General features: G+C 43.5%; 1 protein-coding gene across 1 annotated transcript; it reads right to left on the reverse strand.

The window, feature by feature from the left end:
* Positions 1–28824: 28824 nt before the first annotated feature.
* Positions 28825–90517, reverse strand: ETNPPL (ethanolamine-phosphate phospho-lyase). Its single transcript, XM_082247586.1, has 13 exons — positions 90375–90517; positions 77003–77121; positions 76685–76844; positions 66953–67027; positions 65778–65871; positions 63724–63840; positions 53766–53848; positions 48515–48740; positions 45040–45194; positions 41550–41639; positions 38687–38817; positions 35134–35198; positions 28825–30070 (listed from the first exon to the last, which is right to left on the reverse strand). Exons 1-13 carry the CDS (start codon positions 90428–90430, stop codon positions 29951–29953), a joined length of 1491 nt encoding a protein of 496 aa, XP_082103712.1. The 5' UTR covers positions 90431–90517; the 3' UTR covers positions 28825–29950.
* Between the last annotated feature and the right edge of the window lie 53662 nt (positions 90518–144179).

Below are 144179 nucleotides of genomic sequence, written 5' to 3' on the forward strand. Positions count from 1 at the left end.
TGAGCTACTGACAGCGCAGGAGACTGTGCTCCAATAACAACTTTATGATGAATGACACTCTTTGTTTTGTTACTGTTCAAGCATTTCAGTTTATATAGACTCCAATTCCTAAAGGCTCTGTTGCTTGATAAAGCCCAAAAAAATCTATTGGAATTAGAAATTAGCATAGACAAGTGAAAAGTATTTTAAAAAGGTACTTTGCAGAAAGTAACATTGCCATAATTATTTATTTTATTTTTTTTTATTCAAATTTTATTTCCAAAAATATAAGAACGTGCATTTAGTGATTTGGCTGTAAAACACCCGATTGCTTCCACGGGCCCTGGAACATACTGACTTCCCCCATGCGACACACATGATCTGTGCTCCATTCGCTTAAGTAGAGTGCAGGGGAGATATCAGGGGTCTCATTAAAGAGAACCTGTCACCGTAAATATCCAATCTTATAGGGGTGTATTGATCCCTATTGGATAGCAATACAGTTAAATAAAAAAAAAAAAAAAAAAATGAATGTAAAAACAAAAAATATGTAGAGCCTCCCCCCCACCCCTACATTAATGCATGGGTCGGTAGCACTATACAAGTTACATAAATGAGGTGGGGACCTTGATGCCCTGGGGTCACAGGAAGTGGGTTAAATGACTCTAGGTGTCAATCAACACAGACAACAAGTGGCGCTGGGTTGGTCAGTGGGTAAGTCTGCAGAGAAAAACAACAGAGAAAAGGTGAGTATAGCAGCTGGAGGTAACTTTTTTTTATCCTAAAGAGTTGCTGGGATTTCTGTACTGTAGTATTTGCCCCAAGCTGAAATTGGGCTTTTAAAAGGTAATAAAGTCATTTTTGTATTAAAATAGATACAGTGGGTACGGAAAGTATTCACTGAGTAGAGACTTCCGTCGGGCCACTCTGCCATAAAGCCCCGACTGGTGGAGGGCTGCAGTGATGGTTGACTTTCTACAACTTTCTCCCATCTCCTGACTGCATCTCTGGAGCTCAGCCACAGTGATCTTTGGGTTCTTCTTTACCTCTCTCACCAAGGCTCTTCTCCCCCGATAGCTCAGTATGGCCGGACGGCCAGCTCTAGGAAGGGTTCTGGTCGTCCCAAACGTCTTCCATTTGAGGATTATGGAGGCCACTGTGCTCCTAGGAACCTTAAGTGCAGCAGAAATCTTTTTGTAACCTTGGCCAGATCTGTGCCTTGCCACAATTCTGTCTCTGAGCTCTTCAGGCAGTTCCTTTGACCTCATGATTCTCATTTGCTCTGACATGCATTGTGATCTGGAAGGTCTTATATAGACAGGTGTGTGGCTTTCCTAATCAAGTCCAATCAGTATAATCAAACACAGCTGGACTCAAATGAAGGTGTAGAACCATCTCAAGGATGATCAGAAGAAATGGAAAGCACCTGAGTTAAATATATGAGTGTCACAGCAAAGGGTCTGAATACTTAGGACCATGTGATATTTCAGTTTTTCTTTTTTAATAAATCTGCAACAATGTCAACAATTCTGTGTTTTCCTGTCAGTATGGGGTGCTATGTGTACATTCATGAGGAAGAAGAATGAACCTAAATTATTTTAGCAAATGGCTGCAATATAACAAAGAGTGAAAAATTTAAGGGGGTCTGAATACTTTCCGTACCCACTGTAAGCAGTCAATAAGCAAAGGGGATTTTAAGGTGTATGTTAGTATTCCAAGTAATTAGCAGAATATGTCTAAAATTATAAAAACTCTCATAAAAATGAGGAATACTTCATAAGTAGGCCTCTATATGTTATAACAGGTAAACTAATGTTTCCAAATACATATATCCCTTAAACCAGCTGTCTTTATGTTGCATAGTTTGATAAACCTAATCAAGATTGTTTAGCCAGCAAAACGGAGAATGTCAGAGTAGCTAAAAAACCATTGGTTGCAACAGGTCTATTTTTCTTTTTTTGTCAGCTCCACAGATCTCTGTGTTCCTAGGAAAATATATACTCTTCCAAGCACATTGCTAATGCATGCGTCTTTGAATTGGCTCTTTAACAATTGGACCATTACACCATTTATAATCAGGAAGGGCCAGCAGCATTCCTGTCATTGTGAGAACAGAGACAAATCATTTTGTTCAAACAATGGTGTCTTGTCCTCTAACCAAAATCCTCATCCTGGAAGTTGCAGATATCCATATATTTAACAGATACACAACATAACCATTTGAAACCAATAATTGGTGATTGAGGAACCTTGCCCTAAGTTGGAGTATCCTGTTATTAATTTAGTGTTTGCAGCTAAGCTGTAGCCAGCCTAAACCTTGTTTGTGTTATCTGGGATCATGGGTTTTCCCTAAGCCAAGGACATTGTTTACTTCTGACTGCATTTGTTGAGTTTTTGCTTGTAGATAGAGTGCAAAGAAACAATGGGGGAGATTTACTTAAACTTTCAATAATAACCAATCAGCATCTAGGTTGTATTGTAAAAGCTTTATTGAACAAGCTTAATGCCTCGAACACACGCAACGATTATCGGCCGACTGTCCAGTGTTGTTGTGTTGGTTGGAATGTGCTCTAGACTGCACACGAATTTTCTCGGCCAACAAAAATCAACTTCAGAAGTGATGTCATGTGCTGGTTTACTTTCCGTGTGTTTTTTTCTTCTCTGAGCATGCCCAGTCTTGCTCATCAGATTTTTCTCTGCCGAAATCTGTACTGACTGACCGAAAATCGGCCGTTGTGTTGACGGCCAACAAAAATTTTATAGCCTGCACACAAGATTTTTTTCGGCCGAAAAGTCGGAGTCGGTGGTCGAAAGCATCATACTAACAAGCCGAAAATCGGCCGATCGAACGTTGGCCGAAAATTCACGGCCAACTATCGACGCGTGTGTACGAGGCATAAGTCAGAAGCTGATTGGTTACCATGCACTGCTGCACCAGATTCTGCATTAACCAGGTTTAGTAAATCAACCCCAATGTGTAGCATTATGAATATTTATTCTGTCCTGGCAAAACACTAAGGGGTTTATACCAGTGCCATGGACCTGTGGAAAAAGATATATGTTTGGGATAACCTTCTAGAGGGGTATTTTCCTTCCCAGCCTTTGCTTTGGGGAAGATGTGAGTCTAGAGACCCTTGCCTTCCAGGCCTTCTGTCTAGGGAGGGTGTAGCTGCTAAGAGGTCCAGTTCTTAGATCTCAGAACCCCTTGTTTGGGGAAGGAAGCTGAAGAAGAGTAGTGCTTAGTCACTTGCCCATTTGGGCTGAAAGATCCTCCACTTACTTTTGGGTCCTGTGCCGAGCAGCTGCATCTGCTTGCTTACTGAACACAGGAGGTTGGTTGCTCAGCACGGGTGCTATTCAGAGAATACTTTACATTTTCTGAATGTAGGGCTGATGTCATGTTCTCCATCTTGTCCAGTCAGAGAATGCTATGCATTCATTCTCTCGCAATCATTACCGATTGTGTAATCACTACCAATAGACAAGCCACAACCCACCTATAGAACTCCAAACTGATGGTCCGTTATCTGCTATATATATATATATTTATATATATATATATATATATATATATATATATATATTTATATATATATATTTATTTATACACATGCCTATTTCACGAAAAGAGAAGAAGGGACCCCAAACATTTATACTTACCTAGGTGGATGCAGCATTGATCCAAAGCTGCATCTGTCCCCTGCTGGCTCTGCATTGAGAACTGAGTAATTAAACACCGCTGATGGCTCTGTTCTCCCTCTCCACTCTGTTTTTTTTATCCATAAACATTTTATTGAAATAAAAGGAACAAAATTCATAGATGACATAAGTAAAAAAAGAGAATTTTTCATATGGGTAACGTGTAAAAAAAAACACAGATAAACATAAGAAAGGTGCATGGACAATAACAGGCATGACTATACATCGCAGCAGTGGAAGAGAGATAAGCTATAAGTCTCAATAAGGTAACTGTGATCATGGAATAGCTATAGGCAAATGGTGACGACCAATCACCTGGACGATGAGGGATAAAACTCATGCACCACAGCGGTACTGACGGAAGGCAAGGGCTAGCCAGGTTGATCGAATATGTAAGTCTGGGACGATCAATGGAGGTCAGTGTATCAATTGGTTGGAGTGACTTTGCATAAGTATTCCCTCTCCACTCTTAGCAGAGAGCGGGGACTATCAATCTCCAGCTCTGTGCTCTGCCCCTCCAGCGCTCACTGGAGTTCTGTGCTGTGGAAGAGGTGGGAGGGGCTGGCGAAGGGTCTCAGCTGCGCCAGGTTCCAGTCCAGGCATCTTTCCCGAGCCTGGACCAGCTGAGTGATGTCAGCGGACTTTAGCCCACTGTCAGCTGAATGTGGGTCACAGGAGTGCAGAAAGAACTGCACTCCTGTGACCTAAAGGAGAACTTAGTATAGCCAAAATAGCTTTAAACTCTGTCTGGACTGTTAATAAAGATCAGTTCAGGTCTTGATTCATCTCAGGCCTAAGCTATAATAGATAAAAGTGTAAAAAATGCCTGTATAAATGTCTACATAAATGATCATGGCTCTTCAGATGCAGAAAATGACAGCACATTGCATAACACTGCTGACACAGCTAAAGATCAACAACTGAAATGAATCAGTCTCTGAATCAATGCCAATGTTCTGGGGAAAAGGATCCAGCAACTGTTCAGACATTAACTGTATTAATTCTCAGCTGTTACTCTTAAGTTTGAGTTCAGTTCAGGATAGCACAGGCAGAATGTCTTGAGCTAGAAAACAGGATGTTCCATGCAAAACAAAACATAAAAAAGCCATGTGGTTGCTGGCACAAGCTTGCAGCATGGTAATTTACTTGAAGCTTTTATAACCTTTTATAAGAATTTGCTCGACCTAACCGAGAAGCAAAGTTTTGTTCTGTACAGATTTGTTCACTGCTCTGTATAATTATGTCCCATAAGGTGGTGCTCCTATTCATGCAGCCTGTGAGTACTACTGTTTTTCTTTTATTGGATTTAAATCTCAACTGAATCTTAATTTTAACCACTTGCCCTCTGGAAAATTTAACCCCCCTATTGACCAGGCCACTTTTTGCTATTTGGCACTGTGCTGCTTTAACTGGTAATTGCGTAGTCTTTCAGCACTGTAAACAAACAAAAAATATATCATTTTTTTCACACAAATAGAGTTTTTTTTTTTTTCAGTGGTATTTGATCACCACTGAGTTAGGTATTTTTTGCGATATTAAAGAAAAAAGACAAATAATTTAAAAAAAAAAAAAAAAACGTTTTACTTTCTGCTATAAAACATATCCAATAAAACATTTAAAAAAATCAAATTTCTTCATAAGTTTTGGCCAAAATGTATTCTGTTACATGTCTTTGGTTAAAACAATCCCAAAAAGTGTACCGTATATACTCGAGTATAAGCCGACATAAATATAAGCCGAGACCCCTAATTTTACCACAAAAAAGGGGGAAAACTTATTGACTCGAGTATAAGCCTAGGGTGGGAAATGCAGCAGCTACTGGACCCAACTGGACCACCACGAGACACAAAACAGGGGCTGTGGGCATGGTACAGGAGATGGCACAGGTCATAGTACAGGCATTGCACAGGTCATGGTAAGGGCATGGCACAGGTCAGGGCACAGGGGGTGGTATAGGCATGGCACAAGTCATGGTACAGGCATGTCACAGGTCATGGTACAGGCATGGTATAGGCATGGCACAGGTGATGGTATAGGCATGGCACAGGTGATGGTATAGGCATAGCACAGGTGATGGTATAGGCATGGCACAGTAAGTACAGGCATGGCACAGTATGTACAGGCATGGCACAGTAGGTATGGGCATGGCACAGTAAGTACAGGCATAGCACAGGAGATGCAGTGCTGCGGGCATGGTACAGGAGAATGTCCTGTACCATGCCCACAACACTGCATGAGGAAATGCAGGGGCTGCGGAGGAGTCTCACTTACCTGTCGGTGAGGCACCGTCTTCGATTTAAAAATGCACCGCCGTTCGGCTATTCCCGGGCATGCGGCACATGCGCAGTGACACGTCGGCCCCGAGCGGCGCCATTTTTAAAAAGACGCTCTAGCCAGTGACTCGAGTATAAGCCGAGGGGTGCATTTTCAGCATGAAAAAACATGCTGAAAAACTCGGCTTATACTCGAGTATATATGGTATATTATTTGTGTGACACTTATAGGGGGTGATTTACGAAACTGGAGAGTGCAAAATATGGTGCAGAATTGCATGGTAGCCAATCAGCTTCCACAGTTTCTTTATCAAAGCTTAATTGAACAAGCTGAAGTTAGAAGCTGATTGGCTACCATGCACAGCTGCACCTGATTTTGCACTCTACAGTTTTAGTAAATCCCCCCCCATAGTCTACAAACAATGGGATATATACTGAATTCTTTATTTATTTATTTTTATACTAGTAATGGCAGTGATCATCGGCTTATAACAGGGCTGTGATAATGCGGTGGGAAATCTGACACTAACTGACAATCTGACACTAACTGACACTGGGGGGAATTGACTAACTGCCACTGACATCACCAGTGACATAATTACAGTGATCAGTGCAAATAGAATGCACTATCTCTGTACTAATGACACTGGGTAGAAATAGATTAACATCTAGGGTGATCAAAGGGTTAAATGTGTGCCTAACTATGTGTAATGTGTGTTATATGTGCTGCTTTTACTACAGATCTTGTCTTCCCCCCCGCTTAGCAGGGAATGAAAAACCAGCAATATTGTTCCATGATTCACTGAACCGATGAACAGGTGCCGTTGGCCAGCCGTTGGGTGAGACCTGCTGATTGGCTTGTGCTGTAATGAATCACAGCACAGCCAGGCCGGTGGGCGAGCAGATCTATGATAGGTGTTTGGCAAGCATTTTAATCCGCTAAATACTTTCCAGGTGCATAAAAACAAAAACTTTTTTTTCATATAAAGCAGTCGCAGCTTGATTAGAATAGCTCATCCCCTGCCAGTATACTGCAAAGAAGGTCCTTACTCTCTTCGTAGAGACAGTGGTTTCTCTGCAAAGGTCCAACGCACACCCCCTTCAGAGCTAGGGCTCTTCAATCAGCAGGGGGACATGAGCTTTTCTGATTGCAAAGTCATAGGACAGATTCAGAAGACCTCTGCAGGGAGACCACTGCTTCCACACAGTCCTTCTCTACAGTACAGTTTGAGTGTATTTGGCTGATTTAAACTGAAAATTAAATTGGGCTTTAATAAAATGAAGTTCCAATTAAAATATTCCTCACTAAGAGGTAATCCTCTTTATGCTGCCAGAGCACATGGATTTTGCACACCTAAAGGCAGGCGGTAGATAAAATATAACAGGGTGAGCAGACATTTTCTTTAGTGTGCTATTCATACAAGGCCCACTATTTTTTCTGTGGCTGTGCTGCTGTACTGATAATTTACAAAAAATCACTTTTTCCCTCACAACTTTCACCAAAAATATGGGTTGAAATTTGCTCTAATTATACTCAGATCCAAGATGTGTCCAGTCCAAGTGTATACTGTAGGTTCACCAGTGAAGGGGATCACAGCTTCCCAGCAAAACCAGGCAGGCCATGAAGTAGTCAGTCTTTTCTTATTCGTCATTTAGACTAGGATCCATACTTCAATAGTTTTAGTGCCCTCCAAATACCTGCAAATAGTTTATGAAATATTCTCTTTACCTTGTCTTAGAGATATCTCCATTCCATGCAACATTACATTTTTTTCACAATAACTCCACACTGCCTACAACACCTTTTTACAACATGCTCCAGCAATATTTACGTCACATAGCAGGGTTCATGGTCTTAAACTGGCGTTCAGTTCACAGGGCACTATTGGGCACTCTGTAATTACCTTTGTTCCTACTTTCCCTTGTGACACATATTATGTGATGTTTTTCCTTTTTTTCAGATCTTTTTGTAATAATACAATGTTTCTCAGAAATGTAAAACATTCTGCAGTGGAAATCCTTAAACAAATAAGAATGGCTTTATATTATGTTTTATTAACATTGAATGGGTGGCCTATATCTGTGCTCATCCCCAGGACTTAGGGCTGCAGCAGGTCTCACTGTATAATACATAGCATGGGGTTCTCGTTATTAACCTTTATCACATCAGAAACAAATTCACAAATAATGCTAAAACCCAGGAGCATCAGTTTTTTATTCAATCTTTTTTCTTTTTTAGAGATGTTTATGAAGCATCAATGTTTGCAAGGTGCACTTAAAGCCAGCCATACATGGATCGAAAATTTGGCTGGTTCAGCAGAGAGCCAACAAATTGTGATCCATGTATGGGCTAGCTGATTGCACACAAGCCAATCTATGGATTAACTTGTGTACAATCAGCCTGTTGGGTTTTTCCTGACCAATCAGTGCCGCTGACTATAGCCGGCAACACTGATCATTGTATTCTGCTGGTGGGAAGGCTCCCTGCCGGCAGAATGCAATAGCCCAGCGAGAGTGATTCCTCATTCACATTGAATGAGCGGATAAGAGGAATTGGTTCATTTTTTTTTTTTTTTTGTTCAACCTACTGGTTGAACAAAAATAAATTATTTATATATGCCTTACTTTTTACAGTGAGGAAATACTTTTTTAGCAGCATCTACCTGGTTTTATTGTCTTACCATGTGAGGCCAGTATGCTGTTCACATGGTTGTTGTTTTCACAAGTGTCCTATTCAAGGGATTAGGAAGATCATTGCTACTTACTCTTAGTTTCATAAGGAGCATAGGAAGTATTGGGTTTTTCACAATTCACCAATATGACATTTAATTTAGACTTCTGTACCTGGAGTTGTCCAAAGCAGTGATCTCCAAACTGCATCCCTTTGCTTGCCTTTATCTGGCCGTGGGGCACTATTCCTCCCACTGATACGAGACATTATTCTTCCCACTGACATCAATGATGAGGCACTTTTCTTGGTGCTGATATCAGAAGTGGGGCATTATTCTTTCCACTGACACCAATGATGGAGCACTATTCCTCCCACTGACACCAATGATGAGGCACTATTCCTCCCACTGACACCAATGATGGGGCACTATTACTGCCACTGACACCAATGATGGGGCACTATTCCTCCCACTGACACCAATGATGGGGCACTATTCCTCCCACTGACACTAATGATGGGGCACTATTCCTCCCACTGACACCAATGATGGGGCACTATTCCTCCCACTGACACTAATGATGGGGCACTATTCCTTCCACTGACCCCAATGATGGAGCGCTATTCCTCCCACTGACACCATTGATGGGGCACTATTCCTCCCACTGACACCAATGATGGGGCACTATTCCTCCCACTGATACTAATGATGGGGCACTATTCCTTCCACTGACCCCAATGATGGGGCGCTATTCCTCCCACTGACACCATTGATGGGGCACTATTCCTCCCACTGACACCAATGATGGGGCACTATTCCTCCCACTGACACTAATGATGGGGCACTATTACTCCCACTGACACTAATGATGGGGCACTATTCCTCCTACTGATACCATTGACAAAGCACTTTTCTTTACACTGACACCAGAAGTGGGGCTGTCAGGAAAGGAATCACCATTCAGCAGCAATAGATCGCCGGATGCAGAGCAGGTGTGTCACCACGCCCATCTCCCCAGCCCTGGCCCTATATAAGACGCTCTTCCGGTGTGCTCAGTGCTGGTTTATCGTCAGCTCCTGTACCCGTGACCTGTCCGTTTACCTGTGTTCCTGTTTTGACCCGGCTTGCTTCTTTGACCTGTCTGCATCTTCTCCCTTGATCGACCTTGGCTTGCCTGACCACTCTTTGCTCTTACACCCCTGCTGGATCTCCTGTGTACCGACATTGGCTTGGATCTCACGGACTCTCTCTTGTCTTGCCCCTTTGCTACCTTCCACTTGGCTCATTACTTCCGGACTGATTAACTGTGTATGACGCTCGGCCTGGCATTAACCTTGTGTCTTTTTCCACTGAGCACCTTTAGATCTCCTGGAAGCGGTCCTGGGTGTCCATACCATACCATCCATCCATCCGGATTTCACCAGCATCCAGTGCTCCTTGGGACGTGTCATCTCCTGTCTCACCTCCAGGGGTGATCCGCACCGAGCTGCAAGGGAAGCCCTCTCAGCACTTCGGCCTCAACCAAGGTACCTGACAGCATAAACCAGCCATGTCAGAGGCCGACAGAGGTGCTTCCCCGCTCGAGGCTTTATGCCAACAGGTTTCAGCCCTAACCCAAGCCGTACAAAGACTGCAAGATGGCTACTTCCAACTGGAAGGTCGGGTAGTAAACCTAGCCGGCTCATCTCTTCCGAATGATCCTAATCAGCCTGCCACTAGCTCTTTACCGGCTCCTTCTCAACCGGATCAAGCTAGCTCCGCCCATTCAGCTTCAGATCCGCCACCAGAGCCACGGGTGCCCACGCCTGAACGCTTCCGTGGGGAGCGAAGGAAATTTAGGGCTTTCAAAAATGCCTGTTTATTATATTTGGCTCTTCAGCCCAGGACCTTCTCCTCGGAATCCATTAAAGTGGGGTTTATAATCTCCTTATTAGCTGAAGAACCCCAGACTTGGGCACACAACCTCCTTGAACAGAAGAGTCCTACCTTGAACTCAGTAAGCTCCTTTTTTGAGGCCATGGCCCAGCTATATGAAGATCCTCAGCGCACGGTCACAGCAGAGTCTGCTTTACATGCCTTACAGCAGAATAAACGCCCGGCCGAGGACTACACTGTAGACTTCCGTAGATGGGCAGCCGACACGGACTGGAATGAGGCGGCATTGAAATACCAGTACCGTCATGGCCTCTCTGAAGCTCTAAAAGACGAGCTTGCTCGGATAGAGACACCTGCATCCCTGGAAGACTTGATCTCTCTAGCCATCCAAATGGACAGGCGTCTGCGGGAACGACGCTCAGAACGCCTCCAGGGGGCCCGAGCTTCTTGGGTGATGCCTAAGGTCCCGTTTGCCGCCTCTCCTCCCCCTGCACCAGCTATGAATGCCTCTGCGGACGGTGAACCCATGCAGATTGGACTAATTCGTTCCTCCCTAACACCCGAAGAGAGACAACGTCGCCGCCAGGCTAACCTCTGTCTATACTGTGGAGCCTCCGGCCACTTCCTCCGCAACTGCCCCGTGAGGCCCAGTAAGTGCTATTCACGGTCTGTCTTGAACTGTCAGGTCTCTGAGCCATCCCCTGCTCACCTTATCCTTCCTATCTCCTTACAGGTAGCAGAAGAGAAGATCCAGCTCACGGCAATTGTTGACTCCGGAGCTTGCAGTTGTTTTCTGGATTGTACACTAGCAAGGAAACTGGGGGTCCCCCTACAAATTAAGGAGCAACGGCTTCAAGTCTTTCTGGCCGACGGGTCCCTGCCTAGTTCCGGACCTGTGACCAGAGAAACCTATCCGGTACTCACTACCACAAACTCGGGCCATCAAGAGCTCCTCCGCTTTGATGTCTTGTCCTCTCCCTTATTCCCGGTTATCCTAGGCCTTCCATGGCTCCAGGCTCATAACCCACAAATTGACTGGGTGAAGAAGAGGATTTCCTTCTCGTCCAAATATTGCCTGGACCATTGCTTTCCCCCTGGACCCAACGCTCCTGCCACATGTCTGGCCGTTCAGCCAGCCCTAGACCTTCCTGAAGACATTCCCGCAGCCTATCAGGACTTTAGGGATGTATTCGACAAAAAAAAGGCTGATGCTCTACCCCCTCACAGGCCCTACGACTGCCCCATTGAGCTTCTTCCAGGAGCCGAGATCCCTTTTGGAAGAATATTTCCCTTATCTGAGAAGGAATTAGAAACTCTTCGGACTTATGTCAACGAGAACCTGGAAAAGGGGTTCATCCGGCCCTCGTCCTCCCCAGCTGGCGCTGGAATCTTCTTTGTTGAGAAAAAAGATGGCACGTTAAGACCCTGTGTTGATTACCGGGAACTCAACAAAGTTACCATCAAAAATCGTTATCCTCTCCCCTTGATTCCAGAATTGTTCCAGCGCTTCCGGTCTGCCCGGGTCTTTACCAAATTAGACCTCCGAGGAGCGTACAACCTTATTCGCATCCGAGAAGGGGATGAGTGGAAAACGGCGTTTAGAACCCGTTTCGGCCACTTCGAATATCTGGTCATGCCCTTCGGGCTATGTAATGCCCCGGCCACATTTCAACATCTGGTCAATGACATTTTTCGAGAGTTCCTGGACAACTTCTTAATCGTGTACCTAGATGACATCTTGGTCTTCTCCTCCACTCTGGAACTCCACCGGATTCATGTCAAAAAAGTATTAACCACCTTAAGGAAACATGGGCTCTATGTGAAACTGGATAAATGTGAATTTGAGAGGAAGTCCATCCAGTTCCTAGGGCTTATTATTTCAACTGAGGGTGTCTCTATGGATCCACAAAAAGTAAAAGCCATTTTGGAGTGGCCAGCCCCCACTGATAAGAAGGGAGTTCAGCGATTTGTGGGCTTCGCTAACTTCTACAGAAGATTCATAAAGGGATTCTCAACAATTATCGCACCCATCACCCAACTAACGCGCCAGCAGATTCGCTTCCGCTGGTCACCGGAGGCTCAGTCAGCTTTTGATAAATTAAAAAGCCTGTTTGTGACCGCACCTATTCTTCAACACCCCGACCCGGTCTTACCTTATATTCTCGAAGTGGATGCTTCGGAAGTAGCCACAGGGGCTATTCTGTCCCAGCGACAAGGTCCGAAGACCCTGCTACACCCAGTAGCTTTCTTCTCTCGGAAAATGTCACCCCCAGAGAAGAACTACGATGTGGGGGATCGGGAACTTCTGGCTATTAAATGTGCTCTAGAAGAATGGAGGTACCTGCTTGAAGGCGCGGCACACCCTATCATGATATTCACGGATCACAAGAATCTAGAGTATCTCAGGACTGCTAGACGCCTAAGACCTCGGCAAGCCCGGTGGGCTCTATTCTTTTCACGCTTTAATTTCCATATTACCTACAGACCAGGATCTAAGAATGGAAAGGCGGACGCCCTGTCCCGAATGTTTCCGGATACTCCCAGCACGACGGAGCCCAATACCATCCTATCAGCTCAAAACTTTTTTCTAATTCACACTGACCTACAGTCCACAATTCAGCAAGCCTCTACTCAATGTACTGAACTCGAAGCCGGTTCTCTAAATAAACGGGAAGGATTCCTCTGGCACCAGGGAAAAATTTTTGTTCCTACACAAGTGAGATTGTTGATCCTTAAAACCTTTCACGACCACAAACTCGCTGGACATTTCGGGGTAAAAAAGACCTACGAACTTATCCAACGCCACTTCTGGTGGCCTAAGCTACATCAGGACTGCAGAAGCTATGTAAATTCCTGCATCACGTGCCAACGTAACAAAGGGGCTAAAGTCAAATCATGGGGCCTGTTAAGACCATTGCCGATTCCCGAGCAGCCCTGGAAAGGTCTGTCTATGGACTTTATAGTTGAGCTACCACCCTCAGAGGGGTTTTCCACCATCTTGGTAGTCGTGGACCGACTCTCAAAAATGGCTCACTTCTTGCCCATGAGGGGACTCCCTCCGCCCTGGAAACAGCCAACACATTTATCAAAGAGGTGGTCAGGCTACATGGACTTCCAAATAATATAGTGTCAGACCGAGGTGTTCAATTCACCTCTAGATTTTGGAAGGAGCTCTGCAAGTCCTTGTCGGTTGAAGTGTCCCTGTCATCTGCTTACCATCCACAAAGTAATGGGCAAACAGAGAGAACCAATCAAACCCTGGAACAGTACCTCCGATGTTTTTGCACCAGCTCTCAGGACGACTGGACCTCCCTGCTTCCATGCGCAGAATTTGCCTACAATAATTCCATACACTCCGCAACCAACCAAACCCCGTTTTGGGCTAATTATGGCTTTCATCCTTCTTTTTTGCCTAACTTGGATCAGGAAATAACGGTTCCCGCAGTCCATGATCGGCTAGCAGCCATTAAAACTAATTTCCAGTTGTTACGAGACAATATTCATAAAGCACAACAGGACTATAAGAAATTCTTTGACCTCAAACGGAGGGAGAACCCAGTGTACAAAGTTGGAGATCGAGTTTGGCTCTCTTCAATTAATTTGAAATTATCCTGCCCGTCCAAGAAATTGGGGCCAAGATTCATTGGTCCTTTTCAGGTCAAGAGAGTGGTGAATCCTGTGGCCTTTGAATTGGCCTTGCCCGGCTCTTTCAAAATTCATCCAGTATTTCATGCCTCGCTACTTAAGCCAGCGGTACCAAGCCCCTTCCCGGGAAGAGAAGAGGTACCACCTCCTCCAGTTTCAGTAGAAGGGGAGCCTGAATTTGAGGTTGAGAATATCTTGGATTGTCGACAAAGAGGCAACCGTACTCAATACTTGATTAAATGGAAAGGATATCCTCCGGAGGACAATTCATGGGAACCATTGAGTAACATCCACGCCCCTAAACTTTTGAGAGAATTTCACAAAAAATTTCCAGAAAAACATGGTCGTTGGGCATCCAGAGGCTGCCCCTCAGGGGGGGGCACTGTCAGGAAAGGAATCACCATTCAGCAGCAATAGATCGCCGGATGCAGAGCAGGTGTGTCACCACGCCCATCTCCCCAGCCCTGGCCCTATATAAGACGCTCTTCCGGTGTGCTCAGTGCTGGTTTATCGTCAGCTCCTGTACCCGTGACCTGTCCGTTTACCTGTGTTCCTGTTTTGACCCGGCTTGCTTCTTTGACCTGTCTGCATCTTCTCCCTTGATCGACCTTGGCTTGCCTGACCACTCTTTGCTCTTACACCCCTGCTGGATCTCCTGTGTACCGACCTTGGCTTGGATCTCACGGACTCTCTCTTGTCTTGCCCCTTTGCTACCTTCCACTTGGCTCATTACTTCCGGACTGATTAACTGTGTATGACGCTCGGCCTGGCATTAACCTTGTGTCTTTTTCCACTGAGCACCTTTAGATCTCCTGGAAGCGGTCCTGGGTGTCCATACCATACCATCCATCCATCCGGATTTCACCAGCATCCATTGCTACTTGGGACGTGTCATCTCCTGTCTCACCTCCAGGGGTGATCCGCACCGAGCTGCAAGGGAAGCCCTCTCAGCACTTCGGCCTCAACCAAGGTACCTGACAGGGGCATAATTCCTTCTACTGACACCAATAATAGTGCAATAGTCCACCCACTGATACCAATGATGGGGACCTTTTACTCCAACTGACACCAATGAAGGGACACTATTCCTCCCACTGATAACATTGACATGGCACTTTTCTTTAAACTGACACCAATAATGGGGTATAATTCATTCTACTGACACCAGTTATGGGGCCCAGTTCTTTCCACTGACACCAATGATGGGAAACTATTCCTCCTACTAATACCAATGATAGGGGAAATTTCTCCCACAAGTACCAATGATGAGGCACTATTCCTAATCACAGTTGCTATATAATCATTGTACTCTCACTCAAGCCTGAGACATTGTTTACTCCCACTGACACTAGGTACTTTTCTATTCCCACTGGCCACTGTCTGCTATCCCTAAAATCTGAAGTATAGTAAACTAGTCTTTAGTGTAAAAAAATTGGAGACCCTTAGTCTAAAGCTAAAGCTTTAGAAATTTAACTAATAGGCTCTATGTAGTGATGTAGAATACTTGTTAATTTAATACAGACCATATGTAGTCCTTTCAGTATTCATATGATAATGACCACCAGTATAGAAAATATCAGAGATCCAATTCTTCTTTTTCTAATTTGTTTTGATGATCTTTGAAATACATCCACAAAGTCTGATTTTTCAGCATTTGTTTAGTATTTTTTAACCCTGACACTAGTATCCTAATGCCATCCGTACATCTTCTGTCATGTACTAAGATAATATATAACATATTAAGATGATATATAACATAAAAATAAATGATTAGTGTTGTGTTTCTGCTGTTCAGCACTTAATAAATCACATGGGGGAATACATGTACCTACAGACATGTAAATACAAGTACATACACAATATGTCCGTAATTACCAAGGGGTTGTCATCTCAAAATGTATATATGTGTGTGTGTGTGTCCTCTTTTTTTATGGCGGACAGCTTTATCTATTATTTCTGATTAGAAAACATAGGACGGTCTATTGTGCAAAATATTTTTTATTTTGTTAATATATATTCTGAAAAAAATGCTTGTATTTCTATCATAGATGGATACTTCTGTTATTGTATGCCTGTCCTAAAACACAGTCCTGAAGAAGCGAAGCACATTCGAGACGGGTAGACTAATTAGGACATTAGCGGCAATTAGTGATGGGCCGAACACCCCCTGTTCGGTTCACACCAGAACAGAACTCGAATAGGGAAAAAGTTCTAGTGAACATGCAAACTCTATTAAAGTCTATGGGACATGAACATGAAAAGTCCTCATTTAAAAAAAAAAAAAAAAAGTGTATGGGGACCCGGTACTGCCCTTGGGGACATGTATCAATGCTAATTTTTTTATTTTTTTTTAAATGATCATTTTTACAGGAGCAGTGATTTTAATAATGCTTAAAGTGAAACAATAAAAATGACATATTCCTTTAAATATCATGCCTGGGGGGTCCCCTTAATGTGCCTGCAAAGTGGCACATTTGTGCGATGTATGCAGCCTGCTGCAGCAATACTGACATTTCTAAAGGAAAAAATTTTATTTAAACTTGCTTGGGGCTGTAATGTATTGTCAGCTCCCGGCAATACAGATAAAAAAAATTAAAAAAACGCCAAAATGTAAAACAATTTAAATAAAAAATAGTGTCCCTCAATGTAAATCCATCATCAATCACGACGCTCGCCGCACCCTAAAAATAGTAAAAATTCAAAGACGCTTCGCCTCTTCAGAGGCTACTTCCTGAATGATGCTCTTGAGCTTTGAAAGCTCTTATATAGGCAAGGGCAGGGCCACCTGGTTACGTCACCCATTGGCACCGCCCCGTCTGATATCATGTGGCGTTATGTGACATCAGAAGGAGCGGTGCCACCGGGTGATGTAACTGGCTGGCCCCGCCCCTTGCCTATAAAACAGCTGTCGAAGCTCAAGAGTGTCAATCGGCGGGACGCCTCAGAAGACACTAAAGCGTCTTTGAATTTTTTTCTATTTTTCAGGTGCAGCGAGCGTCAAGATTGATGATGGATTTACATCGAGGAACACTATTTTTTTATTTTCTTTATTAAAGGACTTGTCAAAAACTGTCTTTTGTGTTTATATTTGGTACACTTTTTTGGTGAATGGGTATGGGTACGATGTACCCGATACCCATTCGCATGGGGGGAGGTTCTGGGGCCCCCTTGGCAAAGGGGGCTTCCAGATTCCGATAAGCCCCCCACCCGCCGACCCCCACAGCCACAGGCCAGGGTTGTCAGGAAGAGGCCCTTGTCCCCATCACAAGGTCCTTTGGGGGGCACCCCAAAGCACCCTCCCCATGTTGAGGGCAAGCAGCCTGGTATGGTTCAGGAGGGGGGGCGCTCACTCTTCCCCCCCCTATCCTGTCCTGCCAGGCTGCATGCTCGGATAAGGGTCTGGTATGGATTTTGGGAGGGACCCCACGCCGTTTTTTTTTAAATTCTGTCATAGGGTTTCCCTTAACCATTTAAATACAGGGCACCTTAACCATCTTCATGCTTAGACCAATTTTCAGCTTTCAGTGCTCATTGGCATCTGTGGGAAATCTTGGTCAGCTTGACATGGCACTGCTCCCTGTCTTTAACATTGGCGTCTATGGGAAATATTGGTCAGCTTGACATGGCACTGCTCCCTGTCTTTAACATTGGCGTCTATGGGAAATATTGGTCAGCTTGGCATGGCACTACTCATGAACTATAAGTGACAGGGACACAAAACTTGGGGAGCACCGAGAGGGGACCCAGGACTACAACATATCCATGTGTAGCGGGGTCTTCCATTATACAAGTTCTAAAAGACTGCTGCTTGACATTTGAGAGGAACTCGGCTCCATCTAGTGGCCAAAAGGACACATTGCAGCGGCTATGGAATGTCTTTTGATGTTATTTTCCTTTCAGGAAGTTGAGCAGTCTTCATCGCCCATAGTGCTTTGAGAATACCAGGGTGCACTGCTGCACCGCACAGCCTTCTGGGGGAAGCTTTATAAAGGAAGGGAGGAGCCAGGCTCACTCTCTTGGGAAAGACACAGTGAGACAAGCAGGATGCCAGTGCTGTGGGCTGATGTTGTATGCTAGGCCGAAACTCCTGGGCCTTAAGTGACTAAGTTGCAGTGTTTCATCTCCAGTAGAGGATCCCTCCTGGAGGTCCCATCGATGTTCTACAGAGACCAGACTCATCCACCCCAAATACCTAGCGCGGCTGGTGACAGAGGCCGGAGACTGAGACAGCAGCGGAGGCTTCCTGGGAGACAGTCCTGTTGGTGAGAGGGCACCTGCCCAAAAACTGACTCTATCTATCAAAGAAGTAACTTTAGTCAGGATTAGCCTTAGAGTAGTAGAAGGCAATATACCAGGTGGCCCAGTACATCTCTCACAGAAGTTTTACCGGCAATCCTGCACAGACACCCCGCGGTGATTACTAACTGTTTGCTGCCATTCTCTCTATTGATCACCCATCCTCAATGTGGATTACAAATTGCGAGTGCACCAACGTTGCTAGCGAAGATATAGAGAAGAAACAGCGGACTCAGATAGGTCTGACATTCTGATACTGTGTCTAACTGAATGCTGAGCCTTATCTCCAAAAGTATAATAGTGATTAAGATGGCGGTCCTATAGGCTCTGAGACATTTCCTGAAACAATTAATGTGCCCTTGAGGAGTGATATCACAGTATTTATCTTATCTTTGATTAATTAATTAGTATATCCTTTTACAAAGTCATATTTTACTGTATCGAAACTGTTTATTTGATTCACAGTAAATAACTTTCCTGTTTAAAAGCAAGCTTGTGTGTGGTCACCTTGTATTACCCAGAAGGACTGCAGCTGGAGAGAGGTAACAGGTCATTATTATTTATTGAAGTGTTATATTCCAATCTGTGTAGCCATTTGGTATTCCAGTCCTATTCTGGGTCAGTTGTGCCTAGGGAGGGTTCGAGCCAATTCTGTGGGTTGTTAGGCAGGACGTAGACCCAATAATCTAATCAGCAGCTCCTGCGGGGGTGGTGCTACACGTGGGGGCTCGTCCGGGATCATCTACAGTCCTGCAACACAACCCTCTCAGCCACAGAATCCCCCTCAACGCAGAAATGGATCCTACCGCTGCAGCCGAGTGGTGCAGGGAAGAGAATGTCGTAGTGGAAAATGGCCTGGTGGTTGAAATCAAGGGAGAGGTCTGGACTGAGGAAAAACTCCTCCCAGTTTTAAGGGCACTGTCCACAGACAGGAAATTCTGGGTGACTGACATAAAGACAGACACCACCGTTCCACACACGTATGCATTGTGTGAGTGGAGGAAGGGGGTCCCTGATTACTTTAAGGGAACCAGTGTAAAGACTACTGACCAAACAGAACTTTTCTTAATACATCCAGAAGTCCTTACTGAAGGTCCCTCATCCACCACTCCTGGGGGATCCAGCAAAGAAAAAGGTGTCCAAGAAGGGAGTCCAGAGTCACCACCTTTGTCTACCTTTAGCTCAGAACTGTGTGCTGTTCTCGGGGAAATCGTAGCAAAATGTAGTAAGGACTCCCCAAACTATCTGATGACTGAATATAGGAAGCTCAGGACATTCTCTGGGAAACAGCCTGTGCCTTCGACAGAAGATGGGTTTGAAGAGTGGTTAGATACCGCCACTCAGGCTTTGGAAGAGTGGGAGGTACCAGAACAGCACAAGAAACAGAGAATCACAGAAAGTTTAAAGGGACCTGCACTAGAGGCCGTACGTAATCTCAAGCTAAGCAAAAAGAACTGTACTGCACAGGATTATTTAGACATTCTACAAGATGTATTTGGTCGGACGGAGAACGTGGCTGAACTTCTTTACCAGTTAGACCACTGTTACCAAGAAGAGGAAGAGAAGTTGTCCGAATTTATTAGACGCCTAGATAAGATCATCCACCAGATCTTGATAAAGAAAGGGATAGACCCCCGGAAGGTAGATGAGACTCGTGCACGGCAGGTGCTGAGAGGGGCTCAACCTTTAGATCCCATTGCCATACTGTTGCGAACTCGCCAAGATGGTGGCATTCTGGAATACCCTGACCTGATCCGAATGGTCAGAGAAGAAGAGGTCATGTTAGACAACAAAAGGAAGAGTCGGCAGTTTGACTCAACTGCTCGTGTCAGAGTGATAAGTGCAAAAGAAAGTGACTCGCAAGTTGAACTCCTAAAGACCCAGGTGTCCCAGTTGATAGAAATGGTGTCCATCCTGACTAGTCAGGCATCTACTCTACCTGATGGGAACGTGTCAGAGAAGCCGGATAAACCTTCTAACCTTAGAGTAGACCCGGAACCGAGACCTAGGAGATCGCTAACTTGTTTCAACTGTGGGGGAGTAGGACATGTTAGAGGAGTATGTCCCAGCCCAGGAAATGTCGCCTCAGAACCTCGCAAGCCAGCGGAAAAACTTCAGAGGGCACCCGTGAAGGAGTCGACCGGGTGCCCGCCAGTTTCAAGGGAATCCAAGAGACTCAATGATTCAGGGAATCTGAGTCAGGGAGTCAGATCCAGGTACAACGCCCCTAGTTCTATACTCCAGGCTACTGAGAGAAGGAAAATCAATGCACACCGGGCCCAGAGGGGACTGAAGTCCAGAAGAAAAAAAAAGAAAAGAGCCTGGGTGCAGAGAACTGAATCAGACAACAAGGCCACTTCAAGAGAATTCCCAACTAACTTGGTCGGGCCTTCCCCTGTAGTCTCTGTCCAGGTAGAAGGAATTTACACAAGAGCCCTCCTTGACACTGGGGCCCAAGTGACTCTTCTGTATAGAGACTTCTATGATAAACACCTTACCCATCTACCTCTGCAGAAGTTGGAAGATCTGGAGATATGGGGTATCGGGACTCAAAGTTTTCCCTATGACGGGTATCTGCCAATCAAGTTGACCTTTGACCCATCAGTGGCTGGTGAAGCTGAAACCTTCGACACCCTAGCGGTGGTCTGTCCTCGTCCGCCAGGGGCCAACAAAAGCTCTCTCATCGTAGGGACCAACACTGACCTAGTAAGGCGCCTCCTGACACAACTGGTCCAGGGACAGGATGCTCCAGCGCCAAGGATTCACCCCATGCTACGGCAGGCCTATCAACGATTAGTATTGGAGCAAGAGACTCCTGCAGAAGGAGTTGGAAGACTCTGGAAGTTGGACAGAACGGAAAAGGTCTTGCAGCCAGGAGAGGTGGCTTGTCTGAAAGCTTCCGTTAAACTCACATGGAAACAGCCAGGCCCTTTTATCATCTTTGAATCAGGTCCACAGGAAGAGGAGAGAGGGATAGAAGTAATCCCTGAAGTGATCCCTTTGAAGGTGTTACAGAAAAACCATGGAAGGGTTTTAGTGAGTGTCAGAAACACCTCTACTACACCGGTGAAGGTACCGGCCAGAGTGCTGTTGGGCCAAGTTAACCCGGCTACCCCAGTTGTCCCATCTGATCTTAAAGAGAAGGGAAGGGGTGAAGATGTTATAGAAGAGCTCTGCTCTGGAAACGCTGCCCTCCCACCAGAATGGGTGAAGAGGGCCAAGGCACAACTTGCTGGATGGCGAGGAATATTTTCTAGGGCTGAGTTCGACGTGGGATGCGCCAGGAGTGCCACTCATAAGATCCGCCTGAGTGAGGACAAACCTTTCCGAGAAAGAGTCCGGCGAGTTCCCTTAGGTGACTTAGAAGATCTACGTCAGCAGCTGGCGGAACTCAAGAAGACTGGGGTTATTCGAGAATCCAGGAGCCCATATGCTTCTCCGATAGTGGTAGTCCGGAAGAAAAACGGATCTCTGAGGCTTTGTATCGACTACCGAACACTGAACAGAAGAACCATCCCAGACCAGTATACCACTCCTCGAATCGAAGACGCCCTACAGAGCCTGTCAGGGGCGAAGTGGTTCAGTGTGATGGACTTAAAGAGTGGGTATTATCAGATCCCCATGCACCCTGAAGATCGGGAGAAGACAGCCTTCATCACCCCTGTGGGGTTCTTTGAGTTCAATCGCATGCCTCAGGGATTGTCAGGGGCCCCTGCTACCTTCCAAAGGCTGATGGAAAGGACCGTTGGAGATATGAATTTGATAGAGGTACTGGTATACTTGGATGATGTTATCGTGTTTGGCAGAACTTTGGAAGAACACGAGGAGAGGTTGGAAAAGGTCCTGAAGAGGCTACATGAAGAAGGCCTGAAACTTTCTCCTGAGAAGTGCCAATTCTATCAGTCCTCGGTCCATTACCTGGGCCACATCGTGTCTGAAGAAGGGGTGGCCACCGACCCGGACAAGCTGGATGCTGTCGCCTCCTGGCCGAGACCTACAAATGTGACCGAACTTCGGTCGTTCCTGGGTTTTTGCTCCTATTACAGGAGGTTTGTAGAGGGGTTCGCCAAGATTGCCCGACCCCTCAATGAGTTACTAAAGAACGAAGAAGATGACGTTCCTGAACTGGTCAAGCCAATGAAGTCCACCATGGGACCCCGGAAGGCCAAGGAGTCCATCCAGGATCAGTGGACCCCAGAATGTGAAGGGGCTTTCATTCAGTTGAAAAAGAATCTAACCACTGCCCCTGTGTTGGCCTACGCAGACCCCACGAAACCATATGAACTACATGTCGATGCCAGCCGAGATGGGCTGGGTGGGGTACTCTACCAGGAACATGGGGGCCACCTGCGACCCGTAGCCTACGTGAGCAGGAGTCTACTACCTGCTGAAAGGAATTATCCTACCCACAAACTTGAATTCCTGGCCTTAAAGTGGGCAGTGGTCGACAAACTGAAAGATTACCTGTACGGAGCTGAATTCATTGTCAAGACGGATAATAATCCCCTTACCTATCTGTTGACTACAGCTAAGCTGGATGCAACAGGACACAGATGGTTGGCTGCCCTCTCTAGCTTCAACTTCAGCCTGAAGTATCGGCCAGGAATCGGGAACAGGGATGCAGATGCCCTATCCAGAAGGTTGCATGCACCACACGAACCTGATGAAGAATGGACCCATTTGGCTCCAGAAGGGGTGCGTGCCCTATATCAGGGAACTGAACTTCGATCCAGAGGAGGATCAAGAGCCGAAGAGATTGGGGTTTCGGCTGTCGGAGTACCCAAATACTATTGCAGGGTGACCCAGGTTGAAGGGGAAGATTTACCCCGGCTGTCCAAAAGGGACTTGAGGAAGGAGCAGCTGGAAGACCCTCTGGGAAAACTTCTTTTGGAAGCCTTGGAGATCCAGCGCCCTGAGTTGCTTCTCACCGACTCTCCTCAGGGGGCCCGTCTGTTGCATAGAGAGTGGACCCGGTTACAGATCCGAGAAGGGGTGGCCTACCGAAGAGGCCCATCTGAAGATCTGGAGGAGAAGTGGCAACTGTTCTTACCAGCTAAATACAGGGAGAGAGTTCTGGCTGCTCTTCATGATAATCATGGCCATCTGGGACCTGAAAGAACTTTTCAGCTTGTCAGAGACAGGTTCTACTGGCCCTGTATGAGGGCCGAAGTTGAAGGATACTGTCATTCTTGTGTCCGATGTATACAAAGGAAGACTCTGCCACGTCAAGCAGCCCCAATGGGCCATCTGCAAAGCCAGGGACCCATGGAACTGGTGTGCATTGATTTCCTTTGCCTAGAGCCTGATCTGAGTGGCCAAGGGAATGTCCTTGTGGTAACAGACCATTTTACCAGATACGCCCAAGCATTCCCAACAAGGGATCAGAAGGCCTCTACAGTAGCCAAAGTTCTTGTAGAAAAGTTCTTTGTACACTATGGGTTACCACAACGCCTCCATTCAGATCAGGGAAGAGACTTTGAAAGCAGACTGATCAAGAGACTGTTAGATCTGTTAGGCATCCAAAAGACTAGAACTACTCCCTACCATCCACAAGGGGATGCCCAGCCGGAAAGATTTAACAGGACTCTTTTGGACATGTTGGGGACTTTAAGCTCAGAGAAGAAACAGCATTGGGGCACACATGTAGCTGCCATTGTGCATGCCTACAACAGTACTGTCAGTGATGCTACTGGATATTCCCCTTATCGTCTAATGTTTGGACGAGAGGCTCGATTGCCAGTGGATTTGGCCTTTGGCATCTCGCCCGATCACACCTCTTCAGCATCGCACAAGGGATATGTGGACCGACTGCGGAAGAGTCTGAAATCGGCCTATGATAAAGCTCAGGCCACATCTGATCAACGTGGACTGAGGAATAAAAGGAATTTCGACTTAAAAGTTCGGATCCAAGATTTGCAACCAGGGGACAGGGTATTGTTGAGGAACTTGGGTGTCCCGGGAAAACACAAGTTGGCAGACCGCTGGAAGTCCCAACCTTATGTTATCTGCAAGCAACTACCAAACCTCCCTGTGTATCAAATTCGGCCTGAAGGAAGTGTGGGTCCATTGAAGACTTGGCATAGGAACCATTTACTGCCTCTCTCTGAAGCAGTTCGCATGCCTCCTGTCGTAGATTCGCCAGAGACCCCTTCGACCTCTCGCCTGTCCAGACCAGTCACCAGATCTCAGTCGACACTCCCAGATGTGAGGGAGGGAAATTCTCCATCTGAAGATCTGGAAGATGAAGAGGAGGTACCTGACTGGATGTGGTCGTCTCAGTTACCAGAACCCACACCTGCCTCCCTGTCTTCATCCGAATTGGCTGACAGAGGAACCCTTCGGGCGAAAGCCCCCGAATTCATACCTTTCCACATGCTTCCAGAAGAAGTAGTTGATGATGAAGATCCTGAGGAGGAGGTTGCACCTTCCTCTGAAGAAGAACTGACCGCTCTTGAAGCATCAGATTCCTGTGTGTTGGAACATGAGGAGGAGGACATTGAAGAATCCCCAGAAGTGGCTGGTCCTAGTACCTCTGAGATCGTGCATCCCAAAGAACAGAGGGAAAGAAGAGTCATTCACCCGCCCAAAAGACTGACCTATGACCAATTGGGTGAATGCTCAGAAGAGGCTATCTTTACTTCCAAACGAACTCTTGATCAGCCTAGTTCTTCCACCGCAGATTTGGTGGAGGACAACCCTAGCTCACCCCCAGGCACATCTGTACAAGCCACTCAAGTGTCAGGGGTCTGTGAACAGAATTACCTTCCCTCCCCTGACAATTGGTGGGAGGTTCCTATGTCGAACCTGTGTTGTAATATGCAGTTGTTAAGTTTGAACTCTGCTTATGAAAAGGAAGATGATTCCCTGTTATGCATATGTTAATGTTTTTTTTTGTGTACTGCCAACATATGCACTGGAGTACATGCTGTTGTCCTCTTTGGGGACCAAAGTTTCTCAAGTGGGGGGAGTGTGTAGCGGGGTCTTCCATTATACAAGTTCTAAAAGACTGCTGCTTGACATTTGAGAGGAACTCGGCTCCATCTAGTGGCCAAAAGGACACATTGCAGCGGCTATGGAATGTCTTTTGATGTTATTTTCCTTTCAGGAAGTTGAGCAGTCTTCATCGCCCATAGTGCTTTGAGAATACCAGGGTGCACTGCTGCACCGCACAGCCTTCTGGGGGAAGCTTTATAAAGGAAGGGAGGAGCCAGGCTCACTCTCTTGGGAAAGACACAGTGAGACAAGCAGGATGCCAGTGCTGTGGGCTGATGTTGTATGCTAGGCCGAAACTCCTGGGCCTTAAGTGACTAAGTTGCAGTGTTTCATCTCCAGTAGAGGATCCCTCCTGGAGGTCCCATCGATGTTCTACAGAGACCAGACTCATCCACCCCAAATACCTAGCGCGGCTGGTGACAGAGGCCGGAGACTGAGACAGCAGCGGAGGCTTCCTGGGAGACAGTCCTGTTGGTGAGAGGGCACCTGCCCAAAAACTGACTCTATCTATCAAAGAAGTAACTTTAGTCAGGATTAGCCTTAGAGTAGTAGAAGGCAATATACCAGGTGGCCCAGTACATCTCTCACAGAAGTTTTACCGGCAATCCTGCACAGACACCCCGCGGTGATTACTAACTGTTTGCTGCCATTCTCTCTATTGATCACCCATCCTCAATGTGGATTACAAATTGCGAGTGCACCAACGTTGCTAGCGAAGATATAGAGAAGAAACAGCGGACTCAGATAGGTCTGACATTCTGATACTGTGTCTAACTGAATGCTGAGCCTTATCTCCAAAAGTATAATAGTGATTAAGATGGCGGTCCTATAGGCTCTGAGACATTTCCTGAAACAATTAATGTGCCCTTGAGGAGTGATATCACAGTATTTATCTTATCTTTGATTAATTAATTAGTATATCCTTTTACAAAGTCATATTTTACTGTATCGAAACTGTTTATTTGATTCACAGTAAATAACTTTCCTGTTTAAAAGCAAGCTTGTGTGTGGTCACCTTGTATTACCCAGAAGGACTGCAGCTGGAGAGAGGTAACAGGTCATTATTATTTATTGAAGTGTTATATTCCAATCTGTGTAGCCATTTGGTATTCCAGTCCTATTCTGGGTCAGTTGTGCCTAGGGAGGGTTCGAGCCAATTCTGTGGGTTGTTAGGCAGGACGTAGACCCAATAATCTAATCAGCAGCTCCTGCGGGGGTGGTGCTACACATACATTATAAAAGTGGGATATAACCTGAACACTACACTGACTGCACAAAACTAACTCAACACACTATCTACTAACTACCTGCCTAACCTCTATTATCACACACTATACACGGCTGCTGTGTAAGCAGCAGCCTTATATAGTGTGGGGTGTGGATTTAGTCCCTGAGCCATGATTGTGCTGTGATTGACCAAAGCATACAGATCAGGTGCATGCTTTGGCCAATCACAAGCACTTAATGCACTGCAATTGTGCAGTGCATTATGGGGCGCTCATCGGTGGGCGAATTGCCGCCGAGCGCCCCAGGTGTTCGGCAAACTTACGTTTGGCTTGAGCATCCAGCCCATCTCTAGTGGCAATATACTTTTTAGATTTCTTAATATTTATTGTGATGTTTTTGTTAATATTTTTGTAATAAACATGTGCTTTATGTGATATGTATGCTTCTTGTATATAGCTGGCGGCCACCCTTGAACTTCTTTTATTTCATTTCTGTTTTTGGTCATTTTTTTTCTGCTGTTCAAACATCCTTGTGAAGGATTCTCCTATTAGACGTTTTTTCATTGAACAGATTGCAGAGAGATTTTAGGCATGCTTATTAATGTCCATTGCAGGTGCCAAGGGTATTATCTTACAAAAGTGCCAGCAGTTCTTATTTTGTAACCCATAACAATAGCTTGCATACTTTAAGTGCAACCTGTGCTGTGGCATAGGAGCCCCTAAGGACAAAAGGGCTCATCAAGTCCTATACAAGGCTGATAACTTTATTACATTTCTGCAACGTTTGTCTCACTGATGGGAACAGTACCAACTACCAAGCCAGGATTCTAAAAATGTATGTAGGATGACAGATATATAAAGTGTTGGCAAAACTTAGCAGAATATGCATGTCATTTTACAGAAGATGTGATTGGTGCAGAGAAATCTTATGAGTTACACAGTGTGAAAGCTTGCCAGGAAAGTAAACACACCTAGGAATCATATGGTTGAAATTTAAACAAGTCAGGAAACACTTTGCCAAAAAAGAATCAGCTTGTCTGAAAGTATGATCAAATACAAAGGGCATCGGTGACTAAAATAAAAGGGAGACAAACCTTTTTCTGCACAGTGGCTCTCTGCAGCCTTTTAAGCAAGCAGGGCCAGATTTATATTTCCAGCCTCCCTAGGCCAATTATCTGGTGCTGACCCCCCCCCCCTCTCTTCCCATTGGACTGGCTGTGTGTGTGTGTGTGTGTGTGTGTGTGTGTGTGTGTGTGGGGGGGGGGGGGGGTGGGCGGGTGGTGGAGTCCTCACTGCCGGGAGAACACAGTGATTATTGCTAGCAGCCGCTAACAATCATATGTAAGATCCAACTGGCTGGTTGTACCCAAGTTGATTGATCATTCAGACCTTGCTTTATGCACTGGTGTGCAGTCATGCATGAACAGGAAGGGGCCAACCCCAAACTGTTCCCACAAAGTTGGGAGCATGAAATTGTCCAAAATGTCTTGGTATGCTAATACCTTAAGAGTTCTTTTACTGGAACTAAGGGGCCGAGCCCAACCCGTGAAAAACAGCCCCATACCATAATCCCCATGGGCCATGGACCAATGGACCATGGACCAAAGCAAGGTGCATAAAGACATGAATGAGCAAGTTTGGGGTGGAGGAACTTGACTGGCCTGCAAAGAGTCCTGACCTCAACCAGATAGAAAACTTTTGGGATGAATTAGACTGCGAGCCAAGCCTTCTTGTACACATTAGTGCCTGACCTCACAAATGTGCTTTTGGATGAATGGCCAAATATTCCCATAGACACACTCCTAAACCTTGTGGACAGCCTTCCCAGAAGAGTTGAAGCTGTTATAGCTGCAAAGGGTGGGCCAATTCAATATTGAACCCTATGGACTAAGACTGGGATGCCATTAAAGTACATGTGCGTGTAAGGCAGGTGTCCCAATACTTTTGGTATTATACTCCCCCATATCTGAAGAATGAAACAAGAATCCACTATTGTTATAAATTAACAATCCATATAGAAATGTGGCCCTACACAGCATTACTTTTTTGTAGATAAATATTTGATCATCCTTATAATGGAAAACAGGTTGGAGTAATTAATCTTTAACATCTTTTATCTGTAAGATTAATGCAAAAGAAGAAACAAAGAATGCAGCACACCAAGGCAAATCATTATTTAAATAGGATTTATTGATTATAATATGTCATGTATTTATAGTAAACAGTAAGGAACAGTGATAATACAATCCCTTACCCCATAGACCAACATATTAGTTTAGTTACTACCCAAAGTATTATTCTCCTGAGATTTATACTGACAGATTTAACTGTGTAATTGTCACATGGCTGCATTGTGCTCCAGTAACTATGCTGTAAACCACATTGAGCTGAAAGTTATGGTATTAAATGTATGTATTATTATATCAAGATCACTTGAACAGACAATGCACAAAATAAGGCCAACTAAACCTTTGTGGACTTCTTGTTTAAGACTTTATGTACACTGGGTGTTTAGCCCCAGTGCATGAGATCCTGGTGTTTTACTACAGGCAGAAGGCACAGGCGCACTGTTCAGTCCCGCTGCCGGCAGCCTCTACAACTCTATGAAAAGTCTGTAATGTGAGCATTTGTCCCTGGGAGCATACCACCCTAAATTTTAGTACTTATTTCTTATATTAGTGCACCGTCCAGCTCTGTCCAGCCGCCGAAGCCATCAGCCTCTCATACAGCTTTACATGCTGCCGGCAGTGGGGCTGGAGGGTGCACTTGTGCTTTCCACTTGCACCAAAATCCCTGGATCTCATGCAGAGGGCCAGTGTGCATGAGGCCCAATACATGAGAACATAGCAAAGAAAGATCAGCTGGATAAAATTACTTCTGTGGTCAGCCTGTGTTCAACCCTGCTATAACCCAATCTTCTATATTAACCCTTAGCACCATGATCTGTACATTGTTCATGTTTACTGTAAGAGGTTGGACTCAATATTTTACTCCATAGCTAGTTACAGTACTCTATATATTCTGAACTCATACTGAAATGTGTAAACGGGTTAAAATGATCATTTATCTGTGTCATACACATTTAATATACTGTTCATAAAACTGATATATGTTAAAAAGTGTTAGATACTTAAGCCATTAAAACATGGATATATTTTCTATTCCAATACAATATATTGAAATGACAGGCATTCATACAATAATGGAGAATTAGGAGCTCAGTAAAACACACATACAATCGTTTAGATAGAAATGTATCCTTGTATTCCATTGCAGTTTGGGCCGAAAGAGGTCCCTACTTTGTTCTAATTCTTTTATTTGTGATCGGAATATTTTCTGAGCGAAAACCGTTTTCCTGGCGTCGGCAGGCATTTGCAGGTAAATTGTTTGAGCTCTCTTGTGAGTTTTTGGCTTCCTGCAATAAAACAGGGTATAAAGATGACAAAATTAGAAGCCAAAGAAGTTTATGAAATTATAAACATAAGACCACACATTTTCTAAGGCATACAGTCTCATTCCAGTCAAAGATGAAAAGCAATAAAGTAATTATGTTTACAGGCTATAATATTCCTTAAAGGGTAACTCTACCAGTAATATTGGGCCAGAGTGACTAGATGTATAAAATATTCATGTTGTCAGTACAAACACACAGAAAAAAAAATCAAATTCTTTCCAAGCTTTGTTGCTAAGGCCTAGTTTACCCTCTAGATCAGGATTCTCCAAACTGTAAAGAAAAGGCCAGTTTACTGTGCTTCAGTCTTTAGGGTGGCTGGATTGTGCCCAGTGAAGTTAACAATACCTGATATCTGGTATTAGGGTAAGAAATAGTTTGTGTCAGTGGGAGGAATAGTGCCCCATTTTTTTTGTCAGTGGCTGAAATTATACCCCATGGTTGGTGTCAGTGGAAGGAATAGTGTCCGATTGTTGGTATCAGTGTCAGGAATTATACCCATTGTTGGTGCCAGTAGAAGAAACAGTGCCCCATTGTTGGTATCAGTGGCAGGAATTATACCCATTGTTGGTGCCAGTAGAAGAAACAGTGCCCCATTGTTGGTATCAGTGGCAGGAATTATACCCCATTGTTGGCGCCAGTAGAAAAAACAGTACCCTATTGTTGGTATCAGTGTCAGGAATTATATCCATTGTTGGTACCAGTAGAAGAAACAGTGCCCCGTTGTTGGTATCAGTGGCAGGAATTATACCCCATTGTTGGTGCCAGTGGAAGGAACAGTGCCTCATTGTTGGTATCAGTGGCAGGAATTATACCCCATCGTTGGTGTCAGTGGAAGGAATAGTGTTCTATTGTTGGTATCAGTGGCAGGAATTATACCCATTGTTGGTGCCAGTAGAAGAACAGTGCCCCATTGTTGGTATCAGTGGCAGGAATTATACCCATTGTTGGTGCCAGTAGAAGAAACAGCGCCCCATTGTTGGTATCAGTGGCAGGAATTATACCCCATTGTTGGCGCCAGTAGAACAAACAGTACCCTATTGTTGGTATCAGTGTCAGGAATTATACCCATTGTTGGTACCAGTAGAAGAAACAGTGCCTCGTTGTTGGTATCAGTGGCAGGAATTATACCCCATTGTTGGTGCCAGTGGAAGGAACAGTGCCTCATTGTTGGTATCAGTGGCAGGAATTATACCCCATTGTTGGTGTCAGTGGAAGGAATAGCGCCCCATTGTAGGTATCAGTGGCAGGCATAATACCCCATTGTTAATGTCAGTGGGAGGAATAGTGCCCCATTCCTGATGTCAGTGGAAGGAATAGGGCCCGATTGTTGGTGTCAGTGGCAGGAGTTATCCCCCATTGTTGGTGTCAGTGGCAGGAATAATGCCTCAAGGGCCAGATAAAGGCAAAGGGCCGACTTCGGCCCCTGGGCCACAGTTTGGAGGCACAGGCAGTCCAAGTCCTTCAGGATGGCACATTAATACGTGCTATTGCCAGAAGGTTTGCTGTGTCCCCCAGCACAGTCTCCAGAGCATGGAGGAGATTCCAGGAGACAGACAGTTGCTCTTGGAGAGCTGGACAGTGCTGTAGAAGGGCCCTAACTCTTCAACAGGACCGGTATCTGCTCCTTTGTGCAAGGAGAAACAAGATGAGCACTGCCAGAGCCCTACAAAATGACCTCCAGCAGGCCACTGGTGTGAATGTCTCTGACCAAACAATCAGAAACAGACTTCATGAGGGTGGCCTGAGGGCCCGATGTCCTCTAGTGGGCCCAGTACCATGGAGCTTGATTGGCATTTGCCATTGAACACCAGAATTGGCAGGTCTGCCACTGGCGCCATGTGCTTTTTAAATATGACAGCAGGTTCACCCTGAGCATATGTGACAGACGTGAAAGGGTCTGGAGAAGCTGTGGAGAATGTTATGCTGCCTGTAACATTGTTCAGCATGACCGGTTTGGTGGTGGTTCAGTGATGGTCCGGGGAGGCATGTCCATGGAGGGACATACAGACCTCTACAGGCTAGACAATAGCACCCTGACTGCCATTAGGTATCAGGATGAAATCCTTGGACCCATTGTCAGACGTTATGCTGGTGCAGTGGGTCCTAGGTTTCCCCTGGTACACGACAATGCCCGACCTCTTGTGGCAAGAGTATGCAGCCAGTTCCAGGAGGATGAAGGAATTGATACCATTGAATGGCCCCTAACCTAAATCTAGTAGAACACCTCTGGGACATTTTGTTTCGGTCCATCTGATGTTGCCAGGCTGCACCTAAGTCTGTTTAGGAGCTCAATAATGCGCTGGTCCATATCTGGGAGGAGATACCCCAGGACACCATCCATCGTCTCATTACGAGCATGCCCCGACCTTGTCAGGCATGCATACAAGCACGTGGAGACCATACAAACTACTCATACCATTTTGAGTTGATGCAATTACATTTTTAGCAAAATAGACTAGCCTGCTTCATCACTTTTTCATTTTGTTTTTGGGGTGTCTTTGAATTTTGCCTTCTGTAGTTTGATAATTTTCATTTCCATCAAACAATGTGGCATCCTTTCGTTCCTAACACATTACCCAGTCCATATCAGTATAGATAGCCAGCATGCCATTTTTCCCCATTCAGATCTGATGTATTTTCAAAGTGTTCCTTTAATTTTTTTGAGCAATATATATATATAAATATATATATATGTATATACATATACACAGTATCTCACAAAAGTGAGTACACCCCTCACATTTTTGTAAATATTTTATTATATATCTATATGTGACAACACTGAAGAAATTACGCTTTGCTACAATGTAAAGCAGTGAGTGTACAGCATGTATAACAGTGCGGTCCCCTCAAAATAACTCAACACACCGCAATTAATGTCTAAACCACTGGCAACAAAAGTGAGTACACCCCCAAGTGATAATGTCCAAATTGGGCCCAATTAGCCATTTTCCCTCCCCGGTGTCATGTGACTTGTTAGTGTTATCAGGTCTCTTTTGTGAATGGGGTGCAAGTGTAAATTTGGTGTTATCGCTCTCACTCTCTCATACTGGTCAGTGGAAGTTCAACATGGTACCTCATGGCAAAGAACTCTAAAGATCTGAAAAAAAGAATTGTTGCTCTACATAAAGATGGTCCAGGCTATATGAAAATTGCCAAGACCCTGAAACTGAGCTGCAGCACAGTGGCCAAGACTATACAGCAGTTTAACAGGACAGGTTCCACTCAGAACAGGCCTCGCACTGGTCGACCAAAGATGTTGAGTGCGCGTGTTCAGCTTCATATCCAGAGGTTTTCTTTGGGAAATAGATGTATGAGTGCTGCCAGCATTGCTGCAGAGGTTGAAGGGGTGGGGAGTCAGCCTGTCAGTGCTCAGACCATACGCCGCAAACTGCATCAAATCGGGCTGCATGGCTCTTGTCCCAAAAGAAAGCCTTCACTAAAGATGATGCACAAGAAAGCCTGCAAACAGTTTGCTGAAGACAAGCAGACTAATGACATGGATTACTGAAACCATGTCCTGTGGTCTGATGAGACCAAGATAAACTTATTTGGTTCAGATGGTGTCCAGCGTGTGTGGCAGCAACCAGGTGATAAGTACAAAGACAAGCATGGTGGTGGGAGTGTCATGGTCTGGGGCTGCATGAGTGCTGTCGGGACTGGGGAGCTACAGTTCGTTGAGGGAACCATGAATGCCAACATGTACTGTGACATACTGAAGCAAAGCATGATCCCCTCCCTTCGAAGACTGGGCCGCAGGGCATTATTCCAACATGATAACAACCCCAACACACACCACCAAGACGACCACTGCCTTGCTAAAGAAGCTGAGGGCAAAAGTGATGGACTGGCCAAGCGTATCTCCAGACCTAAATTCTATTGAGCATCTGTGGGGCATGCTCAAACGGAAGGTGGAGGAGCGCAAGGTCTCTAACATCCACCAGCTCTATGAGGTCGTCATGGAGGAGTGGAAGAGGACTCCAGTGGCAACCTGTGAAGCTCTGGTGAACTCCATGCCAAAGAGGGTTAAGGCAGTGCTGAAAAATAATGGTGGCCACACAAAATAATGACACTTTGGGCCCAATTTGGACATTGTCTCTTAGGGGTGCACTCACTTTTGTTTCCAGCAGTTTAGACATTAATGGCTGTGTGTTGTGTTATTTTGAGGGGACAGCAAATTTACACTGTTATACAAGCTGTACCCTCACTACTTTTACATTGTAGTGAAGTGTCATTTGTTCAGTGTTGTCACATGAAAAGCTGTAATAAAATATTTACGAAAATTTGAGGTGTGTACTCACCTTTGTGAGATACTGTATATATACACACATACATAAACATACACACACATTGCCTGGCCAAAAAAAAAGTCACCATCTGGAATTAACTAAGCAACAAACTAAACTAAGCATGCAGTAACTATCCTATTGGATAGTTACTGCATGTGCCCAAAGAATGAAGTCAGCTGACTACCTGAATATACTGAATGACCAGGTTATTCCATCAATGGATTTTTTCTTCCCTGATGGCACTGGCATATTCCAAGATGACAATGCCACTATTCATCGGGCTCAAATTGTGAAAGAGTGGTTCAGGGAGCATGAGACATCATTTTCACACATGGATTGGCCACCACAGAGTCCAAAACTTAACCCCAATAAGAATGTTTGGGATGTGCTGGAGAAGGCTTTGCGCAGTGGTCCGACTCTCCCATCATCAATACAAGATCTTGGTGAAAAATTAATGCAACACTGGATGGAAATAAATCTTGTGACATTGCAGAAGCTTATCGAAACAATGCCACAGCGAACGCCAAAGCCAAGGAAATATAAGAGTGTGTGACCTTTTTTTTTTGGTGGCGACTTTTTTTTTTGCCCATGCAGTGTATATATATATATATATATATATATATATATATATATACACACACATACACACATACACATACAAACATATATACATATCTTTGGTCTTCTCCCAACAAACTGCAAAAAAAAAAAAATGTTACAAAAATAATAGCTTACTTTTCTTTTGTTTCCTTTCTGTTCAGACAAAATACTTGATTTGCTTCCCATTGCTTTTTCAAATGCTGTAAAAAATAGATTTTTGTATCAACACATGCTTCTAGTCACTGGCATGTTTCATGCTAACATTTAACTCACAGTAGTTGAGTGCCATGGGAATAGAGAATCCTATACAGATGTGGACAAACACAGAAAAGGTCTCATCTCCACTGCAAGATTGAAGCAACTCCTTTACAGGTGTTCAATCACATATTTGAAAAGGGGCTCCAATATTTTTCAAAGATCACCAGCCAACCCTGCCAAAGCTGACAGGTAGACAATGTCTATTAGGGCAATGTGTATTGTTTGGGGTTTCCAGCAATACCTTATTGACCCCCTGTGACCAATGGAATCCTTTTTGCACCCCGGTATGTTCAGTTGGATATGAACATATGTTTAATACTGATTTATTGAAGGTACCATCATTTGGTAGTCAGATAATTTTATTAAATCCAGCTACCAACTTTTGTATGGAAAGCCATCGTCTTCTGGCTCAAAGGTCACTGCCTGATATACTTAAAGGATACATTCACCTTTTTAACAAATAATATTTTTGCAGGTAAAAAAACGTGCCCTTATTTTTTTTACTTGCAGCCTGGAAAGCATTAAACCTGCGGTCAGCAGATTGCGGATGCCCTGCAGGACTCTTGCAGACTTCACAGTGCATCTGTCTGCTCGTACCTCGTACGGCCAGGTAGATACACACTGAAAGGAAGAATGAATGAACTACCAGAGCGCTCAACAGCCCCATGGCAGTTTATTGAAGCTACAAGCCAACAGCCACAAATGGAGTTGGGGGCTTGAAGTTTCCCATTCACAGAGTATTCTGAATTGAATTTTTTTCAAACAGTGAAAGCAGGAGGAAGCTGCCTGCCCACTGTCACTAAGGGGGAGAAGATGAGGGGAGAGGGGAATGACTGCAGCTGCTGGAACATGTTACATGTTACACCCTAAATACGTGTGGAACATGTAGCATGTTCCAAAAGATGAACTTATGCTTTAAAGCAGGGGTCTTCAAACTATGGCTGTCCAGTTGTTCAGAAACTGCAATTCCCATCATGCCTAGCCATGTCTGTGAATGTCAAAGTTTTACAATGCCTTATGGGACATGTAGTTCCGCAACAGCTGGAGGGCTGTAGTTTGGAGATCCCTGCTTTAAAGCAATATAACTGATATTAAAATTAGAAGAACGGGAGGTGTTAGGATGTAGAGAGGCAAAACTCAGAAAGAATGGAAAAAAGGAAAAAAACATTCTGATTTGTGGAAACTATACTCCAAGCATTTATGGCTTATTTTTCTAAAACATAATGGTTGATTATTCTACCATATTAGCAATTGCTAAATACATAAATAAATAAATAAATAAATAAAAAAAAGAAAAGTTAAAGGTTTCAATGGTGGAGACAACCACTGAAAATTTAGCTCATGATCAAAAGAAACTAAAATGTTTTGGATTGGTAAATGTGAATTTCGACTTCCTGAGCCAAGTACAAATTTAAATCATTGGCAAATATCCTAAATAATCTATACAAACTTATTTATTTAAACCTGAAATTCCAAAACCAGGAAGTGCTTACAAAATCTCTCTAACCTTGTTCATGGGTGATTATCATATTTCATGGCAATTGACTTTATCTCTTATGACGTTCATGGAAAGAACATTAACATATGATAAAAATGTGGACATAAAAAAAAAAAAAAAAAAGATCCTGCTAATTTACCGTACTTTCTTTATATTTTTGAGTTGTGACAGACTTTCCATTATCTCAGCTACTTTGATAATATATATTTATAGCAGATAAGGTTTTCCTTGAACGATGCATAATATGTTTTGACCTAGTTTTTCTGACACATCATAAACTCTAGACTCCTTTCTTTTACTGCTGTGGTACATTTTATTATACATGGAGCCAGTGTTATCATATGGAGTAAGTATTTCAACACAATGTTATGTTCAGGCACACATTTTAATTAACACAGCCACAATGACTGTTTGATAATAAAAAGTTCATATCAGGAGACACTTTGTGGAGTTGGCAGAAGATATAAAGATCTTGAAACTACTATGTTCCAGCATTTTGAAAATGCACTATATGGCTGAAAATTTTCAGACACTTGACCACGATACTTATATTATCCTGTTGGACATCCTTTTACAAAGTCATCCCACTTTAGCACATTTAACAGCTTCCACTCTTTTTGGAAGGCTTTCCACAAGATTCTGAACTGTGTTCATTGTACGTGATCCCATTCAGCCATATAAACATTTGTATGATCAGGTCCCAATGTTGGACAAGAAGACCCAGCTGGCCATGGAAGTTTCAGTACATCCCAACTGTGTTCAGTAGGGTTGAGGTCAGGTTTCTGTGCAGATAACTTGAGTTTCTCAACACCAAACTATTCATACTATGTCTTTATAGAATTGGTTTTGTGCACAAAGGTGCAGTTATGCTGGAACAGAAAACTCCTTCCCCAAACTCTTGCCACAAATGTAAAACTGCACAATAGTCTAAAATATTTTGTAGCATTAAAGTAGAACTATAGCCTGCCCTTAAAAAATATTAATGCTGCAGCAATATATTATAAGGGTATCAACACTTACCTTTTTTCACTACGTCCCCCTGCAAAGTCTCACAAATACCCTTTTGATTCTACCATTGAAGTTCGCTTCATGGAGCTTTATGTGATAGTGGGACAACATTGCTGCACTCCTATTGAACTCAAAGCAGCTTGGATCTCATGTTGGCTGTGCCTACATGTACTGCAGTGAGCTGGTTCTGTGGAAATGGTTATGAGCAGTGTCATTGCTGATTGGCAAGCTTGTAGCTTGCCAATCAACAGCTGGTCCTCTAGTCCTGCCCACTGCTTTATTGATTGGCAGCACTGCCTTTGTTGCTGAAAGGGCCCTACTGTGTTCTGCAGTGTCTGGGATGAGGAGCATATTAAAAACAAATGAAGGAGGTTTTTTATTTTATGAGACTCTTGCGTCACATAGTAACTGGATCTGAGACCTGTTTAGACTGCCAAACAGGAGTTTTAAGCAGTACCCTTCACCAGGAACTCCTAAACTCAACAATTTAGAGGGGTGTCCACTATTGGCCATATAGTGCTTTTATGCTGAACAGGTTCCCAAAATCCTTTGGTCATTTAGGGGTAGATTTACTAAAACTGGTGCACATAGAATCTGGTGCAGCTGTGCATAGTAAGTAACCAATCAGCTTCTAAAGTCAGCGTGTTCAATTGCCCTTTGACAATAAAACCTTGAAGCGGATTGGTTCCTATGCACAGCTGCACCAGATTCTGTGTGCACCAGCTTTAGTAAATCTCCCCAGTAGGGTAATACAGGAAAACTGACCACTAAAAAAAATTAATGATCCGAATATTGTAGATAAATAGCTGTTTTAATGATCAAAGTCAGTAACTAGCAGAACATGACTACAACGTTTGTGACATTCCGTTTTCAGACACTAGATTCTATTTTCCAGTGGAATGTCTATCACTCACACATCCATACCTGTAAGAAGTTCATCAATAGCATCAACCACCATCTTGGCATCTTCTTTAGTAAAGCACATGGGAGGCTTGAACTTCAGTACATTTCTGTGTGGACCATCTGAACTTAGCAAGATCCTTTTTTCTTTTAGCCTAATAAAAAGATTGGTCACATAATGTGAATTTTTTGTAGCACTGATAAAAATGCAATAATGCAATCATTTGACTTAAAAAAAAGTTTCAGAAAAGGACACGGCAGATATAAGCAGAAAAAAAGACTTTGCTTTCATAGTACAGTATATATAACCTTCACTCCATGAACCGTGAAGTACACGTACGTCAGTGAACTAGCTTTTTATCTATCCTAAATTAGCTGTGCAACAGGACATAGCTCACATAGAAATGTCAGTGGGTGTGCTGTGTCATATACCACCTGTCATCTGTCTGTTCTGTATCCGCATGCACCAGTATGGATGGTTGTAAATGAAAGCAGTTTGTAAACAGAAATGATAATGCAGTAAGAGACTTTGGCTACGTCTGGATTTCAATTAAGGGATCCCTTATGCATCTTTTATTGTGCTTTATAAAGTGGCAGTTGCAACACAGTTCTATATCGATCAAATAATGTCAATAAGCCTAAGTAAAAGAAATTCACTCCATGCAGATAGAAAATTACAGGTAATGCAGTTATGTATTTAGTACAAAAAAATCATTAAATCTCTTTGTAAACTTTTAGATTTTCCTCTGGCAGTGCTTGAACTCCACTTGAATTTAACCATTTATAATCCCTTGCACTGCAGCACTGGGATTAAGAGAAGGAGGGTCAATATGCTGAGCTAATCACATATGCCGATAAGGAAAATGATGACCATAGGAAGGAGCAGAGGAAGTAGCTAGTCAGTCCTCTGCTGCTCCTTTACTGTCCTTTCACAGGTTGTGGAGAAGGAGGTGACCAAGCTGCATTGCCTAACTACAATAGAGAAATGTCAGGTCACCAAAATGGCTCTGTTGTCTGGCAGGGCTGCATACATTTCAGGACTGGATGGGCAGAAATGAAAATCCTTTTGGCAGGTAAAACAGCTCCCATATACAACTATGTGCATTCAGATTTGTAGCCTAATTCCAGCTTTAAATAAGTCTGCTTTCTACCTAATATGTTGCTGCTTTAGAGCCTAGCCTTTGTTGCTTTTATGCAATTTGAGGCGTGAAACTCAATTATGGATTTGAGGTGAATATGTGGGAGTTGAATTGTGGCTGCTACCAGTTTCTTTTTTCGGTAAGGATTTGTTCACAAAGGTAGCTAATAAAAGGTAGTAAAAAAACAGGTGGTTGATCTGTGTTGCAACTGCCTCTGACCACCTATTGGCAAGTGAACATTGCCAGTGAAGATTTTCCTATATATTTATATGGTCGCTTCGTGGTGCAGCATATTTTATACAGCATGTCATGGTTGGTAGGCAGTGCCGCTTGGCAACCGCACCCAATCTAAATGAAAGGGACAGTGCCACAACCGTATTGCATCCACATCCAAGGCACGGGACTGCCTCATGGTCAAGTGGGATTGTAATGCAAAATCACTCTTGAGGATAATAAAACGAACATTCAGAAGGCTGCACATCACCTCCTGAATGCCAGTCAACTAGCTCTAAAATGCAGATGAAAAACAATTTACCATGGTTTTCTTTTCAGAGGTTTTTTAAAAACATGGCGCAAGTGTGAATGAGCAATTGCTTTACATGCAGTAAATGTCATATTTACGGTTTTATAAATATGTGAACTGAATGTATTCTCCCTAAAAGATGTGTTAAAGTGTAGCTTAGCTAAGGCAGGCCATAGAAGATGTGCTATACTTTCCTGCAACCATGGGTTGCATGAAAGAAAATCGCTTGGTTCCTCTATCAACACAAAAGTCAACACACCCAGCGGGGGGAGGGGATTTTTTTGGGGTGGGGGGCACAGGGAGCCATCCCTATCAGGAAAATGCTATAGCCACTGGCAATAATTACATGTAAAAATCCAACATGCTGGTTGCAACCAAGTACAATCAGCCTTCCCAAAGATGGATCAAATCTTGGCCACTCCATGCAGAAAGGGCCGAGATTCGAGACATCCATGGCTAACCTAATACTTTTTCTTTTAGCTTTCAATGGGGAAATATTAGAACCCCTGTCAGGTTTTACTGATATCTGGGACTGTTAGAAACATTTCCTTTCCCTTTCTGTTCTGGGAACAACCTTTTACCAGGCAGAAATTGAAGTAGAATCTGCAACAGGGAAACAGACAAAAATTTAAAGCTGACTGAGGTTCCAGCATTTCTCTACCTAACATAAAAAAAAGCATTGCTACTTCTGTCTGTATTGCTTTTGGTGAGTTTCACTGGCTTCCTGTCTGGTATAAAAAACAAGGGGATATCTCTCTATCACCATTCCACATTTATACCTGACAGGGGTTTTAAGCTTTTCCTACTTTTTCTAAAACTAAAAAAGATATGCTTCAAAGGGAAATGCTATAACCTTGTATAAATCATACAGTACATGGTCCATATAGTAAACATGGTGCAAAGTACTCTGTTTGGAAGAAAAAGGTTTAACTTCTGCGTGTAGAAAGGCTTCTTTACAGTAAAAACTGTAGACTTCCACAGGAACATGTTCTAAAGAACTTCGAAGATCTTTAAAATGCTGCATGTGTTTCTTCATGTACAAAATATAACTTGTTATTAACATTTATGACTAATACCAGTGTAGATTGTTGATCCAGGGGAGTATGCAGGTTTTTATTATTTTTTATGTCTGGTTAAACTTGAAGACTGTGTATAGTGTTTCTACTGCCTGGATTGTTTTAAAGTGTATATCAAGTTTCTCAGTGCTGCCTAATTATAGACTTACTTATATATTATATGTTGAGCCTCGGCTGTAGCTGGAGTTCTCAGTTTTCTATCTTTTACCAGGTCTACTCCAATAAACAGTCCAACTCCCCTGCAAAATTAAACAAAAAAAGGATTTGTCACAATGGCCACTTGCAAATAAAGAAAGGGTGAATCACCCCTGTGGGGACACAGAAAACAATAAAGCATGACAGGATTCGACACGCTCTTATTCAAACCAAAACCATAAGTCTCGATTCACACTAGCGCGACTTGTCAGGCGACTTGTCAGCCTGACAAGTCGCGCTCCCTCGCGGTCCATTGACTGCTACAAGACCTGTTCTAATAGGAGCGACACAAGAAAAAGGGTCCTGTACTACTTCGGGGTGTAAGGGTAACCCCAAAACTCACGGGTTTCAGTAACATTTTGACTGTTGAAGCCAGATTGAAAATTATATTTATTTAAACAAACATGTAGATAGAATGACATGTTTGGAGAGCAAGTCAATCACATTACATTCTGTTGGCTTAATGAACATTGCTCTCTCTGACTAGGGTTCCTAATACAATTTATACTTTCTAGAGTGGGTGGAACCTAGCTATCTAGTTTTCTGTAAAGTCACATATGAGTCTTTAATAACGTCCACTGATATGCGGATGGACATTTTAACATAGACGTGTCACTTCCAAGTTCGTTAATTGAACAGATCTTCAAAGACTTGTTACTTCCAGCTGGACAGGTCTTCAAAAGCCTAGATAGCAATCTTAACAGCTGAAGCTGTAAATGGCTTTTGAATACAATATAAATCCAATATATCTGCTTAATCATAAATCCATGTTTGATAATCATAACTAAATATTTGATAAATAAAATGGCTGCTTCCCTTTTCCTCATCAGGGGCGACCTCGGAGCGACTTGCATAGACTTCCATTATGTGAAGTCCCTGGAAGTCGCTCCGAAGTCGTGGTGCATGGGAATACACAAGTCGCCCCCGAAGTAGTACAAAATCGTGCCGCCCCAGTGTGAACCGACTCTAAAAGAGGTTTGGCTTTAGATATTTTTTTAGTACAAAATAAGCAACATTTTTTTTTAATATGCGTGTTGCAGTAATGTTGCTTAGCTTTAGCTACCTTATTCTCATACAGTTGTTAAAGATACAAGTTTATAGGCTTTAATTACCAGTAGGCGTGCTACTTGTTCTAAAAAGGTTTTTCATCCTAGTACTGCACACAGACGACTATTTGTTATTCTGTTAAAAACTGGATATTTGTCTTACCATAAAATCCTTTTCTCTGATGTTCATTGATGGACACAGCTTCATATCTTCATGAGACGGTTGGGTTATGCTGCTCTTCCTACTCCTAGGAAGCACAGCATAACCCATCCGTCTAATGAAGATATGCTTGGGATTTGAACTCATGCTCTCAGTGTTTATAGATAGGAGCACTAACCACTAAACCATTGAGCTGAGCTACGTCTAATGAAGATATGAAGCGGTGTCCGTCAATGAACGAAAGAGAAATGGAAGAAGTGAAAAGTGGAGATATCGTCCCTTGCAACCAATCATTTTCCTGATTTCTTACCCATGGTATAAAAAAAGCAGGTAGAATCTGATGGATTACTGGAGACAAAAGAGACACAATTCTCCCAAGTTTTCCCTTGTCCCTCTCATACCCCATTGTGTGCATACATTATACAAAACCATCACACACTATTAATAGAAAATATATAATATGCATTGTGAAGATATCCTTCTCCAAAAATGATCCATACACATCTACTACTTAATGGCCCTGTAATCTGTTTTTCAGTAAATCAATTCTAACTATGTGTTTCTTCCTCCCTGTAATGTCCCTTGTGAGCTTCTGAACCTCTTCTTTCCCCCCCTCACTTTTGTTTCTTTGGAATGAGCAGTGATCATTGGTTATGGTCATGTGCACCGCTCTATGCCCTAGTCTCTAGTTCATTTCAGAAACTAGCACATCGACAATCCTACACGCTCTGCTCTGTGCAATGGTTTTGTGCAGACTACCCCCGATCGTCCACTTCTGGGGGTCTGTGCCGGTGCTCCTGGCTCCTCCTATTTGATACCTCTTTCTATTGGGGCACTCAGGTGGACTTGCTCCCAAGCTTATAGACACAGACAGCAGGTCTCTGCCCCACTGCCCTCTGATTTGATTGATAGTAGGGGGGAGCCAATGGCAATGGCAATGGCTCCCGCTGCTATCAATCTGCCCAATGAGGAGGGAGAGAGGCTCTTGTGCTCAAAGCTAGATCAAGAATAAGCTCAGGTGAGTATGGAGGGTCCTCTGCCACAAAAGGTTTTGTTGACTTTAATACAGAGAATGCATTAAAGTATAAATGTTTTTTTTTTAAATTTTGGATAGAGTAGAGATGAATTAGAACCCATATTAAAGAAGTTGTAAAGGCAGAAGGTTTTCTATGCATTAAGATAAAAGGCCTTCTGTGTGCTGCAGCCCCCAGGAAGAGGGGGATCCAGCTGCCCTGAGCAAAACCACTTTACAGGGCAGGTAAGTGTAACATGTTTGCTATTTTTATTTATTTTTTTAAACGGACTGTACAATCACTTTAAGGAGATTCATCCTCTCTGTTTGTCCCATAGACTGTTATCATTGAAAGTGAAATTAAAAGAAAATCCCAAATTTGGGTTGTCCCCAGAGAAGTAATAGAGGGGAAATCTTCCAATGAGGACACTAGTTCTGGTGACCTGGGGGCCCCAAGAAATTCCCTTAATTTGCAGGAATTTCCTTGTACTTCCTGTTTAGCTATGGGACAGGAAGTGAGGGGAAATCTCTGCAATGGGACACAGATGGCGAAAAAAAATATGAAAGGGGGTTTAAAATCTGACGGGGTTATAACTCTCTCTTGCTCTATCCAAAATGAAATAAAAAAATAAGTTTTGCCCATAGTTCTACTTTAAGGTAAAAAAAACACTTTAGGGTTTCTCAATGGATCAATGTTTACAGGTGGTGAGGTGGCAATATGTCGCCTCTTTCCACCAGTTTGAACCCTCGAAATGCTGCACTACAGTGACACCATTGCATGCAGTGCATGTGGTTGCAGGACAGTTGTGGGGCAGCCCCATTTACTTGAATGGGTCGCATTCTGCGTTGGTGTTGCCTGCCAAAAGCAAAGTGCTGTTTTATTTTCTGTACAGCCCTGACTGGCTGCATGCCTTCCTTCAGTTGCACCATCAGAAGGTGGAAAAATGCAGGTGGACGAGCTGATTTTACCGCCTTGTGTCCACTCCTGTGAACAGGACCTTTATATGTGTACTTTGTGTCTACAAAGAAACCCAACTAAACTGTTGTGAGAAAGCCTTTCCTCGCATTTCAAAGAGTCAACATGTCTTTACACACAGCCTACTCATTCATGTGAGCTACACCTGTCCGTACTTATAATAAATTATAGGTAAACGGCATTAACAGTATAGCTGTTTTTCCCGGAGTGTCCTTGGAAACCATACACAAGTGTAAATGAGCTCAGTCACCTGATATCTCCTATCAGCTGATGCTTTTCTTTCTGCTCCTCCAGCAGTTCCATCAGATAGTTGCCAACTCTGGTAGCATTTCCTCGCAGATCCTCCTTTTCAATAACATCCAGCACTGCCAAACCAATGGCACAAGAAACTGGATTTCCTCCAAACTGCATAGAAAGACATTACTCGTGGTCAGAGCGGTAAATTATACTGTTCTAAAATGCAAAGCTTTGCTTAGATGAAAAAAATGATTGCTAAAGTGACCAGCTGCAAAGCTCTCTAGTGAGTTCTGGCGCTTGATTTTTTTTTTTTTATGTGCTTGGCCTTGAGCCAGCTGTTCCCCTCATCATAGTTTCCATCCTGAATATTCTCGGAGGTGACGTGTAAAGTTCTGTGAAAAAGAGACCACTGTAAAACGCAGCCCTGCTGTTCTGCAGATGTTGGCTTATAGCAAAACTTAGAGGCGGCGGTTGCTGATCTCCTTATGAAAATGTGACTTTCCAGCCTTTCAAGCTGATCCTCTGGCTTCACCACTGACCTAAACCAAGTATGCAGATAAGAACCCTGGACTTTTCTAGATCAGAGGGTCAACATAACAGCTAGCCCATTTTCAGCATGCTGCCTCCCTTTTTCGTTCACGACAGGTTTATGTTGAAGCTGAAATCCAAATATAAATGTAACAGGAACAATCTTCCCTTGCAGTGGGGCTGCCCCTGAATTGCAAGGGTTAACTGCTCAATTATGTCTAGATCCTCTGCTCTTCCAGCAGATAGTGCTCCCCTATGCTATGCCAGTGGAATGCCCCTTGGTTTCCTCATGTCCATTGTGGGGCCATGCATCAGTCTTTGATGACATCAGAAGGCCACTGCAGTGCAGGGAGCAGAGGTTGCAGGCACCAGTATAGTAGCGTGGAGGAGCCTGCAGGAGCGGAGGATCAGGTAGGTAAGACTGCTTTAACCAGTCCCCCTCGACATAAATGAGCAGGTAACCAATGTCATGTGGGCACAGCCCCACTGCAAGGGAGGACTTTTAGTTTTCCTGGACTTCAGCTTTAAATCCAGTTCTTTTTTCAGACTGACCATACATTATGCAACTTTCTTTCCTTCAACCATAGGTTTTAGGCAAGCAAATCGCTCAATTTCCCCCTCAACACACTGAGTGTTGATGGAGGAATCCGTCCCACAGCGCTTTTGTGTTCTGCCGATAGGGAGCCTTCCTCGTCCACAGAATACATTATAGCCACTGGCAGTGATTGGGTGAAAAAATCCTAACAGGCTAGTTGTACTGAAGTCAATCGATAGATTCGTTTTCAAGACAACCAGCCTGCTCATAGGCAGATCGAAATTCTGACATTTCCTGCTGAACCAGCTGAATTTCGATCTGTCTACGGCTGGCTTAAGCAATTCACTTTGACTTGGTATCAGTGTCTTGTAATCACCGTACAGTAGCGCTCACACCGCAAGAGGATAAAACAGCACAAGGAGCCAGCCAGTTGTATTTCAGTACTCAAGCTGTTGTGTTCAGATGTGGCTAATCACCATATCTAGACTCAGCAGCACTCTGTGCTATGGCTGCATACAAACTGGATGATTAGCTACAGCCAGAAACGCCATCCCTGCAGGCCAGAAACTGCTCATTTGAATGGGTCCTTGCAGTCAGCCATTATTAGTAAACTGTGATACCAGCAATGGGCAGTTAAAATATACAGTTGGGGGGCATCAAAAAAGGCATCTCAAATGTGCAATTTTCCTGGCCCCTAACTGCAACCACCCCACCCCACCTTTAAACTGAAATAGGCATCAGACGGGGGTGTTTACATGCCGCGGCCATGATGCTTAGCTTCCCATCCACGGCAAAGTTCATCTGACATGTAGAGATCAGCGAGCACAAGCCCAACGAATGCTACATATTCAGGTAAATGGGGGAGTGACACAAATGTACGCGGCTGTGCCGTGTTAAAACAGGCGGTGAGGAGGCATTGAATCACTTCCTCACCACCTGTCAGTGGCCTCTGGAATGCAGATCAGGCTTCAGAGGCAAGAGAGATTGAAACACTTCTAAAGGCCCTTACACACGATAAGAAAATCTGAAGGGAAATTTCGTCCGACGACTGATCTGTCGATTTTCGGATTGTTAGTATGGTGCTTTCGACAGCCGACTCCAACTTTTCGGCTGACAAAATCCTGATGTGCAGTCTATAAAATGTTTGTTGTCCGTAATACAACGTCCGATTTTCATCTCATTAGTACAGATTTAGACGGAAAAAAAATCTTAAGAGCAAGACTAGGCATGCTCAGAGACGAAAGAACACATACAAAGCAATCCAACACATGACATCACTTCTGAAGTAGAATTCTGTCGTACGGGAAAATTTGTATGAAAAAAAGCTCTTCACTTTCCACATCAGACTAGCATGCCACAAAAAACGGAAAACGACAGATCTTTCGATAATCTGATCGTGTGTACGGGGCTTAAGTCTACCCTAAGATATTCCACCTTGTATATATTTATTATTCCTGTTTAATAATCTGTTTATCATAAACCAGCATTTTAAATAGGAAAGACCCTGTACTCACTTGGGAAATGATAGCCTACTGGATTATAAATTAGAATTCACTTACATTTTTCCACAGTTTAGCTCTACTAATCATTATGTGATGTTACCAAAGCTGCAGATATTGGTTAGTGAGTTCATTTAATGAACAGATGCCAACATTTTAATACATTATTAAGGTCTGGTTCACATCTATGCATTTTTTAGTGCTTTCAAGTTTTGCAAAACACACTACAGTCCATTTAACATGGTTTCCCAGGGTCACGTTCACATCTGTGAATTTTATGTAATAGGCCAGGGACTTTTTTCTGGGTTTTTGATTCTATAGACTTTAATGGATCAAAAACGTGTATTGAAAAATGTAAAATGCACCTGGAATGTACAAACTCCAACCTGCATAGGTGTTAACAAGGCCTTAGATGCAATGGTTAGTATATCTAAAGCTGTTGTGCCCCAAGCAGTCTTCGATGAACATGAAAAGTTACATTCCATCTTATTCATTACAATGAACTATAAAAAAATGGTTGTTCTTTGCAAACCACTTAGCAGTATTCTGTATATTAATTTAAACAGCCCAGATTAACTTTAATAGAGGATAAGAATTGCTTTTAACATGCAAAAAATATTTTTAATGGTACAGTTAGTTCTGACAATTTGAACGATTTTCAGGTTCAACATTTTCCAGGGACATGTTTCAAAACTGGAGAATGTCTTTGGAAATCAAAGACAGTAGGCAAGTGTATACCTTTGTATGGATTTGGGCTAGCACATGCTAGATTTATTATTATTGATTAATATTACTACTACTGCTCTTTAAGATTGTAATAATCAATTTTGATGGTTTAGAGCAGAGATGCTGTTTGATTGGTCAAACACAGACAGTGATGTCATGTATAACTGAATATATTTGTAATTAACTTAACATGCTCTTACTGTGTTAAAATACTCCAGTCCAGTAGCTCCAAAGGCTTCTGCAATTTCTCTGGTTGTGACAACACAAGACAAGGGATGTCCATTGCCGATAGGTTTTCCCATGGTTACAATGTCTGGCACAAAATGTTCACCTTGCAGTTGGAAACTCCAGAAGTGTTTTCCTACCCGGCCAAATCCAACCTGCACTTCATCTGCTATGAAAACTCCACCTGCCTCATGTATATACCTGAAACAAAGGAATAATTGAACAATCGAACATACAAAGGAAATATGGAAAGCTGATATTTCAAAGAAAGTGATTTCTAAAATGTATCTCATCCAAAACCTTTACTATTTTTTGTTTTGGATTATGGTATTCTTTTAAGTTGTTGCTGTGTGTGTGTCCCACTGGGTAGACTTTCATTCACTTCCTGTCCCATAAACACAACAGGAAGGAAGAGAAAATCTCTCCAAAGTTAGAACAATTCTCATAGACAGTTGCCATTACACTGTCCACATTTGAAGATTGTCCATCTACTCCTGTTCGGGTGACTCAAATGGTCAACGGAACACTTAAAGAATGTGTCCCATTGGGGACTCAGATGCAATAAAAACTGGATAAAGGATCCAACCTTTACCTACACTATAAAAAAAAATCAATATTTTTAGATGCACTTTAAAATGTCATAGCCAAAGTGATACTGAGACAGATGTGGCAAACAAAACGTACATGCAAAGTTATGTGCAGGGTCAGATCAAACTGCGTTTTTCCTTTCTGATAATTTTTAGTGCAGGGTCAGATCAAACTGCGTTTTTCCTTTCTGATAATTTTTAGTGCAGGGTCAGATCAAACTGCGTTTTTCCTTTCTGATAATTTTTAGCAATGACAAAGTAAATTTAAAAAGTAAAAAACATCTTCTGTAGCATCTCAGGCTTTTCTATAACACAAAGGTCTTGCTTCACATTTTAAAAATATATTAAAAATATTAAGATCATTTTTTCATACACTAAAATATACCTATACACAGAAGATTTTGGACTGAAATATTTTTATGGTAGCATACATTTTTAAATATGTTAAGCATCATTTTTTTGTGTCAAAACCTTTGATTGTCGTTTTTGCTACTGATTACCTAAAATTTAAAGTTGAACAGATCCTAACACATCAGAATCAATAATTTCTTCCTACCAGGTGTTATATTTCATGAACAAAAGTGCCAAAGGGTAGAGTGAGCTTTCTTTAACATTCAGTGAAATGTTTTTTTTTTTTTCCAGGTTACCTGCAAATTCATTTTTTTTTTTTAATTAAAGCGGTTCTTTGCCTTGTTTAAGAAATAAAAGTCAGCGGCTACAAATACTGTAGCTGCTGACTTGTAATAAAAGGACACTTACCTGTCCAGGGGTTCAGCCCTGTCCTCACCCAAACCGGTTCTTCATCTTCACCAGGTTTTAGATCCCTGGCATGTTTACTGTGGGCAGCAGGCTGTGATTCCTTGCAGCTTTTTGCTAGTTTTGCACAAAGCAGCCCTGATCCTCCTCTTCTTGGGCCCCCGGTGAGTACCTCTATAGAAAGGTGCTTTCATTGGGGACACAGACGGGGCATTTGGGCCTCCCTCATCACAGCATTTGATTGAAATATTAATCTGCCCAGTGAGGAGGGAGACATTGGCGAGAGCAGCTGCTTTCATGCACATGGCTGGATTGGGATCAAGCTCAGGTATTTATGGGGGGGGGGGGGGGGGATTCAGCAGCACAGTAGGTTATTTACCTTAATGCATGGAATGCATTAAGGTTAAAAACCTTAAGGCTTTGGAACCACTTTAATTGGGGAAGGGACAGAACCTACAGAAGTTTTATGGTTTACGGCCTCATTGAGTTTTATGGTTTATGACCTCATTGGGAGATTTCCCATCACTTCCTGTTACAGTGACAATATTGTCACCAGACATAAACTGAGAAATCTGCTTCAAGGGAAACATGGAGCATTAGAGCACCGGCAGGAATTATAGTCTTTCTACTAAAAAAAATACTTTTCTGTCTGTGTCCCTGTTTTCCTTACTCCCTGTCCTTTTAAATGTTGACACAAGGAGAGAACGCAAGGAAAAATCTCCACAGTAGAATCCCAGACAGCAGTAAAAACCTTAAAGAGATTGTAACTCTTCTCTACTCTGTTCAAAACAAAAAAAAAAAGTGGAGGAGGCAGGAGGGGCTGACTGAGCCAACTGCCGGTCCAGTCATCCGGGTGGATCCCGACCATATTGTCTTTACAGAGCCTGGACCAGCTCTGTGACGTCGGATGAAAACAGGTTACAGGAGTGCAGAATGAACTGCACTCCTGTGATCCATATGGAAAATATAGCCAGAAAAGCATTACTATACTTCTCCTTTAAATGGTAAACAATCTAATTAAACAACAATTGAAGTGCAGTATCTTACAGCAACCAATTAGGGTTCAAATTATTGTCGTTAAACCACTAAAATACAAATTCTATTTGGTAGCGGTGTTCGTGATATATAAGGAAATTTGTCAGTGCTGGGCCCCTCAGAATTTTAATTGGCATGAAGGCTGTCCACAAGGTTTAGGAGTGTGTCTATGGGAATGTTTGACCATTCTTCCAGAAGTGCATTTGTGAGGTCAGGTACTGATGTTGGACTGGCTCGCAGTCTCTGCTTTTGCTTTGTGCACAGTCATGTTGGAACAGGAAGAGACCATCCCCAAACTGTTACCACAAAGTTGGGAGCATGAAATTGTCCAAAACGTCTGGGTATGCTGACGCCTTAAGAGTTCCCTTCACTGGAACTAAGGGGCCAAGCCCAAACCCTGAAAAACAACCCCACACCATAATCCCTCCACCAAATGATTTGGACCAGTGCACAAAGCAAGGTCCATAAGGACATGGATTAGTGAGTTTGGGCTAGAGGAACTTCACTGAGTCCTGACCTCAACCCGAAAGAACACCTTTGGGATGAATTAGAGCAGGGACTGCAAGCCAGGTCTTCTCGTCTACATCAGTTGATTACCTCACAAATGCGCTTGTGGAACAATGGCCAAACATTCCCATAGATACACTCCTAAATCTTGTGGACAGCCTTCCCAAAAGAGTTAAAGCTGTTATAGCTGCAAAGGGTGGGCCAACTCAATATTGAACCCTATGGACTAAGACTGGGATGCCATTTACAGTTCATGTGCGTGTAAAAGGAAAGCGTTCCAATACTTTTGACAAATATTGTATATATATATATATATACACAAACCCAAATCCAAAAAAGTTGGGACACTGTACAAATTGTGAGTAAAAAAGGAATGGACTAATTTACAAATCTCATAAACTTATATTTTATTCACAATATAATATAGATAACATATCAAATGTTGAAAGTGAGAAATTTTGAAATGTCATGCCAAATATTGGCTCATTTTGGATTTCATGAGAGCTACACATTCCAAAAAAGTTGGGACAGGTAGCAATAAGAGGCAGGAAAAGTTAAGTGTACATATAAGGAACAGCTGGAGGACCAATTTGCAACTTATTAGGTCAATTGGCAACATGATTGGGTAAAAAAAGAGCCTCTCAGAGTGGCAGTGTCCCTCAGAAGTCAAGATGGGCAGAGGATCACCAATTCCCCAATGCTAGTGGAGCAATATCAGAAAGGAGTTTCTCAGAGAAAAATTGCAAAGAGTTTGAAGTTATCATCATCTACAGTGCATAATATCATCCAAAGATTCAGAGAATCTGGAACAATCTCTGTGCATAAGGGTCAAGGCCGGAAAACCATACTGGATGCCTGTGATCTTCGGGCCCTTAGACGGCACTGCATCACATACAGGAATGCTACTGTAATGGAAATCACAACATGGGCTCAGGAATACTTCCAGAAAACATTGTCGGTGAACACAATCCACCGTGCCATTCGCCGTTGCCAGCTAAAACTCTATAGGCCAAAAAAAAAAAAAAAAAAAAGCCATATCTAAACCTGATCCAGAAGCACAGGCATTTTCTCTGGGCCAAGGCTCATTTAAAATGGACTGTGGCAAAGTGGAAAACAATTCTGTGATCAGACGAATCAAAATTTGAAGTTCTTTTTGGAAAACCGGGACGCCATGTCATCCGGACTAAAGAGGACAAGAACAACCCAAGTTGTTATCAGCGCTCAGTTCAGAAGCCTGAATCTCTGGTGGTATGGGGTTGCATGAGTGCGTGTGGCATGGGCAGCTTACACATCTGGAAAGGCCCCATCAATGCTGAAAGGTATATCCAAGTTCTAGAACAACATATGCTCCCATCCAGATGTCTTCTCTATCAGGGAAGACCTTGCATTTTCCAACATGACAATGCCAGACCACATACTGCATCAATTACAACATCATGGCTGCGTAGAAGAAGGATTTGGGTACTGAAATGGCCAGCCTGCAGTCCAGATCTTTCACCCATAGAAAACATTTGGCGCATCATAAAGAGAAAGATGCGACAAAGAAGACCTAAGACAGTTGAGCAATTAGAAGCCTGTATTTAACAAGAATGGGACAACATTCCTATTCCTAAACTTCAGCAACTTGTCTCCTCAGTCCCCAGACGTTTGCAGACTGTTATAAAAAGAAGAGGAGATGCCACACAGTGGTAAACATGGCCTTGTCCCAACCTTTTTGAGATGTGTTGATGCCATAAAATTTAAAATTAACTTATTTTTTTTCTTAAAATGATACATTTTCTCAGTTTAAACATTTGATATGTCATCTATGTTGTATTCTGAATAAAATATTGAAATTTGAAACTTCCACATCATTGCATTCTGTTTTTATTCACAATTTGTACAGTGTCCCAACTTTTTTGGAATCGGGTTTGTATATATATATATATATATATATATATACACACACATATACATATATATATACACACACACACACACACATAGTATATATATATAGTCACAAGAGAAAGTAATGATAAGCTTCGTGTCACAGTACATACCTACCACTCCCATCAACATATCCTGATACATGCAAACCAGTAAAGCTGAAATTTCCTTATTATATTCAAAATGATGATAACTAATCAATAATATTTCCATGCCTTCAGTGACATTGAGCTCTTAGTGTAATCAGAATTGTAAAATCTCTCTGTTATATGTCATGAAATTTTAATTTTTTTTTTCTTTACAATACATACTCTAAGCACAATAGCCTATTACCAATATAAAACATTGATGACACTGTACGATTTTAAAAGCATTGGTACAAGAGACATACAATGATTTATTTTTTACATACTCTGCCACTTTCTGGAAGTACCCAGGTGGTGGGATAATTTGACCTCCACAGCTCTGCATGGATTCAGCAATGAAGGCAGCAATCTATGTAAGAGAAGAGGACATCATGGATGTGATCTATCTTCTACATTCTGTAAATAGGTTTTCTTCCAGGGTTTGCAGCCTTATTTTTTAGAACACTGATTAACAATTCTTTCAAACAACCAAAAATTAATCATCACATTGTGCTAAATTAGTAAGCACTGGTGGTTAGTTTTAAATAACCTCAAGCTTTAAAGGTTTTCAAGCTAAGAACATAGGAAACACATTAAAATATTGCCTTTAAACACTTTAAATGGCTTCGGTCACTTGTCATCAATCTGGAGATCTCCATAGATTGTACAATAAAAATCATTTGGTTATTGTTTGAAAGCAGACATCATAAAGTGTATACCAGGGCAAAAACAAAAACACATTCATTATATCTCTACAATACACTCCTGTGTTCCCAAGTTTTATCCCTTGAACACTTCTAGGTTGTAGTAATGGATCTGTCTGTACATACACTTTAACCTTAATCACAACTAAATATCATCAGGAGCAGAGCTTTTCTTAGAACTGGGAAATAAAAGTCAAGTTATTTAGAATAAAGAGGTTATAAATAATACAATAGTATAAAATAATCTTCTGGATAGTTAAAGAAATGCACATGTTATCAATAAAATAACAGGGCTAGCTGTACTGAAAGAAGTACATTGCTCAAAAAAATGAAAGGAACACTTTTTAATCAGAATATAGCATTAAGTCAAGTAAACTCCTGGGACATTGATCTGGTCAGTTAAGTAGCAGAGGGGTTTGTTATTCAGTTTCAGCAGCCTTATTGTTAATGAAATTAACAACAGGTGCACTAGATGGGCAACAATGAGACGACGTTCAAAACAGGAATGATTTTACAGGTGGGGGCCACTGATATTTTTTTCCCTTCTCATCTTTTCTGACTGTTTTTCACTAGTTTTGCATTTGGCCAGAGTCAGTGTCACTACTGGTAGCATGAGACGATACCTGGACCCTTTAGAGGTTGCACAGGCAGTCCAACTCCTCCAGGATGGCACATCAATATGTGCCATTGCCAGAAGGTTTGCTGTGTCTCTGAGCACAGTCTCAAGAGCATTGGGGAGATTCCAGGAGACAAGCAGTTACTCTAGGAGAGCTTGACAGGGCTGTAGAAGGTCCTTAATCCATCAGCAGGACCGGTATCTGCTCCTTTGCGCAAGGAGGAACAGGATGAGCACTGCCAGAGCCCTACAAAATTACCTCCAGCAGGCCACTGTTGTGAATGTCTGACCAAACAATCAGAAACAGACTTCATGAGGGTTGCCTAAGGACCCAACGTCCTCTAGTGGGCCCCGTGCTCACCATGGAGCTTGATTGGCATTTTCCATTGAACACCAGAATTTGCAGGTCCGCCACTGGCGCCCTGTGCTTTTCAAATATAAGAGGAGGTTCACCCTGAGCACATGTGACAGACGTAAAAGGGTCTGGAGAAGCTGTGGAGAACATTATGCTGCCTGTAACATTGTTCAGCATGACCGGTTTGGTGGTGGGTCAGTGATGGTCTGGGGAGGCATATCCACGGAGGGACGCACAGTTCTCTACAGGCTAGACAATGGCACCCTGACTGCCATTAGGTATTGGGATAAAATCCTTGGACCCATTGTCAGACCCTACAGTAGTGCAGTGGGTCCAGGGTTCCATCTGGTTCATGACAATGCCCAGCCTCATGTGGGGAGAGTATGCAGCCAGTTCCTGGAGGATGAAGGAATTGATACCATTGAAAGGCCTCCCCACTCGCCAGAACTAAATCCAATAGAACACCTCTGGGACAATATGTTTTCGTCTATCTGACGCTGTCAGGTTGCACCTCAGACTGTTCAGGAGCTCAGTTATGCCCTGGTCCAGATCTGGGAGGAAATACCCCAGGACACAATCCGTCGTCTTATAAGGAGCAGGCCCTGACGTTGTCAGACATGCATACAAGCATGTGGGGCCATACAAACTACTTAGTACTTAGTGTAGTGAGTGCTACTAAGCCCATCAGTAGTGCTGAAAGAACACAACATAATAGAACCTGATTGGCTGTCCTGCTTGTTGTGTTGGCTGATATCTCTGCATAAGGTGCCCATGATGTCCAGATGCTGGTGGAAGAAAGTACAGCAATTACTTTGGGTGGCTGCAGCCCAGTCATATAGTGGACCCTTAGAATTAACTTTAGGAACCGCAAGGCGGTGCGCTGGAGCCTTCTACCATTGTTGGTTTTTAGGGAACTAGGCATAGCTCTTATGGCTAGATAATTACTGTTTGAAAGTGTGCTATCATTGATCTGGATGTGTTGGAAGAAGTACTTCACCTAAAGTTGGTCAAAGCAATTCCACTATGGGATAGGCAAACAAATGCCCACAGACTTTTAATGTCAGGATAAGAGCAAAGCTGTAAACTGCCTGCAGCTTGAAGAGACTCCCCAATAAATCTTATACCAGAAGCTGGCATCAGATAAGGGTGAATGTCCACCTGGTAGAAAAAAAATTGAACACCATCCGTGATACCCTCCCTTCCCCTGCACCAACATCTAAATTCCTCAGACAGGCCCCTGGAGCCCACCTCCTCAAGAGGACATGCCCTGAAAGCCCAACCCAAAAATTCTAGTGCAGATGGAAAAAGCACAACAAACCGCACCCAAATGCTCCCGCAGCAAGTGCACTAATCTGGCTACAATCATCTCAAGCCCCTGGTAGAATACAGGGAAAGTGAGAATAGAAGCCTAGATGGCAGCCTTGCTGATCTGTGAAAAAAGTAGTCTGCAGCCAATAGCTCAGGACACACAGATTTAGTAGAGCGCATCTTGTCAGGACAAGATGGAACCTGAACCCTAGTCCATGGAGTTTGTTTATGGTCTGCTGAGTCGACTTGACACGATGAAGCTAAAAATCTATAGATCTGTACTGGGTCCATCTTGAAAAACTAGACGAAAGTAAAGGCTGAGAGATAAACTTTCATCCCGACCACATCCAACCAAAAGACGGAAACTTCCTTTGGGTGAACTGAAGGCAGACCAAAAAACTGAAAAAGGATGTCCTGTTTTAGGAGACAGATAGAAACCTCCCCAAGCAAGATAGAGAACTGGGTTCTAACATCCTTGTCTTATATAAAACCCGTGAAGGGTTCCATGCCTGACAAGGCCACCATTACTGGATATGCAGAGGCCACAAGTGGAGAAAAGACGCTTTTTAACATGTAGAAAGAGAAAAAAGACCTTGCAATCTGTACAATAATGCTTCTGCTGGTAATGACAGGTGTTCAATTTCAGCCACACCTGCCATTGACCTGGGCTGTCTCAAAGAGAACCTGTCCCTGGAAGGCCATGCAGGCTACTTCTTCCTAGAAGTGAAAGTGGATAGTAATGCGCTTCAATAGTAAACCAACAATATTAATGTGTAAAACAAACAAATCTTGTAGGTGCAAAAATAGTGCACAAAATTGGAGGACTTCAGAATCATGTGTAAACAAAATACAGTGTAAAAAAAGAAAGAAAAGGACTAATAAATGACAGCGCGACCAGCTCCTGCCGACACGTTTCCACACAAGGGGTCGTCTACTGGGACTGGAGCAGCGCTGGTCGCGCTGTCATTTTGTCACGATACCGTTCTGCAGACGGCCGTGACGTTCTTCAGCTTGTTGCATCTTTTTAACTTGGATTGCTGTAAGTGTATTTGCCTTTATTAAATTTGGTTTTAAAGGATAATGCATTATTAGTCCTTTTCTTTCTTTTGGGAATGCATCTTTGGGCCATTTCATCTTGAGCCGCACCAAGTTTTTTTCTGGATGCTGTGGGTGGATGTGATCTGGAGGATCCTCAAGGAGAGTGCTCCACCTCTTCAGTCCTGCTAACACGGGATCATCTACCTACTTTGCTTGAAGTTTTTACCTCCATTATCTCTGGTAAGAGTCCATCTTTATCACTGGGCGTTATTTTATTATCACATTGTCAAGTTTATTTGGAGGCTCTGTTTTGTCTAACACAGGGTAAGAGGCCATTCACTACGTTGGAATTTGAACACAGCCACCATCTAAATGTGGACTCGCCACTGAACATATTATTTGCACATGTTTGATTATGGACTTTAATTGATAAACTGTATTTTGTTTACACATGATTCTGAAGTCCTCCAATTTTGTGCACTATTTTTGCACCTACAAGATTTGATTGTTTTACACATTAATATTGTTGGTTTACTATTGAAGCGCATTACTATCCACTTTCACTTCATTTACATATTTTTCTAGTGCTGCTTCTACTTATTGAGTTGCGCACCTTTTTTTTTTGACTTTTCATTACTTCTTCCTAGAGCCTGCTCTGGTTTCTTACCTGGCTCCTCTGGTTCTTCTCCACTCATGGTAAACTTACCTACTTTAAAGGAAAGGCCAGCAGGGGCAAAGCCTCAGGCTACACATTAAGTGCCAGCTTATCCTCTCTGTTCTTCCTTGCCAGCAGCATAAGTTGGCCTGCCTTATGCTGAGGAAGGCTTTATGCAGTTGGTAGCAACAGTATTGGAATGCAGCTTGAGGTATTCGCAATAACTTGGATATGGTAACTTCACTCAGGTCCTCAGCAATCCTTTGTGGTTATGAATAGTGGGCAGGAGAGCTTCTGTCTACCTCTTTAAGGCAATCTTGACACACTCTTAATCTTCTAAAGGCAACTTCACCCAGGGCTCACAGTAATCCTTTGCAGCTATTAATAGATGTGCTTGTGTCACCCTTTTTAAGGCAATATTGACACATTTTGTGCTTTGTAAATGCAGCTTCATGCAGGATTCACAGCAATTTTTGCAGCTAAGCATAGTGGGACGGAGAGCTCCTCTTTAAGGCAGTCCTGACACCTTGGATTGAATTTCTGGTGCTCCTCTCACACATCTTTCTGTCAGTGGGACAAGCTTAGCCCCTTAGCCATGGGAGAGGCCAGTTAGCACCTGAATGCACTCTTTTAGCAGCAAAATACCTACCCAGTCCATTGACCCTTACATATAGGAACCTTGTGGATCTTTGTTATGCAGTGAGCTCATAGTGCAGGGCAGCTGGAACACTGACATTCAGTCAGGTATAATAATAATGCCACACTGAGACATGAGCAAGGGCATATCTATCTGCTAGGTAGCAGGGTTTGCAGCTATGAGTGTGCTGGCATGCAGTTATATCCTGTGAATGCCCTATCTGTAAGCCACTGGATCTTTAAACCCATGTTTCTCAACTCTTCTGCCTGCCTCCCACTCCTGGTAACCTTCTCACCTTGCCCACTTTCAAAATGGCTTCCAGGCAGTCATGCCTAGCTCTAAGAATGCCACTGGGGGAGTACTTGCCCAAACCATAGATGGCCCCCATGTGAGCTCTATCCACTTCACATGTTCAGCATAATGCATCATTCTCTGAATGTAGACACTTAGCTAAGCCTAATATGGAATGAAAAGGCAGTTAAACATGATCTAACCACTTTCTCTGTATCATGTATTTGTGGCCGATAAAGGCCAACCCATTCAACAGTTTATTATTTCAGATCCAGATGGTCAACAGAATTTTGAACAATCCTCTTCAGTTAGGGTCTTAATCACAAATGTCATTCAGTTATAGGTAGAGTTATTCTACACTTGCGGCTGGGGGGGAGGGTTGAAACATGCGGTTCAGCTATATTCTTGATGCTCCCCCAATTGCTTCCCCTAAGTTGCAAGATTCGTTTTATGGGGGGTATACACATGCCATGGCCATGATGCTTTGCATTGTGGCATGGCGAAAATGATCCCCGCTGTTGTGTTTGGTGGGCAGTACTGGCTGCCAAACACGACTTGTTCAAGGCATGCAATAAGAACGCTATGCGCAATGATGTGGGCTTTTAAGAGTTAAAAAAGGTGGTGAAGAGGCGGCATAACACTTCCTCACCACCTGTAAAATGTCCTCTGAAGAAAGATCAACCACGGATCACTCTTTCAAATGTAAATGAGCCCTTTTGCTTTTTACACACTACATAAAGTGTCCCTTTAAAACTGATTTTTTTCTCTATGAACATTTTGCATCAGAGAAGGAGCAGCTAGTATTTTCTTGCATCACAAAGTTGATCAACAAAGTGTGTATGTAGTACAATAAATCTTATATACACTATATTCCAAGAGAGGCATGGGAGGGTTTCCAAGGTAGCTGAGATCACTAGTCTTTATGACAGCCTGTTCAGCAACTGGGCATTGCCATCAAAACCTAAAATATGCAAGAAGGAAAAGAAAGGGAGAAAGAAAACTGCCCATTAGTAAGGACTTTGATCATGGCCCGATATGAAGGTTGTACTAAAAAAAGAGGTATGAATTACAGAGTACGCACGCTCTAAAGATATGAATAGCAAAGCACAATAACAGCATAATAATAACATAATCCAGAGTATGAATGCAGCGTTTCTTGTTGTTTCATAATCACGCCTTTGTTTGTAAACTGAATGTCAGTCTTTCTTCCTACATGACAAAAGCTGTTTATAAGGCAGAAAGAACAATTCACACATCAAATCATCCATCCCTGCTCCCATTTTCTGGATGAAGTAATGCTTCACAGCACCAGCATTTCTCAGTAGTTTTTTTCTAATCAAAGACCAGCCATCCTCTACAGACATTGGGAGTAATGTAATACTGGGCAGCATAAAACAACAGCGACAAGATATTAAAGAACAAAGGCTCCTGTATGGAAGTTTAAACAAGTGTCAAATTCAGCTACTATGTGATGCAAAAGCCTCATAAAGTAAATTAAAAAATGTTTTTAACTCCCCTGACTGAGCCAAATCCTCCTTTGTGTCTCACATGCTTACCCTTCCAGGCACTGCAGCTCACAGTGGGAGAGTCTCGGCAGCAAAGGAAGTGCTGTCCATCCTGAAAGTATTGGTCAGGGTGAGGTTTGGCCAGCTACTGATTGACAATCTGCAGATTGTGACTGCAGTGACAATTCTGCCCCCTGCAATATTTTCACATTTCACTGTAGTGCAAGCAGGCATGGCCTATAGAAGAGAGGCACATTTGCACTGAATTCAGGAGCAGTGCAGTACAGTCCCAGGAAGATGCATTAGGCGGATTTCGCCTCCAGGATCAATAGGTATTTGTGGGACTATGCAGGGAGGATAGGAAAACTGGAAGTGCAGATTAACTTATAATTAGGTGTTGCTGAACATATATTTTCAATGGGAGGCCATAGTTTTGCTTAATGGCTACAGGATGGCCCTCCTGTACTGGGCCCCATCAGTTCAACAGGGGTGCTCAGTCACCTGACCAGCAGGAGGGCCAGGTGCACTGGCATATTGCTGAAACTGATCACTGTGTTTCCCCCTGCAGGGTAACTGGCATCTCCTCCTCTCCCTTCTGCCAGCTTTCATCTACTACAGGGGGAGCCACAGGGGTGATCAGTTCCAGCATTTGCTTCCCCCTTCACTCTGATCATCCCCCTTCCTTTTCTCTGCTCTAACCCCCCTGTCCATGTGTGCCCTCCCCCTAGTGCTTCTGGCTTCCCCACCTTTCCATCCCACTGGTTGCAGCTGCTGTGGGGGACAGGAAGATCAGGTTCAGGATGAAGAGTGTTCATTCCAGAAAGAAAGGGGATAGTAAATATGATGATGGATAGATATATTTACCAGCCCCTTGCTTTCCTGAATGAAGACTGAGTGATTGGGACTGATCATTACTGTGTTCATTCATAACTGAACTGTAGTAAACATTATTTACTATGCTTTTTCTTGAAAATGAACAGGAAACCTCTGTTGAAAGTGCTTCCTGTTCATTCACTTTCCAGTGCAGCTAAGGCTGCAGAGAAAGGGACTAAAGATATCCTCAATCCCTTTCTCGGTCTCAAACACAAAGCATTAGGGGTCTGTTTATACCCCTGATATTTTGCCTAAGCTCACCCAACAGGGCATTGCGCGTAGTTGCAGGGCACTTGCAGAGCAGTGCCATTTACTTGAATAGGTGCGTATAAAGGGGTAAAAATCCTGTCGTGTCCACAAAGTAAAGAATTATAGCTGAGCCATGTGTACACCACCAGCCACTGCAGCTAGAGTGGGTAGTGGTCGGGGAGGGGCGCTAAAAGCACAGGTCAACACATCATTAGGGTGAATATGTTTCTTTTGCCTTTTACAGGAGGCATCGACCGTAGGCTTGCCAGTCATCCACTGTCAGAGCTTGTTTGTAACTCTCCAAGCCTTTTATTTTCTGTACAGAATCTGTGTGAACAGTTGCAAGACATTGACATTATCGTTACAGTAAATGTTTTTTCAAGCCTATAAAGGTATGTAGATATTTTCTATGTGTTTTCATATTCTATAAATATTAAAGATCTAGTGCTACACAACCCATGATAACCACCTTCACTTGTAGGAAGTCATATGATGTCCTCGGGTTGACGGACACAGCTGCAGGAATCATCCAGGGATGAAATTTTCAGCTGCCAGTTCCCTTTAATTAATCAAGTGAATCGAGCAGCCATTAAAGCCATTGAAGATTTAGCTCTTGATCCCTGGACAGGTAAGTGTCCATATAATAAAATTCAGTAGCTACAGTATTTATACCTTTTGACTTTTTTATTTTGGGGGGGGGGGGGGGGGGGATCTGAGCTTCCCTTTATACCGAAAGTTCATTTGGGCTTTGAAGCTTTCTAAAATGATCGAATAAATAACGGTTAAGAAATTTTTGACAATAAAAGCCTGAGCTTTAAACACCCATATCAAATATTTAGTTGTTGACCTGGATGTCTGAATGATTTATATAAAACAGAGAAAAAAGAAATAACTGGAAAGTTATGTTTAAAAAAGCAATTTTGCAACATAAGAAGACAGAGGCAGGACTGTATGAACCATCCTAGTAACCAATGATTATTTTATTTTGTTCTCTAGAGCCAAAGACCTTGGCAATAAAAGTGTTATACTTAGGGGAGTAAAAGAGATCACAGGATATCCTCATGGTTTTTTTTAGATGTGTGGGACCTTTTCCTGTGTTAAGTATGCACGGAAAAATTTACAGTATGCCTTAGAGAGCAGTTCAAAAAGTAAATTCAGTTCCATTTTGCTTTTCAAACATTTCTGCAGAAATGGCCTGGCTTAGGGACAGGACACTGAACAATCCATTTGAAAAGACAAACCGGGAAAATAAGGTTTCTAGAAAATTAAAAACCTAACAACTGTACTTTCATTTTCTCCATCTGCCCATCCCCCACAGTTATTGCCTTTTGTTTCACTTGACCCTCCCTTCTAGATTGTAAGCTCTAACGAGCAGGGCCCTCTAATTCCTCCTGTATTGAATTGTATTGTAACTGTATTGTCTTCCCTCATATTGTAAAGCGCTGCACAAACTGTTGGCGCTATATAAATCCTGTATAATAATAATAATAAGTAAAGGTACATCTGTACTTGCAATTTTCTCTTGTAAAGTTCTACAAACAGTTAATTCCTGCCAGTAAAGTTCACCTATTGCAGCTCTCTGTGGTGTAGTGGCAACGATTCTGCACTGCTCCTGATTTTAGAGCAGAGTTGCCACTCTCATGTAGACTGTGCTTATTTGAATTACAGTGGAATGAAAAAAATATGTCAGGGATGTAACTATTAGCTTTGTCACTGCTGATTTACAGGCTTGTAGATTGACAATCAGTACCTGGCTATACTTAGCCCTGCCAAATGCTTTATTGATTGACAGCACTACCTCTATTGCTGAAATGCTCCCACTGTAAACTGCAGTGTCTGGGAAGAAATGCTGTGAGATACAAATGAAGGGGGATTTGGGTAACTCAGGGAAGGTAAAGGAAGTTTTATGTTTACTTCATGAGGCTTGTGCATCACATAGTACACACAGGAGCCTTTAGCTGTACTTTAATGGAACATGACATGTTTTAGCAAAGTGAAAGTTTTCACAACTAACCTGGCGATTATTTTGGTGAGCATCTCTGATGATGTTATTGACTTCCCCAGCGTATGCAGCTCCAGGGTCTGGATGATCTTCCCTGTATATTCCTCGGTATGTATCAGGTGATGGAGCCTGCAGCGTACAAATATTTTATTGAAAGCGTTGAAAAACAAATATACATAAAAAGCTGCTTACATTGGAACTAAACTCTCTTAATCAACATTAACTGTTTTTAATCCTTTTGCCACTAGTCTTAGTAAATATGTAGGAAAGTATATTACATTTTTAGGCAGGCGTTCCCCTTTAATATAGAGAGCAAGGGGGAGGTTGGGACTTTGAATGAGGTGGGTGAAGACACCTGGCACATACTATAGCGTAAACGTTTCTAATATATACAGGCGGATCAGCAACATGGTGTAATTACATTGTATGGAAAGCAAGTTTATTAAAAGTTGCATCAAAAAATGACAAAATACATAATAGCAATGACACATACATGTAATAAAATGCATTAGTTAATCGCGTGGTTGGATCATACCATGTATTATAGTGATCAAAAATTGAGAGCTGACTTGTCATAGATTATTATGATAACACAATACATTATTAAAAAATAATACATAATAGCAATGATACTGTACATACATGTAATAAAATGCATTAGTTAATGGTGCAGTTGGATCATACCATGTATTATAGTGATAAAAATTGAGAGATGACTTGTCATAAATCATGATAAAACAATACATTATTAAGAAAACAGCTGCCAAAATGTCATATGGAGAATCAAACACATGACTGTTATGGAGAAAATGCATCCTAAAAAGCTACCCAGCTTGAGCTTTTTAGGATGCATTTTCTCCACAACAGTCATTTGTTTGATTCTCCATATGACATTTTGGCAGCTGTTTTTTTAATAATGTATAGTTTTATCATTTCTGCACTGCATTGGAATTAGGCAGCTAGCACTAAAATGGTATACCCAACATAAATAATAAAAGATAAGAACAGTGCAGCGCACTAAAAAAGTCCATAAAACTAAAAATGTAAAGTCCAAAAAAGTGAGTGTCCAAAACGTAGATCTTAAATGAGATGACTATCACTTGAAGGTGCAGTATTAAACATCACTCGTGAATCACCGCCATCACCAGAAAGATTGGACACTCACCAGATAGTGTGGCTACCCTTACAGTAGCTGAAATGCCTTGAAACGTATTTACTCCAGGATCATACTGGATATCCGATGGAAGAGAGACCTCCACTGAATCACCACACCTGTATCCAACTAGGAATGAAGCAGCTCAGCCAGAGCCAGAGGTGCAATCATAGTGTAGTAAGTTTATTAAAAGCAACCATAAAAACGCTATCATACAAAAAACAAGTCACATATCACTCACAATGCTGCTGAATCGCACAGCAGCCGGGACATTAGTGCCAAAATAGTTATTCTGATGTGTTTCGTCCAAATGGACGTGGTCACAGGGGTAATACTATTAGTTTTATGGACTTTTATAGTGCCCTACATTGTTCTTATCTCAGATTACATGCAATGTCTGTGCCATGTGCATTTAGCCATACAGTTTTTATGGCTGAATTTACATTGCATTCAGACCATAATGGTACAGGACTCTTTTTTGGTCAGCACTGGAATCGGATTGCATGCTTGTTCCCACTGTGATCTGCAAACCAGTCTGGGTGTGTCATTAACTTTACATTGATTAGTTGTTTGCAGATATCAGTCTGAACCATCTGTAATTCAGGTGTGATGCGGGATTCGCAGGGTTTCCCGCATCACACCAGTGTGAACCCAGCTTGACAGTAGGTGATGGGTAACAGGGGAGGGAGTCCTGGCTTTTTGAGAGAGAAGATCCCCTTTAAGTGAACGTTCTGACTTTAAACATTCATATTCCATCAATAGGATCTCATGCTGATATATAAAATTTGAATTACACATTGATAGAGTACCCAGTAATATTAACTGTTTTAAGAGCCTATTAATGTCCTAAAAAATAGAATTATACCAATAATATAAACTACAGGATTGTTTTTAAAGAATAAAGAGTAATTACCACATGAACATATTCTTTCTTGGCTTCCTTTCCAAGTTGATGAAATTTATATGGACTTATGTCAATCAGAGACGTCACATGACCATGGTAAGCACTAAAGCAAAGAATGACAACATTACAATGGTGTATGATTAAGATGTGATAAAAACAATACTATGCCTATGATAAGAATTTACCCTTAAAGTGTTACTAAACCCACAACAGTAAAATCAGTTTTATATGCAGTGAAGCATGCTTGTTATACTCACTGTGAAACCTAAGGGGTTAATCCTCTGCAATCCTCTGCATTGTGTAAAAATGCTGTTTGATCCTGTCGTCTCTAATCCTCCCCTTCTTCCACCGTCCCCAAACTATTCCCTGATAGAACAGAGCCTTGGGGACAAGCTGAACTTGCTCAGTTTGGTGTGTATTGCTAGATATTTCTTTTTCTTGGGAGAGTGCATGTGATCAGCCACAGGGCCAATCAGCACTGTCAGAGGTCTTAAAGCCTCATAGGACAATCAGAGGAGAATGAAAACTCCTCCTACAAGCTTTAACCAGACACTGATAGAAGTCACAAGACTGCTATATACTGCTGATGAGAAAAGGTATTTAGCAGTTTATATTTACTAAAACTATTGCGTTTCCATGTTCTGTGTACTGTGGGAGACCAGATATAGTGACTGCAGGGTCTGGGTCTAGTAACACTTTATTCCCAATGTTATGTTGTTTGCCATAGCTATTTTATTCTAGAGTAATAGTGTACGCCGTGTGGTCTAAGAAAATCCATTGTTACACAAAATATTGTCATACTGTGACCCGAAGTATATAAAAGATATGGTAAATGACAAGTTCCCATGATAAAATGATGACGTCTGTTTGGTGCTTTATCTTTTTTTAGAGAACTTTGTGTCCAAGTAATACTAACTAGTATTTGCCTGTATTGTTTAACACTTACAGCATTCTTCTATACAAATATTAGGTCATTGTAGGTTTTTAATTTATTCGCTATTGACTTTGGAAATATATAAAATCATGCAAAACAAGTTCTAAATGACCATATCTTAAACTTATCTAAAACTTATATTCAAATATATTTAAAACATAGTTTTTTAATATATAATGACTACCATGACATTTAAAAGAATTTTAGACTCAAGAGTCAATGTTCTTTAGTAACATAGCGTTGAACTTACTGATCAAGGGTTATTATGTCAAAGTGGCCAGAGTACTGTCGTGCCAAGCGAAGAGCGAGGTCATTTGCCTCTGACCTGCAGGAAAGATTAAACATATGACACTTAGGACACAATTGCAGTTTATGAAAACACGCCATTATAAGTAAACTGTTAGAATAGACATATCAAATAATATGTAACTGATTTTCACTGCAGTTCTGCTGTGCAACTGTGGCTTTACATAAACCTGTGCTTTTCCCATGCAGGGCATGTAACAAGTTTACTTTAAAGCAGGCATGTCCAACCTGCGGCCCGGGGGCCGCATGCGGCCCGGAACTACAGGCAATGCGGCCCACTGCCCCCTGACACCTGACAACTTTTTTATTTATTTTTTGCTGGGGAGGAAGGAAGTCGAGTCGGGGGCACGGCCACAGCGGCTTCCAACTAACTGTTTAGTGACCTGACCTTTTTCTGGCTGCCTAAGTCATATGTGCTAGGGGTGCAACTATCCCCCCGCACATAACTGTAAATATCCCAGCATGTGCAGTGTTTCTGACTCCTACCACCATGACCACTTCAAATCACTGAAGTGGTCATGGTGGTTAGAATGTTCCTTTAATAACTCTCAGAAGAAGTAAACCTCTGTATACTGATTCCATTTCATTTGATCATCCTCTAGCTGTGTTAAATTAGTGCTGGGGTATGGGGCGCGGTGGCGCAGGAAGGGCACGGCAGCGTTTTTAGTACTTGTATATCTTAACTATAGTATATATTTTATATGCGGCCCGAGAAAATTTCTCTACACTCAATGTGGCCCAGAGAAGCCAAAAGGTTGGACACCCATGCTTTAAAGTATAGCGAACAGCAAAACTTTATTTGTTAAGATTGAATTACCATAGCAAGGGGCTAGAGTCACTGTCAGGTGTTTATTACTGCATCAATCCTTATTAGGGACATTAACTTTCTCTAATTGTCCTGTTTACCAATGTCCCCAGGAATGAAAGCGAGGGTAAATCCAAAATGTAGAGTTGCTGCCAGAACAGAAATAGAGAGGGACTTCTTTACTTGGGTACACTTGTACCCATGACAATTGACTAAGATGGCATCTCCCTCTCATTTGAAAGATATCCTCTCACTTCCTGTTGAGCCTATGGGACAGAAAGTGAAGTGAACTCTTCCTATAATGAGACACACAATGTAAAAACACACTGATAGCAGTTTTACCCTCCCCTACTTTATTCAAAATGAAAAAAAAAAAAAGTTTACTTTAATTTAGGAGTTAAAAAAAACCCTGTAATTCTGGGTATGGAGAATCATGTGACTCACTCCCATTCCTCTCATGTGACAATTCTGATTGCCCCAGTACTGCCACTTCAGGGTGGGAAGAGACTACTCAGCCCTGTGTAAGATCTAACCAGAGCAACATCCCAATGCTTCTTTTCTTGCTCCCAGCTGCTAAAAGTAGTGAGTGGCATGGATATAAAAGTAAGGTGGGTATGCGTTGCCTGGCCTTGAAGTAAACCTGTTGCTTTGCCCTTACTGGAGAAATCACAAGTTTTTCTTAAAGTGTATGTACTGGTATTCCTACTGATAGGAGGTAGGAGTGACACCTGCATTTTTGCAAGCCTTTTATGATGCCCACCCCACCCACCCATTAACCCGGTGCGAGGGCCAGTTGACACTCCTTGTATTGGACCGGTAAAAGCTTGGTGATGATTATTAGCCCTAGAAAGGGAAACACTAAGCGTTAAGTCAAGACAGAAGTCAAAGCTAGCCCAGGCACAGTAGCTAATAGGGATCTAAGGGCTTCTTGGTACATAGAAAATGAATTTAGGATTTAAAGTGGAGTTCCACCCATTTTAGTAACTTTAGATGTATGTAATCCCCTTTAAAACTACTTTTACCAATGGAAACTTTTTTTTTTTGCTAGGAAATACCTTATTTTCTTCTTTATTCATCCTCTCCTCACTTCCGGGTCCGGCCGCCGATCGGCGATTACGTCATTCGGCGATTCACAGGGGGTGCTGGGATGTATCTCATGGCCTGAAATCTCCCATTATTACACAGGAGTCCTGAGCTGTACTGTTTGTATTGAGGCCGTGCTCTGCCCCGCCTCCGCCCCACCTCCTCTCAGTGAGCGAGGACTGAAAGCATTATATCCTCACTGAGGTCACTGAGAGGAGTCAGGGTGGAGGCGGGGCAGAGCACGGCCTCAATCCAATACATACAGTACAGCTCACTGAGAGGAGGCGGGGCAGAGGCGGGGCCTCAATACAAACAGTACAGCTCAGAACTCCTGTGTAATAATGCGAGATTTCATGCCATGAGATACATCCCAGCACCCCCTGCGAATCGCCGAATGACGTAATCGCCGATTGGCGGCCGGACCCGGAAGTGAGGAGAGGATAAATAAAGAAGAAAATAAGGTATTTACTAGCAAAAAAAAAAAGTTTCCGTTGGTAAAAGTAGTTTTAAAGGGGATTACATACATCTATGTAATCCAAGTTATTAAAATGGGTGGAACTCCACTTTAACGTGGTATCTGCAGTTTGAAAATATTGTTTGTTTGGAAATTGCTAATGTTACTTGATTTTTCAGATTTTTCACTTTTTTTTTTTTTTTTAGCACAAAGCATTAGTGGGGGTTTGGGAGCCACAAATTATATATATATATATATATATTATATATATAAAAAAGGAACCAATAGTAAATCTACAGGCATTCTTATCTTTTCCTCTCTGCATAATAGAAGAACAAGTGCAAGTCCACCCTTCCTCTTAGAATTTGATTGATTGAATTTTTCCTTCCCTAGACTTGATGCCCTTTGTAACTAGTGACCGATTTACCATCTCTGCGTGTTCTTATCACGAGGAACATTATTTTACCACACTAAAATAACCATGTATCTTTACTGTTTTTTTTTTTTTTAAGTGACTGCAATATATGTTTTGTGTCTAGCATTTTATAAACTTTAGACATTACGTGGCCCTTGTAATGCATTGGATATTCCAATAGTGCAAAGTTATTTTCTCTGATTTTATCTGATAGCTACTTATCATGTTCTTTGTTCTTATATACAGTATGTATTGCAAATGTTAAACTGTTTTTAAAACCTTTTACCTATTTAACAAATACTAAGCATTGGAAATATACATATTTTTGCAGGATAAATTGAGTTGTTAAGAATAGTTGTATTTTTGCAGCATATGATACGATATATGAGATCCATTAGAAATGATGGCCATAGCCTCCCAAGGCCTATTGAACAAGTTTCATTTTGATTCCTGGGGTTTCTTTATTGGAGGGGTACATTTCACTTTAGTCTGGTGCAGCTGTATTTACTGCAATCGTCCATTTGTGTTCTTTGCACATAACTGGCTGTTCAAAGTAAACACATATACAGTGCAGCTAGCTCTCTGCTAACCTTCTGCAGTATTGGAGGAAGGTTAGTAGAGAGCTTGCTGCATTCCCAGAGAAAAAATAAATAGTGATTACCCAGAGTATTTAGCACTGACAAGTACCACCCTGACAATATACAACTATAGCAGTATGCTTGCAAATTGTTTTGGCACTGAGCAACAATAACTGATTATTTTTAAAGTTAAACTTCAGCCCAAATTTTGGTTTCCTTTTAGATGGCATGGATAAGGATTGAATGTGTCAGGTTTTTCATTGCTGTCTGTGTTCTTATTGATGAAATTTCCCAGGCATTCGTGGAGGACGTAAATATACAAGGGGAGCCACTGACATCCTGATGTCCTGGGACCCATTTACATTGGCACCTACCACCTGACCTGTGAGGTTGAGTAAGGAGGCAGGCATTCGTGGAGGATGCAAATACAAGGGGAGCCACTGACATCCTGATGTCCTGGGACCCATTTACATTGGCACCTACCACCTGCCCTGTGATGTTGAATAAGGAGGCAGGCATTCGTGGAGGACGTAAATATACAAGGGGAGCCATTGGAGGATGTAAATATACAAGGGGAGCCACTGACATCCTGATGTCCTGGGACCCATTTACATTGGCACGTACCACCTGCCCTGTGAGGTTGAATATGGAGGCAGGCATTCGTGGAGGATGCAAATACAAGGGGAGCCACTTACATCCTGATGTCCTGGGACCCATTTACATTGGCACCTACCATCTGCCCTGTGATGTTGAATAAGGAGGCAGGCATTCGTGGAGGATGTAAATATACAAGGGGAGCCATTGACATCCTGATGTCCTGGGACCCATTTACATTGGCACCTACCACCTGCCCTGTGAGGTTGAGTAAGGAGGCAGGCATTCGTGGAGGACGCAAATACAAGGGGAGCCACTGACATCCTGATGTCCTGGGACCCATTTACATTGGCACCTACCACCTACCCTGTGAGGCTGAATATGTGAGTCAAGGTGTATAGCTAAGATCGGTCACAAATACAAACCATATCTTCAGGTGATAAGACTCTCTCCCCCCTTGTGGATGTTATACCTTGGGGCTCAGAAGGGGACCTTTCTACCTTGAATAGTAATTCAATATCCAGATATTTGTACTCTCCAGTTATTTGGTGGTTCTATGGTGATTTATCCTATATATACACACTATTTGATGGTGACCGCCCCTGCCTTAGATAGTCCCGACGCCCGCCCTAGGACATGGTATGCTGTGCCCCTGACTTCATGGGAACAACAGTCTTTAAGGTCTCTTTGGCCCTGAGGAAGCCTTGGTGCGAAACGCATTGGCTTACTGGGGACCTATAGACTGTGCTCAACAGAGACCACTGTTACCCACTTGGTATATTGTATCAGAGTTCCCACAGGGAGCATGTTCTTACATATGCTTTTATATATGGTTACATGTAAACTCTCTTTTATTTTTGCGATTCAATAAATAGGTTTTTAATATGAAAATATGTTGGCTCTATTTGTGACCATCTCTTCCACATTGGCCCTTTAAAATCCCACTATGTTTTAGATTGTTTTTTGATGAAATTTCCCCTCACGTTCTATGTACATAACAGGCACAGGTACTGGTAAAGGTATGTTTACTTTAACATACATAGAGTAGCGGTCTTCTCTTTGACCACTGGTATATGTAGTTCAACGAAGAGCCTTGCCCATTTATTAGCTGGATCTCAGCTGGCAAGTAGCACTTTTAGGCTACATTCACACCAGCCTTCTGTGTTTGGTTTATTTAAATGAAGGGGAAATTCTCTGGGAAGTATACATTTTATGGTTCCTAGATCACTTTCCCCTGCATAATGTACTTGTGTTTACATGTACCTATCTTTAAATGTACTTGCGTTTACAAGCTTAGAGCATCTAATCTGCCCCTTGGATGCACAGAAGTCAATCTTCTCTAAACACGGCTATAGTGAGCATACCTAAACACAGGAAAACACACACAGGGGAATTCAGAAAACACTCTTCGGAATTCCATGTGACAAATGTCAGTGCAGGCAGTACTTGGATTTTAAAAACAAAAAAGCACCTTGATTTCTACATTAACGAAACAGGCAGCAGGGATTTTGGAATCTGGAGCCTGACATATTAAAGGGTCATAGTGGCAGAAAAGTGTCAGTAGGGATTTATTAAATTCCATGGACAGTGTGAATTATACCATTTAAAATCATTGCATGCATTTAAAGTATATGTGTTTAGAAATGACCTATAAAAAAACACATGTAAATGAATGTATATTGTTTCCAGTGTACTTGTAAATTAGGCTTTAAATATTTTTGTTATATTTGTTAGGCCCCTGTCACACAAGATGTCCTTTTGTCCGTTTTTCATCCATCTGTTGACGAATGAAAAACGGACATCAATGCATCTCAATGAAAAAACGGATGTAAATGGATGATCATTCATTTACATCAGTATACTTCCGCATCCATATTTTTTTTAAACTGATCAAAGCTCTATTTGGGTCCTTTCACACGGGCTTTCTGATCAGGTCATGCTATGAGGAAGGCGAAACGCGTCAGATTCTGTCATGTTGTCACCGCTATCCATGTTGGAATAAAGCATTTCACTTGGAAGAAGACTTTTCGTGTGCCGGCTTTATTCATATAACATTTCTGATCAGGTCTGCCTGTCAATTTTTTCAGGCGGACCTGATCGGATGCTCCATGCACCCCTATGGGGCAGCGGATGTCAGTGGTGACATCGCCACTAACACCCGCTGCTATCCAATCCGATCCTGTCCGTGAAATCCAGACGAATGGAAACCCTATTTTCCATCCGTCTGGAGGATCGGATGAAAACGGACAGGCGGTCTGTTTTCATCCGATCTCTCATAGAGGAGAGCGGGGATCTGACAGGTCTGTCTCTGCACAGTGAGCAGAGATGGACCTGTCATCCGCCTGCTCAGCGGGAATCGGTGGATCGATCCCCGCTGAGCAAAACAGAGTCTGCCGGGCCGAAAGCCTATGTGAAAGGACCCTCTTTTCTTCCGTTTAAAAAAACGGATCGGACGGAAAACAGATGTAAACTGATAAATGGTAATTTTTTCATTCATTTTTGCATTGGTAGTGTATGTAAAAAAAAAATGCTGAAAAACGGATGAATACTTCATCTAGTTTGACGTGACTGAACTGATGAAATGAACGGTCCGCATGTGTGAAAGGGGCCTTGACTCATATATAATGATTAATGCTTAGAATTTTGACTGTTTGTGCCATGTTTGTTCTGCCTCATTTTACAGGCATAAGACATAAGGCATAATAGTAAAGCACATGAACCCATAGCAACTGATCATCAGTGACTCTGAAAGCTGTAGCGTAAGAAGGGGTTTTTCAGCTTTTTTGCAGTAGCGTTTTTCAGCTTTTTTTAGCTGTAGCATTTTTTAGGTTTTTTGAGCAAAACTATACTCCCACAAAAGCTTGTGGCTCAAAAACATTGACAAACGCCAAATAGCTGCAGGGTTTTTAAGCTTTTATCAGATTTAGAGCGTTTTTACAGCTGTTGTTTTTGGCATCATATGTTTTTTCCTACAGCCAGTAACCCCCCAGCATGTTATCATATTTGTGCAGGCACACATAAGCTGTTATCAGCAGTTTTTGGCAGGGGCGTTTTCTGGCTGGAAAAAAACCCAGAACTAGTGGGTTGTGGGCTGTAAAAACGCTCTAACTCTGATAAAAGCTTAAAAACACAAGAGCTATTCAGCATTTATCAAAGTTTTTGTGCCATAAGCATTTGTGTGAGTATAGTTTTACTAAAATGCGCTACAGCTAAAAAAACGCAGAAAAACGCTACTGTAAAATGCTGAAAAACTCCTTATACAGCTACAGCTTTCTAATGAAGTTTTGATAACGTCCAGTGTGCATGAGGGCTCTTTCACACATGCGGACCGTTCAGATCCGCCTGTCCGTTTTTTGGTGGATCTAAACGGTCCCCCCATGCATCCCTATGGGGCATCGGATGTCAGCAGAGACATGTCCGCTCACATCCGATCCGTCAAATCTGGACGGATGGAAACCCTATTTTGCATCTGTCCAGCGGATGGGATCGGACAAGAACGGACCGACGGTCCATTCCCATCCGATTCCCCCATTTAGATGTATGGGGAACTGACAGCTGTGTCTCCGCACACAGTGCGGAGAACTGCTGTCATCCTCCTGCTCAGCGGGGAATCGGCGGATCAATCCCCCTCTGAGATAAACTGAGTCCTTCCGACGGACGGGCTGTGTGAAAGAGCCCTTAGGCCAAATAATTTCATTAGCGCAGGTATAGGGTTCTGCTACTTTCACACCTATATATGTGTATGTGTATAAATACACATATGTGTGTGTATATATACCCCTACACAGAAGTTCAGATGTTACGTCTGCCTCCAAAGACGCCCAAAAAATGCCCAAAAAAACGCCTGCAACAAAAACGCCCAGGTGTGTTGTTGCAGGTGTTTTTTTTGGGCATTTTTTGGGCGTCTTTGGAGGCAGGCATAACATCTAAACTTCTGTATAGGGGTATATATACACACACACATATATGTATTTATACACATACACATATATAGGTGTGATAGGAGCGAAGCCCTATGCCTGCAAATAATTTCATTAGCGCAGGCATAGGGTTCTGCTACTTTCACACCTATATATGTGTATGTGTATAAATACATATATGTGTGTGTGTGTATATATACCTCTACAGAGAAGTTCAGATGTTATGTCTGCCTCCAAAGACGCCCAAAAAAACGCCTGCAACAAAAACGCCCAGGTGTGTTGTTGCAGGCGGTTTTTTTTTTGCCATTTTTTGGGCGTCTTTGGAGGCAGGCATAACATCTGAACTTCTGTATAGGGGTATATATACACACACACACATATATGTATTTATACACATACACACATAGGTGTGATAGGAGCGAAGCCCTATGCCTGCAAATAATTTCATTAGCGCAGGCATAGGGTTCTGCTACTTTCACACCTATATATGTGTATGTGTATATATACTTCCACAGAAGTTCAGATGTCATGTCTGCCTCCAAAGACATCCACAAAAAAGCCCAATAAACGCCTGCAACAAAAACAGCCAGGTGTGAAAGTAGCGAAGCCACTATCCTACTCTACTGCAATTCTAAGACAAACAATCTTTTTTCTATGGTGGTCACCCTGACATGGAAGGGTTTGGTCACCCTGCCATAGCAGTCAGAGTCAGTTAACCCTACACTACACTACAGTCACCCTGACAGTTAACACTTTCCCTACAGAAACTAGATTATTAAATCTAACTATAGTGGAAAATAGTACCCTAACTACACTAGATATCCCTTTCCTCACACTAATAATTGCTAAATGACACTTTTGAAGCAGGAGTAACAAAACTGCTTCCACTCTATTCCACATCCCTGTATTACAATGCTAGAGATTTGGCGGGGCTATCTTATATACTGGGGGGCGTATTCACTACTGATTGGCCTCTGGACCCCCTAGTCACTCCAATCAAATTCCTAGCATCCTCCGGCCCCCTCAATTGGCTTTTACTGATGGTTCTGGTCCAATCACGGGCTTTTAAAGCCCAGTTCCTGTCCCATTGCATTTTGGTCGGTTCTGGTAGCCAAATTCCGAACTTTTTCAGCAAAAAGTTCGGAATTCGGCTGAATTTCGAACAGTCAATGTTCGGGTCGAACCGATGGTCGACCCGAACCGTTCGATCATCCCTAGTAATGGGATACACAACATTACACATAACTAATGGTTTTCCATCCCCAAAAAAAGAAAAATTATACTTCAGCTTTAAATATCTTTTTTGACAGTTCCATTTGAATCTATTTTGACAGCCTTAAAGTGGAGCTCTGACCAAAAGGGGGAGCTCCGCTTGTTCGCCCCCTCCCCCCCCTGCACTACCACATTTGGCACCTTTTGTGGGGAGGGAGGGGGCAGGTACCCACTCCCACTTCCTGGTAAGATCACCGCACAGCGATCTGCATCATGCCCGGCCCCTCCATCCCCCTGCTGCTTTCTGGGACCTGTGTGTGCCCCAGAAGATGACGGGACCATTCAGAAAGCGCAGGCTTCACTGCTGGTTTACCTTACTTGCAATGCCAGCACCTGCACCCGAAGCCGATGGATGAATTGGCTTGAGGTGCTGACATCGTGGGATCCCTGGACAGGTAAGTGTCCATATATGAAACGCTAGCCTCTACAGAATTTGTAGCTGATGACTTTAAATGTTTTCTTTTTTTTTACAGGCTGGAACTCCTTTTTAATATATATTTAAAAAAAAAATAATAATCTAATGGTACATAATCAATGAGAAAAAGATAGACATACCCAGAATTAACAAAGTAGCAAACTGACAGCTTCTCAGGCAGGGTGGCAGTCAGACGTTCAGCGAACTGGACAAGGTTGTCATGTAAGAACCTGGAGTTGGTGTTTAATACCTCCATCTGCTTCACTGCAGCCTTTGTCACCTCTGGATGACTATGCCCAACTGGAAGAAAAGAATACATTATTCATAGGTTTGCTTTGCCAAAACCCACAATGATCCAATAAGATCATACAAAGAGCCTCTTACATTTGTGTTATACAATCTATTATACATATGTGTATATTGACTTACTCTCTCTTATATTTTATTGATGGACTTACCATGAGCCACATTATTTATGCAGTCGAGGTATCTTGCGCCTTTTTCATCAAACATGTACTGTCCCTTCGCACGTACAATCTTTATTGGATCTTCTGCAAAAAAAACTTTGCACGATGGTCTGAAAAGGAATAGAGAAATAGTAGAACTGTGAGTGAACTGTATTTATGTATTTTAGAATTGTAAGGTAGTATTTATATTGCTGGCTTTGAAGGTGGAATTTAACTAGTGGGTTATTTTTTCGGTGCTGGGAGATCAACAGAGTAGTTCTCTGTGCAGGGCTTTCCCTGCTGAAAAGGAATAATCTGTGTTCCTTAAATGTACCCAACAGTATGCTATCCCTAACAATAAAGTGCACCCTAGCATTAAACCCTTCCCTTACCTCAAACCTTGACCCAACTCCTTACACAAACCACAACTTTGACCCCTTTCGCCAACACATAACACTAAGGCTAACCGTGAAAGATAACGTTTGACCTTCCCTAACAATTAACCCTCACTTACAGCTTAACTCTTATACAAAAAGCCTCATTTAAATATATCCCTCAATAGCCACAAAAGATTAAAAACATTTTATGTGAACTAAATAAACTCAGCTATTACCTTATGTAAATAACAGTGACATTGCCACCATCTTGCACCTAACCTGTGCAAAGAGCAGAGTTGTGGAAGGAGCCTAGCAGATGCATCCATTACAGTCTGCCTGCAGAAAACTACAGGAGGGGGGCGAATACAAGACTAATTAGCATGCACAATGAGAGATAGTTGAAGTAACTAGTCTTGATAACAGGAAGCTCTTGTAAAAAAGAAAACAGTTTGTGCTGGATTACTGCTAAAACAGAAAAAAATACATAAAGCACACTGACATACAAGTAAGCTTACATATAACTCTTGTGTTTAGCCAATATTTGCTTATCCAGGAGGTTAACCTAAACCTTCCCAAAATTAAAAACATATTCCCTAAGCAAAGAGAAGTACAGCCAAAGCTTGTTTGGCTGTACTTCTCCTATGGATCACAGAAGTGCAGTTCGTTTTGCATTCCTGTAAACCATTTTCAGCTGGTAAATGATAGTTGAGCTCTGAGAACTGAGTGATTGGCGGTGTTCGATTGTTCATTGCTCAGTCTTAAGCCCCGTACACACAATCAGATTATCGAACGATCTGTCGTCCGTTTTTTGTGGCATGCGTGTCTGATGTGGAAAGTGAAGAGGTTATTTTCATACGAATTTTCCCGTAGGACAGAATTCTACTTCAGAAGTGATGTCATGTGCTGGATTGTTTTGTATGTGTTCTTTCGTCTCTGAGCATACCTAGTATTTTTTTCAGTGGAAATCTGTACTAATGAGACGAAAATCAGACGTTGTTTTGACGGACGACAAAAATTATATAGTGAAAAATTATAGGTGCGCTAATAATGGTTCAACAGTGCACAAAATATATATACAATAAATAGTGCAAATTAATAAAATACAATTTATAAATATATAAATAAGGGACCAAAGTCCAAAAAGTGAGAAAGTCCACTATGTACAATGACACCACCTACCATTTATAGTCAGATCACTTTCTGCCTTCAACTTTTATACCTTTGGTAAGGAGGGAAGCTAAATGGTGGTGGGACTTTTCATCACAGAGCACCGGATTCAGCACCTTTAATCCAATTTGATTTTCAGCACTTGGTGGAAAATTATTATTGGACTTTATTTTGGATTTACCATTGGGATTTGTTTCACCTTATACACTACACACATAGGTGGTGTCATTGTACATAGTGGAATTTCTCACTTTTTGGACTTTGGTCCCTTATTTATATATTTATGAATTGTATTTTATTAATTTGCACTATTTATTGTATATATATATTTTGTGCACTGTTGAACCATTATTAGCGCACCTATAATTTTTCACTAATTTAACACTATACACAGTTCAGGTAGCAGCTTTGAGTTGTCAGCGCACCCCACATTATCACCTGACAAAAATTATATAGCCTGCACATCAGGATTTTGTCGGACGAAAAGTTGGAGTCGGTTGTCCAAAGCACCATACTAACAATCCGAAAATCGGCAGATCGGTCGTTGGACGAAATTTCCCTACAGATTTTCTTATCGTGTGTACGGGCCTTAAGAGCTGGCGGGGACAGATGCAGCATCGGAGTCATGCTGGATCCACCTAGTTAAGTAGGATTCTAAAAAAAAATAAAAAAATAAAAAAAAACATTCCTTTACTTCTCTTTTAAGGAAGCCTGAGATAAACAGGTAAGTATTCTGACCAGCAATAGGGGGCCCCTGACTCCCCTATCAGTAAAAACCAAATAGTCACCAAGGCAAAAATCAGCTGAATTTTGATCCAACTATGGCCAGCTTTAGAGTCAATCCTAAAAGTTGCACTCTGTATTAAGGAAGTACAGCCAAAGCTTGTTTGTGGATCACAGGAGTGCAGTTCATTTTGCATTCCTGTAACCCATTTTCAGCAGAGAGTGGACTGAAGTCTACTCTCTGCTGACGTCACAGAGCGGGTCCAGGCTTCGGCGTCATCATGACCACGGAGTCCCGATCCGCCTAAATGCCTGGACCGCCATCCGGCTCAGCCTCTCAGTGAACCGCTGAGAGCCTGAGCCGGCCGCTGCCGCCCCCTCCACAGCCCAGCACTCCAATGAGTGAGGAGAGGGCAGAGCAGGGAGCTGTGACTGACAGACAGCAGCTCCCTGCTCATGGAGCTGTCAGAATCGATTGGCAGTTTTCAATCGCTCGGTCTCAGTGTTAGAGGCGCTGGGAGACAGATGCAACATTGGACCGATGCTGCATCCACCTAGGTAAGTATGAATCTAAAAAAAAAAAAAAAAAAAAAAAAAAAAAAAAAACATCTCTTTCTTTTAAAATAAAAAAATAAAAAAAAACTTTACATTTAATTGGACTAAGTGAAAAAAACATGCCCTTGGTTAATCAGCCCCAGTCCTAAAAAGGAGGTTATATCAATAAAAAAAGATGGCCGCACACTGCAGTTAAATGAATGCTTGTCAAAATTCTTTATTTGTCATCGTGCCAGACAGATGTAACAGGACAAGGTTGACGCGTTTCAAACAAACATATCGTGCTTGTTAACAACCAACAAGCATGATAGGTTTCTGTGAAACGCATCAACCTTGTTCCTTGTTAACAACCAACAAGCATGATAGGTTTCTGTGAAACGCATCAACCTTGTTCTGTTACATCTGTCTGGCACAGCGACAAATAAATAATTTTTACAAGCATTCATCTAGCTGAAGTGTGCGGACATCTTCTTTCTCAATATATCTGCTATCAGCAGTGGTGAGCCGGGGGGAGCACCTGCAGCAATGCGCTGAATCTTTGTTTGCCTGAGCGGTGTGTACATTGTTGTTTGGAATAGAAAGGATGTTGCCCAGCCAGATTTTAGTCGGAGTAAAAAACAGCATAAAAAAATCTGTATAAAAAACAAAGTCTCTAAACCGTAAGTTACTCATAGCAGAGAACCCCTTTATGATTAGGAGCACAAAAAGGGAGCTGTCAGATAAAAGGAGGTGTCAGATAAAAGCACATTCTCTCCAATGTTTCTCCTGCCCTACAGTCAGTATGACAGTAGCGAGCAGAAAAAAATGTATCCTAGCACAAAGAACTGTTGTTCTCCAGGCCAACGGAGTGTGCTATATCTTTGACTCAGATGGCAGTGTTTTTAAAACGTAATATACAGTAATGTATGATATTACAGCCAGTATTAACCACTTGCCGGCCGCCAGCCGCAGATAAACTGCGGAAGGCTGGCTAAGCTGCGTCGTACCTGTATGGCGGTTCGCGGGAGCGCTCCTGGAGGCGCGCACCTGCCCCCATTAGAAAATGGGGAAGCTGATTCATGGGGCCGGCGGCCACGATTGCCAGCGGGCACCCGCGATCGCTCCCTGCTGAGAGAGAACGACAGTCTGCTGTTGTAAACACAGCAGACCGTTGTTCTCTCTGGAATGAACACAGAGTGCCTGTGATCCTCCCATTTACGGTCACAGATCTCTGTGCTGATTTCACAAGTCCCTCCCCCCATGCAGATAGAACTCCACTCACACTTAACACTTTGATCACCCCTGGATTAACACTTACAGTGTCATTACAGTAACAGTGACAGTAACAGTGCATATTTTTAGCACTGATTACTGTAGTAATGTCACTGGTCCCCCCAAAAGTGTCAAAAATGTAAGTTAGTGGTCCGATCTGTCCACCGCAATGTTGCAGTCCCGCTAAAAATCGCAGATCGCCACCATTACTAGTAAAAATAAATAAATAAAAATGACATAAATCTTTCCCCTAGTTTGTAGACACGATAACAATTGTGCAAACCAACCAAAATACGCTTATTGCGATTTTTTTTAACCAAAAATGTAGCAGAATACAAATTGGCCTAAAAGGATGAAAAAATTTGTTTTGGGAATGTTATATAGCAGAAAGTGAAAAATATTTTATTTTTTTCAGAATTTTTTTTTTCTTTATAGCGCAAAACATAAAAATCGCACAGGTGATCAAATACCAACAAAAGAAAGCTCTATTTGTGGGAAAAAAGGACATAAAACTTATTAGGGTACAGCGCCGCACGACCACGCAATTGTCAGTTAAACTAACGCAGTGCCATATTGCAAAAAATGGCCTTGTCATTAAGGGGGCAAAAACCTTCCGGTCCAGAAGTGGTTAAGGACAACTTTGAACTGCTAGCAGTGCTAGAAACCTAGAGACACAAACAACAGAACTTGAAACCTGAACACTAGCAATAGTCCCAGTGTTACTAACTAACAGAGATCAGTGACAAGGAGGTTTGAAGTAAGAGTGCTACTTGATAACACACTCATTCACACTCATTCATTAGATATGAGTAAATAATGAAACCAAAATCCAGTTTACAAGGGTTGTGAATTTGTGGCCTACTAGCTACACTTGTAGTAGTAACACAAATTGGTGCTTCAAGAACACAGCTTACCAGGCACTTCAACACCACTCTCTTCCCTAGGAAGTGGTATTGGAATGCAAAGGGACCTATCTGCAAATAACTTGCCAGTGGGTGAAAGATAAACTTTATTAGAGACAAAAATTCTAATAAATATTCCTTGGTGTCTTTTGATAGGTCTCTTCTTCATAGGCCTCTCTTCCATAGGTCTCGTCTATGAAAAATCACAGTGCGAATTATATCATAGTAGTACTAAACAAACTTTTGGATGCTTGGAGATTCCGCTGATTTTAATTCTTGAAATTCTAGAAAGGTGGGCTAATCAGGGGTGTGACTGTCAGGAGGCTAGCTTAGCCAGTGGCTCTCATGGAAGGGGATGAAACCATGAAAGGCTGGATTGTCCATGTCAAAAACTTGTTGCCTCAGGTGGCATCCACCCCGACACAATCCTGGGGCCAATTTGTTAATCCCTTATCCTATGATTAGAATTCATTAAGCTGAAAAAGCTCCTCCCACCTAATGTTATTCATATAATTAAAGAGAAACCTTTGCTCTGTCCATGCGAAAATCAATCGGTTTACTTTAATGTGTAAGAGGTGCTTACTGTCCTTTTTAGGGTAGTCTCCAGCCAGTCTGGGCTTGACTTGTGAAATATACCTTAGGGCGATAGATTGTGAGAGCAGACACACAGTATACTGGCCGCCAACCACTTTATGCAGGATAATGTGACCTTCTATTTGGGTAACTGTTATGCCATTAGTTAGATTTTGTAAACAGTTGTTAAGTAAGCCATTCAAAAAAAGAAGCACCGTCTGGGACATTGCGTTTTTTGGGTGAACTCAGATTTGTAATATGCCTAGTCTGTGTAAGGATTAGTATACCCTGAAGGGCCTGAAGTATGACTTGGGCAGGAGACCAGTATGAGTCACTGGTGGCCATTTGTATGTAAGATGGTTTGGAGTTCCCCAGCAGGTGCGACTAATCGGCACCCCAAACCCTTGATGGTACATGGATTTCAGGAGGCCCCCCGGTGTGGAACCTGGTAAAGAACCCACAACTAGGTCCTCTTACAATCCCCCCCCTTCCCACTACTTACCACGTAGCTCCATTCACCCACTGGGGTGCAGATACTGTAAAATAATACCTGCGTAAACTCCTTCATGACAGTTGTGATGCTTTGTACTTGACAGTGCAACACACTGCACTGCTTTGTGTTAGAAAGGGGACAGAGTCACATGATCCCTATACCTGGAAGACAGTTTTGTTTTGTCCCAGGCAGTCTAATGGAATGTTGGGGAAGTTAAAGGAAGGTGAGTATCTGCAGGGGTGTGGATGGGCACTATGTGAACCTATTGACTTACATTGGGAAGAAATGCAGCTTAAATGCAAAAAGCCCATGTACAAGATCTCTTTCCAAGAAATAAATGGGACTAACCAAGTTTTTTGCAGGGACCCACAACAGCAACCACTAAAAAAGTTACAGCAACCTGTTTAACAGGTCACAATCAGGTTCCTGTTAGTAAGCCTGTAATTAGAGATAATTGGGGGGGGGGGGGTTTATGTGATGGAGAAACCATTTTGAAACAAGGTGGATTAAAACTCGTCTGCTACTACTAATCTTAGAGAGTAACCTATACATCTCTGATTACTAGATTTCTAACTTGTTTGGGTATTCTATTTCTCTTTTACATTGCTCCTTAAAACCTAACACACTCCCTTACTATTTGTGTATAAAATGACGGTGTCTGGGCTATTCTTTTCATCTTACCAGGTGACTGAAAAAAACTGCATTCTCCATTCTGTCTAGTATTTCAGAACAAAATACTTTTTACTATTTAGGAAAAGGCAGCAGAAATATCTGCTGCAGGTCCTCATAACGCAGATGATTTAGGAATGGCTTTCATGCAGTACCTGGGTAGCTTCATAAAGGTGACCCAACTTTACAGGGGAAAAGATCATAAAAAAAATGCCAGAAGGAGTACTGTGATTCCTTTAAGAGGTAATAAGCACCTGTAAGTGCTATACCTGCATATGACTTAGTTTGCATGTAACACGTCAAAATATAACTTATAACAAACAAAATAATTTTTCCCAGCACATTTACCAGCTAGCCAGGAAAAAAATAAAAAAAATAATATATATATATATATATATATATATATATATATATATTATATACTACCTAACAATTAGCATTAAAAACAGATCGTTGAGCAGCATTGGCAAATATATGTGGAAGCCGCGCTGCTTCATCACAGACCCTCTGTGTTGTGCGGTCCTAACTCGAATCCAGTTGTGCCTAACTTAATTTCATTGTGGGCCGCATCAGCAGTATGGTGGCCCTCAAAGGACTGGTTGTATCCAAGGTGAGCTATGTACAGAGTGCAGAGTTCAGGAGTGCATTATTTACAGACAGCAGAGTTCAGGGGTGCGCTATGTACAGGATGCATGGTTGCACTATGTACATAGTTCAGGGGTGTGCTGTGTGCAGAGTGCAAGGTGTGCAACCCCAACCCTCCCCAAAGCTTACTTGCATCTCTCTCCTCTACCTGACCCAGCACTAGTACCTCCCTGTGTAGGCCCCCTTGCAGGGAGATTGCTCTCTGTCTCTGGAAATCTGTGCCCAACGTGCCCTGCCATGAGTACATGCAGGGATGTGGTAGAGTAAAAGCTGTCCATGTGTTCTGTGTTCACAAGAGACAACAGTGGGAGTGGTTTGCTGGAGGTGGCGGAATAGAGTTCTGACTGCAAAACTGGGTGCGAGGGCCTATGAGAGTCTCAATATTATAGCAATGGATACGTTAAGGGCAGGTATGCCTGGAGGCAGCCCATTCCATTTTAAAGACGCAGGAACACACTAGTAGCCCAGAAAAGCACAATGGCAGCTGAAGGCTTCCAATGTGTCCCCACGCCAATTCCAGCAAGCTTAACATAGATGACGACCACCCCAATTTATAACCAATGGTGCACAGTTATTACCAAAGCAGACTATGTTTCTTTGGGGCTCCGGAGAAGGGAAGACTGGTGCATGACATTCTTCTCTGCTATGAAGCTACATTTCACCATGTTAGGTGGGGATCTTGGGATAAATTTGAGCGGCACTGAAAGTGAACTTAGGGAGATTTCAAAGTACGTAGGACCCGAGAGAATGCTTCCATTTTCTCCACGGTTTGATCCTTAATGTGCTTCTTTCTCATGAGCACTTAATAAAGAAAGCAATCGCAGCAAGGAAACATTTTGCACAAGAAAGTGCCCTATAGTGTTTACCGTGCATTTCAGTTCAGTGACTCTTAGTGTTCCTTTACTTCTTCCACTACGGTGTCTTACTGCTTTAAACAGGCTGGAGAGGACAGCCCAGCTGATGTAAGGATGTAAGGAAGGGGTGTAAGGGCCTCAGCAGAGAGACTGTAACAGAAAAGCTTGTTTTCATGCTAGTAGGGATAAATGAGGGAGTGACACGCAGGCATTGTAAAAATGAGTGCAATGTGTGAGCTTCAGCCTAAATGATAAACAATTGGCTGGCAGAAAAGATCACTACTTCCATGGCCAGAGGAGATCTGCATAGCGTTGTTAGCAGAGAGCTGCAGTTTTTCCACTTGAAGACATTTGTATAATTTAAAGGCAATCTAAAATAATTTGGCAATTTCTCTGAAATGTACAAAAATATGAACTTGATGGACTGATGTGTGATGGTACTTCTGTTGGGCTTTCTAATAATCCTTAGGACATTGCCAAATTTTCTTCAGCATGTGAAAGATGTCAATACTTTCCTAATGCACTTCAAATTCAAAATCATTCTTTGCCCAGCTTTTATCAATGACATTGCACAGAACATGATTTTCTTTGAATATATAATACGATCACACAGATTGCCAGCAAGGAAATGGTACCTACATTTCTACAAATTCTTTTGTCTGGAGCAAATTGTACAATTTATTTGAATCAATATTGGTAAGGCACTGGATCAGAAAAGTGATTTTCGTATTACTCAAACTTAAGTTATATACAGTATATAGGTAATTATAAAACAACAGTTAGAAATCTGATGTAAAATGCTATACCCTTATGTCAAGTTAAATAAACAGGAACTGTCATTGCCGATTTGTTCTGGAAGGTGTATGTTCCACAGCCCCCATATCCTAACTTCAGTATTTTTGATTCATTGTCCTAGAACAAACATGCACCTTAGGTATCCCAGCATCTAACCAACTTCTAACTAAATCATTCCTACTCCTGGGAAGTGAATTACAAAGTAATGTATGAAGAATAAATGACAGCTATGGAACATGTGTCCTTAAAACCAATATAACTACCCTGACAGGTTCCCAAAAAGTGTAAAAGGATTTATATCTTAGCATCAGTCAGAAACAATCATATGGTGCAAATTTCCAGCAACCAAGCAAAACTGAAATTAGATTTTGGTGGAGTTTCTTTTTAGCCCACGCCTCAAACTCTCACACAATCGCGTGCAATGGTGGCTAGTCACAAAACTACTGTGAACGTCAAGCCAGAAGTTTGCTATTATGGAATACTTTGCAGATGCATATCTCTCCGCATATGTGCTGTATCATAGGATCTGAGCTGTCTAGCTTGTGGGTAATGTTAGTGTTACTAAAGAACTGTTCTCCTTAGGCCGGCCATACAAGGAGAAAATTTCTTTTGGTTGCAGGTAAGAAATGTATTTGATTACCCTATCAACACGGATAGTTCTGACAGGGGAATCCCACCTGCCGAGCCATTGTCTTCTCCCAGCAGGGGGGGGGGGGGGGAGCCGTCCCCGCTGGGAGGGGAGAACACAGGGATCATCGCCAGCGGCTACAGCAGTCACTAGCGATAATTGCAAGAGAATCCGGCAGGCTGGTTGTAGCCAAATCGATAGATTGATCAACTTGGAACATTCAGCCTGCCCTTTGACGCTGAACCAGCCGAGATTTGAACCGTGTATGGCTGCCCTTACCTATTGGGCATATATATTTTGGTTAGGAGATCAAGATTGTGCAGGTAGAACCCAATTTTTCACTTATTGGGAACTAAGAAGTTTGGTTGAAACCTGGTGAAGAGTAGGATGTGGGTCGGCTTCACCACAACCCAACCATGGGTTCAAAGGGAATCCTGAGGGTTTAATACTCATGGCTCTGGCAAATTTATGTGCATATTTACCTGTGTAAACTTTTTACGATATAATGCACACATTTACTGCACCCCTAAACCCATATTAAAAAAAAAGTTAGGCATACACCAGTTAGGCCTATTATCCCTGATTAAAATTTTCCTGCTGCTAGCCAATTTTACACTGCTGTTTCACTTGCATTCTGTTAATAATTAAAGAATATGTAAACCCAATATTTCATATTCCTGATATGTGCCTGCTGTACCATGCACTTGAAAAAGTCCCCTGTTCTCTTTGTGTTGCTTCCTTTGTGTGAAAACCCAGGTGTCCTTGCCAGTCCCACTGCTTTTCTATTAAAAATGGACCACACTAAACAGGAGAACACACAGTGGTCAGATCCCTAGCTGTGCTGGAAACTCTGCCTGCTCTCCTCCAATGATCAGACTTGTCCTGACACACTATCCCTGCACAGCCTTTCACTTGGAATATCAGTGTACTGCTGTTTCTTTTCCCCCAGCTTTTGTGCAGCTGAAAACAAAGGGTACGCAATTACTTATAAAAAAAGGGGAAATAAAGTATTTATAATGTTTTTTTTATATATCTATGCACAAATGTTTTGCCTTTCATTTCTATTTCGAACTGAATGGGTTGTTTTACCAGGTGAGGGGTTAAAATCATTTTAACGAGAGTTTGAAACTGGCCAGCACCAGGGTGTTTTTTTTATAAATGAGAACAGAGATAGCTTCAGCAAACTACTGACCTATTTCTAGCTGCTGGTCAAAGTGGGCCTATTATAATTTAATGAAAAAGCATACGTCGCTACCAAAACAACCTGAAAATAAAAACCTCTTTCAAACTGAACTTATTCAGATTGGGGGTGCTGCTGCTGTATGTAAGTCAAGCCATCTGTAAAAGAAACAGTCAATTTGACATGGCATATGTGCTGCCAGTGTATGCTGACACTGAGACTGTCTATGAACATTGAACTTATGTAAAACCACATATGGTTTCCAAGGCTTCCCCCATGCATTTTATTTAATGGATTTGTGTCCTATCAGTGTTGCCCTCAAAGCCATATGAAAGACTCTCCCTCTGCTGTATGGTATTTAAAAAAAAAAAAAAAAAAACATTTCAAGGTTGCACTCCAACATACACTAGGAGAACGTAAAGAGATGGAGACTGGGTTCTGGAGCCAATGAAGAATTTATTGTAGAGAGTATAAACTTTTTTCCACAGGCTCTTTGGAGTTTTTTTTATAGTGAATGAGAGAAAAATTGGACCATTTACTGGATTTGCACAGTCCCTGGCTGATCAGCCTGCAGGATTTCGGGTGCATATCAAGGCTGTGACCTTGGAACTTAGGAGTTATTTTCTGCCTTACTGATATGCATGTGTGGGTTACTTTCTGCATGAAACGTATTGTTACACTTTTGCATCAATCTCCCTTCCCTCCATTGCACATTTAACTTGCCAGCCAATGAGATCTTTATGCAAAAAAAAAAAAAGTTTTCTACTAAAACAATAGTAGAAACTTGGAACCATTTACAGTAGTAGAATCAACAAAAAGAACTAACCGTAAGCCTGGGATAAGCCAAAAATCTATGTTACGTCAAAGCTTTTGAAAGACCTGGCCACATACAGTACATGAACAGCAAATACCAAATATTAAGTAAGATGGACATTTTGGGGATATATCAATCTTTGTCCAATATCATCTAACACATTTTATATGTTAGAACTCACATCTGTTGATTGCCATGAAATAGGACTGTTCTTTAAAATGAACTTGGTAAAGTAAGAGCAAAACAAACTCAGTGAACTTTGCCTGTCCCTCCTTGGTTTGAGACATTACATGTGTTGATCGCTATGAATGCTGCATTTGCTTTAAAGTAAACTTGGTAGACAGAGTGAAATGAACCCAGTGAACTGTGCCGTTATAGGAAATGCCTTAACTCTGCTTGGTCTGCGAGAACTTGCAAAACTCTCTATCCTGCAGATGTTGCAGCTGTGCTAAAACATTAACCATTTCGGTGTACAGCCTAATAAAGAGGGCAGATGTTACTTTTAGCTCTTTGTAGGGGAATGTGCTGGCAACTTCCTAGAAGTTGAGGATGAAATATTCAAAGATGTTTTTAGCAACCACAGTATGAAATTATTGCACAGCAACACCAGGCAACTAAATGTCTGTCAACTATACATTGTTTAGAGTTACTAACTGAAGTGTTGCAGAAAATCTCCTATGGATGTAGAATATATGGGGGGTATTCTTTTATCTATGGAAGTCTTTCTCTATGTTTTTAACGTGGAGGAACCCTTGAAATATCTTTCTGGTCTTGGAGATCCCCTGTTAATATTTACTATTTCTCCAGCTCATTGTACATTCATCTGATGGTCGTAAGAAGAATGCTCCTAATGCCTTGTACACACAATGAGATTACCGGACTAATGATTTTCCTTTTGTATTTTTTTTGCATGATAGTCTCCATACCAAAAAACAAAGAGGTCACTGAGGTTACCAAAAAATTCTCGCATGGAAGAATAAAAAATTCTGAAGTGATGGAATGTATTTGTATTGTACTTTCGGGTGAAACTTGTACTGATTAAACAAAAATCAAACGATCTGGTATTGTACGAGAAAAGTTTTCATATTTGTCCCTTCGGGTAATTTCGGTTGAAAGCTGTATGCTAACGATCAGATTATCGTACGATCGCTTCGAAAGAGGTATTTTTTGTACAGTTATCCTGTGTACTAGGCTTTATATTGGTGGTCAGTCGGAAAAATCCCCCCCTTACAGATAGCTAAAAAGATCATTGTTATCAGTGGTTATTTAGAGACAGAAATTGCTCCTTGCTCAGGGAACCCCAACAAATTCAGGAGGGCCCTAGGGTTCCCTGGAACCCTGTTAAAAAGACTGACCTAGGGCAAGCTGAAGACCAGTTTGTGACCAACAAAAGCATTATAAAAAGACACATTTTAGAAAAAAAGTCTAGTTCTTCCACAAATATAGAAACTGCAGAAACGTCTTAACTTTTTATCCTACCCTGAGGGTAAAAATGTCCCTCTGCATATGGAAGTTGGCATAGACACATGCTAAATGAATGACATCTATATACCATATGGTATATTACAAAAGTGGATACAATGCTACAATTATGCTTAATAAATAAAAAAAAAAAAAGTGTATGTGAATATATATATATATCTATATATATATATATATATATATTTATATATATATATATATATACATACTTTTTTATATGCTCTACATTAATTTATTAAAAATAATACAGTCTCAAAGGTGAGAAATGCTTCTTACCCTATGTGTTTTTTCCTCATCTCCATAGTTTTCTCCTTGGTGTATGGCTCACACATGTCTGCTGTCAGCCTTCCCTTGGCACACAAGTACAGATCAGCTGGCTTGTCTGGCTGTGAGGTCTGAGTGCTCCTCTAGCCTTATTCCCTTACTCTATTTATAAGCCTGCTGTGTTTCCTAAGGACACTGCCTCCTACACTCCCCTTTCACGCCTCTGGCTGACATTAACCCTTCCAACGAATGACAGGGAATAAATAGTTAACTTCTGGCCTCTAGGGGTTTTCCTTAACCGGAGAAAACTGTCAAACATTTCCTGACAGAACATGAATAAAACTTTGGTGGTTTACCAGCTGTACATATTGCATCTTCATGCCAGCACTGTCCTCATGGTTAATGTGACACATAGAAGGTTAATGTTATTTGTTAATGATGACAATTTGGATTATTGTGTGTTTTCACTCCGATAACAAAAAAGTAACTCATTCTTCTGGATTATATGCTTGCACTTCAATGGTAAGTATTTATTAATGGAGGAGGGAGGACATGCACTTTAGAATAATCTCACATTCTAAACTATGCTGCAATGTAGCCTCCCTTAAAGCGGAGTTCCACCCTAGTAAAGATTTTTTTAAATAAAAATACCCCCGGGACAGTCAGGGCTAGTGCATTCCACAATGGATAGCCTCTGTACTGTCCCGGGTCGCACTTACCTTTTAGAAGAAATACTTACCTTGAAAATGTCTTGTCCAGCGCTGCCATCTCGGATGTGGGCAGCTGAAGCCAGCGCGTCCTCTTCGGCGTCCTCTTCTGTATCCTCTTCGTCCCAGAATGCCCTGCACCGGCCCCGCTCGTCATGTCCGGTGTAGGCAGGTCATTCCTGCACAGCTTCTGGGAATACCCAGAAGCTGTTTAGCAGTGAATGACATGCCTGCACCGGTACTGATGAGCGGGGCCAGTGCAGGCGCATTGATTCCTGGGAGCGATTACGTTCAGCTCCCAGGAATCAATGCAAGCAGGAAGTGACGGCGCGGGCCGCGGCCGAAGAGGGAGGAAGAGGAAGTAAGGTGAGTATATTTTCTTCTAAAACAAGGTAAGTAAAGAAAATTAAAATGTGTGATTATCCATTTATTTTTCAGGTGACAGAGAGGAAGAATATGGCAAAAAGGTGCATTTTAGGGTGGAACTCCAATTTAACCTCCCTGGCGGTCTGATTATGTCCAGATTTCTGTGCTAAATGCGGTACATTGTTTTGCATGGAAATCTGTTGTTTTAAATTTTAAAACTCACCTTCCCCTGCGATACCCCGCCGTCCTCCCCCGCCACCCTCCCCCGCTGTCCTCCCGTTGTGTGCTCGGCTGATGCTGGCACCTGTCTTCCGGTTCCCTTCCCTGCGAACGTTGCGACACAGGGGGGTGGAACCGGCGGAAAATTCAAAAATGTAAATACTCTAAATTACATTATACAAAGCTGTGATCCTAACGGATTACACTGTATCATGCCATTTCACCACAGGATGACACCTGGTGACTTTTCCAGTGCCCTGCCTGTGCTTTTCCAGTTCTTTGTGCCTGGAAAATAGAGAACGAACATGGCATACAAAAAGCATTCTTTTTGGGCAAAAGCGCTTTTAGACAAACTGGAAAACAGCAACAGCGAAACAGAGTTACTTAAAGAACTGAGCAATAGCGATTCGTGGGAAAATTCGTCATCAGGTATGGAAAGTGACGACAGCGACGATTCTGATGTCTCTTTCTGGCACATCGCTCCATTGGAAATTCTGAAGAATCATTTGATATATTTCCCAAATTCCACAAGCTATGTGTCAGAAAGTGTAAAGGAAAAACATGCAAATCTAAGTGCAGTAGGAAGGCTTTAATATAAAATGGTAATCAAACACCAATATACTCACAAACAAGTATGTACAGGGAGCATCATATAGTAATGTTAATGGTCAGTCTGTGGGAGTAGTGATATGTGTCAGAAAGAGACATCAGAATCGTCGCTGTCGTCACTTTCCATACCTGATGACGAATTTTCCCATGAATCGCTATCGCTCAGTTCTTCAAGTAACTCTGTTACGCTGTCGCTGTTTTCCAGTTCGTCTAAAAGCACTTTTGAACACAAAAAAACGTTTTTTGGACACCATGGTCATTCTCTATTTTCCAGGCACACAAGGAAATGGAAAAGCACAGGCAGGGCACTGGAAGAGTCACCAGGTGAAATCCTGTGGTGAAATGACATGATACAGTGTAATCTGTTAGGATCACAGCTTTGTATCATGTCATTTGTGTTTTTACACTTTTGAATTTGCTGCCGGTTCCACCCCCCTGCGTCACAATGCTCACAGAGGAGGGAACCGGAAGGCAAGTGCCGGCAATCGTCCGTGCACAGAGCGGGGAGAGAGTGTGAGGACACCAGGGAGGACGGCAGGAGAGCGGAGGGAAGGTGAATAACATTCTGGGGTAATCTCCAGAATGTTATTCTGGGGATTACCCCAGAATGGCTCGGGGTTACCGCTTTTGGTACTGAAAGTTAACCCCGAGCCACACTCAGGAATACCGCCAGGGAGGTTAAAGAGATTCTAAATCATATATTTTTTTTTTTAAACTAACAAACATGTTATATTTTCCCTCTCTAGGTAGTGGTTTTGCACAGACCAACATCCTCCTCTTCTCGAGTACCCTGCCAATGCTCCTGGCTTCTCTCCCTTTCACTAGTGCCCCCAATAGCAAGCCGCTGCTCTTTGTGTCCATATGACACATAGAGCCGCAGCTCGGCCTCACCCCCCCCCCGCTCTCTACTCGTTGGCTTACTGGCTGTGCTTGACAGCAGTGGGAGCCAATGGCTTCTGTTACTGTCTCAGCCAATAAGGAGAGAGAGACCCGGGACAGCTGAAGCTCCTGAAGCAGCTGAAGCTGCACAGGTGAGCATTGGACAGTGGCGGCCCGCCAATAGGGGGCGCAGGGGCGCCGCCCCCCCCCCCCAAAAAAAAAAGAAGGAAAAAAAGATAAAAAAAAAATTGTAAATTTTCAGCCCACTAGGGGCACCGGACCTAGTGGTGGGTATGGGGGGGGGGGGTTTGACCCCACGTTCTGCGCCGATTGGCGGCCTTCTGTGGGAGTGTCAGGGCGCAGAGCAATGCGACCCGACACTCCCCACTTTACTGGACTCCTGGTTGTGATTGGTCCAGACTCCAGCCTGGACCAATCACAGGAGGACATCCCGGGACCTGGTGACGTGACGCCTGGGGGCGGTGCACCGCCCCGGCGTCACGTGATCACCTTCCCGCCCGCCGGAGAGAGGAGAGCCGCCGCCGCCGCGCCCGCGTGAGGAGTCGGAGTGGTCGCCGCCGGGACTCGGAAGAACAGGAGAGAAGAAGCACTGCTGCAGCCGTCCATCCGGTCCATCCGTGTCAGTGTCGTGACTCGAGGTAAGTTCGTGATGCCCACCCGGCCAACACATGTCACTGGCAGCTTTGAAGAAGGCATGCACGCACGCTGATCTCTGCATTGGGGGCAATGAGCTGGTCACAACATTAGGGGCACGCACGCACGCTGATTTCTGCATTGGGGGCTATGAGCTGGTCACTACATTGGGGGCACGCATGCACGCTGATCTCTGCATTGGGGGCAATGAGCTGGTCACAACATTGGGGGCACGCACGCACGCTGATCTCTGCATTGGGGGCAATGAGCTGGTCACAACATTGGGGGCACGCATGCACGCTGATCTCTGCATTGGGGGCAATGAGCTGGTCACTACATTGGGGGCACGCACGCACGCTGATCTCTGCATTGGGGGCATCATGTATGCTGGTCACTACATTGGGGGCACGCACGCTGATCTCTGCATTGGGGGCATCATGTATTCTGGTCACTGCATTGAGGGCATGCACGCACGCTGATCTCTGCATTGGGGGCACCATGTATGCTGGTCACTACGTTGGGGGCACGCACGCTGATCTCTGCATTGGGGGCACCATGTACACTGGTCACTGCATTGAAAGGGGGCCTGTACTGTGGGGTTTGTGCTAGGGGGCCTGTACTGTGGGGTTTGTGCTAGGGGGTCTGTACTGTGGGATTAGTGCTAGGGGGTCTGTACTGTGGGGTTTGTGCTAGGGGGCCTGTACTGTGGGGTTTGTGCTAGGGGGTCTGGACTGTGGGGTTTGTGCTAGGGGGCCTGTACTGTGGGGTTTGTGCTTGAGGGGTTTGTGTGGGGTTTGTGCTAGGGGGTCTGTACAGTGGGATTAGTGCTAGGGGGTCTGTACTATGGGGTTTGTGCTAGGGGGTCTGTACTGTGGGGTTTGTGCCACTCTCAGTCAGTGTATCCCATAATAGGGTGTCTCTCACAGTATATCCCATAATAGGGCCCCTGCTCCCTATTATGGGATATACTACTACTGATGGATCCCTTAATATGTGATATATTGGGAGAATTTGCAAAATACAGGGGACAAATGGGTGGAGTCTATAAGGGGTGGGGCTTCTGAGAAATGGGAGGGGTCAGAATGGAAGGGCGGGGTCTTGCGCCCCACCATCTTAAAACTTCACCAGCCGCCACTGGCATTGGGGGGGGGGGGAGCAGAACACAGAAAGTTTTTTACCTTCATGCATAGAATGCATGAAGGTAAAAAACCTTCAGCCTTTGCAACAACTTTCACACTGAGACACGTGAAAACTGCCCATAAAACACTGAGCGCTGTTGCGGCGCTTTTCAGGTGCTTTTGATGCAATAGCGGTACACTTTGTTTAAGGCCACATGATTAGAAAACTGCTTCATTTTGAGGGACTTTTGAGGCATTTCCTATTAATTCCAATATAGAGGGGAGTTTATGAGGTGCTTTTTTTTAGCGCTCCAAACATGCTCCAGCCCCGCCAGCGCACAGCTCCAGTGTGAAAGCATTTATTGATTTTAATGAGAATAGATTTTTATGAGCTATTTAGGCACTTTTTTTAGCGCCAAGACTAAAGCGCCTTATTGTGAAAGGGAGACTCTAAGACCTATGAGCTCTAAGCCCTTTGACATTAAAAAATGTACCTGAAAAGCTCACCAAAACTGCTTCCCATTAAAGTCAGCTTTTACACTGGGGGGGGGGGGGGGGGGGGTGCGCTGGCAGTGCGGTAAAAAAAAAAAAAATTAGGCATGCAGCATTTTTGGAGCATGTTTGGAGAACTAAAAAAAAGCGTCTCAAAAACACCCCTGTCTATTGAAATGAATGGGAAGTGCCTGAAAAGTGGTTCGCAAATGCCTGAAAAGCGCAGCAAAATCGCTCGCCATTTTATTGACCGTTTAGAAGTGCCTCAGTGTGAAGAGGTGCTTTTTTTAGAGCCCTTTTACACTGAGGTGCTTTTCAAGCGCTTTGGTGCTAAAAAAAAAAAGCATCTGAAAAGCTCATGAAAACCTATTCCCATTAAAATCAATGAATGCTTTCACACTGGAGCGGTGCGCTGTCGGAGCAGTGAAAAAAATCCTGCAAGCAGCATCTTTCGAACATGTTTGTAGCGCAAAAAAAAGCACCTCAAAAACTCCCCTCTCTATTGAAATGAATAGGAAGCGCCTGAAAAGCTCCTTCAATTTAGAAGCGCCTCAGCGTGAAAGGGCTATATGCAGAACGTGTTCCGATAAATCTATTGGACCGGCGGAGGTGTAGCAGCTAATGTCTTTCCCATGCAGAATAGTTACAAAGGCATGGAAGGCTTTGAAAAAAAAAAGAACACCACAAACAATGTAAGTGATCATGTCTGTCCCACAAATACCTGTTGACTCTGCCAGTGAAGTCCACCTATTGCATCTTCCTGTGATGGTGGGACAACAATGCTGCACTGCTCCTGAATTCAGAGCAGAGTTCTCACTCTACCCTGGTGTAGGCCAGCGGTTCTCAATTCCGGTCCTCGGGACCCACCAACAGGCCAGGTTTGCAAGATAACTAAATTACATCACAGGTGATCTCATTTGCTGCTCAGTGATTGCAGTATTCTAGTCTGCATCCCCCAAGGTAATACTTAAAATCTGGCCTGTTAGTGGGTCCCGAGGACCGGAATTGAGAACCACTGGTGTAGGCTGTGCCTGCTTTTAAGAGAGTAGGCTGAGAAGATGTTGCAGGGTGTGTGTCTATCAGTATTGTCAGCTTGTAGCTTGTTAATCAGAACCTGGCCACAGCTATTCCTGCCCATGGCTTTTTTTAATGATAGCACTGTCTCTGTTGCTGAACCCCTTCCACTGCGAGCTGCAGTGTCTTAGAAGGGGAATGCACAAGACCAAATGTAGGAAGTCTTGGCTCAGTCAGGGGAGGTAAAAAAAGTTTATGAAGTTTGTGCATCATATAACTGAATTTGTCAGTTAAAACTTAAAACACGCACTAGTTTTGAACATAGTGTGGAAGGATTAAAAACCCTGTCCGGTTTAGATACTAGTTCTGTAGCCATTGAGATTTTTCCTCACTTACTGTGTGGTCACTGAGACAGGAAGTCAGCATAAATATATCCAATGGGGATAGAGAGAGATAATAAAACTTTTCTTAAAAATAAAGAGGGTTGAGAACCTCTCTCAAGTATTTATTATCATCTAGAGCTCCACTGGGGAGAACTCAAACTTTTTCTGACTTTTTTTTAGTCATAATACAGGTTGGGGCGGTAACATTTCAGAGATACAGACGACAAAAAAAAACTTGGATGGATGGTCCCTAAATTCTAACACAGACCATTCCAGCTGTAAATCCTGTAGCCAATATCAGACAAAAACAAGTAATCAGTGGCGGCTGGTGCTCAAAATTTTTTTTTTTGGGGGGGGGGGGGGGGGGGGAGCAAACAGAAAAATGTAATAGGCATTGCTTTGCGGCAAAAAACGCTGTAAAAATTGCGTGACTTTGAGGTCACAAAAGTGTGAAAGGGGCCTTCAGTAATCAAGGTATAGTGTGCCCCCTTCAATGCAGAGTGCCCAGCATGCCCCCTTTCAATGCAGAGAGACCAGCGTGCCCCCATTCAATGCAGAGAGACCAGTGTACCCCCTTTCAATGCAGAGAGGCCAGCGTGCCCCCATTCAATGCAGAGAGATCAGCGTGCCCCCTTTCAATGCAGAGAGACCAGCGTGCCCCCTTTCAATGCAGAGAGACCAGTGTGCCCCCTTTCAACACAGAGAGACCAGCGTGCCCCCTTTCAATGCAGAGTGACCAGCATGCCCCCTTTCAATGCAGAATGACCAGCGTGCCCCCATTCAATGCAGAATGACCAGCGTGCCCCCATTCAATGCAGAGTGACCAGCGTGCCCCCTTTCAATGCAGAATGACCAGCGTGCCCCCATTCAATGCAGAATGACCAGCGAGCCCCCATTCAATGCAGAATGACCAGCGAGCCCCCATTCAATGCACAATGACCAGCGTGCCCGTTTTCAATGCAGAATGACCAGCATGCCCCCTTTCAATGCAGAGAGACCAGCATGCCTCCTTTCAATGCAGAATGACCAGCGTGCCCCCATTCAATGCAGAATGACCAGCGTGCCCCCATTCAATGCAGAGTGACCAGCGTGCCCCCTTTCAATGCAGAATGACCAGCGTGCCCCCATTCAATGCAGAATGACCAGCGAGCCCCCATTCAATGCAGAATGACCAGCGAGCCCCCATTCAATGCACAATGACCAGCGTGCCCATTTTCAATGCAGAATGACCAGCATGCCCCCTTTCAATGCAGAGAGACCAGCATGCCCCCTTTCAATGCAGAATGACCAGCGTGCCCCCTTTCAGTGCAGAATTACCAGCGTGTTCCCTTTTAATGCAGAGAGATCAGTGTGCCCCCATTCAATGCAGAGAGATCAGTGTGCCCCCATTCAATGCAGAGAGATCAGTGTGCCACCATTCAGTGCAGAGAGATCAGTGTGCCCCCATTCAATGCAGAGAGATAAGTGTGCCCCCATTCAATGCAGAGAGGAGTCACTTACAGTCAGGCTCGGCGCACAGCAGCAGCTATCAATACTCAGTCGGGTCGGGATTCGGGAACGCTGAGGCTCTGGGTCCTCTCACTCAGCGACGGCGTCCGGTCTTCCTGAAGCAGCAGCAGAGAGTGAGACAAAGACGTCTGGGCCAGCTCAGGCGGGAAGCAGAGACAGTGAAGGTGACGCCCAAGCACAGCCCCTATGATGTCAGACGTCCACCAATCACAGGATGCAGAATTGCAAGTGGGAGTGTTTGGGGCGCAGAGCTCTGCGCCCCGAGGATAATTTAAGGGGCCGCCAATCAAGCTTAACAAAAACAGGCACATGACCACAAAACTCCCACCCCTCTCCACCCTCTCCATAGCAAAAGTCTTGGCAGGTGCCCCGCTGCCATTTTTTGCCAATTTAGCCATTTGCCATCATGCACCATGCAATATCATGTTCATCATGTCTGTATTTTATGCTACATCATTAAATATGATTTTTCAACTGTGCAAGCCTTGTCACTGCCATGTCTCTCATTCAAAGTCCCAACCCTTTTTTCTTTTGTGCAATTGAAGTTAGGGATGGAGACGTGCGGCCAATCCCACCGTGCGCCTCATTTAAAGTCCCGCCCTCCCCCCCTCTTTGTAACCGAATAAGGGATGGAGAGACATGATTGCCGTGACAGGTCTTTTTTACTATTTATTATATTACATTGACCAGTAGCAAGGGCTCTTTCTCCTTAGCCTCACACACTGTGTCAATAACAGACTCCCTCCGGATCAGTTGGAGGCTCTGTATACTCTAGTTATATGCACAAGTTGAGACATAGTATTTGGATTACCACTAAATACATGTTTGATACATTGTTTGTATGTTTATATGTTGTACTGTGCTTATTAGCAATCATACCCTGATCATTCATCAGCATCTTCAGTGCTCTTAAGGGAGCCGGCTGGACGGGTTGGCCTCTCCGGCTGCTCCCGCGGCTCCCCTTGTTTGCACTGTACGTGACGCTGGACGCTACATGACCGACGGTACTTGGCAGACACACTGCACACTCTCTAGGATACTCCAGCTGGCACTTTTCCCTTCTTTATTTTCTTTTACCTTCATTCCTCTTTTGGGCTACCACTCAGTCCCCTTTTCATCTTATTCACTCCCGTTCCTTCTTGGACCTAATCCCCTATTGGAGTACCACATCTTACTCCCCCCTTTCTTCCATTGGTTTCACATGTTAACTTCACTTTCACTGGCATTCTGTGGTTTCACTCCACCTATCTACACATTTTCCACATTTTGGTTTCAATGTCTTTGTCCCTCACCTCATTTTGCACCCCTTTTTTTCTTCATTCTCTCTTTATTATTTCACAGTCACTCTCACACACCAATCCATTCACACCCATCCATAATATGCAAGCCAGTCTATACCTCTTTATGATGACACACATATATTTTTTGTTTCTGATATAGATACTCTACACCTATTACCATTTCTTAGATCCAACTTTCCCTTTCCTCCATAGCATACTAGTCATACATTGGTATATCTATCTACATACCTACTATCTACTGTCATTTCATTTACTTTTGTTGTATACATTTACATATAAATTATATAATCTACTATTACTTATTTGACATAGATACATTACCATCAACCTCTAGACTACTCCTCCACTCAATGCTCTTCGGTGTGTGGTGCTTCTTGCCGATGCCGCTGACCCCATGCGTCCTCAGCTCCCGGGGGAGGCACCTGGGCTCATGCCCCTACCTCCACTGCCAGCTTGTGCCAGGACTAACATGTAAGTTTTTGGAACTGTGGGGCTAATCCTCCCTTTTCCTTCCTTTATCAGCTTCCATCAATCACCAGCTTATGCAATGTTCTTATACGCATTTTTCATTGTAGATATGAATCATACATCGACTCTGAAGAAGTGGCATATTAAGTCCACGAAACGCGTCAGTCAATGGATGCTATGATCCAACCCATTACGATTTAATCTATTACTCTTTTTTACTGTGTATTCTGCCATGCTGGCTTGTTCCGAAGCTGTTCTAGGAATTTCTTCCTTTTTGCCAATTTAGCCATTTGCCATCATGCACCATGCAATATCATGTTCATCATGTCTGTATTTTATGCTACATCATTAAATATGATTTTTCAACTGTGCAAGCCTTGTCACTGCCATGTCTCTCATTCAAAGTCCCAACCCTTTTTTCTTTTGTGCAATTGAAGTTAGGGATGGAGACGTGCGGCCAATCCCACCGTGCGCCTCATTTAAAGTCCCGCCCTCCCCCCCTCTTTGCTGCCATTAAAGGAACACTTTTTTTTTTTTTTTTCTTTTTGCCTTGGCGGCGCCCCTGTGCCCCCTATTGACGAGCCGCCACCGCATGTAATGTTGAACTTCAAACAGATCTTTAAAAAACACAGTATACAGTAAAACCTTGGACTGCGAGCATAATTCGTTCCGGGACACATGCTTGTAATCCAAAGCACTCTTCTATGAAAGCAAATTTCCCCATGAGAAATAATGGAAACTCAGATAAATCGTTCCACAACCATTTATTCAGAAGTCTTTCAGTTCATAGTCCATAGAAAAAGATTATAGTAATGTTGTGTAACCACAAAATGTCCATTTACAAATGGCAGCCTCCACAAGGGGATTAGAAGCAAAATATAGCTGCAGCTACAGAGTATAAAAGAGAAGAGAGGCGCCTCTAAGTGTACCAATATGGTTACATTTTATGAAGGTACAACATTTAGCAACTCACATGGTTGATGATTAAAAAAGGCACATCTAAGTATGCAGGCATCCGGGATAAAGCTGTCCACATAGACCATCTTCTTCACCACCGCCTCACCAGCGTCAGTCTGCAGTCGTGACCGGAAAGACTACCCTGCAGTGGAGTGATCTGAAAGAGAGGCTTAAAGTGCTCGTGAAGCGAAGCGTGGAAGGGATAACGTTGATGGTGGTGCGAAGGATGGTTTATGTGGACAGCTTTACCCCGGGTGCCTGCATACTTAGATGTACCTGTTTTAATCATCAACCATGTGAGTTGCTAAATGTTGTACCTTCATTAAGTATAACCATATTACTACACTTAGAGGTGCCTCTCTTCTATTTTATACTCAATTATGACATGATGCTACTTGCAGATCAAGACATCGCTTGTTTATCAAGTCAAAATTTATTTAAAAATGTTGCTTGTCTTGCAAAACGCTTTCAAACCAAGTTACTCTCAATCCAAGGTTTTACTTCTAATTCTGTATGCAATAAAGATAAATCCATTTATTTTATATGCAACTAACTGTTGTATTTCAACATGTCTGGATATCAATATCCTGTAATCCCTGATACTGAACTTGCAGGTAAAACAGAGAGATTACTTTATCATGCTTTTTATACTCCTTAAAGCCTAGTACACATGATGAGATTATATGATAAATGATAGTCCATTTTTGGAGTTTTTTTTTCAAGAAAAAATGTGTTGCGCCAAAAGTAAATGAACAACAATGAAATAAAGTCCAAAAAAGTGCTAAAGTGAAAAAAATGTATGTAGTACTGCCACCATAAGGACTGCCAGATTTCACTCCATGGGTCCCCCCTGAGTTACCAGCATACAATAATGACAGTTTCAAGTTCTTACTTTTTCCTTCCTTGGCTCGCTCCAATAATCAGTCCATGGGGTATTTGGTTGTTGTTTTTGTTTTATTTTTAATAGGGGGATAGGAGAATGTATTAGTGGGATACTCCAATTTGAACTATAGACAATGTTTGAGGACTCCTATCTTTCGATACAGCCAGGCTGTTGATTCACCCTGCCACTATGGGTGAACTTGGATAAGGTCTATTTCTTTAAGACGACTTGGTGAACTGACAATTATCTTCAGGGCACTCTCAGCAGCATCCTCTTTCTTCTCCACTGCTGACACCCGTCCACTGACCATTTCATACTTAGGGGTGGCCCCCCTCAGGTCAGGCCCCTTGACACATGTCCCTGTACTCATGATACTGTGGGCCCAGGGTCTCCAGTGTCCCACCTCTCAGTCAGCTCTCTTGGACCTCTGTGTTCAGCTACTCTCATTCATTCCTCAGGACGACCGCATGGCACCTCTTCAGAGGAGGAGGCAGCCGCTCTTCATCCAAAGACCCCCCAGCACATGTGCTCCTGGCTTTTATACAGTATCCCAGAATGCACCAAGACGACCTGCACTCTGCCAATCACCAGAACTGTATCAAAAGCCTATGCACCCATTCATCAGGTTTCCTCCCACTGTCCAACATGCCTCCCTATTGTACCAGCGTGAAACCCTCTTCAGACTGAATGAATTATATACTTAGCACATTGAGCAGACCTCACTAATAGATCCTGCTCCCTGATAGGCAGAGAGCAATATAGATTTACCTGCTGCTCCTCTGGTAGGCAGACAGAGCTCAAAACTACACTCTCTCACTAGTACCTATTTATGAGGGTGCTACACTCACTCTCCCTCACTGGCTCTCTGGGTAGCCACCCCTATTTCTAATTCTTTGGACAAAAATTTCACGGAGTATCCCACAAACTTGGAAGAGGGGAAAAGGGAAATAACAAATGTACAGGGTCATGGGGCATACCCCTAATTTGGTCAGTAGATACAATAAATTACGTGAAAAAATATATGACTCTGCTGTATAAATATTCACACATTTATGTACACAAACACATACCGGGTGCATTTAGACCAATGTACCCCCCCCCCCCCGCCAAACAAATATCTGCTTGACAGGAAAGAGACATTACCCTGTTTGCCTAACTAAATACAATATCTACATTGCATTGAAATTTGCATTGAATAGTGGAGGGCCTAGCCAGGCCCGGAAGTACTAAGCAAGCCCGCAAAGGGAATACAGTTAAGCACAAGTTGATACATTGTTACCTACTCACAGTGAGACTGCCCTCTCCTCAGAGGCAACCTTCTCACCACATTTATCTCTAACTGTGACATTCTTGTAGAGATTTTCACCATTCCAGGCCCCCTATGGGCACGCTTGACTCAACAATCTGTTGTTATACCTGAAATAGACAAACAGATCCTATCAAGCTAACTATCTAACACTTCATGAATAGTTATTTTTAAGAACTATTTTGTTGACTAAGTAATAGGCACAGTCCCTCTCCAACACTGGGGCACTGACTCTCTCCTATCATAGTCAGACCCACAAGTTCAGAATGAAGAAATGCGGAGTCCACCTGACTGGTGTTCACAGTGTCCTTTCCTTCTGTAAAACCGAGGCAACATATCTTCTTCTGTGACAAGCTATTCTTGCTGGAGCCTGAGCAAACTTGTCCCACTTGTGAGTTTTGCAAATCTCTTCAAGGGGTCCTTCATACTGGCACCCCCTTCTCCGAAGAAACAATGAGCCGCTAAATCTTCTCCCAGGGTAGCAACTTACACAAAGTCCTTTCACCTGGCCCAATGGCCCAACAGGTTCTTCAAAGTGTCCTTTGAACAAAGTATCTTTGTAAAGGGGTCCTCTTCTACTATACTTCACTCTCCTGGCCGTTGGCCAAACTTTCTTTGCAAAAGTGTCTTTAAAAGCCTTCTTTTTTTCCAGCTAGTGATCCTGGCCCGTTGGCCCAAAGGATCCTTCAGAGACATCCAATGAACTTTGCTTCTTGTAGCAAACTAAGGCACAGAGTTGAGTGCCTGCGGAAGTTCTCTGCAGGAACAGGAAGTCTTTGTGGGTTAGAGGGTCAGCCCTCTTTTGAAGATACTACCTAGTGGTGGTTGTTCTGCTGGTTCCCAATCCTCTTTGCAAGGATAGAAGGGAAAGGGGAATTTGGAAATAGGGCTTCTTGGCCTAACAACAATTTTGTTCCGTGTTGTATTCTCTTCTGGCTCTCCAGCCCCTATTCAACAAACTTACAGGCTAGCCAGCCTTGTGACATAACAACTCCTTTACAGGAGTAGGTACTATGCACCTTCAACAGTAGTAATCTGGGTGCGGCACCCGAACAGCCTTCCCTGTAGAGTCCTGTACCCGAACAGCCCAAGCCTGGCCTGTTCGGTTTGAGCAGTGAACCTCCACACGTTCCATTTGGCCTTAACAGAAAGGAAAGTGTCCTATAATTCAGGCCTCTTCTGGTTACAATATTGCTTAACGGATATACAGGAATTTCCACATTGCCTCATCACACCACTCTTTTCTTTTGGCCTCAATCTCTTCCATGATCTCCCGAGGAGAATAGGGGTAGTTGTACCCATACTCCAGGGCCACCTTCCTCTGTATCAGGCGCTTGCATCTTGAGAACCTGGGGATTGTCTGCCTGTCTTCTTTTCCAGGTAGGGTGTACTGTACAGGGTCTCTTCCCTCTTGATAAGATGGGTGTAGGCCTCGTTCTGATCCCTGGGCCAGGTGTAGGTGTGAGGTGGGGACAAATCTGGGGCCCTTGTGGCATAGGCCTCACAGAACCCCAAGTTCCTGGCACACTGCATGCGCACCACAGCCTCCTTCGTCTCATTTTTGAGCGAATTGGGACTCGCAGAGCTGCTTCTCTTCTCTGTTCCCCAGTCCCATTCAGTTTCCTCTTCTGATTTCCACTTCTAATTTCCACACATCAATACCCTCTTCTAGGGATCCACACCAATGTTGGAAACGAGGTGACCCTGTATCAATGGATCCAGCCTCTTCCTCACTGGACACACTAGAGGCCTTTCTCCCAGGAGCCCTTAGATTCCCCTTTGCCTTTCACAAAGTAACAGGTTCTGCCCTTGCAGGAATTGCTGGCCCTTCTTCTGGCCATGACTCGGCCTGCACAATCTGTGTGCATCTTACCTCCGAAATGTGAGTCTCCCTGGCCTGGCATACAGTAGTGTAAGTCTGCTCCACTGGTCCTGACCCCAGCAGTGCTTTCAACACTCCTCTTCCTCTGCCCACAAGGATCCTCATAGGCACCAGCAATTGTTAAGTGAATCCTGTCTCCCAGCTCACACTCAGCTTTCTGGGCCGGCAATCACTCCGCACCGCCTGTATGAGCATATCACCACAGTGCCCACACTGACTCCATGCCCACAGCCACATGGACATGTTCAAGCATCGCCTACATACCAGCCTGAGGTGCTGCTTGTCCCCTCCGCTGCACAGCGCCAGTCTCCTGATGGGCACCAATCGCAATCCTGTATCCCACAGGACCGAATCTGTTTGCTCTCCAGGTACTCTGCCAACATGTAGGATAGCCCTTGGGCTCCGGCTCACTCCGGCATCTGCCATCTTGCTCCTCCACACACGTGTCTGCTCCTCAGCTACACCCGATGGTGGAAGTGATGTCTTAGCTCTGTTCCTCAACTCAGATTGTCAGCTCGCAAGCAGCGACTCCGCCCACAACTCCAGACTAGATGACTCTCTGGCGGTGGCTCCTCCATGTAAGTGCACGCTTTCCCTCGCAGTGCAGTAACCCCTTTGCTGCTGCTATAACTCTGCTCAATCAGCACGAATGGCACTGCCTTGCGTTGCAGACTGTGCTCACCGACACACACACATCTGCCTTTCTCATCTGTACTTGGGTCTCAGTTGCACTTCTTCTTTCATAAGCCAACTGATCTCCCATACTGTTAGTGAAAACTAGCACCGATTACTGTAAAGCAGACACGGTTCTCTTGTACAATACAGTGCATTTCTTCTCCATCAACTCTCCAGCATTTTACTTGGGAAAACACACTGTTTCCTTGGTAAATGTCCATTCGTTGCTCATTGCAACCACTGCTGTAATCATGACCTATCAACATACTTTCACTGGTCACTATAGAGCAGACACTACTTTCTTCACTGACACCCCAGCACATTACTTGGAAATACATGGCATTACTTGATGCGACTGCTCGTCCATCGCCGCTAGCAACCCTTGCTGTAACCAAGGGGTACATCCTGGATGACGCCCCCAAATGTAGCACTGCCCCGTAAGGACTGCCAGATTTCACTCCATGGGTCCCCTGAGTTACCAGCATACAATAATGACAGTTTCAAGTTCTTACTTTTTCCTTCCTTAGCTTGCTCCAATAATCAGTCCACGGGGTCTTTGGTTGTTGTTTTTGTATTATTTTAAATAGGGGGATAGGAGAAGGGGTTAGTGGGATACTCCAATTTGAACTATAGACAATGTTTGAGTACTCCTATCTTTCGATACAGCCAGGCTGTTGATTCAACCTACCACTATGGGTGAACTTGGATTAAGTCTCTTTCCATAAGAAGACTTGGTGAACTGACAATTATCTTCAGGACACTCTCACCAGCATCCTCTTTCTTCTCCACTGCTGACACCCGTCCACTGACTATTCTATACTTAGGGGTGGCCCCCCTCAGGTCAGGCCCCTTGACACACATCCCTGTATATACGATACTGTGGTTCCAGGGTCTCCAGTGTCCCCCCCTCTCAGTCAGCTCTCCTGGACCTCTGGGTTCAGCTCCTCTCATCCATTCCTCAGGACGACCTCCTGCAACCGCATGGCACCTCTTCAGAGGAGGAGTCAGCCACCCCCACCCTCTGGGACTCTGCTCCCCAGCCAAGCACCCCTCATAACATGTGCTTCTGACTTTTATACAGTATCCCAGAATGAACTGAGGTGACCTGCCCTCTGCCAATCACCAGGACTGTATCAAAAGTCTATGCACCCATTCGTCAGGTTTCCTCCCACTGTCCAACAAGCCTCCCTATTGGACCAGCATGAAACCCTCTTCAGACTGAATGAATCATATACTTAGCACATTGAGCAGACCTCACTAATAGATCCTGCTTCCTGATAGGCAGAGCGCAATATCGATTTACCTGCACCTCCTCTGGTAAGCAGACAGAGCTCAAAACTATACTCTCTCACTAGCACCTCTGCCTTTCCAACAGTGATCCCTGTCCTGTGCTTCTCAATTGGTGACCCTTGTCCTCTGCCCTGCCAGCTGTGACCCCCTGTCCTCTGCCCTGCCAGTGGTGACCCCTATCCTCCACCCTGCTGACCCCTGTCCTCAGCTCAGCTGACCCCTAATCTCGGCTCTGCTGATCCTGGTTCTTTGCCCTACTGCCCCACCAATTCATGTACACTCCCCTGCTGACCTTCCATACTTTGCCCTGCTGACTCCCTGTAAACTGCCCTAAAAACCAATAGCCTCTCTACACTGCCCTACATACAGCTGACCCTATCCTCTGCCCTGTAGACCCCATGTACACTGCCCTGACATTTCGGAATGCACCTCCACATCAGAGAGACTAGATCCGGTCCTGCTGTCTGCCCACTAAAATTGTAACTATATAGGCAAACAGGGCTGTACACATGCTGCCTCCACAATGTTTTTTTCGTGGCCAGGGCATTTTTAACTCGGGGTGCAGGGTTTGACAGATGGCACTGCCTGTCAAACTTGCCAATTGCAACCTCAACCCGAACACTTGGCTTGCAGTTGCGGTGCAGTCTGCAATGTAAAACTGTTAATTGGCAATTTAAATAAAAGTAAAAAGAACAATAACGTGACCAGGAGGTGGCAGAAGTGCCTCCTGAACATCTGTCAGCCGCTGCTATACTCCCCTTTGAAAATTGATCCACCACAGATGGGCCTTTCACAGCCCAGTATACAGTACCTCACCTCTAATAAAGGAAGCCTTATTGTCAGCAAGGTGGGAGAGAAGAGGTGGTCAATAAACAAAACATCACAAGCCATTGTTTTCTAATGTCACTTGTCAGATCAGTGAGCACCATCTCCATGATTTGAGGTGGGAAGTATATTAAGCTGTAACCACATATTCTGGTTGAACCTGCAAGGTCTCATAAACAAGCGGCTGAGCCCCCTTCCCCCCTCCTCAAGATGACTACACAGCCAGAAGGGACTGTTCACATGCCACACCCGCGATGCTTTGCATTGCAGACATGGAAAAATTAACATTGCTTTGTGTGGACAGTCTGTGTCTTAAAACAAGACATGTTCTAGTCTAAACAACTTCTGTGCAGGTTTTATGACCAATCTTTTTATCCCTTGATTATTCAAAAAACCAAAAACATCCCCCACAAGCTCACATTTCCACGAAACATGCCTAAAAATGAACATACCATGAAATCCTAACCATAGCTGCATAACTTAAATGCATCCACTGCAGCAATTTACTTGAAGTGAACCTAGAATTTGGAGCACTCTGATTCACATGGAACTTAAAGGAGAAGTACAGCCAAAACTCGTTTGGCTGTACTTCTGTGGATCACAGGAGTGCAGTTCGTTTTTCACTCCTGTGACCCGTTTTCGGGCTGAATTCCACTGTCCGCAGATGTCACAGAGCCGGTCCAGACTCTGCAAAATCGTGACAGTTGTGTCAGGGTTCACCCACATGCCTGGACTGGTACCGGCTCAGCCTCCTAGCAGGTTGCTGAGAGACAGCCATTCCTGCCCCTCCACAGCCCAGTCAGGGCTGACAGTCAGCAGTTCTCTGCTCGAGGAGCTGTGAGAACCGAGCAATCTGCAGTGTTAGATCGCTCGGTTCTCAGTGTTAGAGCCGGTGGGGGACAGATGCAGCATCCACCTCCTAGGTAAATATGATTGGTGGAAAAAAAAGTCCATACTTATATTATAACTATTGACAAAGTACTAACTTCAAATGCAGACCTCGGGAAACCAGAAATGACATAAGTTAAAAGAGTAAATGTTTTAACTAAACTAAATATGACATACCGTGCATACTTACCAAGCACTTACCATACCTAAACTATATTACCAAAAGTATTGGGACATCCGCCTTTCCACGCACATAAACTTTAATGACATCCCAGTCTTTGTCCGTAGGGTTCAATACTGAGTTGGCCCAACCTTTGCAGTTATAACAGCTTCAACTCTTCTGGGAAGGCTGTCCACAAGATTTAGGAGCAGCATGTCTATGGGAATGTTTGACCATTCTTCCAGAAGCACATTTGTGAGTTCAGGCATGGATAATGGACGAGAAGGCCTGGCAGTCTCTGCTCTAATTCAAGGTGATCTATCGGGTTAAGGGCAGGACTCTGTACAGGCCTGTCAAGCTCCTCCACCCCAAACTCACTCATTCATGCCTTTATAGACCTTGCTTGCTGAAAAAAAAATTGGCAGTAAATAAAAAAAGTAAATAAATAAAAAAACAGCATTGGTTCCCCCCCCCCCCCCAGTCCATGCCAGAAGCTTTGGGTCTGGTATGGATTTGGAGAGAAACCCCACGCCAAAATGTAAAAAAAAAAAAAACAGCCTGTGCCCCCCCCTCCAAAATCCATACTAGACCCTTATCCAGGCATGCAGCCTGACAAGTCAGAAAAAGGGAAGACGACAAGCGAGCGCCCCCCCAAACCATACTAGGCCATGTGCCCTCAACATGTTGATGGGGACAAGGGCCTCTTCTCGACAACCCTGGACTGTGGTTGTCGAGGTCTGCGGGCAGGGAGCTTATGGGAATCTGGAAGCCCCCAGATCCCACCCCCACCATGTGAATGGGTATCGGGTACATAGTACCCCTATCCATTCACTAAAATGTGTACAAAAGTAATAACCACACGAAACAGTTTTTGACAAATCCTTTATTCAAAAATAAGAAAATAGTGTCCCTCTATGTAAATCTATGGTCAATCACGCTGCCCGTCAACCCAGAAAATAGAAAAAAGGAAGAACGCTCTTGTCTCCTAGGAGGCCTCCCGCTGTATGCCTGCACTGCGCTTTAACATTTTTTATAGAGGCAAGGGGCGGGCCACCTGGTTATGTCACGCCCCCTTCTGATGCAACATGACGTCACGTGACATGGGGTTCCCCTTATAATCCATACCAGACCCAAAGGGCTTGGTATGGACTGGGGGAGGGGGGAACCCTACGCGGTTTTCTGCTTTTTCAATAACCGGGCGATTGTAACTGCGAGTCATTTTAAATGGGATTTGACTCATTTTTTTTCTTTAGAAATGTAATTTTTGCTGTAGCATGTTTTATGCATCGGGGGATACTATTTTTTTTTTTTCAATAAAGGACTTGTCAAAAACTGGCTTTTGTGTTTATTTCTTTTGTACACTTTTTTGGTGAATGGGTAGGGGTACAATGTACCCGATATCCATTCACATGGGGGGGGGGCTGGGTTCTGGGGGCCCCTTGTTAAAGGGGGCTTCCAGATTCCGATTAGCCCTCCACCTGCAGACCCTGACAACCACAGCCCAGGGTTGTCCGGAAGAGGCCCTTGTTCCCCATTAACATGGGGACAAGGTGCTTTCTCCATGTTGAGGGCAAGCGGCCTGGTATGGTTCAGGAGAGGGGTGGGCGTTCCTCCCCCCATCCTGGCCAACCAGGCTGCTTGCTCAGATAAGGGTCTGATATGGATTTTGGGGGGGACCCCACACCGTTTTTTTTTTTCAATTTTGGCATGGAGTTCCCCTTAAAATCTACATTAGACCCAAAGGGCCTGGTATGGATTTTGGGGTGGACCCCACGCCATTTATTTTTTTTAATTCTGTCATAGGGTTCCCCTTAACTATTTACATACAGGGCACTTTTACCCCCTTCCTGCCTAGACCAATTTTCAGCTTTCAGTGCTCATTGGCATCTATGAGAAATGTCGGTCTGCATGACATGGCACTGCTCCCTATCTTTAACATTGGTGTCTATGGGAAATCTCGGTCAGCTTGACATGGCACTGTTCCTTATCTAACATTGGCGTCTATGGAAAATCTTGGTCAGCTTGGCTTGGCACTGCTCGCGAACTAGTGACTAACGAATAAGTGACAGGGACACAAAACTTGGGGAGCACTGAGAGGGAACCCAGGACTACAACATCTGTATACATTATGAAAGTGGGGTATGCCTGTTCACTACACTGACTGCACTAATCTAACTCAACACACTATCCACTTACTACCTGCCTAACCCTTATCATACACTATACACAGCTGCCGTGTAAGCAGCAGCCTTATATAGTGTGGGGCGTGGACTTAGCCCCTGAGCCATGATTGGCTAAAAGCAGCCTGCCTTTGGCCAATCATGGCTCTGACACTGTGCTGTGATTGGCCAAAGCATACAGGTCATGTGCATGCTTTGGCCAATCATCAGTAATTTATTCACTGCACTAGCGCAGTGCATTATGGGGTGCTCATCGGTGGGCGAACTTCCCGCCCAGCGCCCCATTTGTTTGTGTGTTCAGCGAACACACGAACAGCTGATGTTTAAATCAAACTTAGGTTTGACATCAAGCCCATCCCTACTCCTGAGTCACAGAGATAGTCTCTTTCCACACCATGTGGTCCTTTCACTCCACTCCAGTCCAAATAGCACTGACAGTCCCGCTCCCAGCTTGACTTGCTCCAGTCCCACACATGAGGCTCAGGCGGCTCTGCTCAGCTCCCTTGCACCATCACATCACACAACATGCTCAGGCACTGCCTCCGCCAGACCCGCCCCCTGCGGGCATCACCCAAACACACTATAAAAGGCACTCCCATGGTCTCGGCCAGCTCCAGACCGGAACTGCTTATGCGCAATGCTTAGTTGAGCGTCATAGCCATATTTTTTACTGGCAAACTTTTTCTGTCACAGGCATTTACTGGCAAAAGAAAAATTCCTGTTTTGTACTGGCTGCCAGTAAAAATACTGACAGTTGGCAACACTGCACTCCACATCGTTATGCAGGTGCTGCCTAGTTATTCTAACAGTCAAATTCATCCATCTCCACTGTTTAACATCTGAATGAGAAAAATCTAAGGGTGTATGGACAGCTCACCTGTAGTAAAAGTGTAGAGATTTTCAGTTAAAGCGTTTGTTACCCTAAAAAAACAACAACACAGATCCTGTTCCCGTAAAGCATGTTATACAGCACAGTGCTTGTGCTGTTTCATTTTGCCCCTTGTTTAACCTAAAAAACCTGGCTGATCCTGCCAGTTTCTACCCTCCCCTCTGTAAACTGACCACAGTATATCATGGCTACTGAGCCCCGACACCTTGGTCAGTTTACGTGCTTGCGTCATCCGCAGCCCTGCTCTGTCCTCTCTGTCCTCCTCTCCCCCCTTCCCTCCCTGCCTGTCTGCTCGTCCCCACCCACTGCTCTTATATTTTAAATAAAATCATCCCATCCCCTCTCTAAATATGTCTGTAACATAGTGCCCCTGTGTCTGCGTTATAGAAAAAATATGCAGATCGGTACCTAAATCATAGCGGCTCCTGGCGCTCACGTGACTGCTCAGCTCTCTTCCCCTCCTCCCCAGCTGACATCAGCGGCAGTGCTCGGCCCCTGCCCACTGGAGCTGTCAGTCAGGCAGAGGAGAGAGCCAAGGAGTCAGCTGAGCGCTGGGAGCCACTCTGATTTAGTTACAGATCAATCTATTTTTTCTATAACACAAGCACAGGGACACTTATTGTCATATTATAGAGGGGATGAGATGATTTTCTATAAGTGGCTTAACAACCACTTTAACCACCTCCCTCCCGCCCAATGTACATATACGGCCGAGTGGGAGCTTCCTCCTTCTGATACGACGTTCAAGAATCTGCAGAAGGAGGGAGGTCGTGCAGCCGCGTGCACGCGCAGCTGCACGATCTCGGTGTCCCTGTGTCCCCCGGACACAGAGCAACGCTGCTCGACAGGAGGGCTCTGTGATTGGCCCTCCTGATGACATGACGGCCCTGTCCAATCCAATTTGTGATGTAAATAGAGCCGTTGTCACGATGATCGACTTTGCTTCTCCTCACTGAGAGCGGATCAGTGCTGGCAGGCGGCGATCAGTGAGTATAGAGCTGTTTTACTGCTCTTTACTCACTGATCACCCTGTGCTAGTGCCCCCAAAAGTGTCCCCAACCACAGTGTCCCCAAACACATTGCCTCCACAATAAAACACCTGTCACACATCTGTCCCAATAAAATCTGTCCCAGTAAACATCTTCCACATCTGTCTGTGATCATCTGGCGCACATCATCTGCCACATCTGGCGCACATCATTTGCAAAATCTGTCTGTGATCATCTGGCGCACATCATCGGCCATATCTGTAAGTGATCATCTATCACATCTGTAGTCATCTGGCGCACATCATATGCCACATCTGCCAAAGTGAACATCTGCCACATCTCAGTGATCAACATCTGTCACACATCTGTCCCTGGAATCAGCGCACATCTGTCCACATGGCTAAAAAATGATCCAGGCCAGGGCCTTCAAAAATGTGATAGGTACTGTGTGTAATTTATGCTCCTAGAACACCTGATGGTGCTACTTGACTGTTGGGCCTCTGTATGAGACCAGGTTGTGGAAAAGTCTCACACGTGTGGTATCGCCATACTCAGGAGGAGTAGCAGAATATATTTTGGGGTGTCATTTTTTCTATGTACATGCTATGTGTTAAAAAAATTGTATAAATTGACAACTTTGTGTAAAAAAAAAAAAATTGGTTTTCATTTTCTTTACACATTTTCCAAAAACTTGTGGAAAAAAAATGACACGTTTAAAAGACTCATTGTGCCTCGTGGAATATACATTGGGGTGTTTTATTTCCAAAATGGGCAGTTTTTTGGGTAATTCTATTGTCCTGGTGCTCCAGGGCCTTCAAAAATGTGATAGGTACTCAGGAAATGAAATGTTTAATTTGTGCCTTGAGAACGCCTGAAGGTGCTACTTGGATGTTGGGCCTCTGCATGTGGCCAGGCTGTGGAAAAATCTCACACATGTGGTATCGCCATACTCAGGTAGAGAAGCAGAATATATTTTGTGGTGTAATTGCAAGTTTATCTATGTCATGTGTAAGAAATAACTTGTTAACATGACAATTATGTGGGGGAAAAAAAAAAAATCTTCATTACAACTTCATTCAACTATTGTGGGCAAAAAAAAAATTGCAACTTCAAAAATCTCACTATGCCTCTTACTAAATACCTTGGACTGTCATCTTTACAAAAAGGGGTCATTTGGGGGGTATTTGTACTGTCCTGACATTTTAGGGCCTCAAGAAATGAAATAGGTAGTCAGTCCATCAGAATTTATCAATTTTCAAGGATACGTAGCCTAGCTTGTAGACTCTAAAACTTTCACGCAAACCTATTATCATACACTTATCAGGATTCTATTTTACCAAAGACATGTAGCAGAATACATCCTGGCCTAAATTTATGACAAATTTTGATTTTATTGGATTTCTTTTAAAACAAAATGTAGAAAATATTGTTTTTCAAAATTTCCGTTATTTTTTTGCTTATATTGCAAAAAATAAAAAGCCCAGTAGTGAATAAATACCACCAGAAGAAAGCTTTATTTGTGTAAACAAAATGATAAAAATGTAATTTGGGTACAGTGTAGCATGACTAAGTAATTGTCATTCAAAGTGTGAGAGCACTGAAAGCTGAAAATTGGTCTGGGAAGGAGGGGGGGGGGGAGTGCCCAGTATTGAGGTGGTTAAATATCAGGTTACAGGTAATTCGGGTTATTTAATTGTGGAATACTTATGTTTCATGAACTTCTATGAATAACCTATAGCCCACCAATTAATTTTTCTTATGTTTGAATGTGTTACTTTGTAAGTTCAGCCAGGGCTGTATCTACACCCATACTCCCATTTGTCAGGTTTTCTCTCACTGTTCAATATGCCCCGCCCTGATGGACAAGTGTGAAACAGGCAGACAACATGAGCAGCATCTGATTACACTGTGCAGACCCTGCAAATGGATCACTGCTCCCTGTTAGATAGAGAGTACTTAAATTTGCCTGACAGTTCCCCTGGTAAGCAGGGAAACCCAAAAACTATGCTCTCTCTAGTGCCTACCTAGGAGGGTGCTACAAAAAACTTCTTAGGAGCTATGCCATTAGCAACTAGGGATGATCGAACGGTTCGGGTCGACCATCGGTTCGACCCGAACATTGACTGTTCGAGGTTTGGCCGAATTCCGAACTTTTTCAGCAAAAAGTTCGGAATTCGGCAACCAGAACCGACCAAAATGCAATGGGACAGGAAATGGGCTTTAAAAGCCCGTGATTGGACCAGAACCATCAGTAAAAGCCAATTGAGGGGGCAGGAGAATGCTAGGAATGTGATTGGAGTGACTAGGGGGTACAGAGGCCAATCATTAGTGAATACGCCCCCCAGTATATAAGATAGCCCCGCCAAATTCCTAGCATTGTAATACAGGGAAGTGGAAGAGAGTGGAAGCAGTTCTGTTACTTCTGCTTTAAAGTGTCATTTAGCAATTATTAGTGTGAGGAAAGGGATATCTAGTGTAGTTAGGGTACTATTTTCCACTATAGTTAGAGTTAATAATCTAGTTTCTGTAGGGAAGGTGTTAAGTGTAAGGGGACCGTAGTGTAGTGTAGGGTTAACTGACTCTGACTGCTATGGCAGGGTGACAAAACTCTTCCATTTCAGGGTGACCGCTATAGAGAAAAGATTGTTTCTCTTAGAACACTTATAGAACAGGGATATGGCTTCGCCCCTGTCACCCTGCTTTTTGCTGCAGGCGTTTATAGGTTGTTTTTGAGGACATGTTTGGAGTCAGGCATGACATCTGAACTTCTGTGTATGGGTATATATACACACACACATGTATGTATATATACACATACACATATATAGGTGTAAAAGTAGCAGAAACCTATGCTTGCGCTAATGAAATAATTAACACCCATATGGCTTCTCTGCTATAACACCTATATGTGTGTATGTGTATAAATACATATAAGCGTGTGTGTATATATACCCCTATACAGAAGTTCAGATGTTTTGCCTGCCTCCAAAGACCCCAAAAAAATGCCCAAAAAAAAACGCCTGCTGCAAAAACACACCTGGGCATTTTTGTAGCTGGCGTTTTTTATCAAAAATATCTTATCAAAAAAATCACTTAACCCCCATCATATCCTTTCTGCTGAGCTATTGTGTTCTTCTGACAGGGGGGATAGGGGTTGGGGGCATAGGAGCTGTCCCTGCCAGGAGAACACAGTGATTATTGCTAGCAGCTGCTGGCAATAGTCACATGTAAAAATACTACAGTACATTATAGCTGTACCCAAGCTGATCGATGGATTGACTTATGTAGAATCAGCCTGCCCATACCTGGGTAGCAGGGACTGGCGGATATTCAAACCATGTATGGGCAGGCTGTTTGTACCCAAGTCGATCCATCGGATTTTATTGGGTTTTCATATATAACAAATGACAATAAGCACGTAAATTAGTTGCGGTCGCAGCCGCCATAATAAATCAGGTTACATATCAGAAAACTTTACATGAACAGGTGATGGACCTAACTAGGTCAAACTAGGAGTTTCATAACAGAGTTCTTGAGCCAGATATATAAGACTCACTGTGAGTCTAAGTTGTAGGGATGATGCTCCTTAATTAAGGGAGTAACAGCTGGATTGAGGCCTAAGCGGTGGAGCATTTCCAAAAAAGAAAAAAAAGGGGGAGGGAGGAAAGAGAGGGTAGATATAGGGGGTGAGAATTCGAGATAAAAAAAAAAAAAAAAAACGACAGAAAAGTGGGGGGGGAGGGGATCAGGGCTTGAGTTAAACTTTTAAGAATATCAGGAAGTGTAACATTAGGAACTGGGTGTGTGATGAGGAGGAGGTAGGGGAGATGATAGACCTACGTGTGTGAGAAAAAGGAAATTTGTATGTGACCATCCTCTTCCCCTAAAAGAAGTTTCTCACTGTGGACATGGAATCTGATTATGTACCATGTTGGGATTGGTATAATTCTATGAATGCGATCCAGCTAGCCCATGTTTTAAAAAAATTAGCTGGGGTATCATTAGCCTGGTGAATAAGTTCTTCCATTTCTTTGATTCTCGTAACATGTTGGATCTATTCCTTAATCAATGGGGGAGAGGTATCTTTCCATTGAGCAGGGATGCACATTATAGCCGCGTTTAGATCCATCAGATTTTAACCGTGTATGGCTGGCTTTAGTTGCAGCCTGGCTGTAGGAACACACCATTTTCTCAAGATTTGGTGTAATAATGTGGAGGATGGTGAGATAAGAACTGTGCGTGCGTAACAGTGTGTAACAATTGTTAGAAAGCAGACCAGCTGACACTGCAACACTGTAGGAGGCCGCCTTCAGTTATGGGAATGGCAGGCAGGATGTTTTTTTTCCCTTAAATAAGTTAGTAAAACCATTTTTTTTTTTTTTTAAATAAATTAAATCAATTAAATAACATACCCAATTTTTTACTTAAAAAAGAAATAGACCACACATCTTGGCTTGGACATAAAAGGCCGCGGCTTGTTTTATTATTAGCTTTACATAAATAAATACTTTGAACTGTATTTACAACTTAAAGAATTGACTTACATCAACAACCCAGCCAGACGGCTCAGGTTGACAAAACATCACTATAACTTTTACCAACAATATCCAACAGCAATATATATAATACTGAAGAAAAACTTATCGTCCACCCAAGTATACAACTAGGGCGACAGTAAATTGCCAATAATAATAACTATGGCCGCGACAAAAAAGGGGGGGGGGGGGGAGGGGAACACCTCAGTAGAATCCTGACAGGGTGAAGTGACCCGGGGTCCCGCGGCCGCCTCTTAAATAGCCCACCTGGGAACCAGTTTGAGCTGGAGCGGCTGTGTAAACTTGGAGCCTTCAGGCGGGAAAACACAGCTCCCTGCTCAGATCTGCCCAGTGATAGCCCACCAATCGGGCAGGAAAGCTGAATTCCAGCTAAAGATTTGCCTGGATACTGCCCCTAAAGCGGGAAAAAACCAAACTCAAATTTGACCTTTGGTCAAAGTTCACATTCCTGACTGACTGAAAGAAAGCCCCCATAGCTGGATATTAATTACTACTTCCCCTGCCGCCATCCCATAAAGAAAGGGGGGCTATAAAAGCACCCCTTATCTTTTTATGGGAATGGCAGGCAGGATGTTTTTTTTCCCTTAAATAAGTTAGTAAAACCATTTTTTTTTTTTTTAAATAAATTAAATCAATTAAATAACATACCCAATTTCTTACTTAAAAAAGAAATAGACCACAAATCTTGGCTTGGACATAAAAGGCCGCGGCTTGTTTTATTATTAGCTTTACATAACTAAATACTTTGAACTGTATTTACAACTTAAAGAATTGACTTACATCAACAACCCAGCCAGACGGCTCAGGTTGACAAAACATCACTATAACTTTTACCAACAATATCCACCAGACAGGCGGAAACATTCCGCCTGTCCCCACCATCCCAGCACGCGGCCAATTCAATACTAGTACCCAAATTATTATTCATGATGTCCAAGCCAATATCGGAAAGATGAATACCATCTTTCCGATATAGCCCCACCAGACCCCCTTCCAACTCACAATGCCTATATGACAAAATTCCTAAACCCCCCAACAATTTGGACAACCCCCTATTTAGACGTTTTTGCATCCGTTCGATGGGTTTAAGCCCGTGATAACGAAAAGATACCAGTCGTGGTATTACTTCCGAAAAAACCAAACGCAACCTAGGAAAGAGGGATTGAAGAAAAACTAGATCGTCCCGAATGATAAATAGCAACTCTAATGTTTTAAACCGCCCAATTTTCGTTTCCGCCTAAGTGTATTACCAGAACATAAGCTTCAACACCTCTGGAACTAGCTCAGCCCACACCATACCCCGTTTTCCAAACCAAAATACTTGAAACTTGCTCCTGTCCAATCCTAAGTTCTCGGAGTAGACTCTCTTCTTTGCTCGTTGATGAGCCCAGTGAACATAGGAATGGCCCAGGATCCAAACTGTAATCTTGTTCCCTGAAATTAAACAAAAGCGTTAGGGCGGACGTAAGATTTATAGCTATCAGAAACCCATCTACCAATCCTTTTAACCGAATTCCACACCCAGACCTAACCTAACTGCCTCTGTAGCAGCCCCGATGCGGAACGAGTGGGATGTAATTTTTTTTTCGTTTAGATTTAAACGTTTCAAGCACATGCGCAAAACCGCCAAAAACTGGTAACGGGAAAGGGGCTTACCTGATAGGTGAATGAATAAAACGTCGCTAATATTAGGTCTCATCAAAACGAAATCTTTTAGGAGGGAAACCGGGCAAATGGAAGAATTTCTGAACTCATAAAGTGTTATTTGCTTGCCGACTCCCATTTGATCTGTTTTGGAGTGGGCCAAAAAAAATAACGACACCAGTTGGATGAAAAGAAATATCACGAATCCTCAAACCTGTAAAACCTAATTTTTTATCTGGAATTAATTCCGAGATCCTAAGCGCCGCGAAAAACATCACGACGAAAGCCGTTCTAAATAACGTCGCCTCATAACTAGAAAAACAAACTTTATCGAGGGCTGCACAAAGGTCGTATAGCAAATCTAAAGAAATTGGTTTCCTGTCGTCTAATTTAAAATGAGTTTTCTTGAATCCATACTAAAAAATCCTCCCTCATCTCACTTGAAATTCTCACATGAGATGAGGGAGACTTCAGCCCAGAGGTTGCTGCGTAAATTCGTCTGGAGAAAATTTTACCGACTGGTATCACCCTGGAAGCAAATGCTAACAGCCCCAACAGGGACTGCAGCTCTTTGAGACAAACCTTTTTTCTTCTGACCATCTGCAATAATGAAACTCGCAGTTTCTCGACCTTTTCTTCCGGTAGCCTGAACTCCATCCGGGCAGCATTGATAGTGATACCTAAAAACACTAGGCAATTGCAAGGAAAAAAAGTTTTTTCAGGGGCAAGGGGAACCCCAAAATGGTTGCATACTTGTAAAAAAGTGTCCAACAAAATCTTACAGGTGTCAGAGGAAGGAGGTCCTATAAAAAGAAAATCGTCTAGATAGTGTACTATGAGGTGCGACCCTGATACCTGACCTACCACCCATTCTAGGAAAGTGGAAAAACTCTTGAAATAAAAGCAAGATAATGAGCAACCCATTGGGAGGCACTTATCAAAGTAAAAATAATCTTGAAAGTGGAATCCCAACGAGTTGAAACTGCTAGGGTGAATAGGCAGTAGACGAAAGGCGGACTTAATATCTGCCTTAGCTAAAAGAGCCCCCTTTCCTGCAAACCGGAGTCTCTCCAAGGCATCCTCAAAAGTAGAGTATTGCACTGAAGCTAAATCATCACTAATATCATCATTAAGTGAGTCATCTTTGGGGTAAGATAGATGATGAATCAACCTATACGAATTTGGTTCTTTCTTTTGGACTATGCCTAATGGAGAGACCCTAAAGTCCAGGAAAGGAGGCTCAGTAAAAGGACCCGCAAACCTTCCTTCCTTCAATTCTGCATCAATCTTATTGGCCACAATGCTTTGCAGGCCCGCCACCGACTTTAAATTCCTATGAACGATACACCCCTTGCCCTTAAAAGAAGGTAACATAAATCCAAACGTAAATCCCTCAATTAACAGATCCGCTTTCTCCCGATGTGGGTAGCTGAGAAGCCAGGGGAGCATTTCTGGCAATCTCACTGGGGAGTTGGCCTTTCTGAACACCTGGTTGCTGTGCATTCGCCATTCGTTTAAAACATTTAAAGACGGGATGCGGCCCGGCGCAAAACGCGCATTCATGCTTAAACTTGCAGGACCCGGGCCATTTGCATTGTGCTTCATTGAAGTTAAAGCAAAGGCCTTTTTTAAAGGACTGCAAACCTGGCTGTTGAGGGTTAACGGTTGGTTTAGGGGGAAAGGACCGCTGGGGAACAAAAAGGTCCAACCACAGACCCACGTCCTTGACTCCCCATTTTAAGGACGGCTGTACTGACAATTTTTGCCGGAACGCTACGTCGTAGCTGAACCAAGCGAAACCTCCAAAGTTCTTGTACGCCTCTAAAACTATTTCCATGTGCTGAAACAAACCCAAACTTCTAGTAGGAAACCTTTCGCAAAGCACGCTGGAAAAGATTAAAAAGGCTTGCAGCCAATTATTAAACGACTTCGTAATTGGTCTTTTCCTTTCCTCCTCCTCTCTTTTGCTAGATACGAAATCCTTAGCTGATGGCAACAAGGATAACAGATCAATATAGGCACCTTGCCAAATCTTCTCTTTCATTGTCTCCGAAAGGTGAAAACCGAGTGGGGAAATTTCGCAAGTCAGGGGCTCCCTTAAACAAACTTCAGGTAAGTTTTGACTCAGAGCAAGGTCAAAAGATGAAGCTGGCTGACTCGCTGCACTTTCCCCACTAGGTGGCGCTAACCATACAGCACTAGCATTACCAGGTGCCTCCTGAGTACTTTTAAACTGTTCAGTAAAATTCTTAAATTCTGACAATAATTGTGACATTAGAGATGTCACAGAAGCAGGGGGAGCAGACTCACCCGTGGCAGGCGGAGCCGGCGCTCTAGCCTGGGATGAAGGTCCATCTTCTCTGCTGGCCGCGAGGGGGGGCCCCCCCGGAGTAGCGGGTGCCGCTCTGTCTCCGGACGCCCTGCGCCCAGGGGTCCGCTGCCTCCGTGGTGTCTCGTCTGATGTCGGAGGGTTCTGGCACTGTCCTCTTCTTCCATGTGGGGAACTCTTTCTTGACGGACCGGCGACTTCCCTTCCGGTCGGCGGAGAGTAGCTCTTCCGGGGCAATCTCCGTCTCTTCGAAGGCCCCGCTTCCGTCCCGGAAATGGCCGACGATACGCTACTGCGCATGCTCGCGGCTCTGGATGCCATTCCTCCGACCTCCGCCATACGAAAAGGATCTTCGGCTGCCCGTTCTTCCACCGGAGCTCCGCTACCACTGGCGATGGGGACGTGGCTGACGGCCGAAGCTGAAGAAGTCGAGGCAGACTGCGCTGTAGAAATAGGCAGCTCTAAACAGCGACGAATCCAGTCTTCACTGCCCTGTTCGCCGGCCTTCTCCAGAAGCTTCCTCACAAGGCTCATGGTAACCAGGTAGGAGCGCAGAACACCTCAGTAGAATCCTGACAGGGTGAAGTGACCCGGGGTCCCGCGGCCGCCTCTTAAATAGCCCACCTGGGAACCAGTTTGAGCTGGAGCGGCTGTGTAAACTTGGAGCCTTCAGGCGGGAAAACACAGCTCCCTGCTCAGATCTGCCCAGTGATAGCCCACCAATCGGGCAGGAAAGCTGAATTCCAGCTAAAGATTTGCCTGGATACTGCCCCTAAAGCGGGAAAAAACCAAACTCAAATTTGACCTTTGGTCAAAGTTCACATTCCTGACTGACTGAAAGAAAGCCCCCATAGCTGGATATTAATTACTACTTCCCCTGCCGCCATCCCATAAAGAAAGGGGGGCTATAAAAGCACCCCTTATCTTTTTATTCATATCACACTGTTAAGCTGCCATTCTGTTCTAAACTACTACTAAGGAAAACCCTATAACTGCAGATTTTACATCCTTATGGGATAAACATTTTAAAGGGAGGAAGGTTTTTGTTACTTGCCGACCGCCCACCGCATATGGTGGCTCGGCTGCACGAATCACCGTACCCTGGGGATTTTTTTTACCAAAAATATGTAGCAGAATACAAATTGTCCTGAAATGATGAAAAAAAATTAGATTTTTTTATTTTTTTCTTATTGGGAATGTTATATAGCAGAAAGTGAAAAATGTTGTTTTTTTTTTTTTTTTCAGAATTGTCATTTTGTATTTTTGTTTATAGTGCAAAAAAATAAAAATCGCAGAGGTGATCAAATACCACCAAAAGAAAGCTCTACTTGTGGGAAAAAAAAGAACATCAATTTTTTTTGGGTACAGCGTTGCCCGGCCGCGCAATTGTCCATTTAAATAACGCAGTGCCGTATTGCAAAAAATGGCCTGGTCATTAGGGGGACAAATCTTCCGGTACAGAAGTGGTTAATATAGAATTACAGTACCCTATAATAAGGTGGAGGAGTATATGTGAGAAGATCAGCCAAGGAAGGTAGTTTTGTTTCATTATTGTAATTGTTGAAATCTTGGTCCTGTTTTACTTTGCCTAAAATAAAGCTGAATGTGCCGTTTTTGTTTTTTCTTGTTGTTTTTTTAATGAATGCATTCTAAGAAACCTGGTGATCATCTAGTACAGGGGTACTGAATTAAAATTCACGGAGGTCCACTTAGTAAAATCTTCTTCCAGCGAAGGTCCGAATCACGTTTGTTATTTGTTTCAGATCCTTTACATTACAGCACCCTCTACTAGGCGTTCCCATCTCTGCAGCTGGGAAACGCAGGTGAAATTGCACATGTTCCCGGCCCGCAGAGGAACACTCCCCACTTCAGCACAGCTTGGTGCTGCGCATATTAAAAAAAGGGCCAGGGACTTGATTCCCTGCATTTCTCATGGGTAGTGCAGCTCACTAAAATGAATGGGCTGACCTACCTGTGACATGCGCAAGCAAATGTGCATGCACAGATCTGAACTGAGCCCCATATCACAATCCCATCCTTACATCAGTTCTACAGTGTCCACTGCACATCACAATTCCATTCCCTTCACATCAAGATCCCCCCTTGTGTTCTCATAACCCCTTAACATCAACACCCTTCTTAGCCCCCTCATTACAGTACTCATATCCCCCACATTGTCCTCAGCCCCCCATTACAGTACCCAGCCCCCATTACAGTCCCCAGCTCTCCCATATTATTGTCCTCAGCCCCCCAATACAGCATTTAGCTCCCCAACATTGCAGTCCTCAGCCCCCACATTACTGTCCTCAGCCTCCTTCATTACAGTACTCAGCCCCCTATTACAGTACCTAACTCCCCTACATAACTATCCTCAGCCCCCCATCACAGTACTCAGCCCACCAAATACAGTACTCAGCTCCCCCACATTATTGTTCCCAGCCCCCCAATACAGTATTCAGTTCCCCCACATTACTGTCCTCAGCCCCCCAATACAGTATTCAGTTCCCCCACATTATTGTCCCCAGCCCCCCAATACAGTATTCAGTTCCCCCAGATTACTGTCCTCAGCCCCCCAATACAGTACTCAGCTCCCCCACATTATTGTCCTCAGCCCCCCAATACAGTATTCAGTTCCCCCACATTATTGTTCTCAGCCCCCAATACAGTATTCAGTTCCCCCACATTACTGTCCTCAGCCTCCACATTACTGTCCTGAGCCCCCCACATTACTGTCCTTAGTCCCCCCACATTACATTCCTCAAGCCCCCCCACATTACAGTCCTCAGTCCCCCACGTTACTGTCTTCAGCCCCCCCCCCCCCCATTACAGTACTCAGTTCCCCTCATTACTGTCTTCAGCCCCCTTCTTTACAGTACTTAGCCCCCCCCTGACATTACAGTACTCACCCTTAACCCCCCCCGACATTACAGTACTCAGCCCTAACCCCCCCCCCACATTATAGTACTTAACCCCCACACACAGAGTACTCAGCCCCCACACACATTACGGTACTCTTCTTTGCAGTACTCAGCGTCTCTCCCCCTTCCTACATTCCATCTCACCTACCTTACACAGACAGGAGGACTCTGGGCATAGCAGGTCTGAATGGAGGACGGAAGCTGCAAGATGGTGATTAGTTGCTTAGACTGCCCTTCATCCTGGCAACCAGTCACTGGCTTGTTTACCTCGGGCTGTTCCCGCCCTCCCTCCAGAACTGTCCCGCCTCCCGATGCCGGCTCTGCGAAGAAGGCGTGACAGCGGAAATGAGAACAGGCTCCTAAATGGCGCGACCGATGTGGTCCGGAAGGGAGAGTGATGGGGGCCGGACTTGGACCGCGGGCCGCCATTTAGTGATGCCTGATCTAGTACATAGTGTGCTTGATAAGTGGCCACAAGCAAATACATAGTTTGCTATTTACCTCTGCTAGCTCCAGGTTGCAGAGTGCCGCGCCCTTGAATTTCCAGATAGGGGGTGTGTGCCCTGAAAACATTTGTTACCAGAATATGTAATTAAAAAATAGACAAGAGCATAAAGTATGTGCTCAAGAAACTATAGCTGTAGTTACAATATATGAAACTGGAGTGCCTGCAGAGCTATGGTGACAGATTAGATGACATAAACAAAAGTGTTCAATAATCAATGACAGTATTGTAAAACACAAGACGGATGAAGTACCGACTCTTAATTTATTGCAATGACACATTCATGAGCACATGAGATTTTCCATAGAAACATGTCACACAATAACAGCTGATTAGCAATATGAATCAGTATAGAGGAGCAAAGGGAAGCTCTACCTGCACGACTTTAAACCATAGAGCTGTGAATTCAAAACCAAAGAGGAAAAAAAGGGTTAGGCAAAAAAGAAGCAATAAAGAAAGAAAAAAGGGCCTAAAGCGGTATTAAACCCAAAACGTCTTATTATATTATGTATAGTTATTTAAATAATTGGTTAGCAGGGCAGCATCTTTTTTTATTTATCATTCTAAGGTGTGGGAACATATTCAGGTATTAGCAGCACCTATCTTATCTAAGGCCCCTTTCCCACAGGCGATCCAATCCGATCCGCCTGTCAGTTTTTCAGGCGGACCTGATTGGATGCTCCATGCATCCCTATTGGGCAGCGGATGTCAGCGGAGACATCTTCGCTGACCCCCGCTGCCATCCGATTTCGATCCTGTCCGTGAAATCCGGACAGATGGAAACCCTATTTTCCATCCGTCTGGCGGATCGGATGGGATCGGATGAGAACGGACAGGTGGTCCATTCCCATCCGATCTCCACATAGAGGACAGCAGGGATCTGACAGCTCCGTCTCCGCACACAGAGCGGAGACGGAGCTGTCATCCGCCTGCTCAGCGGGGATCGGGGGATCGATCCCCCGCTGAGCAGAACAGACTCCGTTGGGTGCACCGCCTGTGTGAAATGGGCCTAAAGGCCCGTACACACGATAAGAAAATCTGTAGGGAAAATTCGTCCGACAACCGATCTGTCGATTTTCGGATTGTTAGTATGGTGCTTTCGACAGCCAACTCCGACTTTTCGGCTGACAAAATCCTGATGTGCAGGCTATATCGTTTTTGTCGTCCGTAATACAACGTCCGATTTTCGTCTCATTAGTGCTGATTTCGACGGAAAAAAATCTTTAGAGCAAGACTAGGCATGCTCAGAGATGAATGAACACATACAAAGCAATCCAACACATGACATCACTTCTGAAGTAGAATTCTGTCGTACGGGAAAATTCGTATGAAAAAAACCTCTTCACTTTCCACATCAGACTAGCATGCCACAAAAAACGGACGACAGATCGTTCGATAATCTGATTTCTTAATGACAGTACAGAAAAATAACTGTTGATGTAGCAGAAATATAGAGTAGAGTGCTTCTACCGTCCTCTTTGTCATGACAATATAGCCCCAAATCTTTAAGGCTTCATTAACACGGCTGTAAATTTTTTTACTTATGTTATTACACAGTTCTAATGATAATTTATTTTTCCCCTTTGTTTCGACCGAATTTATGCGCTTACAAGCGCATTTATAGCGCATGTTCATAGGTGCAGTTTTTGGGATTCTGTGTTTCAGATGGATCTGAATGTGGTGCATGTTTACGCACTTGTGTGAATGGCTGCATTAAAAACAATGCACTGTGTTCAGATCCCTAATTAAAAAAATGTATGTACTGTATATGCATTTTTTTATGGTCCTGTGAATGAAGGCAAAGAGTGGTACTAAAGGCAAATTTAAAAATGAGATGTATGATGCAGTCTTTGTTTTTCTGAGTCCCTCTGTAAATTTTTTTTCTTTTCACCTGTTCATCCAGTAAGTAAGTCCGTTGTTTTTCAACTTCCTTTAACCACTTAAGCCCCGGAAGATTTTAACCCCTTCCTGACCAGGGCCTATTTTGCGATTCGGCACTGCGTGACTTTAATGGAGAATTGCGCGGTCGTGCAACGCTGTACCTAAACAAATTTGACGTCCTTTTTTTCCCACAAACAGAGCTTTCTTTTGGTGGTATTTGAACACCTGTGCGATTTTTTGATCATGCGCTATAAACAAAAAAAGAGCGACAATTTTGCAAAAATAACAATATTTTTCACATTTTTTTATCTGAAATTCCCCCAAAAAATGTAAAAATCTAAATTTTTTAACATTTTAGGCCAATTTTTTTTTTACCATATGTTTGGTAAAAAAAATCGCAAAAAGAGTATTTTGATTGGTTTGCGCAAAAAATTATTGCATTTACTAACACAGGGAAAGATTTTTGTAATTTTTGTTGTTTTTTTTTTAACGCGTAATGGCGGCGATCTGCGATTTTTTTTGCGGGACTGCGACATTGCGGCGGACAGATCGGACTCTTGACTGACATTTTTGACACTTTTGGGATTACCAGTGACATTACTGCAGTAATCAGTGCTATACATATGCACTGTTACTGTAAAAATGACACTGGCAGTGAAGGAGTTAACTGTATTGGAGAGGGAGGGGTTAAGTGTGTCCTAGGGGCGTGATTCTAACTGTGATTGGCTTTGGCTTGATGTGTAAGAACAGTGATCAACGGTCCTACATAGTAGAACCGTTTGATCCCCATTCATACACAAGGGAGACTGACAGGCGGCTTTGTTTACACTAGCCGCCTGCCTTTCTCCCGCTGTCACACGCGCATGTCCGCCGGGCACACGCACGGGGGGGGGGGGGTCCGTGACCGCGCGGGAGCGCGCATCCGGCGGCGCGCGCTCGCTCCCAAAACCCTTACAGGCTAGTGACGTAGCCCTACGTCACTTTGCCTGTGAGGGGCTGACTGCCGACGTAAATAGTCGTGCGGCAGTCGGCAAGTGGTTAACAGACAAAGCTGCATAGCAAAATTGGAATTTAGGGGGTTGTGACAAATGATTGGCCCGTATACCATGAACAGGCTGATGTTTCCAGCCTTCAGGTGCTGCTTGAAGGCAGACCATTGCAGTTTATTAGAACACAGTGGATGCTCATCCTAATGTGACAGGTTGGCAGGTGCGTGGTCCCGAACGCATGGAGGGGTTGATTTAATAAAACTGGAGCACTCAGAATCTGGTGCAGCTGTGCATGGTAGCCAATCAGTTACTAACTTCAGCTTGTTCAATTAAGCTTTAACAATAAGCCCCCATTCACATTGGGCTGATTTGACATGTCAAATCTCATGGCAAATTGGAGCCTCCGTCCGAATTGGTGCAACACCGACATTGCAAAAGTAGTTCCTGCAATACTTTTGGCGACTTTGGGTGCGATTTCAATAGACATCTGTGCATGAACCTGCACAGATGTCTTTCAAGTCACCCCCGAAGTCAGACTGAAATGAGGGTTTGAAATCGTACGAGTTCAGCTGAACTCGCACGGTTTCAAACCCGCCCTCAGTGTGAACGAGGGCTTAAATCTGGAAGCTGATTGGTTTCTATGCACAGCTACACCAGATTTTGCACATTCCAATTTTAGTAAATCTCACCCACTGTCTACATTGTCTGTGTTTTTGGGACGTTTTTGAGGCATTTTTTTTAATGCGGTTCCTATTGATTTCAATGGGGAGGAGCGTTTTTGGGGAAGTTTTTTTAACTCCCCAAACATGCTCCAAAACAGGATTTTTTTTTTCTTTTTTTTTTTCTTTTTTTTTTTCTTTATCAGGATTTTTTTTACACCGCAACAGAAGTGCACTGCACTAGTGTGAACACATTCATAGATTTTAAAGGAAGCATTTTTTTTTTTTAAACGCAAAAGCGCTTGCAAAACTCCTCAGTATGAAAGCAGCCTTTACATGTGGTGTCAGCACTGCCTACTTTATTTCTGGTGGATTACAAGGAACACATCCCTCCCACATCCCACGGAGGGAAGTGGAAAGCAATTTTTTCAAGTTAAAAACAATTCGCCCCTGTTGCAAGGGGGTAGCTATCTGGTGAGTGCACTCCTGGTGGGGGTCACTGGAGGAATTGGGGTCACTGCATGTTTGGATTCTTCATTGTGTTGGGTTAGTACTAGTATACAGATCAATTGGTGGCACTACAAGAACCAGCAACTCAATGAGAAGATTTTTAAATGAAAGTGCATGTATCTTTGGAGGACATTAATACACTGATACTATATTGGCACCTTGTATGATACTAGCACTTGCACTTTTTTGCGGACATGGCACCAAGTTCTTATTTGATTTGCACAGCATTTTATGCGAGCAATTCTACATATTCATATAATTATTTGAGCAGCACGCTTAGGAGAGTATTGCACTATTAGCACTTTATTTAAGTGGGGCAGCGCCATATCCAATTTCACATATTACATTTTAGCTTTTGGGTTTCACACTGCTTTTATTCCTTACTTCGCTTTCCCTCCAGCCCTATTTTTTTTATGTTTTTCATATTTTTCAAAAGGTACTTGAATGCAAATTTACACCACTAAGGAATCTTTTATTTTACATGCATCAAATGTATTAACGCAGATCTCCAGGCAAACCGCTAAATACCTGCTTTGCAGGGAAACAAAAAACAGCCCATCCCCGCTGGCAGGATACAGCTCTGTATTGTTTACATTCACAGAGCTCTGTCTTGTCATCCTCTTCGCCGATCAGCAGTAAAGTCGACATGTGTGCCCCCTACCCAGGAAGTACTGGATCCCGTATTAGATACATGATCCACCGCTGGAGCGCTGCTCTGCCTCCGTTTTGTGTGGTGGTTGGCAAGCAGTTAAAATAAATGCTCACCTGTCCAGGAATCCAGTACCCTCCTCACCAGGGACAGTTCTTTTTCAGTTTTTGGGTCTGCATGTTAACTGTGGAAAGCGGCTTCAAAGCTGGCTTCCCATTACGCATACATGAGACTCTGTGCGCCCTGTGAATGTTCCCGTAGGCTCCTGGGACATGTGACATGTCCCAGAAGGTTGCAAGCAGGGAGGAGGGGACACACTTCTGCTCGGATTGCCTAGGCAGGAAGGAGGGAACACCCTTCTGTCCAGATCGACTAGGGCCTAGGGGATCCGAGTGGGAGTGGGTCCCTACCAAAACTAGGAACCTGTCCCACCACAAAAAAAATATTACAAATATGGCAGAGGAGGGGGAGGGGAGGAAGAGCACAAGTTCCACCTTAAGTAACATTGTCTTTTCCTCTTCCTGTGACTGGACAGTCAAAGAAGGTTCTGCAAGTGATTAGCTCATCTTCCTCTCATTCTGCTCTCTCAACCTATGTCCCTTGTTAGCTCCATGTACTGCTCCTCTTTCTCCAAGTCTGAGCTTTTCTGTATAGTGAATTGTAAGAGGCTGATACCAGGTCAAAGTCAGTTGCTTACACAGCTTGAATTAAATGTAATACATTTATCGATGTATTCTTGAATATAGAGGTGCATTAATATGTGCTGTTTATGTATGCCTATAGAACATGAGATAGGGGCAGAACACAAAGAAAAACCCTTTATTGCTCCCCCCTCCAAAAAAAAACATAAAGTGTAAGTAATAATTAGCATCATAAACAATGACAAGGTGTCATCTTGAGAGGCTGGCAAAGCCCCAAGTGTCATCTGTGAGATAATGGTGAGGTCCTATTGTCATATGTGACAGACTGGTAATGCCCAGATGCAGGGCTGCTGATAGAAATCGCAGGGCTCCATACAGACTACCTGACAGCCCCCCCCCCCCCCCCCCAGAAAATATTAAAGCTATATTTCGAAAAAAATACAATAAAATCATTATTAGCAGACACTGACATAACTCACAGAATTCCTGCTAAATCTAAATGATGAAAGTGAGTTGATAAATTAATCTGTGTGTGAGGGAGGTGTTGGGGCTCATGCACATGGGCGCTGTGGTCTTTACAGTGTGAATCAGTGGTTCATTTATGTGGCTTGAGCCACCTGGAGCTGTATGAACACAGCTGAGAGGTCCTAATTTGACAGGCATGGGGATGCAGGTGTACGGCCCGAACACAGACAATTTGGGGACCGCTCACCTGCACACCTGTCCAAGTAGGGCCCTTGGCTGTGTTCATACAGGTGCTGCATCCCCATAAAATTACAGGTGGCTCCAGCCCAAACCTCTCCTTCACACAGCCAGAGTACCTGTGGGAATGAGCGCTTAATTATATTTTTCTAACCTAAAAAACAGATCTCTCCAGTGGTGTGCTGTCACTACTAAGAGGGATTGCATCTACTTCAGGTCTTCTTTCTGGTTTCTTGGGCTCCAGTAGTTTGGCCAAACTGCGATGATGTAACTCACACACATGCACGTGGGTGTCATGATCATAGCACAGCTCTCAATGGATAGTATGTCATCCATTAAGAGCGCAGTGCACATGTGCTGGTGCTACGGCTGCTACGTTTAGGAGATATTCACTGAACCTACAGTTAAGCCCTAATATAGGCTTATCTGTAGATATGGGATAAAAAATGGAGTTTACTACTGTCAGATCAATTAGTAAATGGGTAAATAGAAGGAGTTGATACATGGATGCAGGGGGAACTGAAGGGGAGAAGAAGAAAAGTTGCATAGTTTAGGAAGTAGTCTGAGGCCCCTTTCACACTTGTGTGACCTAAAAGTAGTGCAATTGTACCGCGATTTTGCCACAATTTTGACTGGACTTCAATGCCTATGTCTTTGGACCTCAAAACGCATTAAAATCAGCCCAAAGTTGTGCAGGGACTACTTTGAAGTCGTTATGACTTGAAGTCGTACAGATATGAACGGTACTTATTGGAAATCATGGAGTACGACTTGTCATGCGACTTTGCAGTCCCAAATCGCAGGACAAGTTGCACAAGTGTGAAAGGGGCCTGGGGGAGAGGAGTGGGAAGCCCAGCTACATAAAGCACACTAAACTACACTTGGACAAGATAACAGGCAGCTATGGAACCGGTGTAACAGTAAATTCTTCACAACATGGGAATGCAGCTGAATCAGCTGTGACTGTGTCAGGAAGACAGAGCAGTGGGGGAGAGAGAGGAAAAAAATATACAGGCTGGGGCAAGGCGTATAGGAAGAACTGCAGGGAAAGAAACAAAGTTTCAGAGATAAACTCCTGAACAGAGCTAACATTAGAGTCAGGGCTGGGGGGGACATGGGACAGGGAAGGGATTAGTGAGGGACAACTGTCTCTTTCTCAGCAGATAAACGCTTACAGCAGGGAGAGATCAGCTTTCAGTTGCTAGAGAAAGATTTCTGTAAATGCCGTTCATGAATCCCCCTCCCTGTGTGGGCCCCCCTGTGTGCTCGGGTCTAGGGATGATAGAACGGTTCGGGTCGACCATCGGTTCGACCCGAACATTGGGTGTTCGAAATTCGGGCGAATTTCCAAACTTTTTACGGTAAAAGTTCGGAATTCGGCCACCAGAACCACCCAAAATAGAATGGGACAGGAACTGGGCTTTAAAGAGGTTGTGAACCTGAAAGAGAAAAACATAACCTGAAAGAGAAACACATAATGAGCTAGTATGCACCGCATACTAGCTCATTATGAAATACTTACCTTAGAACGAGCCCCCGCCGTGCCGCCCGCTTACCTGAATGACGGGCGACATATCCAGTCGCCCGTCTTCTGGGATCGCGGCATCCAGCCATCCGGTTGGCCGGACCTGCGGTGACGTCACTCCCGCGCACGCGCGCGGGAGCCGATGGTCACGGCACGGGTCTCTGAAGAAACGGCACCAGCAGCCGTTCCTTTAGAGCGCATGCGCCAGTGACATCACTGGCTGCATGTAAGGTAAATATCTCCTAAACGGTACATGTTTAGGAGATATTTACAGTACCTATAGGTAAGCCTTATCATAGGCTTACCTATAGGTACAGGTTACAGAGGAGGGTTTACTTCCTCTTTAAATGCCCATGATTGGCCCAGAAACATCAGTAAAATGTGATTGGAGCGACTACAGGGTCCAGAGCCCAATCAGTAGTGAATATGCCCCCCATATGCCCCCCAGTATATAACATAGCCCCACCAAAACTCTAGCACTATAATACAGAGGCTGTGGAAGAGAGTGGAAGCATTTGGGTTTCTCCTGCTGCTTGTAAAGCTCCAGTGTCATTTTGCAATTATTAGTGTGAGGAAAGGGATATGCAGTGTAGTTAGGGTACTATATACCACTATAGTTAGATTCAAAAATCTAGTTTTTGTAGGGGTAGCTTTAAGTGTCAGGGTGACCGTAGTGTAGTTTAGGGTGACCTGACTCTGCCGTGTCAGGGTGACCGTAGTGTAGTTTAGGGTGAACTGACTCTGCCATGTCAGGGTGACCGTAGTGTAGTTTAGGGTGAACTGATTCTGCCATGTCAGGGTGACCGTAGTGTAGTTTAGGGTGAACTGACTCTGCCATGTCAGGGTGACCGAACTCTGCCATGTCAGGGTGACCCCACTATGCAAATTCTGGGTTAGGGGTATACATATATACATATATATATATATATAAAAAACGACAATTTTTAAGAATTTTTTTTTGCCTGATTCATAGTCCCTGGGGCATGACCCAGAACCCTAGGCACTATTTAGGGGCATTTTTGAGGTTTTAGGGCTTCAAAATTGTGTTTTTTGATTCCAGAAGTTCGGGTCCCATTGATTTCAATGGGGTTCTGGAATCCGAACCAAACTTTTGGGAAATTCGGGTGTTCTGGTCAAACCAAACTTTTCAAAAGTTCGATCATCCCTACTCGGGTCCCCTACAAGAGGACCGTGATCCCCCCCTATCAGCGGCCCTGCCCAGATGTCATCTGTGAGAAACTGGTAACGTTCAAAGGTCATCTGGGAGATTAACAAGGCCCAAGTGTCATCTGTGGGAGACTGGTATTGCCCAGGTGTCATCTACAAGCGATTGGGGAGGCCTAGGTGGCATCTGCTTGTTGATTGCATTTGTAAGTCTAGCTGTTTTGGCAGTGCTGTACCACAATACAGGGATATATGTGAGGCCCAGGTGTCATCTGTGAGAGACTGGTGAGACCTAATTGTTATCTGTAAGAGATTGGTGAGGTTCAGGTGTCATCTGTAGTGTTGAGCGAACACGGACTGTATTATTCGTGTTCGTACCGAATAATTGGATTTTTTGTACCCGAACACGGACACGGACACTTTACTGTATGTTCGGGTAAAAATCCGTGTTCGGTCGTTTTATTTCCGGGTTTTGCATGCTTTGGCGCTCTTTTCATGGCGGGCTTTCAACAGCCAATCAACAATCGTTTAACTGGTGTGCCTTAAGCCATCCCAGCCATGCCTGCAAATGTCTCAGTAGCTGTGATTGGCCGTCTGAAGCATGTGACCAAGTCTTTATAAGTTCGAGGCAGCCGCAGCGGCGTCATTATGCTGCTTAGATTCAGGGACAGAGCACACATCAACGTGCTGGCTGCTGATTAGGGAAAGATAGGCAGGAAAAAACCATTTGTGTCCGGATAGAATTGAGGGACAGGTCGGAGTGTTTAGGCAGGGCGAGTTGTAGGCATTTTAGGGATAGAGTCTGCTGAATTATATAGGGTCAGTGTCTTCTACAAACTACAATCGATATTGCTGTGTGGGGGGTGGGGTCTGCACTCAATCCTGATCTACGATCTCTTCTCAATCCTGTTAGGGACAGAGTCTGCTGAATTTTAGGGAAACTGTGTTCTACAAACTACAATCGATATTGCTGTGTGGTGTGGGATTGGAGATAGGCAGGTGTCAGTGATCCACATCCATTTTTCTGTGTGTGAGCTGCAGTGAACACAATCTTTTTGGGCTGCAGTGAACACAATCTTTTTGGGCTGCAGTGAACACAATCTTTTTGGGCTGCAGTGAACACAATCTTTTTGGGCTGCAGTGAACACAATCTTTTTGGGGTGCAGTGAACAAAATCTTTTTGGGGTGCAGTGAACACAATCCTTTTTGGTGTGCAGTGAACACAATCTTTGTGGGGTGCAGTGAACAAAATCCTTTGTGGGGTGCAGTGAACACAATCTTTTTGGGGTGCAGTGAACAAAATCCTTTTTGGGGTGCAGTGAACAACATCCTTTTTGGGGTGCAGTGAACACAATCTTTTTGGGGTGCAGTGAACAAAATCCTTTGTGGGGTGCAGTGAACACAATCTTTTTGGGGTGCAGTGAACACAATCTTTTTGGGGTGGAGTGAACAACATCCTTTTTGGGGTGCAGTGAACAAAATCCTTTTTGGGGTGCAGTGAACAAAATCATTTTTGGGGTGCAGTGAACACAATCTTTTTGGGGTGCAGTGAACACAATCTTTGTGGGGTGCAGTGAACACAATCTTTTTGGGGTGGAGTGAACAACATCCTTTTTGGGGTGCAGTGAACAACATCCTTTTTGGGGTGCAGTGAACACAATCTTTTTGGGGTGCAGTGAACACAATCTTTGTGGGGTACAGTGAACAGAATCTTTGTGGGGTGCAGTGAACACAATCTTTGGGGGGTACAGTGAACACAATCTTTGTGAGGTGCAGTGAACACAATCTTTGTGGGGTGCAGTGAACACAATCATTGTGGGGTGCAGTGAACTCAATCTTTGTGGGGTACAGTGAACACAATCTCATACTGAAGGTTTGAGGGTGCTGCCTGTTCCATACTCCCCCTACTCCTCATCTAGCCTTTTAGGGGTACAAACAATAGTAATTGGGGCCTAGTGTGGTTGTGTACGTGTGATATACATACACTTTTTTGGGATCATATTTTCTATTCCGCTATTTAATCAAAAACCTTTGGGGATCAGTTAAATTGGGGGATAGTCTGTGTTGGTACGTGTGAGAGAGATCCACCTTTCCAAGTTGTTGGGGTTCATCTCATACTTCTGAAGGTTTGAGGGTGCTGCCTGTTCCATACTCCCCCTACTCCTAGCCTTTTAGGGGTACAAACAATAGTAATTGGGGCCTAGTGTGGTTGTGTACGTGTGATATACATACACTTTTTTGGGATCATATTTTCTATTCCGCTATTTAATCAAAAACCTTTGGGGATCAGTTAAATTGGGGGATAGTCTGTGTTGGTACGTGTGAGAGAGATCCACCTTTCCAAGTTGTTGGGGTTCATCTCATACTTCTGAAGGTTTGAGGGTGCTGCCTGTTCCATACTCCCCCTACTCCTAGCCTTTTAGGGGTACAAACAATAGTAATTGGGGCCTAGTGTGGTTGTGTACGTGTGATATACATACACTTTTTTGGGATCATATTTTCTATTCCGCTATTTAATCAAAAACCTTTGGGGATCAGTTAAATTGGGGGATAGTCTGTGTTGGTACGTGTGAGAGAGATCCACCTTTCCAAGTTGTTGGGGTTCATCTCATACTTCTGAAGGTTTGAGGGTGCTGCCTGTTCCATACTCCCCCTACTCCTAGCCTTTTAGGGGTACAAACAATAGTAATTGGGGCCTAGTGTGGTTGTGTACGTGTGATATACATACACTTTTTTGGGATCATATTTTCTATTCCGCTATTTAATCAAAAACCTTTGGGGATCAGTTAAATTGGGGGATAGTCTGTGTTGGTACGTGTGAGAGAGATCCACCTTTCCAAGTTGTTGGGGTTCATCTCATACTTCTGAAGGTTTGAGGGTGCTGCCTGTTCCATACTCCCCCTACTCCTAGCCTTTTAGGGGTACAAACAATAGTAATTGGGGCCTAGTGTGGTTGTGTACGTGTGATATACATACACTTTTTTGGGATCATATTTTCTATTCCGCTATTTAATCAAAAACCTTTGGGGATCAGTTAAATTGGGGGATAGTCTGTGTTGGTACGTGTGAGAGAGATCCACCTTTCCAAGTTGTTGGGGTTCATCTCATACTTCTGAAGGTTTGAGGGTGCTGCCTGTTCCATACTCCCCCTACTCCTAGCCTTTTAGGGGTACAAACAATAGTAATTGGGGCCTAGTGTGGTTGTGTACGTGTGATATACATACACTTTTTTGGGATCATATTTTCTATTCCGCTATTTAATCAAAAACCTTTGGGGATCAGTTAAATTGGGGGATAGTCTGTGTTGGTACGTGTGAGAGAGATCCACCTTTCCAAGTTGTTGAGGTTCATCTCATACTTCTGAAGGTTTGAGGGTGCTGCCTGTTCCATACTCCCCCTACTCCTAGCCTTTTAGGGGTACAAACAATAGTAATTGTGGCCTAGTGTGGTTGTGTACGTGTGATATACATACACTTTTTTGGGATCATATTTTCTATTCCGCTATTTAATCAAAAACCTTTGGGGATCAGTTAAATTGGGGGATAGTCTGTGTTGGTACGTGTGAGAGAGATCCACCTTTCCAAGTTGTTGGGGTTCATCTCATACTTCTGAAGGTTTGAGGGTGCTGCCTGTTCCATACTCCCCCTACTCCTAGCCTTTTAGGGGTACAAACAATAGTAATTGGGGCCTAGTGTGGTTGTGTACGTGTGATATACATACACTTTTTTGGGATCATATTTTCTATTCCGCTATTTAATCAAAAACCTTTGGGGATCAGTTAAATTGGGGGATAGTCTGTGTTGGTACGTGTGAGAGAGATCCACCTTTCCAAGTTGTTGGGGTTCATCTCATACTTCTGAAGGTTTGAGGGTGCTGCCTGTTCCATACTCCCCCTACTCCTAGCCTTTTAGGGGTACAAACAATAGTAATTGGGGCCTAGTGTGGTTGTGTACGTGTGATATACATACACTTTTTTGGGATCATATTTTCTATTCCGCTATTTAATCAAAAACCTTTGGGGATCAGTTAAATTGGGGGATAGTCTGTGTTGGTACGTGTGAGAGAGATCCACCTTTCCAAGTTGTTGGGGTTCATCTCATACTTCTGAAGGTTTGAGGGTGCTGCCTGTTCCATACTCCCCCTACTCCTAGCCTTTTAGGGGTACAAACAATAGTAATTGGGGCCTAGTGTGGTTGTGTACGTGTGATATACATACACTTTTTTGGGATCATATTTTCTATTCCGCTATTTAATCAAAAACCTTTGGGGATCAGTTAAATTGGGGGATAGTCTGTGTTGGTACGTGTGAGAGAGATCCACCTTTCCAAGTTGTTGGGGTTCATCTCATACTTCTGAAGGTTTGAGGGTGCTGCCTGTTCCATACTCCCCCTACTCCTAGCCTTTTAGGGGTACAAACAATAGTAATTGGGGCCTAGTGTGGTTGTGTACGTGTGATATACATACACTTTTTTGGGATCATATTTTCTATTCCGCTATTTAATCAAAAACCTTTGGGGATCAGTTAAATTGGGGGATAGTCTGTGTTGGTACGTGTGAGAGAGATCCACCTTTCCAAGTTGTTGGGGTTCATCTCATACTTCTGAAGGTTTGAGGGTGCTGCCTGTTCCATACTCCCCCTACTCCTAGCCTTTTAGGGGTACAAACAATAGTAATTGGGGCCTAGTGTGGTTGTGTACGTGTGATATACATACACTTTTTTGGGATCATATTTTCTATTCCGCTATTTAATCAAAAACCTTTGGGGATCAGTTAAATTGGGGGATAGTCTGTGTTGGTACGTGTGAGAGAGATCCACCTTTCCAAGTTGTTGAGGTTCATCTCATACTTCTGAAGGTTTGAGGGTGCTGCCTGTTCCATACTCCCCCTACTCCTAGCCTTTTAGGGGTACAAACAATAGTAATTGGGGCCTAGTGTGGTTGTGTACGTGTGATATACATACACTTTTTTGGGATCATATTTTCTATTCCGCTATTTAATCAAAAACCTTTGGGGATCAGTTAAATTGGGGGATAGTCTGTGTTGGTACGTGTGAGAGAGATCCACCTTTCCAAGTTGTTGGGGTTCATCTCATACTTCTGAAGGTTTGAGGGTGCTGCCTGTTCCATACTCCCCCTACTCCTAGCCTTTTAGGGGTACAAACAATAGTAATTGGGGCCTAGTGTGGTTGTGTACGTGTGATATACATACACTTTTTTGGGATCATATTTTCTATTCCGCTATTTAATCAAAAACCTTTGGGGATCAGTTAAATTGGGGGATAGTCTGTGTTGGTACGTGTGAGAGAGATCCACCTTTCCAAGTTGTTGGGGTTCATCTCATACTTCTGAAGGTTTGAGGGTGCTGCCTGTTCCATACTCCCCCTACTCCTAGCCTTTTAGGGGTACAAACAATAGTAATTGGGGCCTAGTGTGGTTGTGTACGTGTGATATACATACACTTTTTTGGGATCATATTTTCTATTCCGCTATTTAATCAAAAACCTTTGGGGATCAGTTAAATTGGGGGATAGTCTGTGTTGGTACGTGTGAGAGAGATCCACCTTTCCAAGTTGTTGGGGTTCATCTCATACTTCTGAAGGTTTGAGGGTGCTGCCTGTTCCATACTCCCCCTACTCCTAGCCTTTTAGGGGTACAAACAATAGTAATTGGGGCCTAGTGTGGTTGTGTACGTGTGATATACATACACTTTTTTGGGATCATATTTTCTATTCCGCTATTTAATCAAAAACCTTTGGGGATCAGTTAAATTGGGGGATAGTCTGTGTTGGTACGTGTGAGAGAGATCCACCTTTCCAAGTTGTTGGGGTTCATCTCATACTTCTGAAGGTTTGAGGGTGCTGCCTGTTCCATACTCCCCCTACTCCTAGCCTTTTAGGGGTACAAACAATAGTAATTGGGGCCTAGTGTGGTTGTGTACGTGTGATATACATACACTTTTTTGGGATCATATTTTCTATTCCGCTATTTAATCAAAAACCTTTGGGGATCAGTTAAATTGGGGGATAGTCTGTGTTGGTACGTGTGAGAGAGATCCACCTTTCCAAGTTGTTGGGGTTCATCTCATACTTCTGAAGGTTTGAGGGTGCTGCCTGTTCCATACTCCCCCTACTCCTAGCCTTTTAGGGGTACAAACAATAGTAATTGGGGCCTAGTGTGGTTGTGTACGTGTGATATACATACACTTTTTTGGGATCATATTTTCTATTCCGCTATTTAATCAAAAACCTTTGGGGATCAGTTAAATTGGGGGATAGTCTGTGTTGGTACGTGTGAGAGAGATCCACCTTTCCAAGTTGTTGAGGTTCATCTCATACTTCTGAAGGTTTGAGGGTGCTGCCTGTTCCATACTCCCCCTACTCCTAGCCTTTTAGGGGTACAAACAATAGTAATTGGGGCCTAGTGTGGTTGTGTACGTGTGATATACATACACTTTTTTGGGATCATATTTTCTATTCCGCTATTTAATCAAAAACCTTTGGGGATCAGTTAAATTGGGGGATAGTCTGTGTTGGTACGTGTGAGAGAGATCCACCTTTCCAAGTTGTTGGGGTTCATCTCATACTTCTGAAGGTTTGAGGGTGCTGCCTGTTCCATACTCCCCCTACTCCTAGCCTTTTAGGGGTACAAACAATAGTAATTGGGGCCTAGTGTGGTTGTGTACGTGTGATATACATACACTTTTTTGGGATCATATTTTCTATTCCGCTATTTAATCAAAAACCTTTGGGGATCAGTTAAATTGGGGGATAGTCTGTGTTGGTACGTGTGAGAGAGATCCACCTTTCCAAGTTGTTGGGGTTCATCTCATACTTCTGAAGGTTTGAGGGTGCTGCCTGTTCCATACTCCCCCTACTCCTAGCCTTTTAGGGGTACAAACAATAGTAATTGGGGCCTAGTGTGGTTGTGTACGTGTGATATACATACACTTTTTTGGGATCATATTTTCTATTCCGCTATTTAATCAAAAACCTTTGGGGATCAGTTAAATTGGGGGATAGTCTGTGTTGGTACGTGTGAGAGAGATCCACCTTTCCAAGTTGTTGGGGTTCATCTCATACTTCTGAAGGTTTGAGGGTGCTGCCTGTTCCATACTCCCCCTACTCCTAGCCTTTTAGGGGTACAAACAATAGTAATTGGGGCCTAGTGTGGTTGTGTACGTGTGATATACATACACTTTTTTGGGATCATATTTTCTATTCCGCTATTTAATCAAAAACCTTTGGGGATCAGTTAAATTGGGGGATAGTCTGTGTTGGTACGTGTGAGAGAGATCCACCTTTCCAAGTTGTTGGGGTTCATCTCATACTTCTGAAGGTTTGAGGGTGCTGCCTGTTCCATACTCCCCCTACTCCTAGCCTTTTAGGGGTACAAACAATAGTAATTGGGGCCTAGTGTGGTTGTGTACGTGTGATATACATACACTTTTTTGGGATCATATTTTCTATTCCGCTATTTAATCAAAAACCTTTGGGGATCAGTTAAATTGGGGGATAGTCTGTGTTGGTACGTGTGAGAGAGATCCACCTTTCCAAGTTGTTGAGGTTCATCTCATACTTCTGAAGGTTTGAGGGTGCTGCCTGTTCCATACTCCCCCTACTCCTAGCCTTTTAGGGGTACAAACAATAGTAATTGGGGCCTAGTGTGGTTGTGTACGTGTGATATACATACACTTTTTTGGGATCATATTTTCTATTCCGCTATTTAATCAAAAACCTTTGGGGATCAGTTAAATTGGGGGATAGTCTGTGTTGGTACGTGTGAGAGAGATCCACCTTTCCAAGTTGTTGGGGTTCATCTCATACTTCTGAAGGTTTGAGGGTGCTGCCTGTTCCATACTCCCCCTACTCCTAGCCTTTTAGGGGTACAAACAATAGTAATTGGGGCCTAGTGTGGTTGTGTACGTGTGATATACATACACTTTTTTGGGATCATATTTTCTATTCCGCTATTTAATCAAAAACCTTTGGGGATCAGTTAAATTGGGGGATAGTCTGTGTTGGTACGTGTGAGAGAGATCCACCTTTCCAAGTTGTTGGGGTTCATCTCATACTTCTGAAGGTTTGAGGGTGCTGCCTGTTCCATACCCCCCCTACTCCTAGCCTTTTAGGGGTACAAACAATAGTAATTGGGGCCTAGTGTGGTTGTGTACGTGTGATATACATACACTTTTTTGGGATCATATTTTCTATTCCGCTATTTAATCAAAAACCTTTGGGGATCAGTTAAATTGGGGGATAGTCTGTGTTGGTACGTGTGAGAGAGATCCACCTTTCCAAGTTGTTGGGGTTCATCTCATACTTCTGAAGGTTTGAGGGTGCTGCCTGTTCCATACCCCCCCTACTCCTCATCTAGCCTTTTAGGGGTACAAACAATAGTAATTGGGGCCTAGTGTGGTTGTGTACGTGCGAGATACATACACTTTTTTTGATCATATTTCCTATTCCGCTATTCAATAAAAACCTTTGAGGATCAATTGAATTGCGGGATAGTCTGTGTCGGTACGTGTGAGAGAGATCCACCTTTCCAAGTTGTTGGGGTTCATCTCATACTTCTGAAGGTTTGAGGGTGCTGCCTGTTCCATACCCCCCCTACTCCTCATCTAGCCTTTTAGGGGTACAAACAATAGTAATTGGGGCCTAGTGTGGTTGTGTACGTGCGAGATACATACACTTTTTTTGATCATATTTCCTATTCCGCTATTCAATAAAAACCTTTGAGGATCAATTGAATTGCGGGATAGTCTGTGTCGGTACGTGTGAGAGAGATCCACCTTTCCAAGTTGTTGGGGTTCATCTCATACTTCTGAAGGTTTGAGGGTGCTGCCTGTTCCATACCCCCCCTACTCCTCATCTAGCCTTTTAGGGGTACAAACAATAGTAATTGGGGCCTAGTGTGGTTGTGTACGTGCGAGATACATACACTTTTTTTGATCATATTTCCTATTCCGCTATTCAATAAAAACCTTTGAGGATCAATTGAATTGCGGGATAGTCTGTGTCGGTACGTGTGAGAGAGATCCACCTTTCCAAGTTGTTGGGGTTCATCTCATACTTCTGAAGGTTTGAGGGTGCTGCCTGTTCCATACCCCCCCTACTCCTCATCTAGCCTTTTAGGGGTACAAACAATAGTAATTGGGGCCTAGTGTGGTTGTGTACGTGCGAGATACATACACTTTTTTTGATCATATTTCCTATTCCGCTATTCAATAAAAACCTTTGAGGATCAATTGAATTGCGGGATAGTCTGTGTCGGTACGTGTGAGAGAGATCCACCTTTCCAAGTTGTTGGGGTTCATCTCATACTTCTGAAGGTTTGAGGGTGCTGCCTGTTCCATACCCCCCCTACTCCTCATCTAGCCTTTTAGGGGTACAAACAATAGTAATTGGGGCCTAGTGTGGTTGTGTACGTGCGAGATACATACACTTTTTTTGATCATATTTCCTATTCCGCTATTCAATAAAAACCTTTGAGGATCAATTGAATTGCGGGATAGTCTGTGTCGGTACGTGTGAGAGAGATCCACCTTTCCAAGTTGTTGGGGTTCATCTCATACTTCTGAAGGTTTGAGGGTGCTGCCTGTTCCATACCCCCCCTACTCCTCATCTAGCCTTTTAGGGGTACAAACAATAGTAATTGGGGCCTAGTGTGGTTGTGTACGTGCGAGATACATACACTTTTTTTGATCATATTTCCTATTCCGCTATTCAATAAAAACCTTTGAGGATCAATTGAATTGCGGGATAGTCTGTGTCGGTACGTGTGAGAGAGATCCACCTTTCCAAGTTGTTGGGGTTCATCTCATACTTCTGAAGGTTTGAGGGTGCTGCCTGTTCCATACTCCCCCTACTCCTCATCTAGCCTTTTAGGGGTACAAACAATAGTAATTGGGGCCTAGTGTGGTTGTGTACGTGTGATATACATACACTTTTTTTGGATCATATTTTCTATTCCGCTATTCAATAAAAACCTTTCTAGGGCAAGATCTTAAATTACAGAAATATGAGGAGACCGTCAAATAAGGGCCGTGGCCTGGGTCGTGGTGCTGCTGGTAGAGCTCCTGTTGCAAGGAGAGGACATGGTCGATCTGTGCCAGCTACACGCACAAGTGAAACACCTTCCTCAAGTGTGAGTAGGCGACAGAACCTGCATCAGTATTTGGTAGGGCATCAAACGCCCCTAGAAGTGATGAGGCCAGAACAAGTTGAGGCGATAGTAGATTGGTTTGCTGCTGACAGTGCCTCCAGTTCCTTCACATTGTCTCCCACCCAGTCTACTGCAGAAAGGTCAGAGTTGGCACCTGCAGCCAATGTCCAACCGTCTTTCACCTCACCCCCTTGCAAATCAGGCCAGCAGTCTGAGCCCCAAGCCATACAGCAGTCTCTTATTCTTTTTGAGGACTCTGTCAGCAGGGTTTCCCAGGGCCATCCACCTAGCCCTGCCCCAGAAGTGGAAGAGATTGAGTGCAGCGATGCCCAACCACTT

The sequence above is a fragment of the Pelophylax lessonae genome (assembly GCF_965119305.1).
Source record: "Pelophylax lessonae genome assembly, chromosome: 1".
NCBI lineage: Eukaryota > Metazoa > Chordata > Amphibia > Anura > Ranidae > Pelophylax > Pelophylax lessonae.

What these genes read in the sequence shown, in the direction of transcription:
- ETNPPL (XM_082247586.1), bottom strand. Translation starts at nt 90,430, where the DNA reads ATGTGTGAGCCATACACCAAGGAGAAAACTATGGAGATGAGGAAAAAA. An exon ending in GACATAATAACCCTTGATCA is followed by an intron (nt 65,872 to 66,952) that starts GTAAGTTCAACG and finishes TCTTTGCTTTAG; the next exon opens with TGCTTACCATGGTCATGTGA. An exon ending in GCTCAACATATAATATATAA is followed by an intron (nt 38,818 to 41,549) that starts GTAAGTCTATAA and finishes TCTTTTTATTAG; the next exon opens with GCTAAAAGAAAAAAGGATCT.